The 144,179-nt window shown below is 40.8% G+C and overlaps 1 protein-coding gene across 1 annotated transcript; it reads left to right on the plus strand.

The window, feature by feature from the left end:
- Positions 1–4,614: 4,614 nt before the first annotated feature.
- Positions 4,615–102,704, plus strand: pcdh1a (protocadherin 1a). The gene is made up of 5 exons (XM_056247885.1): positions 4,615–5,235; positions 9,356–10,174; positions 11,104–13,290; positions 62,465–62,684; positions 102,086–102,704. The coding sequence occupies exons 2-5, from the start codon at positions 9,383–9,385 to the stop codon at positions 102,457–102,459; spliced, it is 3,573 nt and encodes a 1,190-aa protein (XP_056103860.1). The 5' UTR covers positions 4,615–5,235; positions 9,356–9,382; the 3' UTR covers positions 102,460–102,704.
- The last annotated feature ends 41,475 nt before the right edge of the window (positions 102,705–144,179 follow it).

Below are 144,179 nucleotides of genomic sequence, written 5' to 3' on the forward strand. Positions count from 1 at the left end.
GGGTCTGCTGCAGTGAGCCGCTCTGGAAGCTCCTGGGTTCTGTCAACGCTGTTCACCATGGATCGGATTTGATGTTTGCACAGAGACCAGGGAGATGCGGCTCGACAAAGCTTTGCTGTGTCTGTGATAATTAGGTTTAACAAGTTTGCATTGATCTTTCATAAAAGATGACTATATAAAGAAGACTTGAAAAGACAATGAACCATTTTTAGAATTTAGGACAGACAAAAATGTGATTTTTGGCTAGTTTTTTTTTCAATACAGAAATCCTACTTCGATTGTTCTTCCCTTCTGAGTTGTTATAAACCCCCCACAGCATGGTGGAAATAATTAAATGTGTAGTTTCCAACCAAATCTAAAACGTCTGTTGCACTGTTTCCGAAGGACAAACTGCCTGCTGTCTTTCTTTCATACAGACCTCCCCTCGGCTGGTGGGAGCTGCCTGATTTTAACAGACAGCATCAGGTGGCATGCTGTTACACCCAGCGCTGGAAACATCTACCGTGTTGAAAACATACAGGGCTAAAAATATCAGGTTGAATCCTCAGTTTTGCAATGTAAACTCTGAATTAAGCATAGCAGGTTCTACTTTCTACTCCGCTGGTCTCATGACAATCAATAAAGGCCTTGGCAGACTAGCTACTTAAAGGGATAGTTCTGCCAAAAAATGGGAAATTCTGTCATTGTTATCTCCCACTTGTGTTGTTGTAAACCTTTGAAACACTAAAGAAGATGTTTAGCTAAATGTCTGAGCTATTTTCTTCTGTATACCATGAAAGCAGATGGGGACCAGGAGATGTTAAGCTGCAATGAGAACAAAAAGCACCATAAAAGTAGTTCATACTTGTGCTCAGACTAAATTCAGATATCATATTTTGTGTGAAATCTTGCTTGACAGCTTCAGTTATTTTTCAGTTATACTGTATAGAAAAGAGCAACTTGGAAATTCTGCTATAACTATTTTTGTGTTTTTGTGTCTCAAGACATGAGAGCCAGTAAATGTTCAGTTTTAGGTGAATGATAACTTTAAATAAAAGGCAAACTAAGGATTAATGAGTGTTCACAATATCCTATGTTAATATAATGCTTGAATGAGATGAAGCTAAACTGCTTTGGCCTTGGCTTGCTTTTGGTAATGAAGGGCTTGAGCATGAAACTAAATTTCAGCATACAACCAGGACTACCAAATCACTGGTATTCGCATGACATTCTTTCACTATTATGACTTTTAAATGATAATATAGCACGTATGCTAACAAAACACTAAGTTTTAGCCACTAGCTATGTTTACATTAACAAATTTTCCTCATTCGGAATTTGGGGATATTCCTCAATTGGAATTCGGATCTGATTTCAGATTCTAAAAATAAGTTCTGTTTATATAAACATTAAACTTTAGAATCTGATTCAGTCGACAAGTTTAAAAATCTGAGAAAACCACTGCAATAATGTCACCAGAGCTTGTTTTTGCTTTGATGGCACATCTAAAATGAAAGCTGACATTTATATCAGAAGAGCTTCTTATAGCCAATGTAAATATTAAAGCTAGGGAGTGCAGTTTCGTAGAGGCTAGCAATAGAAGCTTTGAAAGCATAAGAACGAAAGGAGGGTCTCCCACCCTCCTTTCGTTCGAATTTTACGAGGTGACTAGTTCGTACGAATACATACGACCTCACTCGTACGAACTGATTGGTCGTGAGATAGCGTTGTCCTTTCAGAATGCTCTCCAAAGCCACGCCTCCACAAAAAACATGAACATGCACAGCTAGAGTAGAGTCTGCAAAGCGTCACGAGAGACGCCGTAAATTACCTCATGTCTCAAAGCACATCAAATTACAATAATATTGAACCTGGACCATAGAAACACATAAATCTGAGTCTGAGGACATGAACAACTCCGAGTAGAACTTTACGGGTTGCTATATCTCATAATTCCAACAGCATAAGCTCATTGTTTTGGTTCAGAAGGAACTGTAAAAGGTGGCTTCTGTTTGTTTGCAGTGCTCGGTGACTGCGTCCAAAACTTGAAACTTGCTTGTTTGCGACTGTTACAAAAGTACATTCTATGAATGTGTGTGATATAAATTAAATTTGGACATACTACATCTGCCATGTGGTCATTGTCATGTGACATATGGTGTATGTTGTGTCACTTTACCGTCGCTTTAAATCCTCTCCCGTGGCCTCATGGGATAGGCCCTTACCCAAATGGCACACTTCACTTACGGTCTTGTGGACTTACAATGGCCGCCCGGTTTCATGAGGGTGCTTGAGGGCGCCCACTTTTTGTTTGATATGCACCCTCGATGCACACTTTTGCAGAGCTGAACTGAAGCAAGCTTTGTTCAAAAAAGTGCGGACTCGAAGGAAGACTGCAGGTGTTTAGAGTGCCATTTGGGACAGTGCCAAAGTAAAGTATCCATCGAATGTGCACTTCAGAATCTCGCCGGAAGTAGTAGGTCATCTGGGTACTTTTTGCCTACTGTTTTATGAATACTTCAGACATACTACTTGTGTGTCTACAACTCTGCATATACTCATGGAACACGCTGATGACATGTCGGTCTGCATGAGGAGGGAAATATGCAAATGCATATGTTGACAGGCAGGTAGAACAACCTATATCATTGCATTCGGACCAAATGCAATGATTGGACAAACATGTGTGGTCCTCAGAGTTCCACACAAGGTATATGTACATTTTTTATATTTAGACCACTTCTGTTATTAATTGCTATCAGGATGTGAAGAGAGTTTCAACCTGTATGACAAAAAGTGTTTATGAAGAACATTGCCTACCCAAGCTTTAAGTCGTCTCCATTTACCAGTTCCTGAGAAGAAAGACAAAAATAAACATAGGCACATGTAAATACAGTATACGCATCATTGCACTGCGTATGCGTGTGTGCAAGATGTTTATGAATCCGATATTCAGGTTCAAGTATGTGCATGCTTAATTTTTTCCCTATTGATCAGATTATTTCAGGACTACTCTACACCACCCATTTCAATCCAAAGAATTTACATTCAGATCGAGCTCAATTGGATCGATTGGGGTGTTTACATAAAGGCTTTTTAATTCGATTGAGCGAGTATTTGATTCATTTGGTTGCATGTAAATGCATGCAGCTCAGCTCACCCACTCACCCTAATTTAAACAAGAAATAAACAGAGGCCTACATAATGTAGATGCAGCAGTATATGTTTCCAGTCTGTTGTTGCAGAGGGTCTTCATTCATGCAGCTGAACCACTCATCTCCATTCATTTCTATATGTTCTCATTTTTATACAGTAGCTATATTCATGGATAAGCTCTAGTCTTTCTCTTCACATAAACTGTTACACAATCTAGCATCCTGTTTTCAACATGAGAACAACAACAGCGGCTCTGTGTGTGTGTGTGTGTGTGTGTGTGTGTGTGTGTGTGTGCGTGTGTGTGTGTGTGTGTGTGTGCGCGCGCGCGCGCGCGGCGGCGATGGGGGAGTGGATTTATTGGGTAGATTACAGGCAACGTGAACACGCTTTGCCAGCCGTGTGTACTTTCAAACGCCCGTGGGTGGCGCCAAAAGAGCAAAGAGCGCTCGGCTCTCAACTGTTGAATGCATCAAACTGTATTTGTTCATTGGATGCGATTCCAACTCGATCAATACTCATCACATTTTACGACCCAATTGCTCAGGATTATGATCCACGCACGAGAAAGTAACGACACAACGAGCAGGGCTCTGTGGGTGACCCTTGGAAGGGTCTCAGTGCGTAAAGACTTTGAAGCCACCCCTTTAAAACTAATAACTCATTAAATGAAAAACAGATACTACAGACGTTTGCTAAAATGATCCGACTCATCTCTACGCGAATCGATTTCAATGTAGCCTACCAACTAAAAAAATGAACCATAGTTTTACTATGGTAAAAGTGTATATAGTAGGCTAACCATTTTTTGGGGGGGCGGACTGATTACCATTAGTACAACCACAGTTTCACTGCAAATATGGTTAAACCATGGTGGGTGTAGCAACACCATGGTGAATTTGTGGTTACCATGGTTTAACTGCAATAGGCTAACCATGTTTTTTTATTTTTTTTTACGTGTAGTAGGCCTAAATCCATGGTTAATTTTCGCTAACATTGCTATAGCCTATGTTCTCTAAAACGGTTTCTTACAGCCAACTCAGCTCATTAAAATGGGCTATAGAAAAATGCATTTGCCAATTAATATTTTTGCATTTCATATTTTTGATTTTCAGCAAGTAATTCACTTTAATTAGGCCCATCAGTCAAATATTTAGTTTAGTCCAAGGCTCAGACCACATGATTTCTCGGTTCAAAGAGAAATCCCTGTTCAAAGTTCAATAACTCGTAAACTCTTCAGACCGATTTAGTCAGATTCTGGTTTTGTGAACCGGTTCAGACAATTCCTTCAAATATTCCGACTCTAAAAACCCCGCTAATAGGGAGCAATGAAACACAATAAAAACAGATATGTGAAATATATATTAGGCTATTAACAATTATACTATTTTCCTAACCAAATTGTGCCTTTTTCATCAAACAGCCTGTGGCGCGCGAGAGCCCCACCTCCTCTCGCTCTGCGCGTCCGCCTGCGCGCGCTTCTAGAGGGGAACAGCGCGCGGTGCTGAGAAATCTCTCCACTCACTCTCTCACATGCATAGAAATGCAGGATTAACCCTGTGCGGAGACGAACCTTGTGCCAAAACTACGTTGATAGTCTACTTCTGAGGAAAGCGAAGGGGAGAAACCCGAATCCATACGTTCTACCATGTACTGTTACATTTTTACATTATTTCCGGCAGATTATGGTATCATTCCGTAAAGAATAACGAGGAGCACTATCACATTTTGTGAGAAGCTGCACTCTCCTAAAACGAGTGTTTGAGGATTTATGGACTGAAACGGGGGAAGCTCGGTTTAGAAGCGTTTCTGTGTTGAGAAACAACAGCAAAGACATTTGAACAGCCATCATTTCTCATTCATCAACACTTAAATGAGTGCCGACGTTATCAAACTGACGCGGAGTCGTGGGAATGGCGTGGAAAATAGCGCGGCTACTTATGGATTGTTTTCCAACGGAAGGATTTGATGTTTTCTTGATGTGTGGATTCTTTAAATCAGGTGTTTAGGGGTCCGTGTAATCTCGAAGGAAACATCAGCTGTAGTTGATCCTCAGACGAGAAGCCTCGGTCTTGGCAGGAAAATAAAAAGTGATCGACGAAGGTAGGCAACGAACTTTATTGTCGCCACTGGAAAATTAATAAAGCTGAGGGGAAGGTTCGATATGTCGATGGGTCACATTTAAATATTCGACACACCACGGCGATATGCCATTGCAGAAACTATAGGCGTTTTGAAAGATAATGTAGCCTATTGATGTCAGTGATTTGTGCGCGAGCCCTTATTATTTCGATATTTTGACCACATTAGGATGGCGTTTATATTTTCCAGAATCAATCGGGCTGCTTATGCTTATATACAAATAAGCAAATGGCACTTGTTTGTTACCGCTTTAGTCGACGCGACGCGAAGTCGGGAATCTTATTAAATAGGGCAGTAGCTACACGATTCTGCAGATCTTTTACTACGCATTTTAAGCTGCAGAACATTTATTCGTAATCCAGCTGCGATAAAGATAGTTGACGAACGACCAGTTGAATGCAGGCTACTGTTTGCTGCGCGCAACTGCAAGTCATGTATAACATTATTGTCGTTTAAAAACTCGCCATCTAGCCGCACAGGGTTAGATTGTATTCAACAAGGCTGCAGATATAAAGGAAATCGCAGTGGAGCGCCCACCTGGGTTGGCTGGGTCAACAGCAGGATCAATGTTTGGTCAAATCCCTGTAAGGCTGATTACAGGATTCCCCCTTCCACCATCTCCACCCACAACCCTCTCTGAGCTCGAAGGAAAGGATGATGTGTATCTACAAAATGGGGTTTAAAATACAAATAAAAATAATTAATAAATAAATATAGAATCCTTTCGTAGCCCCAAGAAGATGATGATGATAATAATCATAATAATAATTGTTGTTATTAGTAATTGTTGCATATACTGTGTTACATAGCCTACATCAATAACATACCTAAATAAACACTTTTTTTGCAGTTATCAAATAAAAAATTATACTATTTTTAATGACCTTATGCAAAGGATATTTAAAAAAATCACATGTTGGTCCAAAACTTATATATTTTTTCCTTCCAAAAAGAAGAAGAAAAAAATAGTGTATGATCTTAAACAGTCATTACTGAATTCAGTTGCCTGTAAAATCACACAGCATTTGTCCATAGGTTGGACAAATATGGGTAACTGATTTAATTGGACTGAGCTGAAATGCTAAACCTGTTGAACCTGAATGAATGTGATAACAGATGATTTACAGCACTGCTGAAAAATAAAAGGTCACAATACTTCAGGGAAAATAAAATGTCTGCATGAACTATCAGTCTCAAGAGCAGAGCGAGAATGACTTCCGAACTTGTTTATAGGGTGGAGTTCACCCATGTAAATTTCTGAAATTGTTGCAGGTATATTGTGCAGTGTAAGCAAGGCTTGGAATTACAAGTCTGAAAGTGCTTGTGCTGTAATTTCAACAGACCTCTGAATATTCTCAGCTCTGTGTGAGATTGAAATACACTGGCTGCATGTGGCTGCTTTTCGCTTAGATTGTTTAGGTGTACCAGCGTTCACTAGGGAGACAGTCCATAGTGAGCATATGTTCTGTTCTTTGCCTGTAACCAGCTGATGTCTTTGAAACAGACTGTATATTTAATGTTTTCATCCACATGTTTTCTGGTGCTAACTTTACTTGAGTTCAGAGATATTATAACAACCTTTTGTTCATGAGGCCCTCTGAATAGTTGAAAATCAACAGCCCTTAAATAGTTTGTTGAGTGTTTGTAGACTCTTATCAGGATGAGATTAAGTGCTTATGCTCTTGGGGTGTTTGAAGAGTCTCTTATGTAAAGAGTGTTGCCGTGTGTTGCATTTTAAATATTATTTTTATGATTTGCTGGATTCATGTATGAATCTGTGTCAATTTGTTGTGGCTGTTGAGGGAGTGAAAAACATTACAATGGCTTATACAACCTGTCAATGGAAGCAAGCTAGCAAGTAAACCTCGCCCTTACACATTTCTCTTACAAAATCTTCTCACTTCCCTGTGAACCACCCAACAAATACAAAATGCAATCAATACATCAAATGGAACACTGGAACTGGAGCTGAGGAAATAGCTTCAAAGTTTTTTGATTGATATTTATACTCAGTTTTCTATGAATCTGTGGATAGTTCAGCCAAGCCTGTCTGTCAGAGGACAGATCATAGACTAAGGGACCCAATTTCAGTCATAACCCACTTTTGACAAAATGTGTAGTTATTGTGCTTTGTCTTTGTAGGGCAGTGCAGCGTCAGTGGATTTCTATTCAGTTTAAATTTTGTGGTTACAAATAATTACATGCACTAGCCAATGATTTGCAGCAGCATACTTAAAACCTTTTAGATTTATAAATTCTGAAAAAGAACAAAAAAAAAAAACATAATGCACCAAAAAGCTGCAAAATGGCGTTTTCTTAGGACATAACGTATGGGCCAACATATGCTAACCGTTATGAGTATTTTCACACATCTATTCTATAGCAGTAGATTCAATGTTCAAGTCTTACCACATTACTAGGGTCCACCTTCCCACTGCCATGAGTGCAAGTTATTGCCTGGGCCTTCAGAGGCAGTGCTTTATGCCACAGTCCCTAATCATGTTTTTACCCTATACACTATCAGCACAGCTACATCGACAGGAGGCTGCCCTGCAAATGCAAAAAAGAGGACACATCAATACCTGGGCAATTAGTGCATCAATACGCTGCACTCCCAATCTTAACAGATACAGAGGAATTGGATTTCTGATTGGATTTCTATGCATTCTTGTGTTTAGCTATTTTGTATAACACTTATTTACTTTCTTTTGGATCATGGCCGCTTGCAAAGCCTGTATTGATTCTGTTTTGACTCATGCTCCATTTTAGATGTTACATGGATGTTTTGCATATAAACATAGAGTCTCTAATAGCCACAGCATTAAGTGCCACAGGTCAAAAAAACTGTCCACTGTCCTTTAAAGGCACACCATCTCAGAAAATAATTAAACTCTAAAACCATCCGGTGCTTAAAAAGGAGAGAAACCTGGATCCAGGGGAATACAGATCAAAGCAGATGCTAAACTACAGGATAGTGATTAATGAGGAGGCCTAGCAGGTTGAAAATCAAACATGAGCATTACAGTGTGTAAATTAGCCTGAAACTTGTGAGCCTTGATAGGAAAGATATTTTTCCTCTGTCTTGAGTAAATCTGTACTTTGAGATAAGGGCTGGCCTTTAGGTGCTCTGTGACCTGGGAGTGCAGCGTCTTAATATACCAGTGTTTCCGAGGGGAATCTTTCAGCTACTTTCTGTGATGCTGAATGGTTCCTTTGCTGTGTTCGCAGTCTTCTTAGTACCTTTTGTCTCATCAGCACTTTGCATTGAGAAACTGCCTATTTTACGTTATGGGCCAATCAAATGAGTGTAACCTTCATTAAAGGGAAGTCATCCAAAATAATAGCCCCATCACTGGCTTTGAATATGTATTGGATTAAGGGTATGTTGAGGAAAGTGCATTATAAACTGCGTATAAGATTGTTTCATTTATGTTACAAATAGTACAAAGCTTGCTGAGCTGTTGTTTTGAGCCCAACAGTAACCCATACCTTCTTATTAAAAAGCCCATTAAGATGTGTCTTATTACGTGTTCTAAATCATTAATTTTCAAAAGCAGCTTAGCTTGGACAGGCATTCAAAAGGGTGCTAATTAACATTTTCCTGTGTGGTATTAATAGGGATGATTTAACTTCCAGATTTAAGCAAAGAAGCATTGTTGTAACAGTTACGCTACTAAATCATTGGCTGAAGTTGAAAACATTAACATGGTTTCAAACACCTTTATGAACGACTTTGTACAGTAGGCCTTCGTTTCCTTTCGTCACATACAAGTAATTGTCTGCTCAAAAATGAGGATGATAAATAATGTAAGATAATGAGAGAGGATGCTTTTAGTGGTGTCGGGGGAAGAGCCATTTTCCGGAGAGCTTTTACAACTCTTAGCCTTGGATTTAGTGCTCACAATGTGTACACAAAACAGTGTGTGCTGTGTGAATTCTGTTTCACCCATGGCTAGTCCATCAACAGTAAAGTAAGTTAAAATAAAAGAAAAAAGGATGTTTGTTTTTCTTTGTTTATTCAAAAGAGTACCGTGTGACACACTTGTTTATGATTTAACATGTTTTTCACACTGTTTTGCAGACTGAGGTGTTACCTCTCAGAGGGCCCATGGATCTCCCTGTGGTGTTGTTTCTGCTGTGGGGACTGTTACTGGACTTGCTGAGTGGTGCGGTGGGTGGCATTCTATACCGCGTCCATGAGGAACAGCCTCCGAGCACACTGATTGGCAGTCTGGCAGCTGACCAGGGGCTACCAGACACTGGACACCTGTACAAACTGGAGGTGGGCGCTCCCTATCTGCGGGTGGATGGCAAAACTGGAGATATCTTTACCACTGAGATCCCTATAGACAGAGAGACATTGAAGGATTGTCGTAATAAAGGCAAGCCCTGCTTTCTGGAGTTTGAAGTGTCCGTCACAGACCTTATTCAAAATCAGAGTCCACGGCTGATAGAGGGAAGGATTGAAGTGCAGGATATCAATGATAACACACCACAATTCCCCTCACCTGTCCTTACCCTATCAGTTCCAGAGAACACCCACATGGGGTCACTCTTTTCAATTCCACTGGCCACTGACAAAGATACAGAGAGGAATGGAGTAGCTGACTACACCTTAACGGCAGGACCAGAGGCTGTAGCACTCTTTGGTCTGCAAGTTGCAGAGGACCGAGGTGAAAAATTGCCTCAACTCATTGTGTTGGGAAGTCTTGATCGAGAGCTAAAAGACTCCTATGACCTCACCATCAAAGCTGTGGATGGAGGCAATCCACCTCGCTACAGCAGTGCCTTGCTGAGGGTTGTCATTGCTGATGCCAACGACAATGCACCCACATTTGAAAAATCCTCCTACGAAGCAGAGGTTGCAGAGAACAGCCCAATCGGACACTCCGTGTTACAGGTAAAATGGCAAACATGCTAAGTCAACCTTTAGATCCAAACAAGGCAAGATAAATTGTCTATTGCATCATGTCTGAGTGTGAAATGTTAATGAGCACTGCTGTCCCAACCTCCCAGCTGTCTGTTCTTCACTTTGATGCTTTACATCAATGGAGCGGGGCCTGACTTACCACATTCACTTTCTAAAATGATTATTTATTTATTTATTTGACAGGGACAGTGTACATTAATTAACATTGCTGCAAATGCACCAGAATTAGCCAAAAGGCTATTTTTCATCCGTTGTCCCTGGACAGATCTTAAAATTGTCTACCTAAAAAAAAAAACACACAATAAGAAGATTACAGTGAACAATACAAATATAAAAAGCAGTAAAACAGATATAACTCTTCAAATCCTGTTGATAAATACAGTGTACAAGTTTGCTATAATACAGACATTATGTTAAAATAAAAAAAATATATATTATTATACACATTGACACAGCAGAGACACAAGTGGCAGCAGGTTGGGTTGAGGGAAGATTGATTAGAATAATCAATCAATTTTGATCATCACATAACACACTCATTTGGTTAAAAAATAAACAAGTAGATAAATTACTATAAACTATTATAGATTAATTTGAAAGATGTTATTGAGATGATCTGATGATCTGTATAGTTTGTTTTTAAGGAACCCCACTCTCTATAGATAGCCTATGCCCCAGAAATCTTGTTATGCAATACTCTGACTATGTTCCCAGTTTTGTGATATAAATAGATTCCCTGTGTTCAAATACCCAATATTTAATGCCCAGTGTCTAATGAATGTTGTTTTGCAGTCTTGTCCTATTTTTGTCTTGACTATGTGTAAAATCTATTTTGTTGTTATTTTTGTTTCACATTCTCATTTATTTCAGTCCAATTTATTTAATATTTTCTATTGCAGGTGAGGGCTAATGATTCAGACATGGGTCCTAATGGCGAGATTGAATACACATTACATCAGGCAATTGATCCTGTGCCAAAACTGCTCCGGATAGACCGCTCATCAGGCATCATATATGTCAAAGGCCCGTTGGATCGTGAGGAGATCAACAATTTGAAATTTTACGTCGTTGCACGAGACAAAGGTCCCTCACCCAAAAGTTCTAAAACGTATGTTTCTATTGATGTGACGGACCAGAATGACAATGCACCAGCAGTGGAGATTCGAGGCATTGGTCTTGTGACCCATAGTGATGGAGTAGCAAACATTTCAGAGGATATGCCAGTTGGTACAGCAGTGGCATTGGTACAGGTTTCAGACAAGGACGAGGGAGAGAATGCCGTGGTGACCTGTGTGGTTGCAGGTGATGTTCCTTTCCAGCTTCGGCCAGCCAGTGATTCATCAGTTGACAACAAGAGGAAGTACTTTCTGCAGACCACAACACCCCTGGACTATGAAAGAGTTAGGGACTACCGGGTGGAGATAGTGGCAGTGGATTCAGGCAATCCAGCTCTGTCCAGCACTAACTCGCTGAAAGTCCAAGTCACTGACACAAATGACAATTCCCCCATTTTCTCACCAACCCTGTTTGAAGTTGAGTTTGCTGAGGAGAACCAACCAGGAGAAAAGGTGGTAGATGTAGTTGCCTCAGATGCAGACAGTGGCACTAATGCAGAGCTTGTCTACAGCATTATTGCGGACTCTTCAACAAGGGGGCTTTTTGAGATTGACCCCAGCTCAGGCGAAGTACGTGCTCGAAGCCCTCTCGATCGCGAGCACAAGGAGCGCTATGAGTTCCGTGTTACTGCAGCTGATAAAGGGGTTCCGAGTCACAGGGGTACTGCCACAGTTGTAATCAAAGTACTTGATCGGAATGACAACGATCCTAAGTTCATGCTGAGTGGCTACAGCTTCTCAGTCTTGGAGAACATGCCACCTCTTAGCCCTGTTGGTATGGTAACAGTACAGGACATGGACGAGGGAGAGAATGCTCAAGTGCAACTTTCTGTGGAACCTGATGTGGGCAAATTTGTGATCCAGAATGGTACTGGCACTATTCTGTCCAGTATTTCATTTGACAGAGAGAAAGAGAGCAGTTACACATTCCGGTTGAAAGCTGTAGATGGAGGGGATCCACCCAGGTCCTCCTACGTTGGAGTGACCATCAATGTTCTCGATGAGAATGATAATGCACCGGTTGTCACTAAACCATCTAACTCATCCTTTATGCGTCTTTCTCCCATGGCTGCTCCAGACAGTGTTGTAGAAGTGGTGGAAGCAGAGGACATTGATTCTGGTTCCAATGCTGAGCTAGTATACAGCATTGCTGGGGGAAATCCACATGACCTTTTTTACATCTCTCCATCTAATGGCGAGATCACACTAACAAAGGAACTAACTCGAAAACATAGTGGTCTGCATCGACTGGTGGTAAAAGTGAGTGACAGAGGCAAACCATCCCGCCATGCCATTGCCTTGGTACACATTTACGTAAATGAAACCATTGCTAATGTAAGTCATGTGGAGGCACTTGTGGGGCATAGCTTGTACACCCCACTGGACATGGACATTGCAGGTGACCCAGATTATGGTTTGGCTGCCCAGAGAAGCAACATAGTATATGGCAGTTTAGCAGGAGTGGCGGGAGTTGTCACTGTGATTGTTGTGGTGGTCTTCATCAGGCATCGCCTTCAAAGAGAAGCAAAGAGTGGTTATCAGGCTGGTAAGAAGGAGACCAAAGATTTGTATGCCCCCAAGCAAGGGCCAAAAAGTGGCAAGGGGAGAAAGGGTAAAAAAGGTAAGCCACCAAAGTCACCTAAACCTCTTGGAGAGGATGAGGAAGTCAGCCTTCAAAAGAGTCTGAAATTTAACCTTGATGGGGTCAACGACAGCCCCAGGATCCATTTGCCTCTGACATATCCGCCTGGAAGCCCTGACCTAGGCAGGCACTACCGTTCCAATTCCCCATTGCCCTCCATCCAGCTCCAGGCCCAGTCCCCATCTGCCTCCCAAAAGCATCAGGCTGTCCAGGAGCTCCCTGCTGCCAACACCTTTGTGGGAACAGGTGGTGATGACAACTCCACCGGCTCAGACCAGTACTCGGATTACAGCTACAAGACCAATCCACCAAAATACAGCACAAAAACGGTACCAAAATCTTTTTCTTTTTCTGATTTTATATGTATAATGCGGTGATGGGGGAAAATGGGTTTTGCAATTACTAATATGTGCCATTCCAACATTGTTTAGAATGGTACTTGTGCTAAAATAGTGGGTGTTGATATATGAACATTTTATTATATATATATATATATATATACTAAATATTATTCTCATTTTAATAAGTGTGTTCGCTGAATTCCCAGTGTATAATGTGAAAAGACCATCTTGGCATACAAGAATCTGTCTGTTTGAAAGATGTCAAAAATGACTCTTGTGTTACATCATGCTCCCTGTATATATACTCTGGTCACCAATTCACTATCTGAAAATGCACTTCAATTTACTTTGTGAATAGACAAAGGTTCAGTCATGAAATTATTTCATTGTACTTTATGTACAGTGTAGTGTGGTTGAGTGTAAAATGGCCATATTTGCAAGAGCTCATGCTTTCTCTGATTTCTAATGTAATCTGATCTACCCAGTGAGAGGTGCCCATCTGACCTGCTGCTATTGAACAAGTCCAAAGCCATTTTCTTTGGCTCAGATGGAATTTCAATCTGACCCATTCAGCATGTTAATTTCCGTGTAAAACAATTGGTTCTATGATGTGGATCGAGGGGAATTGTGAGAAATTTAAAAATGAGTATAATATCTGGTGAGAGTGGTAGTAAATTTTACTGGGCAGAGGAGCCGGAAAGCAAGGGCACATGGGTCCTGACTCCGTCAGTACCAGTCTGGTGTTTGATAAAGCCAGCAGATGCTAGATGACAGTCAGGGTGAGTGCAGGCCTTGCAGACTCACTGACTGGGGAGAACAGTTACCCACGGCATCTCCCACACCGTGATGGACAGCATATGGCATGGAAGTGACAATAGACTCCAGCTATGGAGAGTGTGCTGCATTGCTGTGTATTGTTTGTGTGTGTGTGTACTTCTAGGTTTCTGCATGCACTCATGTAATCCCTTTGTGTGAATGTGGGCTGAGGTTCCTGTGTGTGGACTGGTTTCAGCAAGTCAGCCTATTTGATCAGAATCCCACTTGACGACATGCATTACATAAATGGATATTTGTATCTGTGAGAGTTAACTGATAGGCATATAAACAAGGGACAGATGTTGACTCATATGACATCTCTTGGCAGATGTGAACTCGTGAGGAAACCCCCTACATCCCATGCAAAACCCACATCAGGCTTAACAGATTGACCAAAATAAAAAATTTAAATCTCAGCCAAACTGAGTGACAGATGTGCAGAGTGGAGCATGACAGAGCGAATGGTAATACGCTCAGCGATGACTCGTGCGTGTGGCAATGCGCTCAGGTGCGTTTGACAGTCTCGGCTCAAGCTCTCCCACTTTAAGCTCTGATGAGTGTAAACACAGTGGCCTTGTTTGCCGTTTATTGCCAGTGAGGATGGAGCGTGATGACTGGCTTCACTGCTTTCCTTCCTGGTCCGTAAAAAAACTCATTAAGAGGAGTTTGTTTGTTCGGAAAGACTTATCCTGAGGTGTGAAAAAAAAAACTCAATGCTCAATTCACAGGGCCATGGCCTGACTCCGTGAGGAGAGATTTGTTTAAATGTGTTGCTGTGTGGTGTGTTTGTGCATGTGTCTTTCACAGTTCATGGATCTTCCCAAAACTCTCTCCCTATAACCTCCAAATGTGTTAGACTGTGTGACAGTTACCGAGGGGACTGTATGGATTTATCCAGTACAGTGCTGATAATTAGCTTGGTCATGGCTAAGATCTAACACCTTTTTAGTGACGTGTTCCTCTCTCTCCGGAACAGCCTTGAGTGAGAGACATTAGCGCACAGTCGGGATCAAGGGAGAGACCTCCCCAGTTATTTTTAAATGGGGGTGATGAGAGCTTGTGAAGCTGTAAATCTGTGCTTAAATTAAATCCATACAATTAAAATGCCTTATTAGATGGAGATAACACTCCGTTTTCCTCTCTCTTTACCATGGGCTGCCCTTCATCTCCAACTGGAGGGAGGAGGATTGGGAGGTAGGGATTCAGGTTGGATTTTGGGGTGTGCTTTAATTAGGGAAACGCATCTCTTAACCTTGCAAGAGCCAGTGTGTTGGAAGAACACTCACACAGTTTGATTGTTTAATTCCCCTTCTGTGTCGCTACTTGCAGTAGAATTGAGCTAGATGGAGTCACAGTGTTGCACTGTTCTACTTTTGATTTATACTTTTTTAAATGTAAATGAAAATAACAACTATTTTATAAATTACATTTTCGAAATAACACAAAATTCACTAAAATTTCCTAAATTCACAACTGACTTTCACATTCTGACTTGAAATTAATGCTAAAGCACAAATTCACTAAGATATTACATGCAGATGTTACAGTAGTTGTAATATTCTATTTAGATATATCTGATTAATTAAATATGTGTAGGATGCTTTGGGGTTTGAGTCAAATCTCTAACAAAGCGCTTCAGTTTATCGATTCACTGGTCAGCTTCAGCTCACACAGCTAAAGCGGGGCATTTAAAGGCATCATTGACCAATAAATTGGTCAATAATAAATGTAAAATCTACATATACAATAAATTGGTTATTCAAACACAACTCCAAAAACAATGTTTGCCCTTAACAAGTTTAAAACACTGCCTTACTGGTTGGACAAACGGGTTACTTCTCTCCCAAACGTATTTGTTCAGCCATTGTATTATATCCAGGTCAGTCGGGTCGCTTAAACCGATTGCAATTATGTGTGATGCAGCTAATGGTGCAGAAATATCACACTTCACCTTTAATTCACTAATCCATTTTTTATTTGATTTCCCAGCAAAAATAAGTATTGTGATACAGTCAGACAATACATATAGCATGTTTCAGACAGCAAAAATGTCTCATACTATGATACAAGATTTATAAGATTCAGCTCACCCTTACTCTGTCAAGACTGCTTTTACCATCCAGGGGATGGCAAAACTAAGTAAAAGCAGTGAAGTGAAGGCTACCAAAGCATTGTAGCTGAAAAATAGCTCCAAGCCAAGCCTTTTCCTGCTATCTCCACTCCATCTCCCTATCTTCATATCTACCACACACGTCTCATATTCTCTGGCAAGCAAAGCTTTAAGATAAGAGGATCTACCATAAAAAATGTTGCCTCTCTACAGACCATTCTTTCCTTCTCTTTCTCTCTTTTTTCTTCACTTTAGTACATTAAGCACCTTATTTAACGAATCCAGCGTGGCCACAAATCAGCCCTGGTACTACCAAGATATATTCAGTACCTTTAGAGCCCCCTGCTCTTTGTATGGCTCATCTCCTGCTCATATATTCTCTATGTGAGGCAGCCCTGCCTTTATGGAGGCTGCCTTAAGGCCCTTCCCAGAATCCCACATTTTGAGCATCTGCTCAACCCAGCTCTGGCTAATATCCATAGCAGAATGCAGCCGTAAACCTCAAACCTGGCACCCACCCTCTCAGATCTCCCCTCAGTGAATACAGCCCATAATACCCTCAGACTGCTCCTCATTAGAGCACAATACTGCCGGCACTCAGCTCCCTCTCGGTGGACCAATCTACTGTCAGGTGTGAAGGCCTCACAGGCTCATGCTCAGCGTGAAGACAACTGCTGCACTTACAGGAATTTGAGATTTCAAGGCACCCTCCCTTCCTCCAGCCTGCAGGAGCAAACAACTAAGCAATTATCAAGGAATACTTTGCAATGATATTCTACTGAGATCACTCATACTGAGGGAAATTAGCACAATAAGGCAATTCCATTTCAACTACAGCTGGTGCACTTGTGTCAACACGGCAGATGCCATCTAGACAACAGGAAGGGTCAGATATGCATTCTTGTTTGTACAGAGTCTTACGAGAGGGTCTCTCTGGGACTAACAAGTCCCTGCAGGCACTTATGGACTGACTGGTCTTGGCTGACACTTCAGAATCGATTGACCTAGACAAGTGCTCAGGGATTTAGTGCACTGGGCAGACATATTCCAAACGAGTAATCTTGTCCGGTAGTGATAAGACTGTATAACCACAAAGTTCTTTACAGTTCTTTCTTTGCCATTTTGTAGTCAAACCACATTTTGGCCAACAACGAATTTTAGAATGTTCAAGCCGGTTCTTCTGCCAAACTGATTCACTAGATATCACCACTCTGTTGGATCTCTACTTCAAATAAATGAGACCGACATGACATTTTGAGTTTGGGCTAATCGATTCTCATGATCTTGACAAGCACACTGGGATGGGCCCTGCAGAACTGACACAGTAGAATTGGATCATCTCTCTCTCTGTCTCTCTCTCCCCTCTACCTAAATCTCAAAAGGACATAAACTCTTTCAAAAACTTGGGATTTGAGAAGTGGAAAGGCCTGCGTAAATCTTTATGCCTCTGGTGCAGTCCTTATATGCTTTGTTGGCGATTTTAATCTAACATCCCAATGATTACCTGTTATACAGGATTACAGCCCCAACCCAGGAGGTGCTTCACTGGCAAGAGACTGTTTCTCTGTCACCGAAGGAGATGGCTGATGTTGTTGAGCCGTTCGACAGCGAAGCGCAGTGCACCACAGCTGCACACAGATGTGCGACTAATGATAGTGTCGTCGAAGACGAGGATGACAATAATGATAATGATTATGGTAATATGCAAGTGTTCACAGTCAGATTCATTTCCTCCCAAATATATTTCTGCACACAACCACAAGGAGCCTGATTTATGCGAATGTTGTCTGAGAAGCATTTTTCTACATGGGTGTTTACGAAGCGATGTCATTTTTTTCACTGCGCCGGAGGCACAGCATCTCTGATTTCATCATATTACATTCTTGCTTATGATATGAGAAGAGAAGAGAAAGCTATGATAAGGATGAATATAGAAAGGGTGGGCTGACACAATTATGAACAATTGTCATACAAATAATAGAGATCATTATAGTCCACTTTTCATTAACACAGGAACCCAGCCAACCTGGATAATACATTATGGTGATGTATTGATAAAAAGTAACGTAAAAAAAAAATACATGTCATGGCATTTCTACATTGGCTTATTATAAATGTGGATGGTCATATGTGATTGGAATTTCAAGTGCACAACATTCACAATCAGCTAATTATGTAATAATCGTGTCAGGCTTATAGACAGTGAAATTCTCTCTAGCTGTTTGCCTGAGCAGATGAAAGGCAGTGGTAGTTGTATTCTGTGCCCCGTTTCATTTCACCGCTGACAGGAACGTGTTCTGTGAGCCGCCGATGGTCAGAATCACACTTAATAAAAAATGAGAAGCCCCTTTAGGTAAAGCTGTGTAGAGGCTCAGCTTCCTGATGGCATTGCCTTTAGCTCAAATATTTTATCACTGCTCATTCCAGCCTCCTTTACCTTCCGCCAGGGAGATTAGTGCTTTTATCAATAAGCAGCTTAGCACCAATGCTCCTCTCAATAATGTGCTATGCCATTTCTCTCCTGCTGCTGTAACTCTTAGATGATTCTCTTTCTTTCAGTCTTCCTCTATCCCATCTGAGTGGTACTTGTTTTACTTGTTTTCCTTAACATTGGTAGATATACAGTGTAAAAAGCAATTGGTGAAAAAAGTAATAAAAGAACAAGAACAACGTTATTTTCTTTTTTAGGTCATGTCAACAAATGTCTTGAATTGTCTTTAAAGGAATAGTTCACCCAAAAATGAAAATTCTGCAGGAGCCAAGATTCATCAGGCTCAAATTGAGAAAGATTGGTTGAGAGGGAGCATGACTAATCTTTTTCACGCATGAATTGGCACCTCTAAGTCTAGACCTTAAATTCATTGAAAGTCTTTGGAATGTGCTGGTGGAGACTTTACAGAGTGCTTGACTCTTGTATTGTCAAGACAAGGTCTTGACCAAAAATGTATGCACCTCTTGATGCCGATTCATGTCTGAAAATTATTCGTCATGTTCCCTCCCAACCATTCTTTTTTTTTTTTTTACCGTGCAGTGTCTATTAGGGTCAGGAATTGCAAAAAACAAACAAACAAAAAAACAATCAGTGAGTATTTATTGAAGAAATAAGCACATACCTAAATTCCTACAGCTCTGTGTATGTACTTTATATAAAACCCTCCAAAATTGCAATGAGTCACAGTGCTAACCATAATTTGGTGTGTTGTGGCTGTACGGTATTATTTAGACATATTTTGTTGAGGCATTTTCCCCCATATTTAGATGCTGTTTTGTAGTGAAATCTGGCAACATTGTCTCTGAGCGCTGAGAAGAGAGGAACATCTCTGATGTGCATTTAAATGCATCATTGACACCTATTGTACAATATGAAACTCTTTACTGTCAACTGACAACTTTATTTAGGCTAGTTGGGGCAACATTTGAGGGGAAATTATCAGGGTTTTAATGTAGATTCAAACAAATTCAAATTTTTTAGTATATGTGATTCAAAGAAGCACTGTATGATAGATAAAATATAATTACTTTTTACAATGTACTCTTGCTTCAGTTTTTAGTTCTGTCTTTTGTGTTCTGTCTCCCTGCCTTGGTCTCGCTTTATATTTCACTGTGCAAATAAACGTTATTTTGCTCATTCAAAGGCAAACAAGGCCAATCAGATTTCTGAGGTGTCAGTAATGAAGTGACTCATTCTCTCGGAGTGATGAAAAATGAACTTTGCATGATGTAATTGTCTCGTCATGGGCTTTGCATGATAACTGTGAAGCACATTTCTCCGTTCGATGTGTTGCCATGGAGAAATGGGCAACAGCTCTGCATTTGCTGAGGCTTATGTGGAAGTATTGATGATATTAAAATGGAAGACACTGTAAATAAAAAGGCAAACAGTCTCCCGAAGACTGAAGATTCCCCGAGTCTCATATATTTCCATTTATTTAATATGATATTCATATTTGACAGACTGAGAAGATCTTGTTTTGCCATCTCGCTAACAATAATTCATTTCAGCAAGCGCTGAGGAAACCACCAGGATCGCTGATAATATATGTTTTGGAAGTTGACCTTCCCACAAGGCTTCATAACTAGCTTGACCAGCTAAACTAACCAGGTTGAGTAGCACAAAACCAGCATGAACCAACCTGAAGAGTCATGCCTATGATGCTTTTGTCAGAGAGGAAGAAACCCCAAAATTGGAAGCCATTTTATTGCATTTTCAAGAAACTTGCTTTTGACTCTCTAAATCCAATAGTAAACGTTTTAGTGGACACTGGCCTCAGTCTCGCCTGTGGGTCAGGGGGAAAGTTTCATCTGCAGAGAGTGAAGCGAGGACAAAGGCCTCTCAGACATCTCACACCATTAAAGTGGTAGAGATCTGAACACAATCCATTAAGTTCCATTAGAGAGGGATACATTCACACACGCATTCACACCTTAACAGCCTTGCAGTGGTGTGTTGTTACACTTACAATCAAGTTTCATTATTCAGACACTTCATTCATATATAATGCAAGTTACAAACTACCAAGAGAAAACGCGGTTTCATATTAGGCCATGATACGTGTCACAGCAGAAAAGACGCCTGGGGCCAGACATGGTAAGAGCTTGACTTTTATAAACCTACTGTTAATTTCACTTACTGCAAGTATACTCCTATCATGATTGCAATTTGCATTGGAAATCAACAGGACATGCTTTGTGTACAGGAAGAATGGCAGGAAACGAAGATAGAGTCCTGCAGCCATGACGTGGTGCTCTAATTCTCTGGTTTTGAGCTGTCAGTGACTCAATCATGCATCACACCCTGGCACAAACAAACAAGAATATACAACTAAATCAATTCTTCAAATCCAGCGTTCATCGTCAGAGGCTTGTCAGTCAAGCCCCTCGAAAGCCCCAAGACGGCCTCGCTTGTACTGAGATGTCAACGAGCAGACTCAACTCCTGACCCCGTCAAAATACAAGTCCTAATAACATCTTCCACTCTTTATCTCTACCCCTGAAGAGAACTGCTACACAGTGCAGTTTTGGAGAAACCAGCAAACCAATTATGCTGAAATTGTTCAACCCACATCTTCAGCGGCAGGCGTGTTTAAGGCCTAGTTTAATATCCGAGGCTTCAAAACTATGCGTAGTCATGATGGAAAACATTAATTTTCTTGTGTCCTGGATTGGAGAATAATCCACTTACCGGTAAAAAAAAAAGAGTGCGAAACTACAAAAAAGTGCAGAGGAGATATGCTGTTGCATAATTCTCTCTCTTGCTTTTGCTGGCTGACATGAGCAGTGATCATTATTTCTCTCACTGTCTTCACCCCACTGGGAAGGTAGGATATTAGAATATTTCATGAATATTGAGCTCTCTCTGGCTTTTTGGCAGTGGCAGAAATTATGTTTGCTGCTGTTTCATGTTGGCAGTAAAAGGAACAAGGCTTAATTGCATAAGTCTATAAAATGGGGTGAGAAAGAAGAGCTTCTGACTTATGTGAATTGTTCCGATGCGCCTCATTGTATTAGTCTCAAAAGCAACAGCGTCAACCCGAATATATTCCAGGATTAGGGGGAAAAGAAAGGAGCGTTGAATGCGTTCAGACACAAGCCGGCTCTTCGAGTGCTCCGCAGAATCAGTCTTCAGTTGTAGTCGTCTGCGAGATAAACTTTTTAGGTTCAACTTGACGATGTGGCGAAACATGCTCAAATCCCCCTGGGATCAAGGAATGGTACATTTGTAATTGTATATTGGTCTGTGTACGTGGTGTTGATTCTATTTAAATGGATGATATTTCTTACAACATTGATTCCGGAAGCCTTTTCCCCCACCCCCCTGTAGATATGGTCACTGGTGTTGAATAACATGGCTATACTTGATCCAGATCCAATATTTTCCACAATGTTGGAATCCCTTGTCTGACTAATAACTACCAACTGGTGTGACAGAGAGCAAGAGAGAAAACGAGAGACAAGACACGCAGAGAGAGCGTCCACTGCAGTCTAATCCTTTATTTCCCGTGGTAAGAGATTCTTCGGGTGAGTGCTCTAAAGCACGTTCAGAGATGATTATTTGCATGGCAGTCTCACGCTCTTATCTGGATAGAAGGCATGTTTAAACACAAAGGCCACTGAGAAGAGAGGCAGAGATAGCACTGGACAATGCACCAGTGATAATTATCTGTCCAAAAGCACTTGTCAGGATGATGAAATCCAATTAAAGGGCTCTTTTTTTTTTTTTTTTTTAAGCCAGAAAATGGGATAAAACCACAAAGTTGATGCACAGATGCTGGTCCTTTAGGGAAAGGAGGATTGTCATCATTAGCTCTGTCATCTCGCACCATGGTGGACATGTTTCGCGTGAGATTTTCTTGCCCTCGCTTTCTCAAGCCACGAACCTCGGCAACACAGACACCACGCAATTGCTGCACTGTCAGCATAGATTAGACAAACATCCAATCTCTTTTACTCATGTTTTTCTGTTTCCATAATATGAGAAGATAATTGATGATAATAACACATCATTATCAGCGTTATTTCTATGACTGTAATCAGAATGCAGAGCAGATGCCCTTATCTGCAGTCGCTGACATGGCTCTCAGTTGTCCATTATGTGCTTGGATAAACAGAAGAATTCAGGTTAATTATCTAGCTGCTGGAAAACACTCTATTCGTTCCCAGTTGGAGTCTGAACCGGCAGCCAGCGGGTCACCTGCTTGACCGTGCACCATGAAAGTGAGGAAGAAATAATTGTGTTATATTCAGAAATTGCTCTACATTGCATTGGTAATATTGTAGTTTGGGCAGTCACACCATTATAGCTCCATTGGAAGTGAATTTGAAAGACACGGAGAGAGAGTTTATTGCAGATGCTGTGCGCTGCCATTCATTACACATTGATGCCCTTTGACTGGACACACAATACCACCAATAAACAAGTTTGTGCACGCTGGAATGCTACCTCAGCTGTGGCCTTCCTCACATCCTATCAGTCCCAGCAGGATAGAGAAAAATAGTAAGAGATCATAAGAAGGAGGGAGAGCGAATAAGAAAAAAAAATCTACCTGTTACCACCTCTGTTTCATATAAGAAAAAGAAAACCTAGGCTTGTATATCGCAAATATTTTAAAGTCCCCCTGTAATCAATCATTTTATCCCTTAAACCTCACCTTTGATCACCAAAATGAAATATTTAAATATGTATTCTTTAAAAAAAATGCTTCATGCCTTAAAATAGCTTGAATGTAACTCTACAACCTTGCCTCATTTAGTATACGCTTTCTATGAATATGAAAATTAGCCCCGCCCCCACTCACTCACACCAGCTCAGAGATCCACTCGTCGACGATCACACGTTGACGTGATTGGTTACAAAGTAGTTTGTGACGTCAGAAACACCAGTCATTTCATGAGACTGTCTTTAGTTCACTGCAGTTTTAGGGAGAAAATACTCAGCAATGGTGTTGACTTTTGAATTTGGACATGGTTTATCCTAAAACATATTAAAAACAACACATAGACATAAACTACATTAAAAGCTGGATTTTCAACACAAAGGGACTTTAACAACATGTATATAAAAATCTAGACAGCCAACCTCACTACCATTGTGGCCCATCCATAGTCCTGTACTTCTGCTACAGCATGACAGGGTCAGCTGTCCAGCTCAGTATTTGTGAGATTAAGAGGTTTGTCTCCCATTTAAAACAAAGATCTTTTCTGTGTTATCGAGTTTAAATAAACTATTCGGCCAGGATAAAGATAATCAAAATGATCCTCGAGAAGCTCTGTAGAACAGGATGGAGGATATCCTATAAAGCTCTTCCTCAGGCTAAGAGAGTATAAGTGTGTGTGTGTGTGTGTGTGTGCGGGCTCATGCCAGTGGGGGGACTTTGATCGGGGGGTTTTAGGAAAAGGATTCATGCTTGCTGTTACGAGGAAAAGGCAAACCAATCGGACAGTGACAAATGAACCATAACCTTTTCTCCTCTGTGTCCTGTCCCCCGTTAACCCCCTCTTCTCCCTCTGTCACTCTTTTCCCTCTGTCTCCAGCTTATTGTCTTTGTCTGCTTCTTTTGAAATGTCTTTGTGTTCAGCGTGTCCCTGAAGAAATCGCTCAAGGCAAGGTCTCAATGTGTGGCATGAGTAACACTAAACACTTAATTCAGAAATAGGTCTGAATGAGGGTTGTGCGCATTTCTTGAATTGAGATGTTTTTTATATTAATAATGCCACCTCCAGAAATTTGTATGTGTAACATTTTTGTACAAAGTATAAAATTATTAAAAATTATAATTATGTTTGTATTCATTTTCTTATCAATAATAATAATAATGATAATAATAATAATGGCCTTGATGCTCAAAAACCATAACGTCTTAAACATGGAGCTAAGATACAAGAAACCTTCAATTCAGTTCAGACTCCAATTAATAAATGGAAAGGGAGCATATTATATTACATATTCTAATACCAGCAGTGACTTCTTAATATGTATTTAAAATAATATGGTCCAGTTCAAATGGGATTTTAGGTTCGGGTAAGAGGGTGGGTGAGGAAGCTCTTTTCTATCTATAATTACCATCCTTATAATAGATATTTTTGCTTGAGTTTTGAATTGAAATGCCAGGCAAGGCGACTATTAATTGCTTGGCTACATCTGCACTTGTTCTCTCTCTCTCTCTCTCTCTCTCTCTCTCTCTCTCTCTCTCTCTCTCTCTCTCTCTCTCTCTCTCTCTCTCTCTCTCTCTCTCTCTCTCTCTCAGACCTATTTCTGAATTAAGTGTTTAGTGTTACTCATGCCACATGTCTCTCTCTCTCTCTCTCTCTCTCTCTCTCTCGCTCTCTTGCACTTCATGCTTTTCCCTCCCTTCTTTGCATTTTTTTTTTGGATTGCAAGCACTGCAGGCTGATAAGAAGAGAAGAGCAGGGCCACCCTGATGCTCACTGAGCCTGTCTATCTCCCCCTCTCCATGCTCACTGTGGTAACGCTAATGCGATGGGCCAGTCCGCTAAAGCCTCTACACTTCATAACCAGGAACACACGACCGCGTCACACAGCTCAACCGCTTCGCTTAGCAGCACACCAGTATCTGCTCCAAATTGTCAGGTTTGGTGTAAGGGCTGAGGCCAGGACTCAAAAAAACACAACAAAACCTACTCTGTAGGGAAACACACAAGATCCACCAACACAGCAAGGCAGGACAGGGCTGAGCAGAACACAATAAGGAAACACCAGGGACATTCGACAACATCTAGCACAAGACCGAGAACACAGGGACAATAAATAAGGAAGCAAATGAGGAAGATAACGAGGGAGGACATGGTGGGTAAATTAATAATAAGATAAAAATGAGGGCGAGGTCAAGACAGGGGACCACATGGTACAACAAACATGACAGAAACCATGTGCTCACAGAAAACATGACCACCCTAAACCCTCACAAGCCGCATGCTACACAAAACAAAAATACACACAATCCCTGACAAGAGCACACGGTGAAGGAATGAACACTCAACTTGCATGCTCACAACAAAAGACAAAACATTAAGAATGAATGTCCAGACCAACCGGAGTGACAGAACCCTGACAAAATAGCATAGACTACTACATCCATAACCTCCACACTAAAAGAGTGGTAGCTAAAGATAGCCTCTGGTAGATTGAACAAAAAAAATAATATTGGCTGTTTTCAAAAGGATGATAGAAGGTAATTAACAATACCAAAATGCAGTATAGCATGAAATGGGAGAGTTTTGGTGATTGGATTCGGCCCCTTTGAGAGGGGTTTCAGTGAGCTTTTAAAATTATCTAGTGTTCACTGTGGCGTGCAATTATGTGTTAGATTGTTTGTAAGACTATCATGGTTCTTCAGCATTTATTGCAGCCCTTAAAGACCTTGGAGAGGCAGATGTTTTCATTACTTTGCTAATACATGAACACTTCAGACAAAATTGGTCTGAATTGCTATACTTATTTAATCATGTTCTAAAAGCAGATGACTGTCTTTTGGTTTCTTTTGATGCCAATCACAAGAGAAAAGCACAATCTCTAATCAAACTTTTGCCCGTACCTTAATCTTCAGCTGCTACCCCATTCATATTTACAAAACACCCCTGTACAGCACAAACTATTCTATTTTGTGGACCAGCTGTACACAAAACATTAATGTCAAATGGAATATGTGCAGCACATGCCTATTTTTTCCCAAGTCTGACATTTTTAAAGGGTTATCAGAAGATGAGGAACTACTCACACCTTAACAGGGTGGCAAACTTACCAAGGCGTAATTGTTAGGTATGCGAAACAATGTCATACTCACACTCCAATTTCCATCTAAAAATATCAGACTAGAGAAAGCGGCACGGAGGCACGAGTCTCCAGAGCACCAGTCCTGAAAATAGACAGTCTATTTCCATTTGTTTTATTTACCAGTTTTTCGTACTCTCGTTATCCTTGTTTGCAATCACCGAGTCTTTCAGCAGTCATTTAGATTTCTTCACACTAAATACCTGTTTAGAAATTCATATCTTCCCCACTCTTTCCCTTTTGGATTAATGTCAGAGTAAACAAAAGACCAGAAATGTGAAGTCCGAGCAGCAGCTCTGTGGGTTTTTGTGCTCACAACAAAAAGATTTGTGGAAACTGCAGGGTCTCGCCCAGGGATGGATTGTCTCTGATTAGCAGTCCATATGAAGTGTCAACCGGGATTTGACAAGTATTATATGAAGCAGGCAATCCCCGCTGGAGATTTCTCCTGAGCTGGAACATATTGTCTGCTATTGTTCACCAAAGAGGGAGATGCGCCCTCTTAGACGACCCATGTCATTGTCTGATAAAGCTAATTATTAGCTTCAACTCGTTGGTCGCTTTGGCCGTGTTTTCTAAAAACCTGTCTGTGCCAGTTTTGTGGCTTGTGGAAAGAGGAAAAAGTAGCATATCAGTGATTCATTGGCAGAACACACTCTGCCCCATTTTTCTGTGTTCAAGCTTTGTTGTTGAAGATGGCATCATTACAGAGGCATGGATTGGCTCCAGTGTAGGGGAACCCTGTGCCCTCCATTTCAGCTTGGCGTACATGGCTAGGGGGACACATCTGTATCACCCCTCGGCTTTATTTCTCCATCACAGCTGGGGTTTCGCAAGGGTGTGGGCTGAGCGGTCCTGTTTTCCGGCATCGCCCTGGTACCCATCTGGGGTCCAAATGAAGTATGAACCACTTTTGTCCTGCATTTGATTGTTGCCATTGCAGCACAGCTGGGATTTAAACCAGCCTGCCCTGGTTGTGTTCTACATTCCCCATCTCCATGGAAGCACAGCTGGGGAGAGATGCAGCCCCCTATACCACCTCTGCCAGGGTATCACAGCTTGAGCCTCCACAAGTCTTAGGGCAATCCGCCTGAATTGACTGTGACTGAGAACCTCAAACGCAGCATATGAAATGAGCTTCCCTTTTTAATCTTTAAAGCGCTGCTCGTGGAGGAAAGATCTTTATTTGCAACTGTTGTTTTTCTTAACCATCACTGAAATACTTTTTCAAAGTTATACTGGTATGTTTTGAACCATAGGCATGGTTGGAATTAGGGCAGGGTAGTGTAGACTACTTCACACTAAAGTACACATCGCAATAAGTATATTGCGATGCAATACATTGCAATGCATTACAATATTATAATTGCATTGCAGTTGAACTCCATTTCAATCTTTCTCATCCCAGTTTGTGCTTATTCAAACAACCTGCTTTTTCAATATGTATATAAGGCCTTGTCCACACGGACACAGGTATTTTTATAACCGGAGTTTTTCCTACAGCGTTTAAAAAAAAATCCCGTCCACACATGCTCGGTCTCCGTCTACATGAAAACACAAAAACACGCTATCAAGCGCGGTCAAGAGCATGCCACGCCAGCAGGCGGCGATATAAACCTTAACCGTAAAGCCACGTTGGTCAATCAAATCTGACGTCAAACACAGCGGATAACGGCGCACACTCTGACGTCTCAAGGCAAAAACCCCGGTTTCACTGTCTACACGACAACACTGTAACCGGCGTTTCTGAAAATCCTCATCCTGGCAGGGGTTTTCAAAAATGTTCCGTTTCAGTGCGTTTTCGTGTGGACGAACGGCCAAACCACGTAAAAAAAGTCACGGTTACAAAAATGTCCGTGTGGACAGGGCCTTAGATACAAAGTTTTGGCATGAAACTCTAGATGGTGCAGGCTAATAGGTCCTTTTACTCACCTGTTCATAATCACATCGTTATCTATAGGGCACAGCTGATTACTTGGGTAGCATTTGCATTAGCAGTGCACCGCGCTTTCAGAAAGCCTCTACCTTCCCCAGCTCCACCTGCATAGATCTGCTAAGGGTAATTCATGTCCGCTATTGTGTTCTGCTGCACACTAGGTATGATGGTAACTTCTTCAGCTTGGCTCGTCTGAGGGCCAGAACCAGGGTGAAATGCGTCCTTGTGCGCGAGTTTTACGCAGATGACGCTGCCTTTGTGGCTCACACTGTTCGGAGTTCGGACTTACCATAAGCCTCAAGAAGATAGTGGTGATGGCTCAGAACGTTACTGCTTCCCCTCACGTCACCATCAATGGCACAGTGCTGTCGAGAAATTCACCTACCTCGGCTCAACCTTGACAGCAAACAACACCCTTGATGCTGAACTGAATACCAGGATCGGTCGTGCCTCAACAACCTTTGGGCGGCTTCAGTCTCGCATCTGGAACAACAGCCACCTTTTTCTCAAAATAAAGGTGCGCGTATATGAGTCCTGTGTGCTCTCCGTTCTGCTTTATGGAAGCGAAACGTGGCCTACATACCAGCGGCAGGAGCACAAGCTTAATGCTTTTCACTTCCGTTGCCTCGACAGATCCTTGGCCTGTCATGGCAGGATCGGGTCCCGAACACCACCGTGCTGAAGCTCACTAACAGCAGTGACATGTACACCATGTTCCGGAGGAGGTGACTCAGATGGATCGGCCATGTACGTCGTATGCCAGATGAACGTCTCCCAAAGTCCATCTTCCATGGGGAGTTAGCTGTGGGACACCGCCCTCGTGGCCGACCCAAGCTCCGCTTTAAGGATGTCGTCAAGCGGGACATGAATGTCTTTAAAATCAACCTTGACCAATGGCATCACCTTGCGGAAGACCGGGCAGCTTGGCGGTCTGCGCTGACAGAAGGCACAACTCCTGGCATGCTTACACCAGCTTTTGCACAGAAAGACGGCATGCTAGACACCGTTCAGATCGGCGCTTGCGCTGTAAAAGACCTTGATGATTGTGTCTTACTTGCTCACAGCAGCGTGTCGTGGATGTATTGGCAGTAGCAAGTCCCGTACGTCTATATTCTCAAAGAAAAACTAAAAAGCTTACTCTTTGCTCTTTAATTTCATTTTCACAAACAAAAACAAATCATTTTGGCGATATTGCTATTAAAATCTATGTGTATTTAATAATGACTTTGTGTTTTAAAGTTCAACCTGGATTTTATAATAATTCAGACAGTTTTCTGATTTCTGTAAAAAGTTGTAAAAAAAATTATTCTTAACCAGTTCTTTTGATTTTTCTTTCTTTTTTTTTTTTTTTGGTGATCTTTTCCTTGAAGTCTGTGTCTTTAGTCTCAGCACCATGCGCATTTGTGTTTGATTTAAGGCGGCTGCTTTTTGATAGAGCAAGCGTATTTAATCAGAGTGCTGATTTGGAGGCGATTCAGAGCTAATTTGATATGGCCTGTATTAGCTGTGTGTAGGGGTGCTGTGTGATGAAGTCTGTCTGAATTTAATGTAATTTAATGCAAGCTCTTTGTGCATTTGTCCATAATAGGGCAGTATGCACTTGCTAGCACTGCTGGAGGCTTATTTGGTTGAAGGCCATCACTTGGCCACATACCCCCCACCCCGATGCCTGTGGTCACTGACTCAGAAACAATTACTTATAGGGAACTTTAATGATTTGAAAGAAATTCAGTTTATTCTCCTTGATTCCACTGGTAATAATGCTTGCTTGCCTCACAGTCGAAATGACTTAGAAATAAAAGTGAAGGAATTTATAAGAATGCTACCGTGTTGGTGAAAGTGAATACAAGAAGTTCACCAAACATGCTCCTGGATCAACTTTGCTGGTCCTATAGAACATCAGATTTTATGGACAAGTTTATAGTTACTTTTTTAATAATTGTTACTGGTCTTATTATATGTGACTCATTGGGTCATGCTATTCTAAAGAAATATGAAGAATTATTTTCATTCACAACATTTGCTTTAATCAAAATTTAATAAACTTTTTCTGCTCATATAACTATGGCTGTGCAGGTGGGAAAAATAACCATTAATATAACAGCCTAGGGATCACGGTCCAATCAAATCCTGATGGATAAAAACTAATCCTGCCTTGCATTATTTCTTTCTGAATTGTACTTCACTCAGAAATATGTCACATTATGAGTGGTAAATGCAGTGCAAATGCAATATCATATCTTTAAAATCAACCAAATTGACTTTATTTACTTTCTTAATTAATATTTCTATATATAATAGAATCTGGTAGAATTCTGGTAGTATGATTCATTGCAAGAAACAAAATGTCTTCATAGTGCCTTCATCAAACTCTGAAACGGATTTTCTTTTGTTTAGCCTTGTGGGCTACTGGATAATGTTAACCAGTAGCAAAATTATTATTAAGACATTGAAAGAAATTTGCATTCGTTTGTGCCTTTCTGGCATGTAACACCCATTTTTCACAATCCAATCTATTCCCAGTGGATAAAATAAAGTCCTGCCCTACTTTATTCCCTCAACCTATGTCGGCCTTTACTCAGAAATGCCATGTTACAGAAGTTAAATGCATCTCGAAATAAGTTTCATGTTATCTTTTACAGGAACACTGGGTTCCGGATACATGTTGTGGTTTCAAGATCAGAGATTAACTATAGGGTGCCTTAGAAGGAGTAATAGTCGGAGACGGTGTACGAAAGAAACAAGCAAACTGAAAAGAGAGGTTAGAGAAGCCTTGGATTGAGATGGTACAGAAAGAGTACTCATGCAAGAGATGGGGTCACATCCCAAATGCGGAATAGAGGTCAACTAGCAGAGGGGGTGGAGGGTAGAATAAAGGGGGATAAGTCATGCCGAGTGAAGATACGAGGGAGCCTCATGGGCCGGAGACAGCCGAGGTTGCTAGGAGACAGTGGGATGAGAAGAGATGTGCCGAGCACATACAGAGAGATAGTGTGCCAGTTTGAAGACGGCAAGCTTTGTGCCAGTGATTTCAGAAAGCTGCCGTTGTGAAGGCATCAGACTAAATGAGCACAAGATATACCAAAGCGAGATACTAAACTGGGATCTATCGGCACACCAGCGAGCACGGGCATCTGGATAAACCTTCCCTCCGACTGCAGGCGCGCTGGTCTCGACACAGCACGGTGTCAAAAGGGGAAAATCATTACACGCAGCAGCCCAGCCCTGTGTATGCATAATTTAGATGGAAGATGTATCAGTAATTGGCAGGGTTTAAACATCGTGAGCTGAGGTAATTGAACAGTCTTTCTACTAATGGAAGCATGTCAGACATGAGCTTCCACCCAGCCGACAGTGAGTGACATGCACACTGCAGAGCCAAGAGAGAAGGAGAGAGATACAGACTTGGAGGACGGAAGTGAGTGAAAGAGAGTGAAAGACAAGTCACTCTTCTCTTTGAGAGGCTGTTGAGATGAAGATGTCATGATGAGGGAAGAGTGTGTTTGGCTAACTCGCTGCCACAAGGCTGCCCGGACAGATTCTGCCTCCTTAATGTGAGTTTTAGTTAGGGTTGCCATTTTGCTAAGCAGACCGAGGGAGAAATAAGACAAACCTTAGAGTCCCTTCGGCCTCACCGGCGGCATCCACTTTGGAAACGGTCCCATTTACCGTATAACAAAGAAGTCCATCTGTGTAGTAAGCACCAGAGACACTTGGATTATATATATTTTTTTAAATGGATCCAAAACAGCTGTCACATGCAGGAATTGTCAGTGACAGAGAAATGGAGAGGGGTGAACAATTCAAACCTACTATTACATTCTAAAACACTCCAAAAGCATACTATATTTGTTGTTCTCTTAATGTATACTCTACCCGTCAAGAGTTTGCAATCATTACGATTTTTTTTTACGTCTTTGAAAGAAGTCTCTTATGCTCACCAAGACTGCAATGTGAAATTATATTACAATTTACAATTTCTTATTTTAATATATTTTAAAATGAAATTTATTCCTGTGGTGTCAAAGTTGAATTTTCAGCATCATTACTCCAGTCTTCAGTGTCACGTGATCCTTCAGAAATCATTTTAATATAATGATTTACTGCTCAAGAAACATTTCTTATTATTATCAATGTTGAAAAAAGTTCTGCTCAAAAAAGTTTTTTTTTTTTTTGTGGAATCCATGATTTGTTTTCTGCATTCTTTGATGAATACAAAATTCAAAAGAACGTAATTTTAAAAAAAAACTTTGTAACATTATAAATGTCTTTACTGTCAGTTTTAATTAAATTAATGCTGAATAAAAGTATTCTTTTTTATCTTACTTACTCCAAAGTTTTAAATGGTAGTTTTTCTAATATATTAAAATATAAAACATTTTTTATGTTAATATTTCACATTTATTTAATATTTTACTATGTTTACTGTATTATTGATCAAATAAAGGAATCCTTGGTGAGAATAAAGAGACTTATTTAAAAAAATATGTATTATTTTTTCCAAACTTTTGCCCAGTAAACGCACACACATATAGGGTGGCCGGCTGATGAGCTCTTTATTTGCTTTGATTCTCTGATTGGTGCATGTTTCTCTTCAGGATTTGTGAATGGTGTTCTTCACTTGGGATTTGGCTATTAAATACAATGTTTTAAAAAAATAAAAAGTTGACTGATGGCTTCAACAGAATTAATAACATTGAAGCTCAAGGTGGGTCTGTCTTGAAAGGTTTATACAGAAAATCAGTTTCTCTATGGAGAAAATGAAGAAGATTTTTACTTCTAGAACCAGTCAGGTGCATTTTTGATGGAGTTTGTTTACTGTAGTGTACAAGCTCATTAAGGGTACCAACCTGAACAATACAATTGTTTGTGCATGATTTGAGCTGAAGAGATTTATGATACTATTGTTGTCAGATTTTTTTTGTTGTTTTGAAATATATTCTTGAAACGTCTCAGGTTGCAGCTGTAACCCGACGCTGCGTCGCTTTGGGAACGCCCCTGCGTGATTGCGTCTGAAGCACGTATGTCAACTAGTCCAATGGCGAGAGTGAACGTCACGACCAGGAAAGGATAAAAGCACATCCGGTCTGACCGGCATTAGCTTCGATATAGCCAAAGCAAGTCGATCACAGGAATGCAGGAAGTATGAGAAAACCCAAAGCATCGTCGACGCAGCGCGAGTTCCCTTGAAAGGGAACGTCTCAGGGTACGACTGTAACCCTAGTTCCCTGAGAAGGAGAAGGGGTATCACATTGGATGCCGCTGCTTTGAGGCCTAACAGTTTCTCGAACTGTTTCACAGTGCGTGACTGGCCTAGCTTTAACTCTTTCGTGGCTGTGAGGATAGCATCTACACGAGCGGGCGATAGGACGGCCAGCATCGTGACTGAATCCCAGACCACACCAAGGAAAGTGGTTCTCTTTACTGGAGAAAGCACACTCTTCTTGGCATTGAGTCTCAACCCCAATTTTTGCATGTGTGCGAGGACGACATCTCGATGCCGAACCGCCACTTGCTCCGACTCCGCTAGTATGAGCCAGTCGTCGATATAGTTCAGAATGCGTATGCCCTGCAGCCTGAGCAGGGCCAGAGCTGCATCTACGCACTTCGTGAACCTGCGGGGTGATAGAGCTAGACCGAATGGAAGCACCCGATATTGGTATTCTTTGCCCCTGAAAGAAAACCACAGGAACTTCCTGTGCTGAGGGAGGATGGAGACATGGAAGTATGCGTCTTTTAGATCTATCGTGACAAACCAGTCCTCGGACCTGATTTGAGTCACAATCTGTTTGAGTGTCAGAATCTTGAACTTGAGTTTCTTGACTGTACGATTCAACTGACGAAGATCTAGTATAGGACCCAACCCCCCATTCTTTTTTGGAACAATGAAGTATAGGCTGTAAAAACCCGATTCTCTGTCGGGTGAGTACACCTGCTCTATAGCTTCCTTCGCTAACAGAGCTTTCATATCTTGCTCCATTACCAGAGCCTGCTCGGAATGCACTAACGTGAGCAACACCCCATTGTAGCGTGGCGGACGAGAACTGAACTGGATTCTGTAGCCTTTCTCTATGATCTGCTGGACCCACTGAGATATATTGTGTAGATTCTTCCACTCTGTCAGATAATCTACTAAGGGTACCAGTCTCTCGAGACTGGCCTCTGGTGTAACTGGTACAGCCACTTCAGTGACCTGAAGCATACTGGCAGGAAACAACCGAAGTGACTGTTTTTGAACCCCCCTCAGAGGGTGCGAGTTTGACGCAGCGTCAAGTTGACACTGCGCTGTGTGCTCACTGGAGACAGCTGCGCCCTGATGCACCAAGGGTGGTGGGGTTGGCAGAACGGCCCCCTGAGGACCCCGAGGTGGAGTGGGCACCATATACTGAAGTGTATACCACTGGCGTCAGGACCTTTTTTGAGCCGAAGCCTTCTTAGCTTGAAGAACGGTCCTCAGATCCAGCTTCTGCTTTGAATGCTTCGGCTGAGAGTGTTGGCCCTGCCCCCATGATTTTTGTGGAGGAGCACGGGACGCGACACTCTCCTTCTGTTGCGCCCTGTATGTGCAGCTAGACAGCCCCAGAGGGTTGGGAGCAGCGAAGGAGGTATTTTTTGAATGCCTCTGCTTGTCTCTTGGCTTCCTGGTCTCTTTGGCGACTCCGTAAATACAGTCATTGAGAGGTTCCAGATGCGTTAGTGGGGGATCCAGCAAAAAGGCTCTATCTTTATCTTTAATTTCAGCCAGATTGAGCCATAAATGCCTCTCAGTGGCCACCAAGGCTGCCATAGACTGCCCTATTGCTCTGGCGGTCTCCTTAGTGGCCCTGAGAGAAAGATATGTGGCCCGATGCAGCTCTTGAACTGCATCGGGCCCTACCCCCTCACTCTCATCCAAATCCCCCAGCAGGTCAGCCTGATATGCTTGCAGGATTGCCATGGTGTGTAAGCACGCTCCTGCCTGACCTGTTGCCATATATGCTTTCCCCACTATAGTGCTAGATGTTGCTTTTAGTGGCTTAGTGGGTAGCACTGCTTCAGGGACGATGCTGAACCTGGGGCCAGATAGCTGGCAAATGTCTGTTCAGCCCTGGGCATCGTCATACACCATACACCATAGCCGTATTCTTTCAACCCCCTTATATCGGAATAAATATGTATTTGGGGGCTGAAAAGTTGGGATGAACATGGCTTATTCTATTATCTGGACAGCTCACTGTGCAGATCAGGACAAATAGAAGGCCCTGTGATGGAGGTGACACATTAGTTTGTGACAAAAAGCGCTCGTCTAATTTGCTTTTGGGACAAGCGCCTTGTTTCTCGGCCGGCCAGTCAATATTAGGTTTAGCCACGGCACGTCATCACATCCACCAGCTCCTCATACGCTGGGGAAAGAGGTGGCGAATCCGTAAAATACGGATTTGTTTCGCCATAAAATACTGAGTGAACAGACAATACAACAGTAAATATAACAGACAGTTTCAACATAGAGTGCTTGCTGTGCTAGCTAATGCCGGTCAGACCGGATGTGCTTTTATCCTTTCCTGGTCGTGACGTCATCTGCCCATGACGTTCACTCTCGCCATTGGACTAGTAGACATACGTGCTTCAGACGCAATCACGCAGGGGCGTTCCCAAAGCTTCGTCGACGCAGCGCGAGTTCCCTCGAAAGGGAACATAGTTTTGACAAATTTGGGAGATTTAGTTTTTTCTTCATTAAAGCTGATAGCTGCACTTGTATGCCAAGTACTTAATTCTGAAAGCAACTTTCACGCCAAACGAAAGGAACTCTGCACCAAAAGCCCAAAGCATCATCAGGTGAGCAAATCCTCATACCTGAATTGGCTGTGTAGTAAAGGGAAGTGGAGTGTGAGCAATGAGCTCGGAATTAGTTTCTGGAGTGGCTCATGGTGTACACTCCTCTCTTCTGCTCTTTTCTCCTCTCTCCCTTCCATTCATGAATCAGAGCCACGAGAGCACCAGCAGCCCTCATAAATAAACCAAGAGGGGAGGAAGGAAACCTCTCTCTCTTTAACTCACTCTCTCTCTTCTTCCTCTTTCTTCTGAAGTCGCACAGCATCGCTCGATCCCCATTACGTAACCATTGAAAACAAGCCCAGCAAAAACCCTTTGCAGAGGCCTGAGGAGCATCCTAAGAGAACCGACCAAATTATTAGCCCCCACTTTATTTTCACACACGATCAGAAAGCATTAAGGTAGGTACAAAGAGTGCAAATGGAACCTTATGCATCACAATCGATCAGATCTTCTTAGAAGTCTTTCTCCTTCATCAGCCAACTGAAGACCAAGCATTGATATTGATCTTTGATGTTTGTCATAACTATAAATGCACACAGAGAAGAGGGAGTTTTATCTCTATTGGATTTCTCCTCCCCTCTCTCCTGGGACCCTTCACGCACTCACATCAAAATGCCACTAAAATGCCAGCAGGGAAATGGAAGCATTATTCACCGGACCGCCATTCATAGCGGGAAGATGCTGGCAGTTGCTGCCTTTCTTCACATCCTCTTCATTATCTACCTCACCTGAAAATGCCACTGCCTTTCATGTGACTTATCCCCACATAAGACATCCATGCAAATAATAAAAATAAAAAAACGAGCCAGATTCAGAGGGTGAAAAAGCATTTCTTTCTTTATCTGTTTCGAAACCTTTTTTTTTCTCCAGGATTGTCATTTAAACAATGCAGAGAGCGCAGGCTCAATATAGATAGACAGACTGCAAGGGAGAGTGGAAGAGGAGGAACGAAACGCTCTATATTTGATGAAGTGGATCAAAGCACTGCCACACTAGCTGCCAACACTGGCGTCTTTGCCCTTTTTATTTAAATTCAATACATTATTTATTTTTAGCTTGACAAGTTAATGTGGGGTTCTTTGATAGGAATTCTGGTAAAGCGCAAGGGGCTGTGTCTTTTCATACGTTTTCCTTATATGTTTGTGGAGATCATTGAGAAAAGAAAGCCTGTCAGATAGACACTGATGAAAGCAGCTCTGAAAATGTCACCGAGCCGCCGGAGGTGAGATGGGTCCGCAGACATGCGACATCTTTAACTGGAATGACACAGATCACCGAAAACAAAGTGGAAATTAAATCAAGCCTCACATTTTCTCGTGGGTGGCAATGAGGAGAGACAGGCAGACGAACGCGCTGCCTTGTCAGACATGCACACGCTCCTTGAAACACCTTTAGTCAGCCGAGTAGATCGCAAATAGGTCCAGGGAGATTCGGCGGGCTATCTCGGCATCCCCATAAAGATACCGCGGTGACAGACCAAATGACGGAGGAGATTTATGGAGAATTCAGGCAGCTTCAGTTCTGCTAAATTGGTCTGCGTTGTTCTGCAGAGCACAAAAAAACGTGCTGTTATTAAGAGAGAGTTTGGTGCACATGCCAGGCAGGCCTCATTAATCTGATGTTAGGAGCTGCGTTATTGAACACAGTCTTGGGGGAAGGACTTTGACGTGTTATATCCGAGAAGATGTTGTGTCTGCAGTGTTGGAGGATTAAAGATAATGGCCCACACTCATTTCTTTTTCAGATGCTTCAGAGACACCAAAGTGCAGTCATGTGATGTGATTGTTTGGTCCCCGCTTTTCAGAAGCGACCGGCTCATTTATGCATTTACACTCCAAATCACTCCCACTCACCCATGTTCAATGCCGAAGGAACTCTCTGGATATCTCTCTGGATGGCTCTCAAACACAAGAATTCCATCTACTAAGCGTCATTGCAATGAGTTTCTTACTGCAGCTGGTTTAGGCTAATGAAACGTGTCCACTGAGGACGGTGGGGAAAACAGTGAAAAAATAGAGACGTTGTTGACCCTTTTTCTATCCTTAAAGCTGAACGCTCTTTTCCATGGATTACCTGCTCACTCAGAGAATGATCAGGTAATTGAAGATAACACCACTTCAGCTTCCAAATAGTACCGTGTCAGTGCTAATACCAAGTTGGCATAACAAGTGGGTCTCAGATTGTCAGGGCGCATTTAGGACTTCATAGAGCACCGGTATTCCTTTCTAATGCCTACTGAGAGCTAAGGCTGAGGTGGAACACAGAAAATATCTCCTTTATTCTTGCATGTGAAGTAGAATATAGCAAATCGACACTGAAAAATAAGAAACCGAGGCCAGACTTGGGTGGAGCATGGAAGCAGGTCCACAATGGGGCTTGTTTATTTTTGGCTACCTAGATTTAACAACCCTGCAGCGTTTACAAAGGCTTGTTTGAAAACTAATAATGAATATCAATAGCATAATTACGACGCTGATGAAATAAAAGAGGACGGACACCATGCGCTATTTTCCATGAAAAGGGAAAATGGACGAGAGCTCCGTCCATCAGTGTTAATTACATGGAGTTTTATTCAGCTCATGAACTAATTAATGTCTTTTTTTAGGGGAAATCTAATGGACCACCTGGTCATTTCATTAGACGCCAAAGGCCTTTATGGGTTTAAGAGCCAATAAAGCTTGTTCAGGAGCATTCTAATCCAAACCTTCATTACAAACGGATAAAAAGATACACTCATGAATATGGATGTGTTAGCCATATACCATGTAAAGCCTGATAATGAGGCCTTTTGTGAACACTGACGCATTTCTCTCCGTCCCTGATGGACAGTGATAATAAGTGATGAAAATGAAGCCTTATAGATTCATATGAGCTTTCAAAAGTTTGAACTAAAGATCTTGATGCTTGTCAGTTTGTTTTTCATTGGCTCTTCCTACAGCAGTTTATACTGGCAGGTAAGACAGCACATCACTTTCAACTTGATATTACACAAGCCTAGTAACACAGATACAATCTACACACTGGCAGCACATTGTGTATATGTGTGTGTTTGTGTGTATGAAAGGGAGAGAGATCACGGTCTGTCAGAAACATGTCTGTCTGAGGCCTTCCAATACTGTGAGCTAATGCTGTTTGATGTATTAACTATGAAGATGGGGGCAGTGGGTGTACGTCAGCATATGTGTAGGAGAGATACAGAGAAAATGAATTGTGTTTTGCCATTGTGTGAAGTTGAATGAAAGGGGAGGAGTGCTGAAGTTGTTTGATGTTTTAATAATGTTCAGCCTGATTGAGTGTCTCTTTGGTTGGTGGTTTCAAGTTTCAATCAATCTCTCATTTCGACTTAAGAGTAAACACTTTCACAGAAATATGAACAGAATTCACTCAAATGTGACGACTTTACTATGATGTGTGTGTGTATGCATAGAGTTGCATGGCATATCATTACTAAAAAGTACCGCAGTACCACAATTTCACTGTGATTATTATCGTTTTTGCAAGTTTCGGAACCTGAGGCGGATGACAATGTGCCGCTATTCAGCACAGTTCAGCAGTGCAGGAAGTGTGACGTTGAAGCGTATGTTAATGTGATTACCCACAAGATTCATTAAATGTGTTTTTATGCACTAGCGGATTTGACATTATCACTGTTTCATTCTGTAATTTATCCATGAATCAAATCCAGATGGGATGTTTAGAAAAGTGAAGTCATTTGCACTCTTTGTATGGTGGAATTTGATTATCATTGACACTCAAGTACGAAATATATTTTTGTAAAACATTAAGACGGCAGCAGCAAAAAACAATTCACACTTACTTTAGATATGTGTGGTAAAAGTTGTTATATTGCCTAATTAGAGCAGATTTGCGTTGAGTGTTGGCATTTCCTTTACAGTTTAATGCAAGAGAAATATTCCGCTATGTCATCCAAATGAATTGCGTGGACATTTTGTTTGCTTTAAAAAGTAACTGAAGACAGTAATGTTATCTACAAAAATTCTGACCTGAATCTTAAATTATTATTAACATTTGACTGAATCTGCTCAGAGCCCTAGTTTCATTTCATCAGTTGCTCGAGGGTGTTTATTTGTTGCATAAAGTATTGATTTAGTATCAGTACTGAAAAAACAGAGGATGGTATAGTAATGTAGCCAAAATGTTGGTATCGATCCAACTTTAGTCTATGCAAATATTTATGTGCGTAGGGTGAGAATGAACATACTGGATTGTTGCCAGCATAAAGACTGTGATTTATCTCCAAGTTGGCGTAGATGTATCTTTAATCAAAGCCTGTTTTGTTGTTATGCACTTCAACAGTATGTGTGCGCCTTCATCACAAGTCAGACTGAATTTCAATTATTGGAAAGGTTTGAGTTATAACGGCCACTCATTATGTTCCCAGAGCTGCCTATTGCTTTAGTTGATGCTTGGAGTTCAAAGGAGCAATGGCTACTGCAGTAAGTTAATGTATTATAATGCATTAACGGACAATGTGAATGTGTGATCAAAGAGAGTGTTCTTTATGAACCAGCACAAACAGTTTACAGTACAGTCTGTTACGAAAAAAAAGAAGAAGAAAAAAAAACTGGTGCTAACAGTGTCTCCTGAGAACTAGCACTGAATAATTCTGTTTCACAAGGATCTTTAACCTGCGTTTCAGTCCTTGTCTACACTTATATTTTCATTTGAAAACCTATCTTTTTCGTCCACACTGAAACAGCGTTTTTGTCCTGCTAAAACTGAGCTTTCTGAAAACGCTTTTCCAAGTGGATACATTTGAAAACATAGTTTTCGCGTTGTAGCACGGACTGTGAAAACGCTGATGCATGTTTAGTCATGTGATGCTTATTGAACCGATAGATATGTATGTTTATACTGCTCTTGTGCCTGTTATGTTTTATAGATGTTCTATGTTTTATAGTTCTATAGTTCTATATAGACACATCAGTGAATGGTGAGATGTTTTGCTAAATAAAATGATCCTCCCAGAAGAATTGTGATAACTCTATTATGTCTGTTCCATCTGTATCATCTCAGTGAGCTTTTTACGCATGCGCAGTAAGGTGAATTTAGTGGTTTCCGAAGTTTCAGTGTGGAAGATAAACTTTTGGAAAACGTGTGGACAGAGAACATTTTGAAATGAAAACGCTGTTTTCAAATGTATCCGGATTAATGTAGACGTAGCCTCAATACATGTAAGAAAATCTTAGTATCTGTAAATTATTTTACCTGGAAAAACCTGCATATCAGGGATTTTAAAAATAGTGATGGAAATTTCATGAACATATTTAAAGGCCACTATGCAAGAATTGTACCTTAATATAACAGCTTCAAAGTCATTTCGGTGGTAAACAAACTCATAGTAGGGTGAATCATCCTGGTAGTAAAGCTTGAAGGGGGGGGGGGGGGGGGGGGGGGCGCCGCTGTAAAAACCAGCAATGCAAGTTTGAGAGGAGCGCCCCCGACAAATCTCGCGAGAATCACGACATGCTTGACGGCAACGACGTCACACACATCAACAACAACATATGAAGCACGAAGACACTTGATACTAACTTGACGATGGAAAAAGCAAAGAAAACGCGGTCGGAAGAGACTTGGAAAAGGAAAAGAGAATCTGACCGCGTGAGGAACCGGAAAAGAGTCCCACTCGGTCGGGCTTTCACTAGTTGGCGCGAGCTAAAAAGCAGCACTGGATGCAACAGTGATGCTGACCTGGCTATCTTGTTGATGGACTAAGTAAATCTCTTATTTCTAAACTTGTTTGCGTTCTATGTTGTATGTTGTTGCGCTTGCTTGTAGTATGTCATTTTTTTACGATGCTGTTCATTCATCCATTGTTGATAATTAGACCAGTCCAATAATTTCCACATATGTCTAGCTAGCTATTTATGAAAGTACAAGTATTCCACAGGGACTATAGGGGTCGCTGTTTGACAAAAACACAATTTCTACATAGTGTGCCTTTAATCATAAGAGATTATGTATACCATATACTGTACATCCTATATGTCTCTATAGCTTCGTTAAAGAGTACCTATTATTCCCTTTTACGAAGTCTTGATTTTGTTTTTGGGGTGTACTAGAATATGTTTTCATGCTTGATTGTTCAAAAACACATTATTGTTCACATATTTTACATTTTTACAGCACCTCTATCCTCAGTCTGGTTGAACCAGTCATTTTCGATGAAGCCCCTCCTTCCGAAATAGGAAATGTGCTGTGATTGGTTAGCTGGCCCAGTGTGTTGTGATTGGCACAGCTTAGTAGCCTGACGTCGTCATACTCAGATTCTAGTCAGAATGTGAATACTGCTCCATTTGGCTGTAATTATGGGGCGTATTTCAATCGAACCAGGAAGAAAAAAATGCCTCTGCACTCATTGGATAGACCGAATCCCGTAGGAAGGACGGCAAAAACATCTTTCTGATCGACAAATGCCTTGATCGCAGTCCTCTGTTCCTCTTTTAAAATGAATGCGCTGTCTACATCTTCTGTAACAGACGCGATGGCTGAATCTGCACATCTCAATTCTCCAGCGGCAGCCATCTTTGTCGTAAACGAATTCAACCCAAGCGCTCTTTGGTGACGAATTTGATTGGTCCGAACAGCTTTGGTTCGGGCATACTTGCTTCTCAACGGATCAAGTCCAGACCGAACTTCCCATCCTCAAATGTTGTGGGCGGGGCTAAGTTCGGCTGGCATCCAGGCTAACAGCTTAGCTTATAGTGTTTGGGAAATGTCCCGCGCCCCCCATAACTGTGAGTTCTTCTTTCAAACCAATTCAAGCCCGATTCAAACCCTGACAAGGTTTGAACAAGATGACCATGTCGAACAGATTTCATGCACAGACTTTGCAAGCACGTATTTCACAGGACGTTTCAGAGTGGTATGTTTTAAAAAATATATACTTTATGTAATGTAAAAAAAAATTTCTTATAATTTAACCCTTAAACAAGTAAGAGTGGAAATGATTAGCAAAAAAAATCATTTCATGTCACTTTGTTTTTATATCATCTAGACTCAGGTAAAAATTCAAAGAAATGTTTTGAAATATTTTATGTTTTGAATTTGAATTTGAATTTTATGAGTTGTATCTCCCAGGATAAGTTGCCAAGGTCACTGATATTTTTTGTGTTTTATGTGATGCAAAAATATGTAATATGCAAAATATGCTGCATGTATGACATGTCTAAGTGTACTAAAATTGAGGCATTTAAATTTCTTGTGTTTTTGCACTGCTGAACTGTCTCATCTGCAACCTTAGGGCTGGTCAACCCTGGCTTTATGGCCTCTGTCCTGCAGAGTTTAACGTAGACTCACTGTATTCCGGACATCACGGTATTCCGGACACTTGACCTTTTCTCGCAAATTCTTTAAATAAACAGTTTCAGGTCACGGCATATATATCCGTGTCATCTTTGCCTCCTCCTCTTTCGATTCCGACCAACCCTATGTTTCCAGAGCCAGTCGTTTCAAAGAAATCAACATGAGTTTCTAACTTACACCAATTACTGTTCAGAAAATGGCGGGGGGGAGGCTTTCCGGAAGGACAAAAGGAAGAGGGGAGAATACCTCCGTAGAAAACGGCTCTTAAAACATGATCACCCACCAGAAAAAAAAAAGAAAAAAAACATTCCTATGGCCTATTAAAATAACTATGAGTTACAATTTGCAAATATTTGTACTTTTTTAAGGTATTTAAAAATTGAAATATTTAAAATTCTTAAATATAACGTTAACGTTAGAATATAATGCTCACATGAGCAATTGTCGAGTAAAAGAGTGTATAGACGCTTATACAACAAAGTTATGAAGATTAATATGATTATTTTACCAACTTATAGTTGTTAAAATGTATGTGTTTTATATTAGAAATGACTCCTTCTTAACTGTCCGAAACACAGTGAGTAGAAATTTTCAGCCGTCCGGAACACCGTGAGTCCTCACGGTAATCCGGACACTGCGTCTCCCAGCAGTTTTTTCAAATTTCTCCAAAATGATTAGTCCAAAATGTGTCAATAAAACTTTGGAACGTGTGGAAGGCATGTCCCCAGAGACAGACGAGCCAATCAGGTTTATCTTTCCGCGGATTGATATCTTACGGGACGTTTTACTGTGCAAAGTGTCCGGAATACAGTGAGTCTACGTTACCAACCAATCCTAATCAAACAAGCTAAACTCTGCTGGATGGTAGCTCTCCAGGAACAGGGTTGGACACCCCTGTTCTACCCTGCAATAAAATATCCAGTTGAAAATGCAAAGATGTAGCCAACTAAATATAATAATAACAGTTTAACATGTGAATATTATTAACATTTGTGCAGTTTTTAAACTCTAAATACATATTGTCAATATTGTGGATGAACCTTTTTTCTTACCCTTGAATCTGGAAATGTATCTCGGGGGATTCAAAATGTGCTAAATAACAGCATGAACTGCATGACCTAATATTCTTTTTCAGCATCTTAAGACAATGTTCACATTGTTCACATTGCTTGTTTTACTGAAGCAAAGCAAGATTAATATACAACTACTTTCCACAAAGTCAGAATGTACAGCAACACGGACAAATGTGTGGGTTTTAGGTCAGGCTGACAAAAGGAGCACAGAATATTTGAACCAAATCATGTGACCCACATACTCAAAACAGACTCAGCTATGGTAATAATAACAGTAATAGGTGAAAAAATCTTTCTCATGCTTCCTACAAGAGACTAAAAAGTATGTATCTTGTGGTGCACATTACCTGTTTTAGATTGGGCTGGTTTTGATAGATTTATAAATATAGTTCAAAGATGTAAACTGTGTTATGATTTACTGCTGCCAATACTGGTATTCCATGTGATTTTTCTCTTCTTCCATAGAACAAAGGATATAGCAGAATGCCCTTGATGCTGTTGCTTTTAAATCTTGTTTGTATTTGTGTACATTCAATATAGATGCGTCAAGACACGTGTGATGTTATTGATGTTAAACCTGGCACCATTGTTGAGGAGTAATTAAATAAATCGGTAACACTTTACAATAAGGTTCATTAGTTAACATTAGTTAACTACCTTAGTTAACTTGAACTAAGAATGAACAATACTTCTTCAGCATTTATTAATCTTAGTTCATGTTAATTTCTACATTTACTAAGACATTATAAAGATTGTATTTGTTAACATTTGTTAATGCACTGTCAACTAACATGAACAAACAATGAACAGCTGTATTTTTTATTAACTAACATTAACAAAGATTAATAAATACTTTAACAAATGTATTGCTCATTGTTAGTTCATGTTAATTAATACATTAACTGATGTTAACTAATGAACCTTATTGTAAAGTGTTACCAATAATTCTAACAGCACTTCTAATTTACATACATTTTTAGTAGCATTTTAAAGCTCCATTCCGTAACCTATTTTTTGGGTTAAAAATTATCCAAAATAAATTTTTGAGCAGGTACTGTCCATAAACAGCCAGTGTTCAAAATTATCTGCTTGCCTTAGCGCGATTCAAAACGGTAAGCTTGTAATAATGTTTTTAATTCCAGTGGTACTGGTGGATTTCCGCGGGAGATTCGAGCATGTCTTTGCGTCATTACGTCACATCTGTATAATTGCACTTGATATAATTAAACTTATCAATTTGATGGCGGATCCAGAAAGGTTCTAACGACAATCACCAGTGACAACAGATTCACCCGCAGTAAAATGCAAAAGACTTCGTTCGGACTTCGGAGTGGCTACAGAAAAAAAGAGACTTCAACCGGACCCATGCGGAAACAATTATACATATCTGAAGGGCATTAAATGTAGTCACACAATGCTGACGTTGTTAACATTAAAGCTGCTGTAGGTAACTTTTGAAAAATATGTATTTGCTAAAACTGTCATTATGTCCTGACAGTAGAATATGAGACAGATAATCTGTGAAAAAATCAAGCTCCTCTGGCTCCTCCTAGTGGTCCTATTGCCATTTGCAAGTAATACACGCTCCCGGTCAGAAACAACCAATCAGAGCCAGGAGGAATTTCTTAGCAGTGTCAATCACGCTCGTGTACGCGCTGATCACACCCCTCTCTTGCACAGCGCGAGCGCGAGCCGTCGTTCAAACTCAAGATTGCCGGCGTGCTGCAGCTGTGCTTATGATGGAGAAACAACCTAAACTGCCAATTCTCGAGTGACACCTGCTCATAAAACAAAGAGGTAAAAGGAAAAAGACTGATGACGATAAACAAGCGAAAAAGAAAGAATTACACAGAGCCCATTGACTCGGTGTCAAAACTCTAGCCGCATAACATGTAGATAAAATGTCACGCACTCTGCTAAGCAACAATTGAAACCTGCTAATTCACTGGCTTGTCATGTTGCTGAAATAATGTACTAGCACACCTTATCTAGCATTATATATCGCTAGAATAATTACTTACATACTGTAACGTTAGTTACCATTATATTAACGTTATCTTACTTGCTATTTATAACTTATAGAAAGAGTGCAACGTTATAAAGTTACATGTAGGCTATTGCAAAATACATAATGATTTGAGGACCAAGTTTGTAGTCAAAGTATGGGCAGGCCATAGTAAAGCATATTATTGACGTTTAGTCCCTATTAGTGAATGTGCCATATAACTTTTTATCCGCTGTTATCGGTGGCCCTGTTTACTAGCCTGCGCGTTCACGACAGGCTCCGCTGTGGAGGACGAGCTGTGGAGGGAGGGCTGTAGCGCAGCAGAGAGCAAGGGGGTGGGAGTTGTGCTTGTTCAAATTTTCAGGCTAAGTCAACGTTTTCTCAAAACTCCCTACTGCAGCTTTAACAGTTTGAGAACAAAGTATAATTTGCACGGTTTGATGTGATATGATAAGCGATCGTTAGATTCAATCAGCGCAATTTACTGCAATGCTTTTTTCCCCTTAGTTGGTCAGAACAAAAGTGGATGTTACTTACTTGTTCAGATGACATTTTCCGGTGAAAATTATTGTGTTGGTCATACTTCCAAAAATAATAATCTGTGATTCTGAATGCCAATATCCACACCGGTGCGGCGACTGACAGCCACACACTCTCCTCAAACATTGGATTCATCCGCGCTGTGCCGTGCCGAGGTACAACTCATGTAAAGTTGATAATTCCGCGAATAACTGCAATTGCAGATTTCGAACAGAGATGGCGACAAAGAGGAAAAACTACGGACTGTAGCTTTAAGTTGTTTTTGTTTTTTTAATTGGGAAAAAGTAACTTTTCAAGAAACACTTTGTTCTCCCTTAAAGGTGCTCTAAGCGATGTCACGCGTTTTTTAGGCCAAAACTTTTTTTGTCACATACAGCAAACATCTCCTCTCTATCCGCTGGCTGCCTGTCCCCTGAACACACTGTAAAGAGACGCGATCTCTGTAGACAGCCCAGGCTCCACAAACAGCAACAAAAACAAACTGCGGCGACCCGCTCCCCGAAACATAACAAACTGTTCCAGCCAATGACCGACAAGAAGGGTTTGGGGGTGTGGTTTGGGGGGTTAGTGTGCGGATGAGGAGGAGGGAGGGTCTAGCTAGCCTCCGCTTTGTTCGAACGTCAACAAGAAGTGACGTCACCCAGGATCGCTTAGAGAACCTTTAAGCAGTAGTTAGTTTTAAGCAGTAAACTTAGTTTACATGTTTGTCTGCCAAGAAAATGCTCTAGTGTAGTATATTAGTAATGATACATTCAAAAATATTAAGTAGTTGTTGTCAACTACTGTACTTTTTTAGCCTGGTTAAAACCGGACCATTCTCAGTTGTAACTGAGTTATGGTCTGGCAAAGTTTCATAGACAAATCATTTCCAAAGGGGCGTCACCAACGGATGTAGCTCAAATGCCTCTGGGCGCAATTGGATAGACCTAAAACCAATCAGAGCGATGAAGGAGATGACGTATGCAGAGCGACGTTCGTCTGTTATAGAACAACCCTCTGGAAAAACTTAGTTTGAATAAACGAGCAGACACTGATTAGCTACTTGCTCTACTTTTATTTAAAATTAACAGCAAGACAACTAGAAGTGAATGTGTTTTCCATTAAATAAATCACACACAGTAAACAAAACCTTAACAAAAAAACTTTGCAATGAACTTTGCAATTTAGACGCACAAACTGGGTGCCGGTGCGGTGAGACGGAAGTAGCCTACATGCTCGGGCAGATTCGGCTTGAAGTCGTTCATCCTCGGACGCGGCGCCGCGCGCACTGTTACAAAAAAAGCCATGCACACAGCCAAGCGAAATGGGGTCTTGCCGGTCTTGCGCACTTTACTCTGTGTCAGCGCGCGCTCTGATCGGTAAAGGGGCAGAGATTTCACAACTCTGTTTATTAAGGAGATCTCCAAGATTTATCTCCGAATCATCTCCAGCAGTAGCAGCCTCCGAAGCACCACTAACTCCGCCTCCGTTTCCCTCGTAAGCTGATATTAGTATTTAAACATTCTAAAAAATGTTTGTGAAAAAAATATTTTAATAACATGGTTTTTCCGGTTATAGAGTTCTAATGACGGTGTCCAACTATAACGTCACACCCCTAGTTCCGTCACGGTGCTGTCGTCATCGTGTAAAGCCCGCCCCAACGTTTCTGATTGGTGCCGCGATTTCGACGGATTAGAAATGGGCTTGAATGAGCTCTTTGCCAGACTAACTTGCAGAGCAAATCTAAATTTGCCGGAAGTTGTCTGGGTTTTCCCAGGCTAGTACTTTTTGAAAATATCTCAAATTTGATTTAAATTACTTTAAATTTATAGTAGCATGCAAAATAGCATCTTGGTCATATCTGAATATATTTAAACCAGATATATCATAGAAGGCGAGATTTTAAGCAAATAACACTATGAAGCTTTATGGTGCTTTTCTGTACATTTGTGTAGCTTCTACAGAGCGTCTCAATTCTTGGCATTCTTTAAAGCAACTCCTTTTATGTTACACAGAAGAAAGACATTTTAATTTTTTTAGGTAGAAAACAAAAATGTAATTGTTGATCCGTATTAGCTGGAAGTGGTTATAACACACACTGTTGCCCAGGTTTTCAGAGTGGAAAATGTGGCGTGGCCTGCATGTGTCCGCAGGGATCGAGACCATGTGTCGGGTCCTTTTTATGTTTTTGTTCTGTTTCTTTTTTTCCAAGCCAATTGTGAATGTCTATCCCAGTTACAGTTTGAGTGTGAGTCTGTGGATGTTTTAGAAGAGTTGAAAACACTCTGTGTATTTGACACGATCACTGCACTGATAAGGTCCCTGAAGCTTTATGGCCACGGAAGTGCCGTGTTACATACAGACTAAGGCCAGACTCTACTTCCAATCTGCCTCTGAGTTTGTGGTCAGAAATGTACTGAAATGAGTTGCTTTAACATGGGACTAATGGGTATCTCTGTCTGTCTCTCTCTCACTATTTCTTTTAATGTCCTGCAGTAGTGTAATGGAGGTCAGTGTGCGCTGTAGAATATCACCCCTGGCTCCCGATTAGTCCACTGACCTACAAAAACCCCAATAAAGCCTAGTAAAGCCATTGCCTCAAATCCCAACATACTGATTGGCTGAAAACATCTCCAATAAAACTAATGTAGATTTAAGTTTGCAGCTTGGAGAAGCCTCCTTTCTCTCCCATCTGCTATTCTAATCCCCAACTAGCTGACTCACTTGATTTCCATGAGAAACGACGGGCTATCTTTGAACCAAATTCATTGAGAATTTTGAAAAATTCAGAGTTCCTCTGAAAAAGAAAACACTGGTCCCCAAAAGGTTGGTACTTTTTAATCCCTGTCTTATCCACTGTTGAGGGAACAGGTGACAGGACCCTCAAGCATATTAATATTAATTAGCAAACTAAGTGTTGAAATGTTGTGAAACCTGCTAACTTTGGCCATCTTGATGATACAATAAAGCTGATAAAATACTTGTGTAGGCCAACACCTGCCAAACTTTCTCACACTTTTTGTGCTAGGAGCAAATCTGTGGAATTTGTTTATTTAGAGTTAAATTATGTTCAAATTAGCCAATCTATTGAATTAACACGCATACACAGGAGATTCAGTCTGACATCATTTATGAATTATGACTTGTCAAGTAGCCAGCACGAGTCAATAAAGAAGACTATGCAGATACTTAATATGTATTGCTCTGCAAGTAAGAACATTTTTTATTTTACTACCAAAATGTGTCATACACAGCTACTGAATAATTAGCCTACTGATAATTCAAGTAACACAAGTTATTTTGTTTTCCCATTTATTGACTGAGAAATTGGAAGGAAGGTCCGGAGACATTGTGTACGCTGTGTAAACATGATGGTCATTGTAGTTCTTGACTAAATGTGAGCATTTACTCATCTCACTTGCACAAAAACATTCAGTGTTACCCATAGACTGTAAAAAAAATATAGACGTGACGTCACCCGTAGGTTTCTGAAGAGCATTTTTTGAAGCCTAAAGTCACCGCGCGTCACTCCCAGATAACAGAAAATGGGCAAAGATGCGAGACGTGGGTGGAGCTCAGGTGACTGGTTGCTGAAACCACGTCCGCCTAGCCTAGCTCAACATGATCGAGTTTGCTCAGGCTGAACCCCAATTCATACTTCTGCGTCCAACTCACACCGTAGCTATGCCGTAGGTGGTGTGTAGCGCACGTACCCTTCGGCGTACTCTGACGTGCACCTTTCCAAAAATGTAACAATGCGTCAATTCTATGCGGACGCAATCGCTGTGATTGGTCTGTTAGAACCCCTCCCTCGGGTTTCAAACAACGCAGAGATGGCAAGTTCAGCAGCTGGAATTAGCTGAGGTGAGGTGACGTGACGCTAACAGACAGCAGACAAACGGCTTGTAGTGACAGCAGCGGCAATCCACTGTCACTCAGGTGGCCACGCCCTTAATTATGCAGAAATTTAAGACTGAATATAATTTAAAAGGATGAGTTATAAAAAAAATTCACCCCCCTCACAGTTGTCATGAAGGGCAAACTTAGCTATATAGACAAATACCAATTTTGTTCCAAGCTGTAAATATATTTTTTTCTGCTGTAAAGTTTTAACATATATATGGAATTGACTCCCTTTTGGAGCCTGTCTCTAATGGCCAGTTGATGAATTGCAGTTTAAAGGATTAGTTCACTTTAAAAAAAACTTTTGCTGATAATTTACTCACCCCCATGTCATCCAAGATGTCCATGTCTTTCTTTCTTCAGTCGAAAAGAAATTAAGGTTTTTGATGAAAACATTCCAGGATTTTTCTCCATATAATGCACTTTGTTGCACAAAGTGCAAAAAGTAATGCACAAGTAACCTAGCTCCTTACTTTCCATAAAAAGTTTTTATGGAGTGACGCAGTATTGTAACGCATTACTTTTAAAAGTAACTTTCCCCAACACTGATAACCTTATACTTTGATACTAGAGGCTGAAGTGAATCAGAGCAGACATAATTTAGTCAGGCCTTTATGCAGCATTACATCTTTACAAACAAACACAAGAGCAGCCTTAACTCAGCTGTGTAAAGTCTACTTAAGTCTACTTAAGTAACTTAAGTCTACTAAATCTGTTTGATATGTAGAATTTTGCTAGCCGTTTGAACTCTGAAAATCTGAGTAGATTTTTGAGGAAATCTGTGGTTGCACATTCCATGCATGGGTGCTCTTGTATGCATTAACTGTACTGTACTGTACTGCTGCCACATTCATTTATTATACTGTACAGTGTAAAACTTTGGTTCGCTTGTTTTAGTTTGAATTTAGTAAATGCACGAAACAGAGAGAGAGAGAGGGGAGCGAGAGAATGTCTTGACTTTCAAGCCATTATCACACCACACTAAGCACAGACAAACACTTTGCCTTGCACGCACACGCATGAATGCGTAATCACAAACTCCTCAACTCTACATGCGTCCTCACTTAATTGGAAATGTCGGATCAATGCTTTCTGATTACCAGGCTTCACAAGATAGTTTGTTTCTGGCTTACGGCAGTGGTTTTTCATCCCGCACTGTTTTCTTCTTTAGAGACTTACCTCTCTCGCTCTCTCTCTCCTTCCCTCAGCTTACTTGCAGCCCCAGCTGTAGCCAGAGCTATACTCACCCATCTGTAATCAGCTTTTAATTCATTAAGAGGACAGAGCTTTGAATTCATCAGCTCTCCGCCTTGTGTTTCACCCACTGGCTAAAGTGGGCGAAGGATGATATGTGCGCAGAATCATCGACTCCATCAATTCCTTTGATATTTGCAAACAGAACTCAGTACAAGACATCCTTCTGATTTCGGAAGCGAAGGGAGAAATCACATGAGCGAGCCGGCCTCGCTGCAGATAAAGTATTTTTTCTAAGAGTCATTTTTACGTCTGGTTAAACACAGTTAGGCAGCTGCCAAACCACGGGTTTGCTCAAATGGATCAATAAAGGAATTTTGTCCTAGTTCCATTGCCATGGCATAGAGCTCTGAGCAAGAGATGGAAGAGCTCTCTGGCTTCTAATTAAACATTATTCTTTTATATAGTATCTCTTATTTTATATGTTGAAGAAATTCAGAGTGTGGTTAGTCATTTCTTTTAAATTAGAATTTAAGGAAAGTTTACAGATATACAGCAGTGGTGCTCATTTTTGGTATTGATTTGTGTGAGGAACAGACCAGAATTTAAGTTATTGTTTACTGCCAATCTTGCCCTCCGCCATTTCAATCTGCCATGTTATCCCTGTAAAAATGAATTAACAGTCAATTTTTTTTTTTTTTGAATGGAACCGTTTATAAAAAAAAAAAAAAAAATCATATTTGATACATCAGGCTTTTGTGGCTCATATAGTATGATTCTCCAGAGGGAAAACACCTCAGTTTTATTCAGAAGCATACACTGTGCAAATTTGAAAATGCAATTTGGTGCAATTGCTGATATGTATATGGCCAAAAAAAAGGAAATCATGAGATTGAGATTCTATAAAAGTATAGCAGATTACTTACATAAAATGCATATAAATATCAGTTTTCACTCTAAATCTCCCCAATAATATGTCCTAGTAAGATGATATTTAAATTCTTAGTTTTATTTTACTCTGTAGTTTTTATTATGGGACCAAAAAATATAATGCAATGCAATACCATGATGATTTAGAGATGTGTAAATAAACATTCCTAAAATGCCTGATCATATTTGATACTCACATTTTCACATGACTTTAATCAAGTAAATCTTAGTTGCTTCAATCCAGTAAGTGTTTATATTGAAATATTACTAACATTCTAATGCTTTTTTTTTATTTTATTTTATCATTCAAGATTTCACATAAAAAAAAAAGAAAGTGTACACGGCCTAAAGGTGAACATTTTTAGAATGATACCGAAAGCCCGTTTACTTGCTAAACTAGTATAAACTATGAATCTGATGACAGAAGGCATGGAATAGATTGTGTACAACAAATTTAAGTCAAATACGATACAGCAGACTTTATAGAGTTAATGATACATGCTAGAACGTCTTTGTTTACATAAGCATTGCAACACCATAGGAGCAGGAGAAACCTTGCCCACTTTTCATTGGTTCTCATGTTTATCGTCAATGCGTCAGATTTAAATGTGTAAAAATGTACAAGATTTGAGAACTAGGGCAGTCTCCCACACCACCTTACAGCATTTCTACAATACTCATCCCACACTTTGAGAACCACTGTAATACAGCAATTGTCTTTAGTAGAATAATTCTTAACTGTGAACTACCTTCCGAGCTATTCCATCATAGTCTATTAATAGTGATGCAAAAACAATTCCAGAGGGAACTCCTAAAGTCTAGCGCAAGCTTGAGAGCTTTGTCATCTCTCCCCACAATCCCATTATATATCAGGTCCTTAAAGCAATTTGAGGCTGAGCTCCATGCATGCCTTCCAGCCAGGAGCTTTAGGGACTGAGATATTAACTCTGAAATGGAGGTTTAAGAAGGAAAAAGGTGTCCACTTGGGAGTGGATACTGAGGATAAATTTCTCGAGTGCTTTTCTCCCTCTTTTTTGTGCCTCTCCTTTCCATTCCACCTCCACATCATGGTTTAATATTCCGACTGCCTCTCCCACTGTCACTCAATATTTTCAAAACAAGGACTTTCAGAACACAGCCCAAATGAAATGCAATTTAGGACACCAAGCCCAAGTGTTTGCCTACCTCTGAATGCAAACACTTGCAGTAGGGGCGACCAGTGCATCCCTCTGGATAAAGACTTATTGCAGAAATACAGCTGCCTGATCCACCCGGATTAAATGGTAATATTCAGAAAACTTGACACTTACGCACCACTGACACAGCTCCGCTTCTAATGTTGTAAAAGAGACCGGTGTTATTATTTTATGTTATCCTGTGAAGGATCCGCACTCTTCTCGCAGGAAGTCAGATTTTTCACATTGAAAATCGCAGGTATATACCTCTCATATGTTATGAAATGTTTTTTTCTCCCCAGCATTAAAAGAATCGGCAGATGTCTCGGGTGCCTTCTGATATGAAAAATTCAATTTAAAAGGATGAGAGAGAGAATGGTGCCCGGGCCTATTTTCATTCTCTCACACGAAGAGATATGAGAATGATGTTCTATTGTGAGGGGGGAAATGATGCCAATCGAACTGCAGAGAAATTCCTTCATAATTCAATTCAATTTCCTCCGAATCCCAAATGGCGGCCTACAGTTCCAGAGAGGTGGGGTGGGGGAGAGATGGAGAGATTGTGAGGGAGGCAGAGAGGGAGTTACGGATGCCAGGTGAGAAAAGGGAGGAGAGAAAGGTAAAATATAGAGGGTGTGAAATAACTGTGAGTAGAGAAAGGTTAAAATGTAGATGGTGTGAAGAAAGTAAAGGTGAGATGGGAGATTGTTATAAGGAGTGACGATTGGAGTGTTTGTTTCACATCTTGTCTCACTGATAGACGGGAGGCCGAAGAGTTTGAAAGGTTATGGGTTCACAGCAAGGTTAACAATGACAGCCATTGTGATCTATCAAATAAATTCCAAAGCTGGTCTAGACCAGTGCTTCAAAAACTTTGCAAATCCCTCGCACAGACTCTTTCATCCCACGGGCCCAATATAAAAAAGGTAGACTTATTCATTTTAGAACAATTTAATTAAGACATTGCTACCTTGTATAATTGTATAGCTTTTTTTAGCTGTCAGTTGTTGCCTTTTGACATAAATATCCTTTAAAAATTATTTTCTTTCTAGATTTTTTCTTCGAAAACATTTCTAGTCCAATAATATCTTGCAGTCTTTTTTTTTTCTTGTCCTGTTTTATCAACAGTATTTTTATATTTAAGTATTTTAATCATCATGTTGTCATTAGCCACTGTTTTTAGAGCCATTTAATTGCCCGTGCTGTCTTGTTTTAGTGGTCAATTCACTAAAGAATTATGTAAATCATAAAGGCGTCATTCTCTTTATAATGTGATCATCATTTGATTAACAACTGCTGCCGTGATCAATAGAAAATGTGCTCAAACGTCTCTTTGTCATAAATTTATGTACCCAACCTGCCTTTCTGTGGGTGGTAATAGCGCTGAGTTTTGTGAATAAGGCTAGAAATAACAAGTTAATTCATGTACTATTTCAGCACATTCGTGTGCAGTGGAGCCAGTATTTGTATCTGTATCTGTAACAATCTCAAAATGATTCGTATCTATTTTCAGATCAAACCGGAAGTTCGTAAAATTACTTGATAAGACCGTTTTACATGCAATTCTGTTCCCTACAGTACGTAGTTATCATTTAACAAATATGCCTACTTTACATTTATGCATTTGGCAGACGCTTTTATCAAAAGCGAGTTGCATTGCATTTTCAAGGTTATTGCGTTGCGTTGTAAGTGCCAACGCTCTACTGTTTGAACTACATGCAAGCTTAAGCTAGTATAACTCATAAAATAATTTGTTATTGTAATTATAACATTTATTTAAATATCCTCTAATTGTCGGAGCCGATAGCCTCGTAGTGCTTCAAAATGTAGTTTGGTTGTGCTTCGGGCGACACGAGTTCTAGTTCCGGCTCGGGGACCTTTCCTGATCACAATGAATAAATTCATATTTAAATATCTTCTAATTAAAACAATAATACTAAATGTTAAATAAAAAGGGGGGAGGGGGGGGGGGTTGGGGAATCATCAGATTCAACTTTTGTTTAGTTTCCAGAGAAACTTTGGGTACAGAGTTATTCACAAATTTAAGAGGTGTCGGACTCTATATAAAACAGCTGATTAGAGAACATGGAAGTTGAAAGAAAATATTCAGTGGTTGAAAATTGCTATAACAAGTTTTACTATGCCATCAAATGCAAATCTGAACAAATTATAAAGAATGCATTAAATGCTTGCCATCTCCGAGAGAGAGTGAGACGATAAATATCATATAGCCTATCATATTTTACAAGGTTTAAAATGTTTAAATAGACATATCAAGTAGCTAGTAGAAAATGCGTATGATTAATCATCTTAGTTGATATTACTCTTGACCGAGAGCTGGTTTCTGAGAGACGCACTGAGATTGCAATGCAGCTATTTGATTTGTGATCATGCTATGCTAATTTCATTCTTTCGTGCATCATATCGTACAAGGTTTAAATAATTTAAATAGACATATGAAATAGTAGAAAATGTGTAAGATTTGTATTTTAAGTATTTTAGATTATATTACTCTTGCCAAGCTTGGCAACACAGCTATTTTATTAGTGCTCATAACATTCAGAGTTTATATTCATTCACTTCACACACTCATTGTATAGCGTAGTGATTTTAGAGATTTATAATATTGTGTTATTTCCTGGCTCACCTGTTATCCAGCAAACACGAGGAGTGACTGTATCTGCCCCAAAAAAAATATAAATATATTATTCGGTGGAATAGTGGCCCCTGGTTTAAAACTTTTGCCTTAGACCATTGAAGTAAAGTACAGTATTGCTGTTTTTATTTGACTTTTTGCAGTTTTCTTTTTGACATTTTTTCAGGCATTAAAAGCAACTATTTGTATAGACTTTTCAATGATGTGTCTGGAAAGGTCTGTTGTGCTGTCTGCTGTGATATATTATGTGGTAGATATTGAAGGTTGTTTTCTCAGCTGCTGTCCTATGGTTAATTTAGAGATCTTTCCTGCCCTTGTGCACCCACACTGAGTAGGAGATGTAGTGTGAACCTCTGTGCTCTCGCTTGGTTAAAGTCGGTGGGTGAACTCTTGCCGCCATGCGTTAGTCAAAGGGGATCTGAGCGAGCGTTCAGGCTGCAGGGCTGCAGGCGTGTGCGAGGATCAATGAGCCGCTGCTTCAGAAGGCATGTAGAGCAGAGGAAAAATGAGCTGCGCAAACAAACATGACAATGAAGGAGTGCACCTCGGAAGAGATGCAGCCAGCATAAAATCACAGAGAGCTGGGTGTGTGTGTGGGGGGGGGGGGGGGGGGGTGTTAGGCACATAAGGATCCGTTCTTATTTTCCATCCGACTCTCACCTCCTTGGCTCTTTCCTCTTCCATCTTTTAGAGTTGTGTTACTTTCCTTTTTTTTGTAGGTGCAATAGCTTGGAGGCAAGAAGTGTGACACGAGGGTCTTCAAAGAGTCCAGACTTATCAAAGAGACACAGGGAGGGAGAAATGTGGAGTTGGGGAGAGGGCACTCTGGAAATGTGTTGGAGAATGAAACAGAATGGAGGGGGTAGTTGCGAAAAAGAGGAAAAAGTCGAGACATGAACCAAGAAAAAGAAGAAGAGTAGGTGATTGAAATGAGAGAAGGCAGGAGAAAGCTATTGTCAGACCTGTTTAGCATTCACTAGTGGCTAATTGCACCAGCAAAGCTCGGTAGATACAAACCCCTCTGTGCGTTAGAGACATGAGAGCTTCTCCCTCGATAGATCTCCCTCCCTGCCTAGAAAGGCGCACTCCTAAAGCAGAATGTTTAAAACTGGTACAGGGTTTGAGGCTGCAGCAGCACTGACACAGTAAAAGCCTGCATTGGCCGTACGCAGAGTACAGGGGATCAAGCTGCCACTTCTAATGACAAATCTCATAGTTCACGCCATTTGGTATGACAGCATGCAGGAGTAATAGGCTGAATGAATCACTGGTAGCAAAAGCTCAGCCTCGCCGCCCTGCCTGCAGCTTAAACCACCCTGTGTATCGGCTATACATTTGTGAAGTATTTCACCTCAAACCACACCTTGGGCATGATGAAAAGACAGATATCAGGTGGCACTCCACTCCATTATCCGCTCAGAGGCACAACACTCAAGCCCCGCAAACGCCATTTTTTCCCCCTGTCTCTGTTCATCGGACTTCATTTTGATGTCATATTTGTGCAGGGATTATATTCTATTTTCAGTCTATATTCAGTTTTGCATGTTTTTATTATTCCATTTTCCCCCATGTCCACGTTCTCTTTATTTTTTTATTTAAATTCCTTCAGGGCCTTGTTGTCTATCTTTTCTACTTTGTCGAGACATTTTTGCGAAAGGTAATTGAACCTTTCTTTGGTTTCAAGTCCAGTTTAGCAGCCAGTCCCAGTAACCCTTTTTTACAATTCTCAATTTCTGTCCTTGAGACAGCAGATTAGCACTCACCCTCTCCAGTTACAGTCTCCAGTCCAAGACCCTCTCCAATCCAATGCTCCCTGCTTAGTTCTTGCGCCTCTTTCTCCAAAGCAAGACTGTATGCCTGCTCCAAACTTCTCTCTCTAATTCAAAAATCCTTTCCAATCCAAGACTCCCTGCCTAGTTCTAGGCTGTCTCTCCAAAGCAAGACTCTCTGCCTGGTCCAAGTCCCTCTCTCCAATCCAGGACCATCTTCACTCCAAGACCCTCTGTCCTGTCCAAAATTCTCTGCCCAGTCCAAGGCACTCTCCAATCCAAGACTCTGCCCACTCCAGGTCCCTCTACAATCTTAAAATTCTCTCTCCAGATCTTCTCCCAATCCACTCTATTATGAGACCCTCTCTCCAAAGTACCAAACTCCAGTTATCCAATTCACAGTCATCAGAATCCATGCAGGTCGATTCTAATCAGGGATCACTTTATTCCAGGCATCAGTGCAAAACTCAAGCCAGCTGGATTGGAGACTGGCCTTCTTACATTGAGAGCCAATGCTCTGTTCCTTTATCTTGGTCCTGCTTTGCTGAGACCCCCACTACAACAAACCCCCTCCCAGATCGGCAGTGCTCCCCCTGGAGGGAGAGAGACTGGACTTGGTGCTAAGACTACATCCCATCTGCAGAACTGCAGAGCTGCAGCTTCCAGTGCTAAGGGGGGATAAAAGTGCTGACTCGCGAGCAATGCCTGTAGGAGCAGTTTAAGCAAGAATCCATATTTAAATAACTAAATCCCTCTCTTAGGTTTAAATAGCAACGTGTCTGAAGTACAATTCCAGTCGCCGAGAATGCCATTATTCCAGGATGGTACCTGGGATGGCAATGATATTAGCAATTAAAATATCATAACCATTATAATGCGCTTTCCCTAATAAAACCGCACTTGAGGATTTTTCTTTTCAAAGTCCCTTACTGTAGATCAAACACTACAATTTGCATACTACATGTGGCCTTGTAATCACTACATCCCTTTACAGTGATCAAGCAGTTCTATTTGCATTTTCTACAAAGCACGATAAGCACATTTTACAAAAGATAAAACAGTGACTAAAACGTGTGCCACCCAAAGAATGGTGTGCATGCAGTCCCTTGCACATCAAAGACTACAAATTAATAAGAAAATTAAAAAAGGAAATACATTAAAAAGTTTCTGCCCCAAGACAAAAAACCCCATGGTTCTCCTTTGTATCTCTTTCTCTCTTCCACACACGCACACACTCGTTGAATGAAATCTTTGACAACAGAGGGACTCATGCTGCGAGTCCATGTCTGAGTTTGCTAAGGAAGTCGATGTAATTACTGTGCAGTGAGAATTTTCGTCTACGCACTTCAGTGCCTCACTAGCCGTAAATACCAGGGCACAAGGGAGCACACGAAGAACAGGCCTACAACTCACATGAGCGTGAGTAAAGAGTGAGCACAAAGTACAAATGTTCTGTGGAAGTGTATGTATGATGAAATGAGGGGATGTGTGTAAGTGAATAGATTTTGGATGGGCAGAATGACCAAGATCTTGTATCACAGTACAAGTATTGTATATCATGGTAACAGTATACAGTATATATCACAATATAGTTAATGTTGCTGGAAATCCAACCCCTAAATGTACAGTACTGTATGTATTATAATATATGCTAAGACATTAATATGTTACATACAACATTAATGTGTGTTTGTGTGTGCATATTATATATATAAATATATATATAGGGTTGGCAATCGTAAGAAATTTACCGGTTCTGGTTATGTTCAGCCTAACGTTTCCTGTACCATTGAAATTTTTAAACAACTAATAAAAAATTGGTGGTAAGGTCTTTTCAATGTGTTGGTTGTTTTAATTTTATCGATTCTGTTTCTTATCGATTCCTAATTTCAAATCCAATAAGGAAAAAAAAAACGTATATATATAATTCATATTTATTTTAAGTCTTATTGCATAATATTTAATTATTGCTGAATATAATGAACTAAAAACTTTTAAAAACTAAAAACTTTTGCCTATGGTTTAAAAATACCATAGCAAAAACAACTAGCCTAACTAATATAAATGTCAAGCATTATTAAAGACAAGTAAACACTCAGTAATTAAAAAAGAACAAATAAAAAATTAGCAATCGATCAATTACAATTGAACAAATATACGATTGAAATAAACAGTGTTTTAAAATGTTCAGGTATTCAGGTTCAGAAACGAATCAAATGTAAAAACCCTGCACTTTATAAATAAAATGTACATTACAAATATAGTTACAAAAGTCAAGAACGAGTGATTTTTCTCTTTCTTTTGTTGTTTGATTAGTGTATTTATAGAGACGGCAGCAGGAGCATTAGGCTGCTGTCACTTTAAGAGCTGCACATACATCCAAAGCGCGCTCACAGAAAAAGTGATTTTAAACCATTCAAGCACGAGACAACTCGCCTCCTGTGCATGAGTCGTCTCGCACTTGAATGGTTTAAAATCACATTAAAATCACTTTTTCTGTGTGCACGTTTCGGATGTGTGCAGAGCACAGAAAAAAGTGTGTGAGACTTTTGCGCTTGAATGGTTTTGCACACACAGGAACCGATAAGTGAATCGAAATGGGCGGTTCTTGAAAATTCAGAACCGGTTCTAAAATGGAACTGGTTCTCGATACCCATCCCCATATTCAACAGTTACAACTGATGCACGCAGCTCAATGCAACACGTCCAAACAAAATTGCTCCCATTATTATTAACAAAGTTGTCTATACTTGAAGTGAACATCAGTGACTGTTTGGAGAGTATGCTGTCGTTTTCTTCTTGGTGTTGGATTTTTTTAATTGTGCTGCGGATATATTGCGCAACCCTATCATGAATGTAAATGAGCAATGCCTTGCATGACTTGCTATGCAAATGTACAGATTAACAATATTTGTATGTGCAATGCACTTCTAAACAATTTGGACATTAGTTTTAGGGAGAAGTCAAGAAAATAATGTGCATACAAATTGATGAATGAGCTTATAAATAAACATGCTGAATTAGAAGGCCTCACAACTTTGGGATGGTAAAGTACGTAGCCTTAATGGCCTCTCTATATGTTTTAAATGGCCGTGTTAATGGGCTTTTTATATGAACTGAAATTGCTCTCTTAATGGCCCTAATTCCTACTCTAAAATGGTTCTGTTTGCCAGTCTGAGTGCGTGTGTTTGTACGTGTGTGTGCAGCCTGGCACTATCGATCCCTCCCTGCAGTTGTCGAGCTTTGAGCTCACACGGAATTGGGAATGGAGGCTTTTCTGCAGGATTCTGTGATTTCCACTGTTTTATGAGCTCTGCGCTTCTGTATTTCAGCATGAGTGTTTGCCCTCATTGGCCTTGTGAAAACCAATGTGGTCACCTAAGCAGTGATATCAAAGGAGAATTATATTGCTTTCCCCCTCTGCCAAGAGATACTAATAATAAGTGATTCCCTCTTTACCATTTCCCCTCAATTTGAACAAAACGTTTCCTCATTAGCCGCCCCTCTGGAAATTACATATTGAAAATGCCCGTCTGCTGAAGTGTGATATTACAAATTTAGTGGTCAATTAGCCTAGTTTTGGGGCCTAAAGTTATAATTAGATTGTTGTGTGACTGAAGGCCCCTCTTTCCTCTCGATTGCAGCTCCCGCATCGCAGAGTGACGTTCTCCACAGCCAATCCCGTGCAAGATCAGCACGACTCCTCTCAGCAAAGTTACTATGACAGTGGCTTGGAGGAGTCCGAGACCCCCAGCAGCAAGAGTTCTTCAGGACCCCGTATCGGCCCCCTCGCCCTGCCTGAGGACCACTACGAACGGACCACCCCTGATGGCAGCATCGGAGAGATGGAGCACCCAGAAACTGGTAGGAGCTTCTCATTTGGCAGGGTAGCACTGGATCCAGTGCAAAGTCTGAGTGTTTTTTTTCGTCAACACTGCTTTGTTTTGGCCGCATCTAGATCTATGCGTTTGGGGTCAGAAGCAGACTCAGCAGGGTCTGTGTCTTGCCCATCAGCAAGCCCTCAATCACAACAGCAAATCATTCTTAATGACCCTCTCACACAAGTGTGCTAATTAAAAACTCCGACTAATGGAGCTTTTGGTCTCCAAATAAATCTGCACTTTGACGTCTGCCCAGACAACAGTGTGCTGATCGTAAACAGCTTCTTTGCTCAAGCCAAACTGCTCTCGCAGCAGCTGCTGGGGTCATAAAACAATAAGACGGAAAGCGAAACCAAAAAAAGAAAACGCAAGGACTAAGCAGGATAGTCTAACATCAATACCGCTCAGCCATTACTAAATTCCGCAGGAGACGTACTAGACATGCTTTCTGTAATTCATTTATATTGTCGTTCTCATAACCAGAAGCATCCTCTCAGCAGCTGCCATTTTAAATGTTGCCCTCGCAAATTTGTCCCTGTTCAATTTAATCTTCATTACAACAGCAATGCTTCTATAATACCACTTTTTCGCTCCTATCTCCTTCAGATTTGTTCTCTATTAGGGCTGAATTAACATGCTGATATTCCTCTGGATGCCTCTGAGCTTGTGTTAACATTTTAGCTGTGAAATATACCTCAGTCTTCTCACGTCAGTGTTTTAACATGCTCTGTGAAACACAAAGTCCTGTTGATTTCACAATGGGAACCTGCTCCACGTGTAGGGGGTGTCTGCCAGCCCCACAGACATGCATCGGATTCTAGGGGAACCGTTTAGGAAGTGAAATGTCAGCACCGCATGTGACTGGCTCTGTGTTCTGCAGAGAAAATCCTACGGCAAATGAACACATGACCTTCAGTTTGTACATTGCTTTGTGGGTCTCACCTATGTCTGATGTGTTATGGATGATTTTGCATGATGGTGTTTGGCCAATATCTTCAGGAATATGTGAATAAAGTTCCTTTGAAAGGAATATTCCAACCCCAAACAATATCAGAATCAGAATATTAATTATAACAATAAAAAATATTATTTGATTATTCCCTCACTCTCATGTTGTTCAAAACCTGTATTCTGGTATTTTTAAAACTGAGATTCCCTTTCGAGTGGCATCTCGTTCCCCTCTTAGGGAACCGGGTTACATGCGTAAACTGAGAATTTTTTATAGGGCTATCAACATCTGAAAATAACTAAAAGTACCATAAAACTTCTGAAGCCATTCAAGGTTTGTATGATGAACAGAAATGTAAGTCAGTATTCACTTATAATCTTCATCTACACCGTGGGTCTCAAATCAAATATGATGCATTATCAGTCAAGGATGCAAACTCATTAGAGATGCAAAAGATGTGACCCCTAGAGCTTTAAAATGAGGATATAGTGAAAAAATCACCAAAGACTCTATAGACCTTATGTAGCCATGCCCCTTTTCCGCGCTGAGCTCATTGTCTTTTGACTTCCGGTCTGTATTTGCACAGCGATCTTGCGTAGTTATGAATGAACGGCTCGTTTAAAAAATTCCCAAGGTCCATTTGTTAAAGGGGTCATATAATGGTACATGCACTTTTACAAGTTGATTGTACTGAAATGTGTGTTGGCAGTGCCTGTACACAACCATCATAAAATGATAAAAATTCATCCAGTGTTTTTGTTTTAATCTCCTTATATGTTTTCTCCTGCCTCAAATTGAGCCGTTCGATTTTGTGACGTCACACGCTCGGAAGCCCCTCCCACGATTGTTGATTGACAGCATCGTTTCAACACAGACCCGCCCTCACTCGTGAGCGAGCTGTCAATCATAGTCTGCGCGGACCGGCGCGGTCATTGTTGATATGCTGGAGCACTGTCTATGAGCAGAATGGCGTCTAAGCGATTGTGGTGTTCTGTTCTTGGGTGTAATAACGAACACAGCAGTCATTTTAATGTTCATAAATCCGAACCGCTGAAGACGCAGTGGCTGAGTTTGTTTTCGAAGGGAATATTCCCCACAAGCAACGTCAATGCTTTCATGTTTGCGCGAATCATTTCTCAGCAGACTGCTTTATAAACGAGAGTCAGTATGAGCTGGTTTTGCTAAGAAGCTGCTCATGAAAAAAGGATCGGTACCAGCTATTCGTGTTCCTGCTGAACCTCTAGAACAACTGAAGTGAGTGTAACGTTTTATTAAACTTTATATTAATCTTTGCAAATCGCTAGCTGCACGCTTCACAATGAATGCGTCTAAGGTTTACACTTAGGGTACATTACGGCATGTTTTCTATGTATGATGTTCTCAATATAATTCATAATCCCACGTTTATACTGAACAACGCGTTATGGTTATTGTGTTATTGTGTTACAAATGGTGTACACACAGAACAGAGAGGCGGGGTGAGCATTTAAAGTCATATGCACTGAAACGGCGTGCTGAAAACAGAGCTGTTTTTGACCAAGTAAAATAAGTGTTTTCTTACAATACTAATGAGAATTTTCAATTAAAGTATATTACAAACTGTTAATTTAGACCCTAAAGAATCATATTAGCTTGTACAAAAATGGCATTATATGACCCCTTTAAGACATATGCTTTACAATGCTTATCATAAACATTACAATGCTCATGATAACTTTCGTTAACTCTACAATAAGTAAATCAACTTCACTAGCTAATTACTCCTGGACAGCGATGCCATAGAAATATACAGAGCGACCGCAAAAACGGAAGTTCAAAGACCATATTCTAAAGATGGCGGCGCCCTCGTTTCTCTGGTGCATAAGGTCTATAGGTTTTGTTGTTGTTGTTGTTTAAACAATCTCAATTTCTCAGGCCACTTTTCTAATGGAACCCATAGAATATGATTATACAACAACAATAATAAAGATAAATATTAATATTGTTATTTTTATATTATTATTACTAATATATTATAAAAATTAAAGAAAAAAGCATATATATATATATATATATATATATATTATTATTATTATTATTATTACCATAATAATTAGGGATCCACTGAAATTTCGGCCAGGGAAAATGATCGGTCAAAATGGTATTTCCTGTTTTTGCCTATATAGCCTATATAGCCTATAGCCTATATATATATATATATATATATATATATGGGTGATTCTTCAATTGGGGGCTATTTTGCCATCTTACATTTTGATGAATGAAATCTGGTTGAATTTTGTTGGAATTATGTCAAGGCAATGTTTACATGCTTTGATGTAAAGATATAATAATGGCCACGACTGAGCTTAAATATAATTTGAGTATTTTATATCTATTTGCCAACTGGCACTGAAAAACGTCATTCCCATCACAACATCAAAAAGTCTCATAATGCAAAGAATGTATCAAGGAGATCATTTAAACTCATTCATCTTGCAAACATTGTTAACCTTCAACAATACATATAAAAAACGTCTCAGGTTACGTATGTAACCCTGGTTCCCTGAGAGGGAACGAGACGCTGCGTTTGAGACGCGGTGGGAACGCTCTGCGTGATTGCGTCATGAAGCACGTGTAAAATCAGTCCAATGGAAGCCCGATACGTCATAGGTGACGTCATAGACCAGGAAACTATAAAGCACCCTTGAAAACAGACCGCGACAGCTTCTGAAAAGTCTGAAGTAAGTCGATCAGGGTATGCAGGAAGTATGGCAGGCAAACGCAGCGTCTCGTTCCCTCTCAGGGAACCAGGGTTACATACGTAACCTGAGACGTTCCCTTTCAAGGGAACTTCGAGCTGCGTTTGAGACGCGGTGGGAACCCCATACCCACTACGCCATAGTGACAAATGCCCGTTCTGTGTGAAGTCCTTGGCGCACACTAAGAAGCAAGCAACCTCGCCCCAGGAGTGGAGAGGTCAAGGTCATAAAACCTGACAAATGTATGCGGAGAGGACCATCCTGCCGCATTACAAATGTCAAGAAGGGAAACACCCGAAATTAAGGCCGTAGAGGCCGCCATACTCCTTGTAGAATGGGCCCGTACAGCCATAGGTGAAGGCTGACCGGCCGCTTCATAAGCCAATGATATAGCCTCGACTATCCACTTGCTCATAACCTGTTTCGATGCAGGGCACCCTCTTCTGAGTGACCCAAAACATACAAATAATTGCTCTGACTTACGCCACAGGGCAGCTCTGTGAACGTAGGCATCCAATGCCCGAACTGGACATAACAGGTTCAGTTGTTCCTGATCTGGGGTATTAAAAGGTGGAGGATAAAAGGCCTGCAACACTATTGGGCCCCCAACATTAACTGGGACCTTAGGCATATAACCCGGTCTAGGGTATAGAAATGCTTTCACCATACCAGGTGCAAATTCCAGGCATGAAGGAGCAACCGACAGGGCATGCAAATCTCCAATTCTCTTGATAGACGAAATAGCAAGGAGAAACAAAGCTTTCAAAGTGAGGAATTTTTCTGAAACCTCTTCAATAGGCTCGAAGGGAGCCAGAGCCAGACCCTCAAGTACAATGGCTAAATCCCAAGCCGGTGCTCTAGAGTGCAGTGCAGGTCTCAACCTCAATGTACCACGGAGAAAACGAATAATCAGAGGATCTCTCCCAATAGAAGTACCCCCCAGAGGGGTATGATAGGCCGATATAGCCGCCACATAAACTTTTAAAGTGGAAGGAGATAACCCAGCAGAGAAACGGTCTTGCAGAAAATCGAGAACTGGACCAACAGGGCAGTTAACAGGATCTAACTGACGCTCACCACACCAGGTGGAGAATAATTTCCATTTCAGCGCATACAATCTTCTCGTGGAAGGGGCTCTGGAATGGAGAATGGTCTCAACGACCTCAGTCGAGAGACCGGATTCTATGAGCCTGGCCCCCTCAGAGGCCAGGCCCACAGTTTCCACAACTCCGGCCGAGGGTGAAAAATCGTGCCCTCTACCTGGGACAACAGGTCCCTCCTGATTGGAATCTCCATGGGAGAGCCGCTCAGAAGAGACACCAAGTCCGAGAACCAAACTCGAGTCGGCCAGTAAGGGGCTACTAGTAGCAGACGGGCCCCTTCCCGGCGAACCCTCTCCAGAACCCCCGGGAGCAATGATATCGGGGGAAACGCATACAGGTGTAGCCTCGGCCAAACCTGCACCATCGCATCCAGTCCGAGAGGAGCTGGGTGTGTGAGAGAGAACCACATGGGACAATGAGTTGTATCTGAGGATGCGAAAAGGTCTATCTGAGCACGACCAAATTTCTTCCACAGGAGCTCCACCACCTCGGGGTGAAGTCTCCACTCCCCGGGCCTCAGCCCCTGCCTCGACAGTATATCTGCTCCCACATTCTGACGCCCCGGAATGTAAACTGCTCTGAGAGATAGCAAATTCTTTTCCTGGGCCCACAGGAGAATCTGATGGGCCTGCTTGCAAAGGTGACGTGACCTCAGACCCCCCTGATGGTTGATATATGAAACCACTGACGTGTTGTCCGTACGGACCAACACATGATGGCCTCTCAGGTCTGGCAGGAAATATTTGAGAGCTCGAAATACCGCCATCATCTCCAAACGATTTATGTGCCATGACAGATGATGGTCCTGCCAAAGACCTTGCCCCGAGCGGCCACTCATGACCGCCCCCCATCCCGTGAGGGAAGCATCCGTCGAAAGCGTGACGCGTCGACAAGAAGCCCCCAGCACTGGGCCCTGGGCGAGGAACCAAGGTTTCTTCCACATGATCAAAGCACGAAGGCATAGCCGCGTGACCTTGATCTTGCGGAACGGATTTCCCCTCGGAGAAAACCCCTTGGTTCTGAGCCACCACTGCAGGGGTCTCATGTACAGCAGGCCAAAAGTAATCACGTTGGACGCTGCTGCCATGAGCCCCAACAGTCTCTGAAACTGTTTCACAGTGAGTGACTGGCCTAGTTTCACATTTTTTACGGCTGAGAGAATCGCAGAGATGCGAGCAGGAGATAAACGAGCCTGCATTGTGGTCGAATCCCAAATTACACCTAAAAAAGTGGTCCTCTGAGTAGGGAGGAGAACACTCTTCTTGGTGTTGAGCCGCAACCCCAACTCCTTTATGTGAGACAGAACGACATCTCGATGCCGAACCGCCAACTGCTCTGACTGAGCTAAAATCAACCAATCGTCGATATAATTTAAAACGCGAATGCCCTGGAGTCTCAAGGGAGCCAGAGCTGCATCCACGCATTTTGTAAAGGTGCGGGGTGATAAACCTAGGCCAAACGGCAGAACCTGATACTGGTATGCTTCGCCCCCGAAAGCGAACCTCAGGAACTTCCTGTGATGAGGATGGATAGATACATGGAAGTAAGCGTCTTTCAGGTCTATTGTGACAAACCAGTCCTCGGACTGAATCTGTGAAACAATTTGCTTGAGTGTGAGCATCCTGAACTTGAGTTTCTGAACTCTGCTGTTTAACTGGCGCAGATCTAGAATAGGACGCAACCCTCCATCCTTTTTCGGAACAATGAAATAACGGCTGTAAAACCCTGACTCTCTGTTGGGAGGAGGCACCCTCTCTATTGCTCCTTTTTTTAGAAGTGTCAGAACTTCCTGCTCCATAACCAGAGCCTGCTGTGAGTCCACCACTGTGGGAAGGACCCCTTGAAATCTGGGCGGACGAGAACCGAACTGAATTCTGTAACCCTTTTCTATTATGTGCAGGACCCATAAAGAAATATTTGGCAGAAGTTTCCACGCTGCCAGAAATTCTGATAAGGGAACCAGCCTCTCGAGACTGGCCTCTGGGTTTGATTGAACAATCATTTCGGCGCCCTGAATCGGCGAACCGGCAGGGAACAACCGAACTGACCGTTCTACAACCCTCCTCAGAGGATTGCACGGGGACGCTGACACCTCGGTGCCCTGAAACGGCGAACCGGCAGGGAACAACCGACGTGGCAACGCTGCGACTCTCCTCGGAGAATCGCCCCCCGGAGGGCGCCAAAGAGAAACGGTTCCTCGGAATCGTTCCTCCTTGGAGGGGACCACCCTCAGAAGCCTGGCACACTTGGCGTCAGGACTTCTTCTTAGACCAGGCTCTCTTGGAGATGACATTCCTCAGATCCTGTCTACCCACAACAGGCCTGGACTGCGAACGCCACTCGGGAACCCCAGACTGTGGAGGAGCCCGAGCAGCGACGCTCTGTTTCTGCTGAAATCGGTGTGCGGAGCTCGTAGACGGACGAGGCTGCTCAATTTTCATATTACGTGCAGCCTCGGGGACACTGGACCGGCGAGGAAGAAACCTCTGAAACGCAGCTGCTTGTTTTTTATTTTCTTGGAACCTATCGACAACACAATTTATAGCATCGCCGAACAGACTTGTAGGTGAAAGCGGTGCGTCCAGAAAAACAGATCTATCTTTATCTTTAATTTCAGAGAGATTCAACCATAAATGACGTTCCGTGGCCACCAGGGCTGCCATAGAACGGCCCACAGATTTAGCCGTCTCCTTGGTGGCCCGGAGAGATAGATCAGTTGTGCGACGTAATTCACGAACAGTATCAGCACTAACTTCCTCACATTGATCCATGTCCTTCAGCAGGTCAGCCTGATAAGCTTGTAATATTGACATAGTATGTAAGCAAGCTGCAGCCTGACCTGCTGCCGAATACGCTTTACCCACCAGTAAAGATGTATTTTTTAATGGTCTGGTGGGTAACGTCGGGGCTTTCAGTGATGACGCTGACTCGGGGGAGAGATAGCTCGCGAGCGTCTCTTCCGCACGAGGCATCGTCAAATAACCATAATTATCAATACCTCTAACTTTGCTGTAATTACTAGTTTGAGGATTATGAACTCTGAAAGACGCCGGTTTATTCCAAGATCTGGACACCTCAGTGTGAAGATCAGGAAAAAACGGGAGTTCCCGACGAGGAGGTCGTGATCTAGATGGTAAAAATCGTTCATCTAAAAGACTCTTTCTTGATTCAACATCAATATCATCAGCTGGCCACTCAATATTTAATTTAGTAACAGCACGAGATAAAACCTCCATAAGCTCCTCATCAGCAGGGGTATGAGCTGGCGAAAACTCAAATTCCCCCATATCCACGACATCCAGTTCCTCAGAACTGGATAGCCGCAACAGTGGTGTCTCAGCCTGGGGAGGAGAAACCGCAGAGCGGGCTCCTTCCTGGGCTGGGACACCGGATCCAGTAGGTAAGGGCTGAGAAAGGGCTGGGCCCGTCTCAAACCCCGCTACTAGATCCATATGTGAACCCCAAGATGAACGCCGCCGCAGTGCCTCGGCAGCTGCGGGACCCGCACCTCGGGGAACACGAACCGAACCATCCTCATCAAAGAATGCCCGGCGAGAGCGGAGAGTTTTCATGGACAAACTCATGCAATGCTCGCAGTCAGCCCCCTCGAGGACCGACTGGGCATGCTCCACCCCCAAACAAGCAACACACATCTGATGTGTGTCCCCACCCGTAATGAAACGAGGGCAAGGGACAACACAACGTTTGTAATCTTGCTTGCTCGCCATAGTGATATATATATATATATATGCAATGATCGGACAGACAACAATAAATAGACAAGGACAGAGTCACAGAGAGCGCTTACTGAAGACAACAGAAGCTGTCGCGGTCTGTTTTCAAGGGTGCTTTATAGTTTCCTGGTCTATGACGTCACCTATGACGTATCGGGCTTCCATTGGACTGATTTTACACGTGCTTCATGACGCAATCACGCAGAGCGTTCCCACCGCGTCTCAAACGCAGCTCGAAGTTCCCTTGAAAGGGAACAAAATGTTTCCATTCTGCGAATTCCATATATTTTCTTGTTCTTACCATCAAAATGTGTTTTCCTGTATTCATCAAAGCACACTTTTGTTTAATTTCTGTAAAATTAATTTTAGATGTTTTTTCTTTGAATAGGTGGATGAGTATTTCATTAGGCTTTTCATGTAGCACCTCAAGATTGAACATAAAACAGATTTAAAGGTATGTTTGCTGTAAATTAAGCAACGTGGTGGTAATGACATACTGTTCTGGTAATGACATAGTGTTTTGGTAATGACAAATGAAAAGTGTACTGATACATAAATCAAATTTAAAGGCTTAAATAATGACTTCTGGTGAGTGTTGTTGAAAGAAATGGACAGATGTAAGGAGATTGACAGGGTTGTGCAACCACAGAAACCGAAAATTCTCGGGACAGCAGCATGTGTCCAAATTGTAATCTTGTTCTATTTCATCAGAAATGATCTTGAAACGGGGCTTGTGTAAAATACCGAACTTGTCCTTTAACTTTCTTACGACCTCTTCTGCAAGGAGTTTCACGATTTTCATTTTCACTGTTCTGACCCTGTTGCACTGGAGATGTTGGGGGGTGTTTGAAGCTACATAGTGTTGTACTTCCTGTCGAATTTTGTCATTGGCTCTTTGATTGTTTTGGTTAACTCTCCATTGTTTGCGTTTCTGTTAGAGATGCACCGATTGATCGGCTGGTGACTGGAATTGGCCGATTTTCGATTGGCCATGATCGGCGATGACATTTTATGCCGGTCAAATACACTCGGGCGCCGCATGATTAATATCGAGCAACATCAGCATCACACGTGCACACGGAACGCACATGTTGGAAACCTCGTGAATTACGGCCGTTTCACACCGCAAACGTGAGCAGCGCGTATTATTTCAAGCGTGCATGTTAATCAATGAGTGCATTCACACCGGGAGCGGGAGCCGCGCGTGAGCAGCGGTGAAGCACGGGTTTCGGTGCAGAGTCTATTTTTGCTGCACTGCTCACGCTCAATTAAAGTGAAAGCACACTTTTGATGGACAAAATAAATATGATTTCACACAAAAGTGCCCAAAATGCACAGAATTTGCACGTCTGGTGTGTTTTAACAAGAACTGGAGTATTTGTCAGAAAAGAAAATGAATTTTCTTTTTGAAATTAACACTTTTTTTGTTGGATATTGGATGTGAAAAGAAGGAAATGGTTCTTCCATAACACTGCACTTTAGATTCACTGCACATTTTTAGAGGAGTAATTTATATAGTCCTATTTTATAGTGATTACTGTTCAAAAATATTCTATGCAAAATGTAAAATGTTCTACTAAAGAAAAGAGAGAAAATAAATATTTGTGTGTGCTGTAAAGTGATTAGAAAAAATGAAATCGTAATCGGCTAAAAATTGGTATCGGCAGGTCAAACTCTGAAAAATCGGAATCGGCCTAGAAAATTGTAATCGGCCCATCTCTAGTTTCTGCCTTTGCTCCCGTTTTGAAAGTTGTGAGATTAGCTTTCCTGTTTCTTTTCTTCTTTTGTATCTTTCCTTTTCTCTGTCAATGTACTGCTGATATTTTACAGGATCTTCCTTCAATTTTTTTCTATAATCTCTAGACCTTTCAGTTGATTTCTTGGGAGCCATTCTGGTTAAAAAATAAGACAAAAAATAGTTTTAGGAAGTAAGGCATCTCACTTAAGTTTCATTGTAAAATCACACTATTATGCTTCTTTAACTTAATTTATAAACACATAATATGATATAGATAGTGACACAGAACATGTCATTACCACCATCACTTGTCATTACCATCACAACAAGTTGTGTGTTGGTAATGACGTGTTGCGGTAATGACATTTTTCATTTTTTTCAGGAAAAAAGATGCTAGGTCATGGTTTTGCTAACATTACTCAACAGCTAGTACAAAAAGACCTTTAAATACACATAAATCATTGTGAATATATATATATATTTATCAAAATATTGCTGCTACAGCATTTATGGTAATGACGCTGAATAAGTCTACTCCATGATCAGAAGGAATTCATGATTAAATTACTTACTTTTTCAGACATCAAATTTCACTGTTCTTTCATGGCTGACATGTGCTCCCCTGCTAGTCTTCATTTCCATGGTTATGGCATAAACAAGTCTTACCCTCAAAAATATCCTTGTTGTAATCATAGACTGTCGCGGTAATGACAGTATTGTTGTGGACAATACTAAATTGTTAAAAATATTCACAAATTGCACAGATATGAACCCAAATTATGCATCAAGTGCCTTTTTAAGTTACTGTTTAAACATATATTGTGATTTTTTAATTAACTGATAACATTTGATCACATTTTCAGAGCAGATAAGTTTTAAAGTCTGGGTTGGGGACAAGGCCTAAGTAGCCAAATATTAGTGATGAAAGCATTTTTAAAAATGGAAATCATACTGATTTTAGTGTATAACATTTTTTGGTGGTGCAATAAATATTATTTGAAATAACTAAACTATTTATTTTATAAAATAGTATTTTTAACATGAATGTATAACCTGGGGACATAAAAGTTCCCGTAATTGAAGAATCACCCATATATATATATATATATATATATATATATATATATATATATATATATATATATATATACATTTATTGATATTTAATCAAATTTTTAAATTTATTTTCACTAATAATTAATAATACTATTGTACTGTAAAATAAAACAAGGAGTATTTAATCATAATAATTATAAGCGACCCAAACTCACAGCGCATGTGGAGATGAAGCGTAAATTAACAAGTTTGACTTAAATTGACTTTTGTAGGGGCTTTGTTTGTCCTGTTGAAGTCTACCGATACTTTTTGTGTGTATTCTGTGGGACAACAGCAAAAGCATAAGGGTGAGTAAGAAAATCACAAAATGTTCATGTTTTTGTGTTTTTTAAACTCCTACTTTAACGTGGCACAAACTTGCATTGTGTTTTGGGGTAGTGTCACGAGAGTGAGAAGGACTGAGGATTGTTGGCATCTTTGATTTGATCCAATTTGATCTGAGAGTGATCGAGTCTGACAGCACCGGCGGGTGGCCACGTACACTGATCAGGCAGGGAGGGGAACTGTTAACCAGAGGTAGACCTAATTAAAATGTGATTCTCACCTCAGGGAGATTATACAGAAATCCCTCATTGAGAAACGGAGGAGAAAATGATTTTAAAAAGGCTGTTGTTCCCACTCCCCCCACCCCTCGAGCCATCTACCGTACGGTGCGGCTTCCTGCCCCCTATTTATTTTTGCGGTGGGATTTGAGTGACAGGGTGACAAGCAGGGGTGGTGGAGGATTTTGTTCGCTGCCGTTGGGCTGATTGACAGGTGGGGGGTGGGGGGTGGAGTGCTTGGTGTGTCACTCCGTTTAAGCAGGATGAAAAGCAATATGTGAACTTCACACACACACCGTTCCTGTGCGTCTGTGGCCCACAACAGAAATGACACCGCGGATCCCCGAAGCAGTTTGGCCTTTGGTTATAAAAAGTCTCCTTTTTTTATGTTGCTGATGTTGGCCCCTTCATGCAGGAAACGTTGGTGTTTTATGATTTGCTCTGACCTTTGTTACCGCCCCTGTAGATTCTCAATTCTCAATGACAGTCCTGGAACACAATGCATTGTTCTCTTGCCTTATTTTAGATATACAGTGAACGCCTGCAGCCTGTGACCGATTCAGTGAACGACTGCAACTCTAAACATATCGTTTCTCCAGCCCTGGACAACGTGTCGAATATCGTCCATCTCTCAGGCTGAGCAAATGGCAGATGTAATATTTCACATGCCCTTCACGGGATATTTGACACAACAACCATTGTTAGCTGCTATCAATACAGAGCGCAATATACATGATACCTCTAATCCATCCATAAGACCGCAAACTGACGTACCAAGACCTCCGCTAATGTTTCAGCCTGTCACTACACCTCTCATCTGTCAATCGACTAATGATTGATCGGTGTCATCTTGACAGTGTTACGCAGCACATAGGAGAGCCTAGTGATTTATAATATGCATATACAGTACATTGCTTTCACCACAACAGCTACAAACTGTCGATCACCCAGTTTGACGTTATTGGTCGACAGATTTTATTTATTTTTTTCAGGAGTGGGGTGACCAGTATATGTACTAATGTATACTGAAGTATATAATAGTCTTATTTTTTTAAAAATATTGTCATTAATATAATACTTTAAATATTTGAATTGTCCCATAGCAAATGGGAAATTTTTACTACAAAATAAAGTAAACTTTGCACTATCCAGCAACAAATCAGTGTTATTATAGTTGTATACGGGTTATTTATATATTATATATGTAATAATTATAGTTTTTGTTAATATTTTGAATTAGATTTTATTTTTATATTTTCTGTTTTAACATTTTAATTTCAAGTTGTTGCACTTTTGTTGTTTTTTATTACATTTTAGTTTTTAGTTTTAGTTATTTTAGTTAATCTAAATGAAAATGGAATTAACACAAGGTATTGCTAAATCACTGATAATCAGCCAATCAGAAGCCATTATCAGATTTTACAGGTAATTTCGCATTATTATATATCCTCCGTATAATCACTAGTCGACATGATCTGAATCAAAATATATAATATTATAATATATTACAATTAAAAATAAAATTATACATGCTGTTAATAAATACATGCTGTGTTGTTTCAACCCATGTTTGGTTCAAATATGGACAAACCCAACCATTAGGTTTAAAAATGTAATTTAAAAATGTAAACCAACGGTTGGGTTTATCCATTTTTGACCCAAACATAAAACAACCCAGCATTTTTTAGAGTAACTTATTTAAGCTGTAACATTCCTTTAATGCAGTATTAAAAAAAACAAAAACCTATTATAAAACGGATAGTTCCGGTCCTTGATGCTGATTGGATGAGCTGTGTTCAAAGCCGCTGAAAATGACTTTACAAACATACACGTGACCTCATTACATCAGTATTACTGCGCCACTGCGCTCGTGTGTTTCTTGGCAGCCATTCCGCTTATTCTCGCACCTAACAACGTCCCTTAGCTGTTCTAAATTCACTGTAAACCACGGCTTCACAGGGTTTATAGCTTTAATAAACAACAGAGGTAATTTATGCGGTTTGCATTTTGTTTTCCATTTTCCTAGCAATGCCGAGTTTCCACAACTTTATGAAAGCTTGTGGCAGGGATGTATCTAACACATCTCCAATTTCTTCAGTATGGATTTGTTTGGTTAGTGTGTGTTGTAATGAGCGACAATATGGGGCTGGAATTTGTTGTTTTTACTGCTGTATGTTGGTTGTGTTTCTTATCAGTTGTGGAAAGCGACAGCAGCATTTTCTCTCAGACTTGCTCTCTAATTTGCTGCTTTTCAGCGAATCGCTACATCCGTTCTAGTGACATCACAAGAGAAAATGCAAACAAATGTCAACCCAGTCCTGATATAAAAAGTTGTATTAGTGTGGATTAGAACTCACAGTTAGAATATTGGACCATAAAGTCAGTTATTGTTCAATTGCTGATCCTTGCACTTATCCACTGACCTGCAAAATCTCAGGAACGACAGTGGCAGATCAGATTAAATATGTGGCGAGGTGAGTGGACCACTTTAAAACTGTACAAGATTATGTTCAATTGTTTGTGCATAACCTAATTCATATTCATGAGACAAGCCATCGCCATTTTGTGACATCACAACCAGCACTTCTGTGAATTCTAACAGTGACGCCCATGCTAATCAAGTCTTATTTTGTGCTACAGAAAACACACTTCTCTCCAACATCAATGTAATGCAAGAATTTACACTTTTGACAGTTCTCATTATGCAGTTTGCAGCAGAGTTATATCGTTCCATCAGTAAATATCAAATTTGAGCTCAGGCAGTTGTCAGACATATTCTCATTCTTAAGAAGTCAACAAAACCCGCCATCTCTTCTGTGCGAACACCAGTCAGTTGCAGAGGTTTACACTGGATGCTGGAAGAGGAAGTCTTTGAAGTGTGTTTCCATGGCACCCGCGCGATTCCCCTTTGATCCTGGATCAGATTGAAGTGTATGATGTAATTTGGGTGTATATGGTGGGGGAGAGAAGGGGCGATGGTCTTAAATTCTGTGATTCAGTGATTTAGTGGAAGGAAAATGTTTTCTGTTTTGTGGTCTCTTTCTCGCCCTCGCCCTCCCCCTTTTCTGTCTGTCTACCTGTCTCGCTGAGTCTGTGTATCTTTTTCTGTCTCGCTCTCTGTCTTCCCCTTGTTGTTGGATCTCGTTTTTGTCTCTCTTCTCTTTCAATCTGGCTCTCTCTTTTGCTCAAGGCTTTTCTCCTTAGAGAAAAGGCTCAGACGGGCTTCCTGAGATCTGTGATACACAATTTGATTTTCATGTAACATGATCTTTTACTATTGATTTCTATAGTTCTCATTTTGGCATTAACATTATCTCTGGGTTTGGGTTGCACTTGCTTTTTGTTCTGTACTCTTTCCCTGATCTTCCTTTGTATATTAAAGTACTGTGGTGCAAATCCACAAAAAAAAACTTTTGTGCACACTATTTAAGTGCAAAAACCTGAATTAAAGGGTTTGTTTGCCCAAAAATGAAAATTATTCCAGCCAAACACAACATCATTTTGGGTGAACTATCCCTTTAACCACCCGCTATCCAGTTTAACTAGGCGCTAAATGTATTAAAGTAGCACTGCACTGTATTTAAATAAAGAAACATACTTTTTTGTATGTAAACACACCTCATTGCTATTTAAATGAGGCTTAAAATAAATTAGCTTACACTTTAGTTTAAGGTGTCCTTGTTACAGTGTAATTATACATTCAAGTTCTGAATATAATATTAATTAACAATGTGTACTTAGAGTTAGGTTTTTAGGATTTGGTTTAGGATTAGTTAGTGGCATATAATTATGCATAATATACTGTTGTATCTATTATAGTAAGTACATGTAAAGTGTAACAAGGACACTGTAAAAAAAAAATCTTACCATACATTATGCATTATTTACAAAACTACTTACCTGGCCCAATTAACGTCACGCTATTACTGGAAGACTGATGTCTTTAGCGTTCTTTTTAACGCGCATGTCTTCCATGGCGGAAACACCTACATTAGTGCTGTGACCAGGATGTTAGTGATTATTTAGGGGGGTGAGTGTAACGGAGGCCAGCTAGTAAGTGTTGTGTGAGTAAACCTCACTTCCCTGGCCTCAAGAGGCACACTAGCGACTGACGCTAGAGCCTGCAGTTTTTAGCGTCCTTGTTAGCGCTCCTGTCTCCCAAACCGGAAACACCGCTTCAAATCCTGCTCGAATCGGACGGTGCAAGTAGAACCGGAGGGGTTAAGTTGGTGCCGTGACCCGGATGGGAGTGAGGTTTAGGAGGGTGAGTGTAACGGAGGCCAGCTAGTAAGAGCTGTGTGAGTAAACCTCACTCCCTTGGTCTCAAGAGGCACACTAGCAACTGACGCTAGAGAGTGCTGTCTTTAGCGTTCTTTTTAGCGTGCCTGCCTCCCATCCCGGAAACACCGGTTCGAATCCCGCTCGTTGTGGACGGTGCAAGTAGAACCAGAGGAGTTACAGAAGGCAGATGGTAAGGGCAATGTTATTTAAAAGAGATGTTTGCATACATTTGCAATTGATCACAGCAACAGTTTTTAACATATTAAAGAGTCACTTGAGGTGAAGTACACTGAGAAATCTTTGGTGCAGGATTTAGTTTGAAAGAATTTGCACTCAGAAGTTGCAAGTAAATTTCACAAATAATTGCAAAGAAACTGCAAGTAATACATTAAATTAAACATGAAAGTAGTTTTTTACATATATATATTTATAACATACTCCAATAAACAAAAATATTTATTTTCAGTGTAATGGTCCCAGTAAATTATGCCAGATCGCAGTAGTCCACTGAATCCTCCACAACCTAACTCACAACCCACAAAAAAGGGAAATGCAGTATGACTATTCAATTCCGCCATTAAAATGATTTGCATAATTCATATAGTGAATTGGATGCAAAATATATATATATATATATATTGCTGTGCCCTGCTACAGAGCCTGGCTAAAGACTTCCCATAAACCAACTCTGTAGAAAAGCATTGATTTTGTTAAATGAACATTTGCCCAAGCAGCCATACATATTTATGTAGCAATGAGTAATTTGCATTGCTGTATCACCATATGTAGGCAGATAAATGATACAGTGCTGTATAATAATTAGATTAATGTTAATTACAAATCATTTAAGACCCCATAGTTAATAAACAGGAAAAAGTCATCGCTTCCCTTGGACTGAATGATTGTCAGCCTTTTTAGTTGTATTGAATGCAATCTTTCAATAAATCTGTCATCATCGTGGACATTATTAGAATTGATGAGCATCATTAGTTAAAGTGCTGGCTAATGCTTATTAGTATCATATTAGCATTATGATGAAAAATGAACATGAAATCAAAAGTCTACAGTATCCGACGGGACACTTTTTTCCTTGAAGATCTCATCAGTGGTTGTTTTCAGCTGTTAGTGTGTTCGTATGTGGCCCCATCTGCTTGAGTTACAGTAAATTCATTACAAATGATCTCGCCTGTATAGAAGCTACAGTGGCGACAACACAATTTCAGTGTACTATAACAGCTTGTGCTTTACTCTAGATGCTATTCTGTATTATTAGTACGGCAACATGGAGGCCACCCAAAATAATGATTTCTGGACTAATGCGTACAGGCGCACCCGGTCCTGAAAGGTTTGATTTAGATTTTTCAAGACTGACAGCGCTAGTGGTGAGGACGTCTTCCATAACAGGTTCGGAGTTTTAATCTTCTCTCGTAATTGGACTCGTTTGATTGGACGAGCCAGGTGTACAGAACTCATTTATGTAGGCAATCTGAGTGACAGCCAGCGAACAATGACATGCTCGCAAATGCTGATTTTCTCTTTATTGCGGCTTCCAATTCACTTCCTCCACTCGAGAGAGAAGGAAAAAGAGGAGGGATTGACGCTGATGAATCATTCCTTCCTGATAAGTGGTTGTTTGACTCTGATTAGGGCTGCTAATTTTGATTTATGAAGGAACTATCAAGCATGTTTTGGGGTTTTTTTTGTATCCAATATCGCAGTTTTCTAACGACAATCCAGTCTTGCGTGCGTCTAGAATAATTTGACTCTCAGAAACGCTTTTAAAGGCTCATTAGACACGATTGTCAGAACGGTTGGTCTCTAAGGCACTGATATTGGGTCCTACTCGTGTTAGATTGCTTTTGTACTCTTTAAGACAAGCACTCACTCGCCAAGTGTAGGGTCCCAAAGGGAGAGTAAAGTGCACAGGTTTCCTCCCCGAGAGCTCGCTGGGAGTTTTACACAGGTCAACGGTGACGTTTGACCAGATCTCAGAGCCCACAGCGTGTCGAACGATCAGGTTGGGCTGTTTGATCCCCAGATGGGGGTATTTGCATGTGGCCTGGCTGAGCCTCCGTTTGAAGCCCCAACATGAGCCACAGCACATATGGCCAGAGTGGAAAAAGAGACAGAGATAAAATGGAATAAAATGGCATTTGCATAATGATGAGGAACTTTAGCAATGCTGTGTGATTTTTTTTTCTTTCTTTCTTCTTTGTTCCTGTGATGTTCCAGTGCCTTATGAAGTCCTAATAATGTAGCACGTCTTTTGAACTCCGCTGACAGCTTCTCTCTTAGTTTCAAGCGCTGGGTTTTAATGAAATAATTTTTCATTGTGTCCCGAGCTCATTTTCGCACGTTCAATCGCACGACGCATTCAGATCTCGCGCCGTTGTGGCGGTCGGTCTTGTTTTGTGAGTGATTTGTGTTTGTGTGTGATCGTTCGCTAGTTTGTTGGGTGTACCAAAGATGACATGTCTTTGTTTGTTCTGTATGTGACAATGTGTGTGTTGAAAGAGAGGAAGTGAGAGGGACAGACTGAAGAACAGAGTGTTAGTCTGAGGGGGCTTGTTTGTCTTGTGGGTGCCAGCTTGGGCTGTTGCCCGGATGCCAGCGTGGCGTGACGACGCGGGGCACGGCTCTGTTCAGACAGATGGCGTTGGGCCTTGTCAGAGTCCCTGCCTGTTAGTAGAATTGATTGCAGAGGCCCGAGCCAGCCTCTCTGCTCTCTGCTCTCTGCTCAACCTTCCCCACAGGAGAGAGGCGCATGTGATGCTCTGGATTTTTCGGACAGTATTTCTTTTTTTTCTGGTGGTTGTTTCAGGTGGAGGGGGGAGGGGTGAAACAATGTGTCCTGGTTCTGTTTACCCTCCAGAGGTGAGCTGTCAGTGGCTCGCTGGCCTTAATGCCAGTAGGTTCCAGCACAGCTATTGTGCTCATTGTGCTATCATTCATTTTCTACCCTCTTTATTGTTCTCTACTGCGCCGTTTACAGTTACAGTGCTGTGGCAGGAAAAAAATATCCAACCAGAGATCAGATGTATCTGTGTTGCAGATATTTGGATGAATGCAAACAGACTGCAGAACGATCGAGAGAGTGGGTCACGCACGGTTGAACACTTAAACGCATACCTCGGGTCTTTGGTGACCCGGGACTTCATTCACTACCCTCCTCCTCTTTCATTTTTTTTTTTTAATTTAGACATCAACCTTCTTAGTATTACTCAATTAATTAATTATAAACAATATAACAAGAAAAAATATATAAAATTATAAAAGAACGCCAGGTTTCTCATTCTTTTTTTTCTTTTTTTGTGGTAAAAATTGTATAGGGTCGCTAACGACCTGAGGTGTGTAAAAGTGTAAGTATGTTTTTTTCTGCACAACAATAATTGAATCTTTGATGACTGAATACGTGCAACTCACCTTTTTTTCCACAAGGTGGCAATGTCTGATACACAAGGATGAAGTGACGTTTCACTTATAGTTACCGCAGGCAGAAAAAAAAAGAATAGGAAGCATCATCAGCAAAACTTGAAATGGTTCAGCGATTTACTGCAGAGCAAGAACTGAACACAATCAAATATTAGTGTCACTGTCACTTGATGGTGGATCTGGTGAAGAAGCAGTCAGCGATCAAAATATTGATTTTGAAAAAGATAGTTTTGACAATATGTTTGAGATCGCGAATACGTATCCATCCGTGTTAGATTCAAATCCGGGTCGCGGATTTTCATAACATTCTTTGATTTAAGGGTTAAAGGAGTGTTCTGGTTAAAAAAAATATTTCAACTCATCACTTTTTTTTTTAAGGAAAAGTGAATGAGGCTGTGTGGTGATTAAAAGCAAAAATGTGCAGACCATGTTTAAAACACATTTTAACAATTTTAACAATTGAGACTGCTGTTCTAGGCAGATCTAGTTATTTTTATGTAAAAAAATAACTATTATTATATAACTAGTCCTTTTATAGTATCCTACACTAAAGGTCGTAACTATAAAGATTACTATAATGAGAACGCACATCTGCCACTTTAAATGCTCAAACTCTTTAAAATGTAATGGATTCTGATTGAATGTTTTTATCATTCATCAGCTGAAAAAAAATCGTTCTGCAAATGATTCTACTGATATTGTTCCTCTGTGTCATTATCGTTATAGCGGTGGTGTGGACTTCATTATTCTCAAATTAGAGCAGTGATTCAAATGTAATAGTAAGTTATATTGTTATAGTTATCCTTGGTGTGAACGGGCCTTTATCATGGGAAAGCAACAGGGTTTACCAGCCTTGCGTGGTCATGACATTAGACAAGATTTTAACTTTACACAGAAAATTGGTTAGTTATTCTATCACACCAATGTCATGTAACTGGCTGTATCTGTAGTTTTGTTAATTATTATTAATAATAATCATTCTATATTATCTTTTAACAGAAAAGTCTAAATGATGAGCATTGTGGAATGCCATTACAGTATATTAATTCAGCTTAACTTGGAACTCATCTCTGCATAAATGCAAATTAACATGTTCGTAGATGGTTCATGCTCTGTGTTGGTTCTAGACCAGCAGTTGGTAAACTTTTGGCATGAGGTGCCAATATGATTTTCTTTTAATGACTGCATACTCCATATATCAGGGAAGTTTTTTACATTCAAAAGAAAGCCATGGTTCAAATTGAATAAAATAGCTAAACAGAAACTCGTGAATACAAGCAATTCACACCCATAGAATCACGAATGCACATTTTCTTACCATTGCTTGGTAGAAATGCTTGTATTCACTGCTGTTTTCTTTTAGGTTTTTTTTTTTTATTAGTTTATTTTACATGTAGGTGGCATTGTTTGAAGACTTACTTTTCAACATGTTTTTCTTTTTTTAAAAATAAAGAAATGTTTGCTTTATTTAATCAGTTTTCCTGTTTATCCTGAAAGCTCAATGCATTAAAAACCAAACCAAAGGGCATCTTCCAGCTCAATGCAGTGCTTTCTGCTTACTTCGTGTCAGCTCGTAACGGAATAAAAGGAATACTCCAAGATTTAGATATGAATGACTTACACAAAGTAATTTATTTAAATTTTATTTAGCTGTTTATTTTCTAAAATAAACAGTGAGCATCTGTGGTCCAATATGATCTGAGCGATACTGTATATTCAGGTGCATCTACTCTCTCCCTCCTCTCCAAGCGTCCGTTTTTGACTCAGCCCTCCCTTCACACATCGCTCCGACGTTTACCCAGGATTGTCTATAATGACTACGGGGCGATCTGGCCCAAGTGGTGCAGATAACATCTGTCATTAGGACAAAGTGGATCATTCAAAGTACAGCGGCGGGTTCAGGGCTTGATGGGGTCTCGGCAATGTGAGCTGATCATAGATAAAAATTAGATGATTATCGCCTTCGCGGAACGTCAACATCAGACTTCGTTTTGCGCCTCAATGAAACTGATTATACCCTCATCATGTCACATTACAATAAAGCGCAAATAAGCCCCTTCAAACCTCTCGCCTGCTCCTCGCTCATTTTCCAGCAAATAACGCCCAATTTTTCCCTTAAGTTACATCATGTGGACTGACAGGCCTGGCTGGATGTTGTATATCGAACTATGGTGTTACAAAGCACGCCTCCACTGCGGCAAGATTCCTCATCTTCATGCTACATATAATTCATCTCTGATCCAAATTCCATCTTGATCTGCTCATGTGGCCCAGCCAGAAGTTGTTTAATCCAGCGTGAAAGTTCAATAATATATCATTCCGTTATGATTTATTTAATAGGTGTGAGATATTAGTTAATTCATAAACAGCAGTAAAGCTGAAATGTTGGTGCTTCAATCAGTTTTTTTGTAGCGAGTTTCAATAGATTCAATATTCTTTTTGTGGGCGGTCGATTTGAGGGTGCTCTCTGGGAACATTAGGATGTATTCTTGTGAGTGTGTGTGTGCCTGTATGCTAATCAGAAGCGAAACCCATTATGCTGCCATGTGGATTGCTCACACAATAAACACCTTTGATGATCTGACAGATGGAGAACATTACAATACACATAGCACAACATAACCCAATAAATAACACGCAAAGTTGGGAAAGTTGACATTATAGAAGAGTGAGGGGAACTGTTAGACATTATAGAGACGCGGGCGATAATTTTAAAAAAGCTCATAAAAATACTCAACAGTGTTCGTATATGCGCAGTTATAGCGAACTGACCTTGCAGAACACTGGCTGATGGGATGTGATGAGGTGAAGCCGGACAGAGGATTAGCTCAAAACAAAGAGGAAAGAACAACATATCTGAGCTCCGCAGTCCCTGTGAGGGGGTTCATGAGCAAAGCCAATGGACCCTTTTCACAGGCTGTGATTATGCAATCTCCACAGTTATTAACATTGTAAATCTAGCCATTTTTAAATAAAATAATCTTCATTTATAACACTACACTTGTGCTATGTTACCTTGGCTTTAAAGGCATAGTTCACTCAAAAATGAAAATTTGTCATCATTTACACTTATGTTAATCTTCCAGATACAAATTAAGATATTTTTCAAGAAGCCTGAGAAGTTTTTGTCCCTACATTGAAAGTCCAAGAAACCAAAACACATAAAAATGGAAAAAAAAAGTGATTGTATCTATTCACAAGATTTTGATTATGACCTTTTTGGATCTTTGGAAGTTTTGGTTACCTGAAGGAGGGACAGAAATGTTTCATTTAATATATCTTGATTTGTGTTTATAAGATTAACTAAAGTCTTATGGGTTTGGAATGACATTAGGGTGAGTGATGTAATTACAGTCATTTTTGGGTGAATTATCCCTTTAAATTACAGAAAAATGGTTAACACTGCTGCATGAATTTTTCTACAATGGCTGAGGGAGTGATGGCAAATTTGATGTCTTTTTCTCTTCTGACCAACGCAATCAATCTCTCAATATTTTTTGCCTGTTTTGTAAAGTCAGAGAAACGCTATCATATATTTTTTCTTTTGCTATTTGAGCAAGTGGGAACTCAAGAATTATATTTTAAGTAGCTTCCGTTCACCACCATAGAAGTTTACCCAACTATGACATTTTTTCTTTTGTGAACCCAGTGAAATGTGAAAAGGGTCCATTAGATTTGTGCTTCGCAAACTTGTCCTGGTGAATCCCCACCACTGCACATTTTACATGTCTCCCTCATCTAACACATCTGATTCAGCTCATTGGGCCCTATCCTACACCCGGTGAAATGTGGCGCCAGACACGACGCAAGTGTTTTTTGCTATTTCAGCCCAACGCAGTTATCATTTTCACGTCCTGCGCCACGTTGTTTAAATAGCAAATGCATTTGCGCCCATTTGTGCACCCATGGGCGTGCTGGTCTGAAGACGAGATGTGTTCAGGTGCATTGTTGTCGCATCACTACTTTGAGGCAACTGAAATTTTCAGAATTTTCTATATTTATTTTGTTATTTAAAGGGCGCATTAGTAATGTGCGCCTATAGGCGGGTGCACAACGCGCATACACTCTACTTATTACACACACAGGGATGCGCAGCAGCACACAAACATGACAAATATTAAAAATTAAAAGGATTACAATGCAAAAGATTATTGTTGTGTACATAAAGATATGGTGGAATCCGGCTTGTCCCGTACATGGTCTGCTTGCGCACTTTAACCTTGCGCACGAGCAGATCCGTTTTCTCTCTGGAGACGCGTTCAGTCTTTCCGCTTGCAAATTCCGCCATGTAAATAGCGAATCTGCCATTGCGCGAGCACAACTGGCTTTTAAAGGGAATGGGAGATGAGACTCTGACTGGTTTATTACACGTTACGCCCAAAACACACCCATTACTCATTAACACTAGAAGTGCCAGAATTCCATAACTACTAGAACTGCCACAAGCGGTCATTTTGGAATACAATAAGGATTTTATTGCTGATTTCTCTGAATTCATGGCCGATATCTTGACTAATCATGAACATGTTCTTATTGTTGGTGATTTTAACATACATGTATGTTGCCCTGGTAAACCGTTGGTAACTGAGTTTTTATCATTGATTGATGCTTTTAATCTGACACAGTCCCTACGTACAATAACACATGAAAAAGGACACACTTTAGATCTAGTTCTCTCTTACGGTTTGCCTGTGTTAAACCTAGAGACACACGACGATGTATTTTCTGATCATATGCCTGTGACATTTGAGACTGTATTTTCCCGTGCTGTGATCAAAACTCCCGTGCCTGCACGAAGCTATCGGATTATTAACCCCTCCACTGCCTCGCAATTCTCCATGGCTTTCGACCAGCTCTGTCCTCCTAACATGTCTGATGTCCAGGAGCTCAGTACCTGGTTCCATTCTTCCTGTGAAGCTGTCCTGGACTCGGTGGCGCCATTTAAGGTTAGGCAAACCAGAACTAAACCTGAACTGTGGCTTAATGCCGGGACTCGAGCTGTCAGACAGGAATGTCGCAGAGCTGAGCGTAAGTGGAAAACAGATAAATTGCAAGTGTCCTTTCAGATTTTTAAAGATTGCTGGCGAAACTACAAGAATGCTGTTAAAGAGGCTAAAAAAGAGTATTTCTCTAATATTATTTCATCTCACGCCCAGAATCCACGAATGCTTTTTAGTACTATTGACTCTCTTTTTAACGCTCCACAAACTGCTGGTTTGGAATCCTCCACTGAACTCTGTAACAATTTTATGCAATTTTTTATTGATAAGGTCGCCTCTGCGAGGACTCTTACCTCTCATCCTGGTTTTGATCCCTCTGTTTGTGTTGCTTGCCCTGTTGCTTTTAATCAATTTGAGCCTGTGACGCTATCACATTTGAAGGATGTGGTTACTCATATTAAGCCTTCTGACTCTCCCTGTGATGCTCTCCCACCACGGCTGTTTAGAGAAGTTTTTCTCACTATTTGGTACTGGGTACTTGCTATTGTAAACGGTAGCCTGTCATCCGGTGTGGTTCCTGCAGACTTTAAGCATGCTGTAGTGACACCCCTGATAAAGAAACCTGGTTTAGATCCTACTGTGCTGAATAATTTTAGGCCAATATCCAAGCTCCCATTTGTATCTAAAATCTTGGAGAAAATTGTGTATTTACAACTAAAGTCTTTTCTTGATGAGCAGGGTTTATTAGAAATTTTTTAATCTGGATTTAAAACCCTACACAGCACGGAGTCAGCACTGTTGAAGGTCTGCAATGACATCCTCTTGGCGTGCGACTCCAGCAATAACGTAATCCTGGTCCTGTTGGACCTTACCGCTGCCTTTGATACTGTAGACCATAGCATTCTAATCTCAAGGTTACAGCACCAAGTAGGCCTCTGTGGCACTGTCCTGGAGTGGTTTAGATCCTACCTGTCTGACAGAACATTTCATGTTCAAATGGCTGAGTTTGAATCCCGTGCTGCTCCGCTGTCATGTGGCGTCCCCCAGGGTTCAATTTTAGGTCCCTTGCTTTTTTCATTGTATCTGCTTCCTTTTGGGTCTATTCTTAGAAAACATGGTATTTCTTTCCATTGTTATGCAGACGACTGCCAGATTTATGTACCCTTAAAGCGACATGACACCTGTTCTATTACACCTCTTTTAGCATGTCTGGAGGATATTAAAGCATGGATGGCCTTAACCCTTTGATGCACAACATGGGTCTAAATAGACCCGACTGAGTTTTAATTTTCTATATCTTTGCAAGAAATTAATTTCATCATTCAGTATTCCAGGTATTCCTCAATTAACTCGTTTTAGATCATTACAAATCCTTATTTGAATTTTTCCTTTCTTACTTTTCGAATAAAAATCGTTTATGTTTCACTACCCTTCTAATGCGCAACATGGGTCTAAAAAGACCCGTATTCATGTTTCTTTGCTGAATATTTGAAAGAAATGTATTTTATCATTTATTAATCCAGGTATTCATTAAATATCTTGTTTTTGATTTCCACAAATCATTATTTTTATTTTTCCTTTCTTACTTTATAAACAAACACAGTTTTTGTATTTCTACATCAATTTTACACACATGGGTCAAAAATGACCCATATAGGAACCTTTGATATTTATAAATAGTATAAATATATTTACTGCAGAAAACTATTGACCTGCCACACATTTCACAATTCAACACGGCTGCTTTTGTGTATTTCATGCATGTAAGTTTTATTTAATACATTTTTTGTCACAGAAAATATTTGATATTTTGTGAAAGACATCTAGATATAGCCTAAAATTTGAACGTTTAGGCTAAGGTTACCTTGACCTTGAAATCCATTACTAGTGCAAAAGAGAAACATGTCCAATACTATTAGCTAGCTTGCGGTCGACATATTTTATTTTATCTAATGTTAGCTAGGTCAACAAAATAAAAGTTGCAATAGAAAGTTATATATACAAGTATATATTGGTGCTGTAGGGCAGAAACCTTACCTGGGCAGTACCTCCATATTAATTTTTACAAATGGTCATAAATCAATGCTATCGGTCACATAAGCCATCGTGTGGTGCACTATGGCTGCTGCCGCATCATCCGGGTGGATGCTGCACATTGGTGGTGGGGAGATCATTGGTGGCGGGGAGATCCCCCTACAGTTGCACTACACTACAGTTCAATTTCAGTGTTATCGGTTATATGTGTGTTATGCGTGACAAAGTGGCCAATAAACATATTTCAAGTGTTACAGTAAATGTGTTGATCTAAACAACTGTGACAATGGTTATTTTAACAAAAAGTTTTCTTTATTCTTTTGTTTTATCACGCTTGCATAGATGAGTCATTTTAGACCCATGTGTGTAAACTTGATGTATTTACACAAAACCTAGGAAATATTAAAATATGAATTTGTGATAATTGAAAACAAGATATTTTGAATATTCATAAATCATGAAATTTAAAGATCATGAAATATAAAATGCTCAAATAAAGTGATTTCAAAAGGTGAAACAAGAAAATGCAGAGCCATGCATGAAATAACATAGGAAATGAATACGGGTCTTTTTAGACCCATGTTGTGCATTAGAGGGGGTATCCATAGCTTGCGCATCAAAGGGTTAAACTTTTTAAATTTTAATGAAAAGAAAACAGAGGTGATAATGTTTGGACCTGGTGACTCATATTGTTGAGCTGGGTCCTCTAGCCTCGTATCTTAAACCGACAGTTTTAAATCTTGGTTTTAGACTGGACAGTGATTTTAAACTGGATAGCCAAATCAATGCCACAGTCAAATTAAGTTTTTTTCATCTAAGGAAGCTGGTAAAGGTGAAACCTTTCCTTTCCAAGCTGCAGTTAGAAACCGTAATCCATGCCTTTATTTCTTTACGGTTGGATTACTGTAATTCCCTTTATTTTGGACTCAGTCAATCCCTAATCGCACGTCTGCAGCTAGTCCAGAATGCTGCTGCACGGGTTTTGACTGGAACCCGGAAGAGAGAACACATCACTCCCGTCCTGGCTTCACTTCACTGGCTGCCTGTGCATTTTAGAGTCCATTTTAAAATCCTCTTGTTTACTTTTAAAGTTTTAAATGGTCTTGCCCCGTATTATTTAACTCAGCTACTCAACCGCTACACTCCCTCCCGGTCACTCCGGTCGGCTGACCAGTTGCTCCTGGTCGTCCCCGGATCCAAGCGGAAGCTCAGAGGAGACAGGGCGTTCTCTGTTTGTGCTCCCTAAATTATGGAATGCCTTACCTTTGACCATTCGTCAGGCTTCCTCAATACCGATTTTTAAAACTCTTCTTAAAACTCACTTCTACACAGCAGAAAATGCCATTGAAGTGCTGCACAGGGTGTGATGACTCGGTGCTCTTTGGTTGCTTGGGATAAGTTAACTCAAAAATCAAAGTAATACTCCAAGGCACTCGAATTGTGTATACAAAAATTAAAAAGCCTTTATTGAATCATGGCTTTTATCTTTAAAAATGGTGACAGATACACCTACGCGTTGCGGCTATTGCCTTCGTCAGGGTGTGTGTAACAAACAAAGTCACAGGTGCATTTTAAGTAGCAGTTCATCAATCTAAACAGCAAACACCTGGTCACACTATGTGAAGTAACCATAACTTCTACACTTTGGCCTTCAATCCAAACTGAGACTTGATCCTATCTGCTAGTATTTGCTCTTAATTGTTTTATTTTGATATAGTTTTATTGGGTAGATTTTCAACCCCAGTTTATTATTTTATGATATTGTGACTGTTATTTTTGTCTTGGTTGATGTTTTGCTGCCTTTATGTACAGCACTTTGTTCAGCTGCTGCTGATGTGAAAGCGCTCTATAAATAAAGTGATGATGATGATGATTTTGACCGTTAGATTGCAAACTCTATATCTTTAATGATAAATACCCAATTGAGAGATTAATGCATTTATTGTATTAGGATATCTTTTAAAAACAAAACAACACCAAACTGTACATTTAAACAAGTTTAATTATACATTTATAAATAATAATATCATTAGTGGGCTAGCCTGTAATTATCACATATTTACAACAGATAGGCTATATTCCATATCCATTCAACATAACTCAGAACAAGATAATAACAACTAAAAGTATCTTATTTAGATATTCTTTTGACAGTAAGAGAGACAATGTCACGGTTTATGAATTCGCTGTTTCCTTTCTCGTCTTGTTGTGTGTGTGTGTGCGTGTTCGCTGATCATTGCCGCTGATCAGCACGCCCGCTGTAGCTGATCAGCTAACCCTTTTTAGTGTCACTGTTGTCGCCTTGTCTTTGTCAGACCGTTGTGGATGTTTCCTGCGTGTTTGTTCCCTGCCTGTATCCGTTTTCCGTGTGTCATCCATCCGTGTTCAGCGCTCCATGGTTCTACACGCAGCGTCCCTGTGCTGCCAAGGGCTTCATACCGGACATTTGCACACCTTAACTCTCCCAGCATCTGACCAGCTCTCAATAAACATATCTGTCATTTTGCAATTGAATCTTCTGATTGTTTTCTAACAGACAAAGGTCAACCGCGGGAAATGTAACAAAAGAATACCGCGAAATTCAGTGCGGTCAATATGACCGTCTATGGCCGAAATAGGTAAATATGTTCATTTGTTTTTTTGCCTTATGTGTAATTTATATTAAAAACATTTTAAATGAAAATACAGACACTTTTTGTCACGATGCGTGTGGAAATAATTCCGTGGATTCAGGTGCAGAGCGAGAAAGTGTTTAATAAAGACAAAACATAAAAACAAACAAACCAAAAACTACATCCAACAAAGCAGGCAAGGCAAGGCAAGGCAAGGCACAAACACAACGTAACAAATACAACGAACGAGCACAGGACAGCAAACACAGGAAGACTAAATAGGGAGGCAAACAAGGAGGGTAACGAGACAGACAGGTGGAGCAAATAAACCAATAATCAGATAACAAGAGGGAGGGGTCAAACAATGACGAGAGCACATGGCTCAACATAACAAACACCCATGTGCAACACAAGACCGGACAGACATGTGACATAACCCCCTCCCTACGGAGCGGCTACCAGACGCTCCATTAGGCCAAGGCGGGACAGTAAGGAAACATCAGGGCGGGACGGGAGGGACAGACCAAGGGGGGAACGGGAGGGACAGACCAGGGGGGGAACGGGAGGGACAGACCAGGGAAAAACAGAGTTCATCGGGCGGCCGGGGCAAAACAAAGTTCATCGGGCAGCCAGGGCGGTGAAGACCCCTCGGGCGGCCAGGGCGGTGAAGACCCCTCGGGCGGCCAGGGCGGTGAAGACCCCTCGGGCGGCCAGGGCGGTGAGGACCCCTCGGGCGGCCAGGGCGGTGAGGACCCCTCGGGCGGCCAGGGCGGTGAAGACCCCTCGGGCGGCCGTGGTGGTGGCTCCGGCTCAGGAACAGCGGAGACCGGCTCAGGAACAACGGACACCGGCTCAGGAACAGCGGACACCGGCTCAGGAACAGCGGACACCGGCTCAGGAACAGCGGACACCGGCTCAGGAACAGCGGACACCGGCTCAGGAACAGCGGACACCGGCTCAGGAACAGCGGACACCGGCTCAGGAACAGCGGACACCGGCTCAGGTACAGCGGACACCGGCTCAGGTACAGCGGACACCGGCTCAGGTACAGCGGACACCGGCTCAGGTACAGCGGACACCGGCTCAGGTACAGCGGACACCGGCTCAGGTACAGCGGACACCGGCTCAGGTACAGCGGACACCGGCTCAGGTACAGCGGACACCGGCTCAGGTACAGCGGACACCGGCTCAGGTACAGCGGACACCGGCTCAGGTACAGCGGACACCGGCTCAGGAACAGCGGACACCGGCTCAGGTACAGCGGACACCGGCTCAGGTACAGCGGACACCGGCTCAGGTACAGCGGACACCGGCTCAGGTACAGCCACAAGAACTGAAACTGTTACAAGAACAAACACAAAAACAGAAACAAACACTGGCTCTGGCGCTGGAACAGGCACTGGCTCTGCCTCCGGCTCAGGAACGGGCACTGGCTCTGCTTCTGGCTCTGGAACAGGCATTGGCTCTGCCTCCGGCTCTGGAACAGCAGACACTGGCTCCGGCTCTGGAACAGCAGACACTGGCTCCGGCTCTGGAACAGCAGACACTGGCTCCGGCTCTGGAACAGCAGACACTGGCTCCGGCTCTGGAACAGCAGACACTGGCTCCGGCTCTGGAACAGCAGACACTGGCTCCGGCTCTGAAACAGCAGACACTGGCTCCGGCTCTGGAACAGCAGACACTGGCTCCGGCTCTGGAACAGCAGACACTGGCTCCGGCTCTGGAACAGCAGACACTGGCTCTGACTCGGAAACAGCAGATACAGACATATCCAGGATCCGCGCCAGACGTTCTAAATAGTCCGTAAGTGCCTTGGCGGCCACACAAATGGGCATTTCCGGATCTGTCTCAGACTGGGCAGACTGGACGTGCTCAGTCTCTGACTGGGCAGACAGAGCGTGTACTGTCTCTCGCTGGGCAGACTTGACGTGAACAGTCTCTGACAGGGCAGACATGACGTGAACAGTCTCTGGCTGGGCAGACGTGACGTGAACAGTCTCTCGCTGGGCAGACGTGACGTGAACAGTCTCTCGCTGGGCAGACGTGACGTGAACAGTCTCTGGCTGGGCAGACGTGACGTGAACAGTCTCTGGCTGGGCAGACGTGACGTGAACAGTCTCTGGCTGGGCAGACGTGACGTGAACAGTCTCTCGCTGGGCAGACGGGACGTGAACAGTCTCTGGCTGGGCAGACGTGACGTGAACAGTCTCTCGCTGGGCAGACGGGACGTGAACAGTCTCTGGCTGGGCAGACGGGACGTGAACAGTCTCTCGCTGGGCAGACGGGACGTGAACAGTCTCTGACTGGGCAGACGGGACGTGAACAGTCTCTCGCTGGTCAGACGGGACGTGAACAGTCTCTCGCTGGGCAGACGGGACGTGAACAGTCTCTGACAGGGCAGACGGATTATGTCTCCTTCTCCTTCTCCCTCCCTTTTGACGGATCTGTGCAGACTCGAAGTTGGTTAAAACCATAGACGGATTCCCAACGCTGGACTGATCCGATGACGAAGATCCCATTCCAGGAGAGACCGGTGAGGAAGACTCAGCTGCCCTCCTCTCCTCATTCCTCTGGGCACACAGGGAGAAATATTTGAGAAGAGAGATCCCATTCTCCCTCTCAGCCGGACAAAGTTCGCTCCGCTGAATCCACATGTGGCTCGTTCGTTCTGTCACGATGCGTGTGGAAATAATTCCGTGGATTCAGGTGCAGAGCGAGAAAGTGTTTAATAAAGACAAAACATAAAAACAAACAAACCAAAAACTACATCCAACAAAGCAGGCAAGGCAAGGCAAGGCAAGGCAAGGCAAGGCACAAACACAACGTAACAAATACAACGAACGAGCACAGGACAGCAAACACAGGAAGACTAAATAGGGAGGCAAACAAGGAGGGTAACGAGACAGACAGGTGGAGCAAATAAACCAATAATCAGATAACAAGAGGGAGGGGTCAAACAATGACGAGAGCACATGGCTCAACATAACAAACACCCATGTGCAACACAAGACCGGACAGACATGTGACACTTTTAGGAAAAGTCAGGTACCAGCAGGATTTTATTTATTTTTTCAACAAAGTTATTGCAGATATAAAATTCAAAACGGTCAAAATGACCGTCGTGGCCGTTCTAGTGTTAAGAGAATGGGACAACCCTTTTAGACCATGCGTCGGGCGCGCCGACCATTTTTCCCAACATTAAAATAGCAAAAGTGGATTCGGACACGCCCTAAGTGCACTTGCGCCGTGCCCTTTAGACCATGTGCTTAGATCGTTAAAATAGGGCCCATTAGTACAGACTGCAAGACTTGAATTGGGTGTGTCTGATGAGGGAGACATCCAAAATGTGCAATGGGGTCCCCAGGACAGGTTTGAGAAGCATTAGATAATCAAGAAGGGGTTAGGCGCCATCAAAACCCATGCGGCACCTCTGCACCGCAATGCCTTGCCCAGAAAAGCTCTCTTAGAGCAGGTAGAGCAAAGGGCACTTTTGAGAGACTGCTGGCTTACGGCCAAATCCTCTTCCACCCCAGTTGGGCTGCTCAAACAGGCAAAAAAGGCCCTGGGGCTCATACCTCCATCTCACACACACACACACACACATATACAGAGAGCCAGCGAAGCGCTCTCTAACTACTGAACTGGCCTGCCATGATGGATGGCACTAGAGGGAGCGGAGCTGTGTGGCTCTGACATGTACTTCCTTATTTTCAGCAGTGCTGAGAGGAGCAAGTCCACTGCGGCCGCTCTCCATCTTCACCAGCAAGCCGTAGGCAACACGGTCCTTGCAGTCAAACATATGTCGTAAATCAGCAGAAAAAAAACATGCTCACTTCCCCTCGCACTTATTGATGGGCCCATACACACCAATGCCCATTCGCTCCATGCTCTAATGCTTTGTGATTATACAGTCACACACCAGAAAGCCAGACTTTAATTGTTACCCCATAATCCAACAGCAAACTGATAGTGCCAAAGTGGGTTGCATCAAAGCCAGATATGACCATACAAGTGCCAGCAATCACCATAATAAAACCCAGGACATGCTACAGCCAAGCAGCGCCGCTCCGGCGCCAAGAGGAAAATGATCCCTAGCCCAAAAATTGCTGCCACCAGGAGGACCTGGCAGAAGCGAGTTGCTAATCAGTTCATCAAAATGGCCGCACCACTTCCCAACCTCTCTCTCTTTCTTCTCTTGAAAGGATCTTTTAGAAGAATCTTCTCATCCATTCTATTCATTCTCAAACGGAAAGGCTTGTCACAGCACACCGAACACTAGAGGAGGAAAACAGAGACCGAGCTGCAATCAACACATTTTTCTTACAAGTACAAGAATAGAGGAGCGCTGTGTTCAATAATGAATCAAATCTTCCTTGAAATCTTTTTTTTTTTACTTTCTGGAGTGAAAAATTTAGAGGCCGAGATTAGCTTAACAAAAGCCCCACACTGAGGCGGTAGAGATTGAAGTGTGGGTAGACATGATCAGTTGGTTGAAATGCTACTTGCTGTGCCCTCAAAAGCCCCTCTCGCTCTACATACGAAGAGTTGTATAACTGAGAAATGACCTATACTGTCATGGAGCAGCAGAAGTGTCCTTGTCACTGAAACAAAACTGGGATAATAGACATCCATAAGGTTTCAGCACCTGAAAATTTGCCATCATTGCTTCTTAAATACGTACCCTTCTTGGAATGCCTTTGCCATTATGTGAAAGATCTGTCTTATTTTGTGTTATTTTCTCGGCTGATTTCTCTCATTTTCTTTTGTCTTTCCTGGTTGCTCCAGAGAGGAACATGATATACTCAGCAGTGCCAGCTTGTTAGAGGAGCTTCTGTGTCTGATAATAACCTCAGCATGTCAGGCAAAACCAAGCTGTGTCATTTTCCCTTGGCAAGAAGACGGCTGCCACAAATTATTACAGAAATACAGACATCATTGTTTCTTTCGTGGTTAACCACAGGGCACCTGATTTCTGATAATAGATTCTTATAATTACCTGAGAATTTTGCACATTTGATTAAAACCGTGGACAATCGGGGAGTCAGACAGATTCTTTTCATCTGCCCTGCTTTTCCGTGAACTGGGCTGTAATTTCCAGCTGATTAGAGCACAGCGGCGCACTCAGAAGCAGCAGGTAGAGGATGGAGGGAGGGTAACGAAAGGAGAGAAAAATGTGGCAGACTGGAGAGAAGGTAAAAGAGAAAGGGAAGGGGTGGGAGAATAAAAGGAGAAAAGCAAGGTAGAGAGAGTCATTGGGCAAAAGCACTGGAAAAAAGAGGATCAGAGAGACAGAGAGAGGGCAAAAGGCTGTGGGTACGTTAGAAAGTGTGCATGCAGGATCAAACAGGAGGTGTTCTGTGAAATCTCAGGGAGAGCAACATGCCCGTTTCCCCTCCCCACTACCCCTCGGCTGGAGATCAGAAAGAGAGGAAACCTGCCACAGATCCACGGGACCAGTCATCCCACTGGTTCCCTGATGCAAGAACACTGCAAACCCACCCTTACATGTGTCTTAAAACGAAAGGACGGGCAAGTTTTGCATGCTAAGGTGGTCACGGCGAAGTGCCTGTAGCGCGCAGTTTACCATTTTTGTGCTCTTTCATCTTTCCTTGTTTCTGCTTTTCCTTTGGTCTCTTCCAGGTTGTGTGCTGTGATTAAGGCTGTAAACCTGGATGGTTTTAAGCTTTTGTTGCATAGTAAGAATACCAAAGTGTGGCCCAAACCCCATACGCAATGCCAACCACAGTAAACATCAAAACACACACCACTTTAAGATATGAAATGACATTTATGAATGACATTTATGAATGTCATTTCAGTAAGCTATATAAGTAGTAACAATTGAACTACTCGAAGCTTTGTATCACAGTAAGTACACTTTGAAGGGCAGTTATAATCGAGCTACAGTCATCATCTGACAATTAATGCCAAAGTCAAGGTACAGTCACATAATCTCGGGTCTGTGAGTTGAAATTTTCAGTCTGACTAAAGCATTTAATTGACATTTTAAAAAGATTAATTATTGCTTTAGTCCAGCTGAATAAAACCTGTAAAGTACATGTAAACATACTTGCTGATTGTATCATAAGAAAGAATATGTAAGAACAAAAAATAAAATAGGCCTACAAGAAAACATTTTTATCCATCCATCTCACAGCCTTTTAAATCGATTCGCTGATTGTGTCTTTATTTATTATTATTTGATATTATGTCCATTAAACCTAAATAAAATGAAATATATAGCCTAATATGTTTCCGTAAAATGAACACCCCGTAAAATTCCTGTGCTCCAGAAATAAAGTTATATAATCAAAGCTTTATTGGCATGACCTTAGGGCATTTAGAGTAGGATTATGGTACTGTAAGTAGGCTATTAAGATATTAAATTAAGATAGCCTACATATCAGTGAATTGGTGTAGACAAGGTTACAAACCTGTATGTTTATTCACTCATGCCTTGGTCAGTGGAGGAGACTGCATATTTGCTAAAAAAAAAAAAAAACTCTTCTGACAAATATGTCAGCTTTCTTTTTAGATGTGTCATTAATGCAAAAACAACAATTATAGTCACGGTAGCTCCGGTGGCATTACTGCAAAGTTTTGAATATGCCGTTTGAAGTCGGAATACATGTAATCCACATGTAAACAAATATGTGAATCGGATTGCAACATTTAGGGTTCATAAACAGAACTTTCAGAATCTGAAATCAGATTGGATTTATTCCGAATGATGAAAATTAGTGCATGTAAACATACCTAATGTAGCATATTAATTACCTGATTTGTAGGTTGTGTATGAGCGTTTTAAAAAGACTTCAAATGTGGCTCATCCAATCAGAACTTAAGAGTCATAACTTTATAAAAGATACTTCTTTAATTTAACATTTTCCAAATGAAAGCAAGAAGGGCAGGATTGGATCATGAAATATTAAGGTGTGATACTATTGGTTATTTTTCCCTGCCAACTTGAAGAAAGGTAAAGCTATTATGCTGTTTTGATGAAATCGTCAGAGAAATGTCTTTAAAAATGTGTACTGATCAATCATGCACAATAAGAACAGATACATTTAGGAAAGTTTTGATTCCATGTCGTCTTTAACATGCTCACATCTACCATGGATCAATGCTTTCTTTTCCACTTTTGAGAACTTCACAACTCCAGAAAGATTAGAAAAATAAATCTGCATTTATAAACAAGTGATTGGCTATTCTACAATTTTAAAAAGAATAATTGGAAGAAATAAGTGAAAAACTGTTTTCACACCTGCCTACAAGAATATCACACGCACACATTTCTACCCTCCCAACGCCTCACCTTTCAGACACCATCTGTAGCACACACATCTCTGTAGCACACACATCTCTCTAGCACAAACACAGACAGTAGCGCCATTTAACACACATGCACACGATCCTACGCATATCCTATCCCTCGCACGCGCACACACACACACGTTGCGCCTCTAACGCACACACTTGATTATTCTCCAAGTTCACCACACACTTTTTCTCCCACACACTTTAGCCCTCACACACACACACACACACAAACAGGACTGCAGGACTCTAATATGTTTGTTCCAGAGGGGAGAGTTGATCTATTCCGCTTGGTGAGATATAAAGCCTCTTTCCTCCTCCAGTAAACGCCCTCTTTTACACTATTCCAGACCTCTTTGATGTATTGACCATGTCGGCTCCTGCTTATTGGGAGTTTTTTTTTTAAGCCTACGTTTGTGCGGCACACTCTTTGGTGGGGTCAGTGCTGTGTTTTCGTGCGGAGAGAACTGTCAGTTATGTTGTGCCTGTGGAGCCTTACAGAGCTCTTTTTAATGAGTGCATTAAAGCTGCATAGATGTTCAAGGCCAGTGGAGGTACGTCCCCTGGGCCCCGGCGTCTGCCTCAGGGCTGCCATCTGTAGATCTCTTGCACATTTAAGGGTCTCCACTACTTTTCTCTTCATTTTCTCTGTCTCTGGAAGATGAAGTAGTTTGGAGCTGTGGCGAGAATGAATCCAAAGTGGAGAGAAAGGTAACATGGCAGACAGAGTGTGCAGATCAGATGTTCTCAACCTTCCGCAACCTTTTTTTTTTTTTGTAGGATCCAAAATATGTGTGAATAGGGATGGGAACCATACATAATTTAGCGATTCTGATGCTTCTCAATGATTCTGCTTCCATTAACGATAAATATTTGTAAAGAAATAAGACATGCAATTTGAATTATGTAGTTTTCACTTTTTAGAGGTGTTGTAATGCAGTTCAATAATTGACCTTAACTTTAGGATACAACTGTGCTAAAGGCAGACTGGAGTAAACGGCACATTTGATTTTATTCGCATCTAAACTGGTTGCACTTTATTTTACAGTACGCACACTTGTGTGTACTTACAGTATACTTACCTAAGAAAGTACTGGTTAATATAAGGTAACTACATGGGTTAATGTTAGGTTTAGGGGGAGGTTCCGGGTTAGGATCTAGTTATTACCCAGTTGTTGTAATAACAATAATAAGTGCATATGTACATGTGGAACAGGACTGTAAAATAAAGTGCTACCTCTAAACCACACGACTCGACAGCACTGTTTCATACAGATCCGTGTTTCACTATGAACGTGGAAATATATCAATTTTGAAAGTGGAAATGTGTCCATTATTGTGCCTTATAGCCCTAACAATAATTGGCATTATAATAAATAGTGATTTGTCTTTTCCATTTTCCATATTTAGATTTAGATGATCAATATCATTTTAAGTTAGGTGTCCCCCTTAGAGATAATTATAAATATTATATATTTTTTAAATGTATAAATTTTATATTAATCAAATAATAAAGTATCATACTTATTGTTACTAGTGTAAAGCAATTTAAAATTATTATGGGATCTCCTTCAAACAGTCTAAACAGATATTTTTCCTGTATTTTTAAAATGATCATATTTTAATGGCCGTGTATTTATTGAATAAAAACAAATGATTTTATCCAAATAAATTGAAAATACAAACAAAAATCTGAAATATTATCTTTATCTCTTAAATGCATGAATGTTTCGCCAATCATTATTACATATTCGGGTCTTTAGCGACCCAAATCTATCTCTACCTGTCGTGATAATATAAAACTCTCCTGATATAAGAGAAACAATTACAGAAGAATAAAATAAAGACTGTGAGGTTGAGAACTTCTGGTGTGAAAGCACAGGGGTGAGGAACATGTACACGGAGCGAACAGCTCCTGAGAAAGAGCACATGTGGTTGGTGGATTACAGGGTGTGTGTGTGTGTGTGTGTTAATGTAGCTCTGTGTGTGGCTCTGTCACTGGGAATGAGGTCACTGGGTCTCGGCCCTATTTAATTAATTAGGGAACAGTGGAATGGAAAATGAATAGCAATCAGAGGCTCACTAATTTCAGACCTGCCAATCAATAAGCCTTAGCACTGAATTTTCGTTCAGGGGCCTTGGTGGGTCTCATTTAGCATTGAAATAGGATACCAAATGCAGGCGTGCCTGTATGTGTATAAGTACATAAATATTCAAGACATGTATATCAGGGGTTTGCAGTCCAAGGGTCGTAAATGCAGTGAAAAGTTAATTGCACTTTCACCCTTCCATTTCTGTATGGGCATAAACTGATGAGTTCATTGAAATTAACAAATTTAGGTAATACAAAGAAGGAGATTGGTTTAATTAACAGAAACTCAAAATATTATTTTATCTGAACCACATCATTTATATAAGTTGATTTGACAAAAGAAAAAAGTTGTGATGACATATCATGAATTTTTTTTTTTTTATAGAGTAGCAACCGCCAATCGACATATCAACACTTTGAAGAAACCATTTCCATTCACATCAACCCAGACGAATCTGACCCACAGTGGCCACTGAAGAAACCCCAGTGTGCAGTACATAACAACAGCACTGTGCATAGCAACAACTGTCTCTCACATAGCAACCACACCACAGTGCATAGCAACCACTGGCAGCTCTTTGTGTATTCCCTGTTAGTTGCTTGCATTTGACGCTAGGTGAACTGCAGTGTCTCTGTGACTCACCCAGTAGAGATGAACTCAAGCGTATCAAAACAAGTTTTGATTTGTTGTTCTTTAAAATAATTGACTGTGATCATTAAAGACTGACTTTTTTGTGTGCCTTCCTCTTGCAGATATTCGCTCATTGCCTGACGTTGCCATGACGGGAAACTGCAGCCAGGAGTGCAGCGAGCTTGGTCACTCAGATGCCTGTTGGATGCCCGGTCAGCCTTCGCCCGTCCGCAAGACACGCAACCCCCCTAAACTGTCCACGTTTGTGCCTTATCAGGAGAGGGGGAGCCTGGGACGCCTGGCCAATGGGAGCGTGAGGTTGGGAGGAGAGGAGCACAGGCCACGCCTCCCACCTTCCCGTAGTGCCTACTCCAGTAGTGACCACACCCCCAGTGACCACGCCCCACTAGAGGAGGTGCCTCTGAGGGTGACATCAGAGTTCCCGCCTACCAGCCCCCCCTCCAATCACGCTTCGAAAAGAGAGATATACCTGTGAGATAACCACACCCACCATCTGTGATTGACACACATCAGAAGTTACAGAGACACGGTTGCGAAAAGAGAACATCGGATCTGCGACAGGATAAAATATCAATTGAATAGTGGAAAAATACGCTATTGTCATCAGAGTAGATTTATTTATTTTATTTATTTATTCATTCATGCATCTATTTATTATCACTTTTAACACGTTATTTCTTTTGTAACTCTTTGTGCTGTTTTTTTTTTTGTTTTTTTTTGCATACCATTAAAAACAACCGATAAATACTTTTACGTGACTAACCGACTTTTAGCTTCGCTAGCCTACGGAATGTTCATGGGTTCTTTTACTAGATTACCAAGTGCTGTAGTGGGCAGGAGATACTGCTGTAAAAGGATCTTGAGCCACATAGAGTGTCTAACACTCTTTACTTGATCCTGTCCTCAGAGGAGAGCAGTCTTTATACATGTAAAACGCTGTAAATACATTTGTATGGTGTATATATGAATATTACTATCCGGCTTGAGTTGAAAAATAGTACAAATAAATCAAATAAAAAAGGTCAAAAGTTACATCTAAATCAGCCTGAACACCTGAAGTGTGTGTTATACTGCTGCTTTTGAGGGTCTGAACGTTTGTAATGGCCAGATGATTAGACGAGCTGGATTGGAAGATTTCCTGACGGTATGCCCGTCTAGGACCCAGATCCTCACCTGCGGTGCTGTGTGTCCATGTGCACACTGAAACCGGTGTATAGTCTGTGTGTAAGTGTGTGTGTGGCGAGGGAGGGCGGTGGGTTTAACAGCGATTAACTCGCTATGACAGACCTTAGCATATGCCGGTGTGTGCGTTAGTGCGTCAGGGGACCTACTGTCACGAAAAGTAACACATGTGGCTTCTGGCACATTAACACGCTATTCAACAGATGAGAATCCGCGTGCATACTTTTGTGTCATGTGGCAGAACTTGTGTTTTTTTGGCACTGTGAATTTCCCCTGAACTCCCACGGTGTAGTGCAAACGCTGCCTGGCACTCGCAGAGACGCCTACGGCTCACACAGCACAGCCTCAGTGAGGAGGAGACCACCTGCCTCCCCTCAAATTATCAGTATCGTTTCGTTAACTCAATGGTATGTGAAGTCCACAGACGCGCCTCATCTCCATCAAATTGCATATTCACAGTCCTTGGTTTACATAGATTTTACTGTTTTAAATGAAACCTTTGTGTCCTATTTAGACTTTGTTTGATGAACAAATGTATTAATGCCTTAAAACAGTTGTATATAACAATCACAATGGACAAATTAGACTGATAATCCTGTCTTGTCTTTCGCATGTCAATTGTGCATGTTTTTTTTTCCACAATCAAAAAAAAAAAGACAAATGTTACAAACGATCATATCACCATATTTTCTGCCACTTTTTTTTTTTTTTGTCTTTTTCTGTCCTCCATCATTTGGGTATTTCTTCGGGTTGGTTGCTTTTTAGTTTTTTTTTTTCTTTCTTTGACACTGTGCTGACTATCTAACCTGCTCTAAAGCTGTGTCTCCCTCCATGTTTGAGAGAATCTCTGGGGGACCATTTTGACAATGACTATCTATTGTGCTCAAGGACCATATATCTGATGGACATTATCATTACTACTGCATCACAGTGCATCGCCTTGACATTGCCTGCCCAGATCCCGGTGCTTGGGCGAGCGCATGTGTCTGCCGGGAGGGTTGAAGAGGTGTACTGCAATGGGAATTTCCTTAATTAGGGTGAGTAATGAGTGTAGTGCAGTTGGCATATGCGAATACTCCAGCCCCCCAAAGGAAGCACAGATCACGGAAAAGATCCCAGTCCAAACGCTTCAATTGTTTAAGCGAGTCGCATTTTTTCACTGCACTTACCTCATCGCGAATGCCTTCAGCACCTCTCGCCGAATAATTAAGGCTGAAACGTATGGAAATTACTGGACGTAGCCATGATTAAATAAGGCGAATGATTATCCCGCCCTAAGGAAAGAAAGCACATTATGCTGTTTTCGAAGCCATTTAGTGACTCTGATAGGGGTGGGGAAAAAAATCCAACGAGAGTCATGATCTAGCGTAATTAGCCCAGCTTCGCTTTCCCTCCTCTCCACTGCAAACCACGCTCTGCCCAGGCGAACGTGTGAGATCGCTGACCTGGACTTAACACGGCTAAAAGATAGAGATGACCACAAAACTCTACCGCCACTTAAAGGCTTTCATCTATTCAAACTCTGAGTGAAGCAGGCTTTGACCTTCCTCCACTCCGATGCCAGCCTGAGTCAGATAGTCTGAATTGCAGGTTTCGACTCTGGCTTTTTTTTGTTATTCCTAGTAATTCTAAGGCTAGTCTCCTAGAATCCTTCCGGCCAAAATGCCGGAGGACGGACGGAGGAATGTCCACTTCTCGTGGTTGTTTTTTAAACTGGTGTTTAGATTTGTGCTCTTTCGCTGTTAGATGTCTGGATGTGACGAGACGACCGTAACGAACGAGGGAGTCTTTTCTTCGTCCTTAGAGCGAGACTTTTCTTCATAGAATAACGAAAACTGGTGTTTGTGGTAAACATCTCTTAGAAAGCGTTCTGTACATAGCTCTCCACATCCCCCCCGTGCGTGGTGTCAAGCAGACGACGAGTTGAGCATGAATTCCAAAGATAATTGGTAGAAACCGTTTACTGTTCTTGCTGAAATGTTAGTGCCGGTTCAAAAGAGAACAAAAGCGACGTTCACTGCACAAAACTCATCTTCACCGTTCACCCCAAACTGAAGACAGCTGCCTTGAAAGTATGTCTTTTGCAGGAGAGTTCAAAACTTGTTATCCTTAACTGTTGGTTATATTTATATAGGAATAAAAATGCTTGTGATGATCTGTTTTTGTACAGTTTTATGTACATGCAAGTGAAGCTTTTTAAATCTTACAACAAAAGCCGATGGCATATAAAAATCGTAAAGTGTTTATTGAGATGTGCACATCTTGCCTTGGATGGATCGATCTTTTTTGCCGAGTCAGTGTGAATGTGGCCGTCGTATGCCTGCACCGTAGTCATTCACTGGCTCCTGTCACCGAGGGCTTTATCAGATTTTATGTTTATTGTGAACAGTGGATTGTCCGATCCGACTTGTTTGTTTGATTCCCATGTGTTTCGTTTCGTTCCGTTTCCGCATGTTGAAAACAAACCCCTTGTAATAAGTCCTTGCAAAGTTTGTAATAAAATGAGTGAAGAAAAAAAAAACAAAGAAATACATTTGCTTGGTGAGTCATTGTTTAAGAATGAATCTAGGGACTGTGATCTCTCCATAAAGCTTTTTCATTAATAAAGCAAATTGATCTGACAAAGATATAAGACTCTTTTTTTTTCTTTCTCTGGGTCTCTTCGCCCGTGTAAACAGAGAAAGAGGAAAAGGTTACAGTTCTGCCAGACTGACAGGAACTTAATAGAACAGAATAGCGAATGTGAGATCTAGTAATGTGAAGCTCTCACTTCACAAAAAGCTGTCCATCAATATTAATGATAAAAAAAACGCAAGACCCTGAATTTTCTCAGTCTCTGAAACCTAATTCTCTCCTCTACAAGGAGTTAAACCGTTACACCCAAGACCTCCCAGTACTCGACAGCACAATAAAGACGAAGCCATAAAGATGATAACGCTGAGATGAAAGACAATAAATCAATCCGGCTTTCATTTGGCGCACTGTCTTTATAGATATGCCACGACGTAATTCGCGCATCTCTGAAATGATAGCTTTCACAGATAAAAAATAAATGGATGTGAGCCAGCGAACAAACGCTGGGAAAAAGCGAGAGTCATAAACAAGTTAAAAAGAATATCAACCGTACAAGATGGAAAGTGAGGTAAATACTCAAGAGCAAGTATATGTGAGTAAAGAGACAAATGTGGGAAAACACGTTAGACTGTCAAGCAAGCGTAAGATCAGGATAGTTTAGAAGGCCAAACTGCCCTCTAATGGTCTTCAGGAGAACTACACCAAGGCGAAAGATTAGCGTGTAATACCAGATACTCAACAGTCAGGATTAATGAATCAGATTGCTGGTGTTCTTCAGTTTCTTGTTGACATCACCTACAGCGCACACGTTCCCGAGGATGGCGGATGAAACGAGCGAAGCTGCATGAATAATAATTGAGATCAGGGATGATAGTGGTTCGGGACCACATAGAAGCACATTTCGCAGACAGGGATCCTCGTAGCGGCTTATTTAACCAAGGCTGCGAAGGGAGGACCCACTGAGTTTTTTTCATTAATCTCCTTCTAATGGATAGGTTTTCGCTTCGCCTCGCTCTCTGCAGGCTGAGCTTTAAAAGGAGCCGTTTCGCTGGTGTTTTGTTTACGTGCGGCTGGGGCATTTGTTTCCTGTTGAAGAGGGAGTCTAAGTAGAGAGGGTCTTTCTTCAAGATGAAACTACCCCCTCGGCTACTGCCTACTGTTGATCTGCTGTTGCCGTGGAAACCTGGCCCCTCTCTCTTTCTGTTCCTCGCTCTCTCCCTCACCCACGCTCGCTCTCGCTCGCTTCGTTAAGCGCGGTGCTGCTGGCAATTAGAAGCAAAGCCAGCGGCGGGGACGGCTGCCTCTCAAATGTACTCTCCAATTAAACACTGTCAAATAATGGCGTATCTCAACCCGCCGCCTCCCGCCGTCCCCTCCTATCACACGACACATTCGCGCCTCTAAAAGAAAGATACTTACAATAGTGCCAAAATAAGCAGGCGCGTAGATCTATGGCGCACGGATTCACGGCCTTTCCCGTAATGATGCTAAAGGCGTCGTGTTTTTCCTGCAGGCGCTTAAAAAACTTGATTATTTTTTCATTCAGCAGAAAACGCATGTAGCTGCGAGCCTTAAAAAGGTTTTCTCCACGGTATTGATTGTGGATTTTTTTCAGGAAAGTGAGGTGTTTTACAGATCGCAGGCACTTAAGACTCATAGAAAATTGCTGGACTAAAGCCCTCTCATTTTCAGCTATTTGTACTGCTGTCCTACATATCGACTCTCATACACTATAGACGTAATTGGCGCATTAAAATCAATGGCGCAATTTAAACAGCATCATCATTAAAAAGGTTTATGTGCAAAGTCAATAAGCACAGTGGAGATGTTTGGGAACCGCGGGCACATGCAACATCGCACATCAAAACACACATGCACGACCATTTTTGTTTGCGCAAGGTGGGCTACTATACTCCTTTGTTGCCCAATTGTGTCAATAAAACGTCTCATTTAACACCCGATTACGTCCCACCTGGATTCAATCTTCCAATCATCTATGATCCCGAAACAGCCTAGGCTAGAGCCATCCATCAGCCCTGACAAACACAGTGACCGTACGCCACACCTCATAGTAGTGCCTCCTTACCCGTTCATTGGGCCTAAACGCCCCCTTTCCACAGTTGCTTGGGCCTCAGGAGGCTTCTCCTGTATGTTCAAGTGGAAAATCACTTTCTGAATAACTACTTGTCCTTCTCGCACTCGTTCACAGCCTCGTCTGTGGTTTTCTGCTTGATAAAAACGGCCAATGGCTTATGCCTGGCAGCGAGAGAGAGAGTTATAGTGTACTATAAGAGTCACATTTGTGGAGTAGTCCAACAGGAGCTAGTATTAAAAGTCATATTTTATTGACACGTGTTTGTCGGGTTGTTAAAACAGGATTTTTGAAATCGCAAAGACACGGCGGAGAGCGGCGAATCAACGGTGGCGCCGTCAAGAGAGGTAGCTCAACACTTTCCCAGCCCACCTGCTGAGCATCACACACCTAGAGACTCGTTTGAATTCATTTTCTAATCCTGGAAACATGACACTTTAACATTAATCTAATTTACTGCAAGTCTCTGGCCAAATGGAATTAAAACAGCTTTTCAATCCACCGGCATACACGCATTCAACAATGTCTGAGTCACCTGCTGCATGTATTTATATGCATGCGTGAATATTTATGTTCTGTACCTCAAGGTTTTAGCTTTTATGTCTATATGAAAAAAATATATATGTCTGTGTTGAAATTCACAGATTTCTAACAACATTTTGCACCTTGCAAACTCTCATTTGTCATTTATGAAACTGTGACATCAAACAAAAGCTACCTGTTATATTGCACTATATAATGTGTGTAACTGTTACGGTTACTGTAAAGTCACACTGATTGTTTATAGTGAAGAAATCTAGATTTTTGTCAGACAAAAAAAAAATTCTACTTTATTCAGTATTTAAATGTCAAATGTGCAAAAGGTTTTTAAATACACAACATAAAACCAATTATGTTCTGATTAACATCCTAAAATAACATCCTAAAAATCTTTAGGCCTGGTTTCAGATAAGCCAGGATTAGACCTTACCTTGTGACATATTTTAGGATAGTTTCTTTGTTAAAACAACTCAAACATGCATTTTAGTCAGGGACTAGACTTAACCCTCGTCTATGAATCCGGGAGATATAGTGTTTTGTACAGTATATAAATAAAATTATAACAGTTTTAAAAAATCTGTCATCACCTTCATGTCATTTAAACCAGTATGACTTTCTTTGTTCTGTTGAACATAGAAGATATTTCGAAAAAATACATAAGTACACATGGGGGTCTAATGTTGCTTTGGACAGGTTTGGAAATGACATGAGGGTGTGTGAATTATGACTAAATTTACATTTTTGGGTGAAATATCCATTTAAAGACACATCTCCACATAGTCTAATAATATTGTACCTTGAAATGATATAACGGCTTTGATTGTAACATTTACTACATTCAAAATAAATGCAAATTAGTACTGCATGAATTTTACTTCACGAGTTCAGACTTGCATATAATCAGATATAGTGTAAAATATGTGCATTTGGCGTGCTGTCCGAGAAGAGGGCTCCGAGCTTGGAATTGGGTCCGAACAGAGAACACTCCCCCAGAGCTGGGATTGGAATAATCGAGAGTGAGGAATTGAGGTGGAGGAGGGATGCTGGAAAAACTGTAAATAAATCAGCTATATATATATAAGCCTTCTCTCCCACCGATTAGGTAGATTATCAGAACATGCTTCTCAATAAAATATCATTTGCATATCCTTTCACAAAGAGTCAGGTCATGTATTTGTCACTTCAGGCTTTGTGTGATGCCTGAAAGTGATGCAAATCTACTGTACTGACACCAGCTAGGGGCAATCCGGTCAATTGTGGAAGTGATGCTGTCTGAGTCCGTGAACAACCATAATTTGTGTCAAATTATGTACTTGTCTTAATCCACTGATTATGATGGAAATCCACAGAAGCCCAAATCTCCAACAATCTTGTGGAATTGTAACCAAAGGTTGAAGGTTTGGCTTGTTAGCATGGCTCTTTAGCACCTACAGGTAGGCATGGGAACTAAACCATCTGGGTGCATTCTGCTTTTCCATTCTCCATTAAGTTTTCCTAGAATCTATCATGGCACTTTCAATCACCACACAGTGCAGCCATATTAATTACTCCACTCCAGCTGATCATCATGGTTTAGACTAATGTATAGCATATAGTATCATGATGCTTGTCTGACGTTTTTGCATTAATAGGTCTGGTTAGCGACTGCAAAGCCTTGACACCCTGTAGAGAAAAAAAACGGAACTATGCAATAAACACATTTTAATTGTGTGGCTAAAATTGCTTTTAAATATCCTGCCATTTACAGGTTAGCAAATCTGATAGTTGTTTAGGTTTACTAAATCACACTTGTGACACATCGCATTAAGCATGACGAAAAAAGAGAGAGGTTATTTGCTGCAGGTGTTAATTAATGTTAATGAATCAGAATTTACACCTTGGCTTTTAATTGCAAATGTATGTTTATTTCTTATTTTACTTTATGTCATTTATCACATCGTTACCATCCTCTGATGTTTTTTAGTCATTTTAGTGGAAAATTCCTTTACAGATTTCCTTTCTAATCTGAAAAAAGAGGAAACAAACTCAAATCTCGGAGGATGTATCCTTTTTATAAAAAAAAAAAAAATGATTTAGACGATAGTTTGTGTTTGATAATACCTTTCTTCTCCAGTAGCACATTGTGTATTTCTGCATCTATGGCTCCTCCGTTGCATCTACACTTGTGGGCAGCTTTTGTTTTTTTCCTCTAGTCCTATGGGAAAAAGGTCCAGTCAGGCAATAATGTTTTTTTTTTTTTCTTTTCTTCAGTATGCAACTGAAGCCTAAAAGGAAAGTTAGAGAAAATAAAAACTTTTCAAATCAAGAGAAGATTCGATATTGCAACGAGAAGATTCTCCCATGAGAAACTCACTCAGACAAAGTGGATAGAAGCAGATGCTCATGAGGTACGATGGTAAAGGCAAGGAAATGGAGAGCAAAGAAAAGATGGATCTTTTTGTTGTAAACACAGGGGGTGCAATTAAACATCATGTGTACAGCTGCTCCGAACGATTTTATTGAAGGCCATACGGAGTTAGTACACAAAACATGCCGCTAATGGTAGAGAGAAGTGCTTTATTTGGGAAGGAGTTCAGTTGAGAGCCTAATCAGAGCCGCTTTTACATATTTATCTTGTGCGAGTAGGGCCGGATTACTTCGACGCCGTTTTGTGTAGCAACAATGTTTGCATTTATTCTAGAGGTTTGTCGGATATTGTTATGCACCTGAATGAGCCCTACAGGCACGGTGAGCTATAGTTCTTCCTCTTCCTCTAAGGGTGCAGAGGCGGCTCTCCTGCACTTGCTTGATGGCTTTGTAAAGACAGTCAGGGTACAGTTGGAAAACACGGCGTTTTGTTGAGAAATGTTGTAGCTGCTGGGAGAGCAGAACTGGCAGATCCCAGAGAAGAAGAGACAGGCTACATGATGGAGTGGGGAAGGGGGCTCTCATTTAGAAGATGAATACTGACAGGCGGTCTCCCGGCGGACCTGCTCCTTCTGTCCGGCGTGAAACCTAAAGGAGAAGTGTGTTGATTAAGCACACACCTGGGTGGCTGAGTGGCATCAGCTGATCTTAGCCATGGGAGACTCTGATCAACCCCAGTCACTCGTTTTCTGCTCTCTCAATCCTTCCATATCAAACTATAATTGCCGTGCAGTTGGACAAATACGTTTTCGTTTGAAAACGCATCTTTTTCTCTCCGTTTTGGTCTTCCGTCCACCACACTGAGACGGCGTTTTTATGAATGAAAACGAAGATTTTTGAAACGCTCTCCAAAGTGGATACAATTGAAAACGCCGTTTGCCGCGTTGTAGTCTGGACTGTCAAAACGCAGGTATTTAAAAACGATGACGTAAATTTAGTAGTGACGCATATTGTACCAATAGATATTCATTGTGCCTGTTATGTGCTATTCACACTGTTGCTAAAATATGTTACTTTGCACACTCTTCAAATCGCAGTCCTGCAAAGAGGACAGAAAATGTCCTCACATTTGCTGTCCTGCTGCAAAAGATGAGAGCAGTTGCAGTTTTGACCAAACATGGTGACTGAGTGCGACCTGGAAGCGCCAGTGAATGGTGAGATATTTTGCGCGATAACTTTATTCATTATTTTTCTGTCTGTATAATCTCAGTTAGCTTTTTCAGGCGTTTTCCAAAAGTTTCTCATCCACACTGAAACGTCGGAAAACGCCTGAAAACGCTAGTGTGGACGTAGAGCGTTTTTAAACTAAAACTTCAAATGTCTCCGGATTAATGTAGACGTAGCCTAAGTCTGCGGTTATATCTTAGGTTGGATGCTCGTTATTTTAAAGAGAACAGGTCTCAGTGGATAATGCAAAGCGCTTTTGATTTACTCCACCAATGAAGCCTTGCAATGTTTGGTTTGTGAAGCGCACTCTTTGATTTTTTTTTTCTTCTCCGACCTGCCGCAGTTCGACTTCCAGCATGTGCGTCTTGGCCTATAGTGAAAGAGATATAAAATACATTACAGCTTTAATGACAGCCACAGCCATTAATGACAGGCACTTCCCAGTGTCATTTCCAATCTACCTCGGTTTAACAAAAAAACGTGCTATCCTCCCTCTCGCTCAAGCTCTGATCTTGTAGTCTCATTAAAGCTCACATTTTTCCCTCCACTCTCCCTTCTGAATAAAACTTTCTTCCTTTCGCAATCGATTCCCTCCTAATTAAAACCACCCTTTCTCTGCGTCCGTCATCTAATTAACAGGCTCCCATTCACTTTTCTATATGTCGATCCACTTAGCCGCTCACAAAAAAATCTCACCTTTTTCTCAGTTCGCAGCTCTCTCTAGAAAGTTTCAGCCTCTACAACCCGAAGCTCTCCTCTGAAGACAATTCTTTCGTCCTTCCTCTTCTCATGTCCGCTGTAAATTGGACTGAGAGTTGTTGGTAATTGAAGATCATTGTCTCCCTCCTCAGGCAGCGAGGCTTCACCGTAGCCCTAACAATACACCTCTCTCCCTCGGCATCCAGCCAATTTCAGCCCATCTACTTTGTTGCTTCCCAGACTGGATCTTCTAAAGCCATGTGGAATTGGAGGTTCCATCTCGAAACCCAGAGTGCGGAGTCACTTTTTTTCGGCTAGTTTTCTTCCACTGTCCCCGTTTCCCCCAGGAGAAGTATCTCTCCCAGTTCACTAACTCACAGGTCTGACTTGCTGTGTTTTCAGACAAGAACTACACACTAGGCCCTGGCTGTCCAATTACGATAGTGCAGATTGTGCCTCAAAACAACAACACATTGAATTCAAGATAATGGCGAGTCTCAAAGCCATTATTCAGCGCATGATGTGTTTTTTGAAGAAACGGTTGAGAGACTTTGAATAGTCTCGGTAAAAAAAAATAAAGCATATGTTTTGGGTGCCACATGCTGTCACATTTCTTCTCTTCCACTCTCCATAAATTTGTTCTTTTGTTGCCAGGAGACAGAAAGTCTTTTGTTCTGGGGAGGAAATTGGGGGAAAAGTGAGACTTGATAACCTCTCAGCTGAACTCCCAAAGATTTCATGATGGAATGGAGAATATTCTCCAGAGGATATGTTGACTTCATAAAGAGTTTGAAAGTGTGAAAATGAGCCCCCTTTTTTTCCAAGCAACACTAATCATGTAATGTAAAAGTGCTCCATTGTCTGGAGAGAACCAGGAAGTCAAATGCATTTTAAATGTATTTCTTACACCAAAACTGACATGTTTCACTTTTATAATGAGTACTCCCTTCACACTTGACTAAACTTGTATTTCCTTTTTGTTCTTGTGAGATGGAGGATGCCAGCGGAGCTCTACTCTCTCTCTCTTTCTCATCATTGTGAATGTGTCTGAAATGAAGCTGACGAGTGCGGTCAGGTTTCCCAGACAGAGTCAGAAAATTAAAATGAATAAAGCAGCTACATCCAAAGTCAATTATTCCAAAGCTGTTGTTTGCGTTAGTATAATTCTGCAAGAAAAAAGCAGAGGTTTTGACAGAGAACAAGATAATACATGAGAAGCGATGGTCCTTATTCAGGATAGACACCATATTTCATTTTCGCAAATGAAAACGATACTGTGAGGGATAGACGTACAGTCAATGGGTTGTAATTTTGTTTCGATCAGAGATGGACTTGCCATAGAAAGCAACAGAATGGAGGTCGAATTGTGAGCATGTACATTTTCACAACAGAGAGAATACTTACATTTTTTGTTTATATATATTATATATTTTATATTCATTTTTAGAAGTACACAGTAAGGGACCATGTACAAGAGCTGTGTCTAATATTATTCTGTATTTTCAGTAATGCAAAATTATGAATATTTTTATTCCACTGCTTGTGTGACCACAAATGATTTTGCCAAGCCTGTTCAAAGCAGGGAGGCAAGGAGAACCGAAACAGAAGTAAAATTAACATACATAATTATATTTCATGTTTATCAGGGCTTTGCAATAAGCATGACCTGCTGGCCAGTGTGTAATTATAATAACTGTGTAATTTCCAGCTATTATTGAAGATTTTATTTGCAAAGTACACTAATTTGTGCTGAAAAGCATTTATATGTGTGAAAACTGTAGAGTAATAAATATTATTTGTAGATTATTTAATAACAAATAATTAATTATAAATCTAAAAACTTAGAATTAGAATTTTAAAAAGATGAATTTAAATATAAAATGTACATTCAGAAAAAAAAGTTGAAATAAATTAACTTTAAAAAATATAAGTGTGTGTGTGTTAAATCGATTAATCGCGATTAATCTGACAAAAGTGTGTGTGTGTGTGTGCATAAATTAGATATTTGACATATTTTATGTTAGATGCGATTAATCGTGATTAATCGTTTTGACAGCACTAATATATATATACATACATTAATAATAATAATTTTGATAGGCAAGCAGAAAAGAAACCTCACTGTTGAGCCATGTATCTCCAAATTGGACAAAAGTGATGTAAACCATTTTAGAGATTGAAAATCAGACACACTATAAGACAGTAGAACAAGATTAAACATGGCGTCTAGCCGTCTACCTTGCACGAGGCCATATTACTGAAAGGTTTCAGTTAAGGCAGAAATCTCTCTCACCTTTATTCCTCAGAAGGTGGTGTAATCTCTCTTCATGGTGAGGTAACTTTAATGGCCTGTTGTGGTTTAGGCTGTTTTGTGTCGGTTACGGAGCGTTTACTCGCAGCTCTTTTGCAGAAGCACGGGAAGCGGGTGACAAATCGCTGCGTTCCTTGCGTCAGTCGTGCGATAGGGCCACTCATGCAAAGCAATGTTTCCGGCTGCTTCAAATGAGATTCATATCATGAACGAAACACTCTCTTACCTTACCGCGCAGAGAGAAAATGGTCCAGTGCTAACCCTCTCCCGGCGGCTTTATAAAGAGGTGATCTAGAGGGAAAAAACCCACTTAAGCTTCAGGTTTGGGGATGAGATGAATTCATCATTTTATAGGCCTGCATAAATGAAAGGCTTTCTGTGAGATAACCTGCTTCGTCTATTTTCACCCATAAAATTCAAACCTAAAAATGAATTATGAAGGGAGTCTATTACTCTCCATATTGCAAATACAGAGCCTCAATCATCTTATGACCAGATAAAATGTTCAAAGATGCCATAATTTTAAAATAGGCCAATGCTTATAATTCTTTCACAAGGTGGAAAAAAAATGTATATACAGATATAATGAGGCATTCATATATAAATATTTAAAGTCCCCCTGTGGTGAAAATCAAGCTTTTAATGTTGTTTATATGTCTATGTGTTGTTTTTAATATGCTTTAAGACAAACCATGTACAAATTCATGTCAACACCATTGCTGAGTATTTTCTCCTTAACACTGCAGTGAAGCAAAGACGGTCTCAAAATCACGGTTTGACTTTGAAATCGCTGGTGTTTCTGACGTCACAAACTACCTTGTAACCAATCACGTCAACGAGTGGATCTCTGAGCAGGTGTGAGTGAGTGGAGGCGGGGCTAATTTGCATATTCATAGAACTACATATACTAAATGAGGCAAGGGTGTAGCGTTACATTCAAGCTATTTTGAGGCATGAAGAAATGTTTTTTCAAGGAAAAAACGTTTAAATATGTAATTTTGGTGATCAAAGATCAGTTAAGGGATACAATTATTGACTACAGGGGGACGTTAACAACAACACAGTTTATCTGTCAATCAATTGCGAGTGAAAGTTGCTTTCAAGTGTGTTCCAAAGTTGATCTAGAGAACATCATGTGAGAAATACCTGAAGATATGCCAACCAACGAATTTGTTAACTGAATTTGAGGAGCTGTTGTATTTCTTACATGACATGAAGGCAGCACCATTGAAGTCGGTTATTCCATTGACAGAATTTTCTGGCTTTCTGTGTTTTCACTGTTACAAGGTAGAGGGCGCTATTACACATCTTCTGAAAGAGTGCATAATCTTCGGATCAAAACACAGGAGAAGAAGCAGAAACAAGCGATAAAAGCTTGTAGTATTTAAAGAAACACGTTTTTCTCAGCTTTTTGTTCAAAATGTTGCTTTTTTTACGAAACTTACATTCAAGTGTTGATAAAAAAGACTGCATGAAGCTAGAATAAAATGATTTTTTTTTTAAGCAAAGGCTCTGTTCTATCTTTTCATATAATGCATGTTCAGATATTCATACAACAATATATTCTGAGGGCCAGGAAAGTTTCGGGAAAATGATTAGTTAATGCGTTAACTACTATATGGCACCTTTAATGGCGTTCTTAGCTAGGTTTCAACAAAACAGAGAGTCAAATGACATGTTGAATTGAATTTTTAATGAGAGATGTTTGAGTTCACATCAAAATCTTTTTGATTTCCGTATCTTGGCAAATCTGAACACAGTTTTTGATGTTGAGAGTTGTTTTCCCCACACAGCACATCTGAGAGATGTCAGCAGAAGTTTCCATTTGCTCACTATTTATTGTGTAATTGTCTAGAAACCATTGAGAGGAAAGAGATCTTTCCCTTCCTATATACAGACAGGCCTCACACATGGAGCCGCCGTGGACGCTTCTCTCATTCCTGCCCCCTTCCCCTTCCCCTCCCTCCACTCATTTGTACATCATTATTCGCTAAGGGCTAGGATCATCCCACCCCCTCCCTGTGGTTTACACCAGAGATAATTGGAGAAAAACTCAGCACAGATCAGCCTATGTGGATCTAATTGTCCGCTCACCCTGGACTGTGCTCCTTGCCTCAGAGAAACCTGCACACAAACAGTGGCCTGTCAGCAGTAATTCAAAATAATATACGATGATCTTTTACGCTACTTTAAATTAATTCCTTTGGTGCTCCAATTAAAGATTACGTTTGACCTATTCCCCTCTTTCTCATTGGTCATCTTTGTTTCTCTCTGGTATTTATAAACACGAAAGTGAGAGCCCATTTGTCTACGTACGTTCTGCACACCCTGCCCTGTCTGTTCTCATAGGCGAAGTCACAAAGGAAGGAATGAAAATACAGAGTGAACCTGCAGGTTTGAAAACGAGAAATGAGGTCGTAAAACAAGTCACCGTCATCCTTGCCGCATTATCTGACAGCGGCGGAGGCAAAAAAAAAAAAAGAAGCTTAATTTCACGTCGAGCATGTTTGTGCTTTTGCGGGGCGCTGCTGTGATTCGCTGAGGGCATGAGACGAGAGCAGAGAGCTGGGAATAAACCAAGCAGGATGTCATCTGTCACAGAATGCCAGCAAGGTGACAGACAGCCACCCGTGGCACTTTATTATCAGTGGGTGTAGTTATGAAAATTATAGCTGTGCTTCAAACAAACGGGGCATAATTCATGTCAAACTGCTCCCCAAGTTAAAAAATCATATTTTATAGATGGAGAATTGTTTACTGATTGCCTAGGAAGACGCTCTGTTTTGACAGTCTGCAAATGATACAGTAGTATTCTTTCTTTTTTCTTTTTTTTTTTTCTTTTTAATGTGGTTGTGAAATCCTTAGCCTCTTGTTGGACATCAGTCTTTATTAGATGGTGAAAACATGAAGCGCTTGTGGGCTTTTGATGAATGGATTGCACTGACCGCCACACTGGTGGTTCATTTACGTTGGTGGCCAGCAGAATTGATATCATACAGGAGTTTGTTGTTGTTTTAAAAGGAACATTTCAGGTTCTTGACAGCATTTTATACATAATTCATAGCATAACTTGGCCCTTACAGTGGAAGTAAATAGTTGTTGTTTTTTTTAAATCAGAAAAGTGAATTTTATAAAAGCACTAACAATAAGTTACTCCGCAAGAATGCATTCAACTGATCAAAAGTGACAGTAAAGACATTTATAATGTCACAAAAGATGTCTACCTCAAATAAATTCTGTTCTTTTTTTAACTTTCTATTCATCAAATAATCCTTGAGGGGGAAAAATGTCACCGTTTCCACAAAAACATGAAGCACCATAACTGTTTTTTAACATTGATAATAATAAGAAATGTTTCTTGAGCATCAATTCAGCATATTAGAATGATTTCTGAAGGGACACTGAAGACTGGAGTAATGATGCTGAAAATTCAGCTTTGCATCACAGGAATAAATTACATTAAAAAAACACTTATTTTAAACGGTAATAACATGGTCACAGTATTACTGTTTTTGGCTGTGTTTTTGATCACATAAATGCAGTCTTGGTGAGCATTAAAGCTTCTTTCAAAAACAAGTCTTTTGGACACCAAGCTTTTTGAATGGTAAGGTAAGCAAATTATGTTTTTCACACTAAAATCATGTTTTTCACACCAAAATATTGGCCCCCTTCACTTCCACTGTAAGTGCCTCACTAGCCAAGTTCTCTTACGAGAGGTTCTCTCGTATTGCGTAAGTTTAGCTTACGCTACGGGTAAAGTTCATCTTTTCTCGAGATACTGAAGCCAAAATTATCCTTAATTTTGTAAACTAAGGATAGTGCTTCAGCTGGGCTTGCTGCGCATGCCCCCACTACAACGCTGGTTGAACGCTCGCGTACCTCGCCAAGGATGGACGCGCGGCTACAGGCGGATCAGAGTGTCTCAGAGCTGCATTTCAGCTCTGCAGCCCTGGTTAGTGGCCGATTGGTACCAGCAGGGGGTTACGATGGGAGTATTTTCGCACCGAAAAGTCATCTCGACAGACGCCTCCAACTCAGGTTGGGGCGGCCTTTTCGAGGGCAGACCGGCCTTTGGCCTGTGGTCAGACCGAGAGAAGAACGCGCTGAAGCGGTTCCTCCCGTTCATACAGGACCAACACGTTCTAGTCCGTTCGGACAACACGTCAGTTGTGTCTTACGTGAACCGTCAGGGCGGTATCAGATCCAGGAGCCTCTGCGATCTGACAGAACGCCTCCTCATTTGGGCCCAGTGCTTCCTGCACTCGCTGGGAGCGACGCATGTGCCAGGGATCCTGAACGATGGCCCGGATAGACTGTCCAGGGACAAAATTCCCCCCGGGGAATGGTCTCTACACCCCCAAACAGTCCAGATGTTATGGCACCTCTTTGGCAGAGCGGAAGTCGACCTATTCGCGTCAAAAGACAACGCTCATTGCCTAGTGTTCTTTTCAAAGAACGAGGATGCGCTGGCCCAATTCTGGCCCAGCAGCCCGCTGTACGCCTTCCCTCCGATCTCTATCTTACCACAGGTAATCAAGAGAATCAGGGAATCGTGCAGCCTGGTGCTCCTTATAGCCCCGCGATGGGAAAACCAAACATGGTTCCCGGAACTAACACGGCTGTCACACACAGCCCCGTGGCCGATTCCGGTGAGGAGAGACCTCCTCTCCCAAGCCCGCGGCTCGATCTGGCATCCCCATCCAGAGCGCTGGTCTCTGCACGTATGGTTGATCAACGGATACCCGTTGTCCTGCCAGAAGGAGTTATAAACACGATCACGCAGTCTAGAGCTCCCTCTAAGAGACGGCTCTCATACGGGTGAGGTCTCGCAGGTGCTCGGTTTCCTTCAAGAGCTATTGGATAAGGGCAGGTCCCCATCCACGCTCAAAGTTTACGTGGCGGCCGTTGCAGCTTTCACTGAGTCGAAGCAAGGCCGGTCGCTAGGAAGGAACGAGCTGGTCACCTGCTTCCTGAGAGGAGCCAGAAGGATGAACCCACCGCGCCCACCTTCGGTTCCTATTTGGGATCTCTCCGTGGTCCTAGAGGCCCTAAAGATGCATCCCTTTGAACCATTAGATTCAGTGAATCTAAAATACCTCTCGCTCAAAACCGTTTTTCTTTTGGCTCTGTCATCAGTTAAACGTGTGGGGGACTTACACGCTTACTTACACTGTTAGCACAGCGTGCCTTGAGTTTGGCCCTAATGACTCTAAAGTCATCCTCAAACCAAAACATGGCTATGTCCTGAAGGTGATTGGCACTCCCTTCAGAGCACAGGTCATTTCTCTGTCGGCTCTGCCAGCATTCGACAGCGAGAGCAGCGACAGGCTCCTCTGCCCCGTTAGGGCACTGAGATCTTATGTTACGCGCTCCGCCCCTTTCAGACGCTCCGAGCAGCTTTTCGTTTCGTTTGCTGGGCGCACCAAAGGTCTCGCCGTCTCGAAACAGTCCCTATCCAGATTGATAGTGGACGCAATTGCTGATGCTTATGCATCAAAAGGGCTGCAATGCCCTCTGGGTATCAGGGCTCATTCCACAAGAGGCATGGCCTCGTCGTGGGCATGGTCCAGTGGAATTTCCATTCACGACATCTGTATGGCGGCGGGCTGGGCCTCCCCGTCTATATTTGTGAGATTCTATAACATGGAAGTTCCCGCCTTGCAGGCTAGACTTCTGTCAGTCTAAATATGTCTATGATCGGACCACATGCTTGTGCTCAGACTACTTCACTGTTGAGCTCTCCTGGTTGAGCTGCACTGATATGGGTTGATATATATGTAACATGCAGCCCGCCGACGCCGCTCTGCATTCCCCATGGGTGTTTATGTTTATACATGTGCCGGCACGCTTGCTGGCCGCCTGAATTTCCCACTTTCAGTGTTCCCCAGACTCTGGGACTCATGAGCTCGCACGGCGTTGACAAAGGGTTCCCGTAGCATAAGCTAAACTTACGCAATTCGAGAGAACCTCTCGTAAGAGAACGTGTACGAGTATTGCGTAACCGGCCGTGCTCGCGCCACGAGCGATTTTCGCTTCAGATGATGAAAACCAGGGAAGCAGCCTCCGAGCCCCGGTTTAATACGCTAAGCCACACCCCCATGAGCGGCCTGGGACGCGTACTGGGCGCGAAGCATCACCATTGGGCGTGACGTCACGCCAGGCTCACTGGTAGGCTGCTGCAGTTGCTGCAAGGCAGCCAATGAGTGCGCTAGTCAGCCTGCTCTAGGTCTGCAGCTGCTGCACTGCGTTGACAAAATTTACAAAACTAAGGATAATTTTGGCTTCAGTATCTCGAGAAAAGATTAACTTTACCCGTAGCGTAAGCTAAACTTACGCAATACTCGTTCCCTCTCTAGACCGAGTACGTTTCCATCCACTTGTCAATCGAATTATCTGAAGTTCCGAAAAAAACTCATGCGAATAAAGCTGGTGAAAGTGTGTTTTCTATCCAACGGCTTTAAAGCGAATAAAAACCTGTGCGCAATGATGTCACATGCTGTTTTGCGATCAAATTGGTATATCAAATTGATTTGAGACATTTTAAGGTGTTTCCATTCATTTTCGCACTGAATCGCACAACATTCAAGCAAACCTTTGCAAACAAAGTTTTGCTAGACAAAATGGATCGCGCCATCTACCAACAAATGTTCGATATTGCACAAGTTGTAGCCTAATAGTGCTTATGTGCCAGCTGATAGCAACATATGTAAGGGATAATGTATAGCGAGGCGGTTGTTAGCCTGAAGGGGTTGTATATTCGCTATAACAAACCGCCTCGCTATACATTATCCCGCTTATTACATGGCTACCTACCAAATAAATCAATAATTTGACACAAAATATTGATTTAAAAAGGAGTTTATTGATTTAAAAACGATTGTATTGCTTCCGCTAAAGAAAATAGTCCGTTCCGTTTCTGAACTGCGTCCATGGCAACGCTCTGTTTTTCATGGGAACTGTGTGTTATACTTAGCAGCGGTCTGTTATCAAGAGAAATAACAGGCCGCATTCTACATTAGAATTCAACCAAGCCATGTAATAACAAGCTATAATAAGAAAACAACGACGCTATCAACACATTGCTATGATGATGCAGATGCACGTAAATGCCCGACGACAACGGAGGCGGCCTGTGGTGTGGGAACGACAGCGCTCCAAAAAGTTCTGGGAGATCGTGGTTCAGAGACACCTCATGGAAACCCTTTGGTTGAAGCATTTTTTTTGCTTTGTCCACTTACATCTGTCTTTGTTGACACCCATGCATGTGCACAAACAGAGCGGAAATACTGGGCGGAAACACTTCTTCTATGTTTTGTGACGTGTTGCAACCATAAAATGACCTAAAACTTAATCGCAATTCATTATTTATTCGGCAAATAACGTTTCCATTAGCGTTTATCGCATAAGCCGTATATCGATCAAGATAAAATCCGATGAGACCGAACGTATTTCATTTGAGTCGATATTCATGAAATGCAATCGAATTTTACTGTTTCCATAAGGCATTTTTCATTCGATATCACTTAATTCGGATAAAAACGTGTGGATGGAAACATAGCTGTAACCCAGATTATTTTTTAGTAAGGAGGGATGAGTAGGAATATTTTTTTTTTTTGTGGTAATCAGCATTATGCCACAAATGCTGCAGATTGAATTGTATTGAATCCAGCTATTCCTTTAATTAGGGAAAAAAAAAGGAGAAAAAATACAGCAGACAGGGCAATTTTCTCTCAAAGTGCAGAGGCCGGTGGATTATGATGGATCACACTGTATCCTTGAAAGCCATCATTGGGATATATTCTAGCTGGAGACCATCTTGAATCCGGTATGCTTTGGGAGCTGAATGCGGTGCTTAAATTTGTTCGCTGTGTGGTGGCTCGATCAACATTTAGATCCAGCTAGTTCATTTTATTCCGGCGGTGATTGCATGACGGTTCCCGAGACTGTGTAATGTGACTGTATGGGGTGTTGGCAGGCCGTTCTAATGTGATTGCGTATGCGGTGTGGAGCCGTCTAATGCGGGACTGTGTGCATTCGCTGGGCCGCAGCTAGTAAAGAGATGTTGCAGTGGGGAAGTCCTGCAGCACCATAATGTATTTACTCTGTAATTTGTGTCTCAGTGAGAGGCCATATATCCTGTTTAAGAGTGACACCTCCCCTCCCTGCGGCCCACTGTATCCCTGCCTCTCTGACGGAGACCTCAGCTCGCTGTGCTGATGGATGAGCACGTCAAAGCCACTCCTGCCGCAACACACACACACACACACTTCTGTATGGAGCGACGCATTCGGACACACAAACTTCAGTGTGCACAAATATGCATGTACTGTAGTAACTTAAATCAAATCACAACAGGTACATGTTTTAGTGTGGATTGTTTTTTTGTTTTTTATTTTATTTTATAACAGAATACATTTCTGTGAGTCATAAAGTAAAAAATAAAGTGATAAACTGTCCTGATGTCATAATGAAAAAAAAAACTTTAAAAAAATGAAACTCTTGAAATGAAAACCACCTATATATATATATATATATATATATATATAAAAACTTTTTTATTATTATTTTTTTATTATTATTTATTATATACTTGTTATTAAATTGTTGAGGATTTGTAAAACTTATTTAATAATTTTTATAATAATATATTTAATAATAATTGCATTATTTCTTAACTATAATAATACTAATACTAATTATGTATTTTTTATTATTTTATAACTTTTTATTTTATTATTTATTATATAATTTTTTTCCAAAAACATTTTTTTCAATATGGTAAAAAATATAATGATGTGTACTCTCACATAACAAGGTGTAAGGAAAATATGTTATTCTTTTTTTCTTGAAAACTATTAAATTGCTGAGAATTTGTTAAACTCTTTACAAACGATTTGAAATCGTTTCTCTTCTCTTCCGGTTCTGTTGTCAATCCCCGTTCAGTGACGCTGCTGACGTAAGACGCTGCTGACGTGTTATCAGTGCGCCCGAGCTTCGTTTACAGTCTGAGGGAGACGTAAACAAAACAATCTTCGCAAACATGTCTAAGGATTTCGACACAGAGGAAGACTTGCATTTTTTTGCCCAGCCATATTTATTTGAACCCGAATACACGGACGCACCAGATACACGTCACTGCGGACTCATGAACGCGGATTGACAACAGAACCGAAAGACAATACAATGCTGAATAAAGTCGTAGTTTGTGTTATTTTTGGACCAAAATGTATTTTCGATGCCTCAAAAATTCGAACTAACCCACTGACGTCACATGGACTACTTTGATGATGTCTCTATTTCCTTTCTGGACAAGGACAGTATACCGTACATACATTTTCAATGGAGGGACAGAACACTCTCAGACTAAATCTAAAATATCTTAAACTGTGTTCTGAAGATGAACGGAGGTCTTACGGGCTTGGAACGACATGAGGGTGAGTCATTAATGACATAATTTTCATTTTTGGGTGAACTAACCCTTTAAGATCTGCCGCTGCTGACAGGATCTCACGCATCTCATTCTCTCACTACTCTTTACTTCCATTTAAGATTTTATTGAACTCATTTAAGACTTTATCCTCATTATCCTCTTGTGAGGATACTCGACAAAAAGGACATTTTGGCATAAACGTGTGTGTTATTGTTTGATCAAGTGCGAAAGAACTCGATACTGGCGTGCGTCTGTCATACATTGCTGACTGAAAATGCTGCGGTTTAAATTGGGCTCGTTTTCATGGTAGGCCTAACTTACACAGAATGTTTTTTTTAGTAAGCTTAGGCCTTGTCCACACGGACACGGGTATTTTTATAACCGTGACTTTTTTACGCGGTTCGGCCATTCGTCCACACGGGAACACAGTATCAGGTCACTGAAACCGAACATTTTTGAAAACCCCTGCCAGGGTGAGGATTTTCAGAAACGCCGGTTACAGTGTTGCAGTAAAACCGGGGTTTTTGCCTTGCGACGTCAGATTGTGTGCCGTTATCCGCCTACTGGAACCTGTAATAACTTTTTGTTAGGCTTCTGATTGGCCAACGTGGCTTTACGGTTAGGGTTATATCGCCGCCTGCTGGTGTGGCATGCTCTTGACAGCGCTTGATAGCGTGTTTTTGCGTTTTCATGTGGACGGGATTTTTTTTTAAACGCAGGAGGAAAAACTCCAGTTATAAAAATACCCGTGTCCGTGTGGACAAGGCCTTAGTAAGCTACAAAGAATGTAAGCAGATTGTGAGGAGTGTAGCAGTTTAGTAAGCACAGAGTGTAGCAGATTAGTAAAATACACAAAATGTTCTACATTAACCCTCTGGGGTCCTTCGGCCCAAATGGACCCGAAGCATTTAAATATATATTTTTTTTAAATCATTGTTTTATCGGAATGGTCCGAAATTTGGTGACTTTGTTGGTACTTGGCATATGAACACCCCAAAAAATTGGGGACAGGATTTGAATAGTCTAAGTGGTTGTAAAAAAAATAGTCACACTCAGGACCTTCGGGTCCAAATGGACCCGCATAGGAAATGAATGGGAAATTGGCAAAAATGTGAAAATACAGAGTTATTTTGTGCGTACAAACTACAAATCAGCCACGATCCAGAAAAAAAGCACACAACAGTGAAGGGGTGAATCTATAAAACATCAAGAGTGCAAAACAGACACATCCACACACACACACACACAAACACACTTTTATACACATACACACTAATAAATTCAGATTACATATGGGTTTTGAATTTTTAAAATGCTCAGTTTGTCCACCAGATGGCATCCATCTCATTTCAAAAATTGCTTTCATGAGGCCTAGGCTTGACTCTAAAATGAAATACAGCTTTAAAAAAAAAAAAAAAAAAAAAAAAAAAAAAAAAATTTAAATTTCTATTATATTCAATGGGGAAAAAATGGGTCATAATTATTGCATTAATATTAATTATAAATCATTTTTATTTTTGAAATTATCTCAAAACACCAAAAAAGAAAAGAAAAAATATTATAAAAAACAAGTAAAAAAAAAAAAAGATGATTTTTTTTTAATAAATATTAATCCCACCCTTCCGGCCCATTTGGACCCGAAGGTCCTGAGTGTGACTCTGAAATGAAGGACCCCAGAGGGTTAAATATTTAGCTAGTCTGAAGTTACCTATTATCTTGACCTGAGCTAATTTTCTGAATCAACCAACTCACATCTCCTTTCTTTCTTTTCATCCATGATGACATTAGTCACCTGTTGTTGATGTTTCTGACGTTTCATCGCTGTCTGTGCCGCAACCGCTATACCTGCTCATTAGAACTTTCAGTGAGCTATTTTACACAGGCTCGGTCCTGCTCCTCCGTGGCAATGACGGCGTGCGGTTAAAAATCATAACAAACGAATTTGAAAGTGGGGGGGGGGGGGGACATGTCCCCCCTGTCCGCATAGGAAATTACGCCCGTGGGTAGGACATCATCCCCCGGCTTCATGAACTTGAGCTCCATGCTTTCACCGACGACGCTAACGTGACGTATACATTTCCACCCTGCTCTGCTTCTGATAGGCTTGTAACGTTAGAGCTGCGTTCCTCTCATATGATTGGTAGGTGAAATCAATTGACTCGAAAATATTAAACCGCATGCAAGTTCCCATTTTTTATTTTTATTTTTTTCCTCACGGCCACAAGCCGGAGATCCGGCACCGGAATACTTTAAGCCCGGTGTCTTAGTGTTGCCACCATGGTGAGGGATAAAAATCAAGCGTAGCGTCAGTTCTGGCAGGTCACGTTAGTCAAGCTCGCATCAGCTGACTCTCAGCTAATCCACGTCTACCTATAGGAATACGACGCCTATTACTGTATATTAGCTCCTTCAGTATTATCAGCAGCTATCACGTTTCTCAGGAGCTTACCCTCCTCCATCCCCAGCTCCTCCTCTCGTCAGTCAGTATTTGGCATTCTGATTCCCCTTGAATCAATTTATGTTGTACTTTATCTTGAATTAATGATATCTGCAATACATTCATGTTGGTTCTGTTCTGTTACCCTAAGGGGGGTTATCGCTGCTCCCCCTGCTCTTATCCATGCTAGGCTGCACGGATGCGCAGGCAGTTCTCGCCCAGAACAGAACCATACCGCCAATCCAAACTGTATGCTGATTGTCAATCATATTTGACGATACTGATCCTGACAGAAATGCATTCCAGTGCTGAAAATGTTTTTAATTATTTCATCCCGAAATCTGTATTTAACCTCAGAACGATCTCAAAGTAAAACGAGGTGCTAAAGTCTGATTTTGTTGTGTCTGTGCTTTAAAAATCTTAATATCTGCTAACTCTTTATTGTGATGGTCCCCCAACAAACATTCTACTGACTATAAGTAACTACATGTTAACTTATTCTGACCTTAATTCAAGTGATGAATGATTTTGAAAGTCTGATAGTGTCTTTGTTGAGTTAGCTTAACCCTGCCTGGTGAAAATGCTCGAAAATGATTAACAGTTGAAAACATTCGTTAGAAATTTAGAAAAAGTCTATTGTAATGCAACAAATCTAATCAGTTACATTACTTTAGAAAGCAATTTAAATAGTTACACTACTTATTACATTTTAAATAGGGTCACTTGTAATCTGTATCCTATTACATTTCCAAAGTAACCTTCCTAACACTGTGCATGTGTACTGTACACAAATTAATACATTCACATAAACCACTCTTTGCAACTACTTAAGCATCTCTGCATATAAATTGCGCTCATTGTGGTCATGGCAGTGTGTGTCAAACACATGTTGCATGTATTGACGAGCCCAGCAGGCCTCTGTCACCATGGTAACAGATGTGCATGACTGAGAGGATTCTTCTCACCGCTTATAAGACACATTTAACATGAGTTTATAGCTTATTTTTACCTCTTCTATGGTTCAGTGTTTCTGGATATTTTGGATGTTCCCCTATTTAGGTAATTGAGACTCTTCAAACCAGCTAATGAGCAGAATCAGGTGTTGGATAAGAGAGCGCAGTGTTGAGGCTCCTCCAGGAGCAGCTTTGACAAACACTGCTCCAGTTTACTGAACCTTCCTATGATCATTTAATAGATTGTTGGATAAATTTGGTGAGTTTCTTGGATAGTTCTCCTGATTATATAAATATTTTGGATGAAACAGTGGGATGAATATTTATTGGTTTGCCAGTGTTTGTTTGCTTCATAAGCTCATAGGAATATACAGTGGCCTGTATTTGGACACTAAAGCCTTTTGTAAAATGCACAAATTTCATTACATAAGATAACAAAATATCAAACCAAATGGCATCTGCACACAAACGATGCCAACATTTCTGGGCCATTTTTGCAATTACTTTAACCAGCTGGTCCCAAGATCACATTAACTGACATAGTTGACAACCAGAAACTTAATCTAAATAGGTTTGTAGTAAACAAAAGAAATTGCTATTTCATTTCTGGAAATTGCAACTTTATATTTGACAATTGTGAATCAGTGTGTAACTTTGCATTTCACAGTGTGACTTTATGTCTTACAATATAACATTTTATCTTGCAATTGCTGCCTTATTTCTCATTCACTTTTAAAAGAGTTTCCAAAAAGTTTTTTTTGCAGCGATTCCATAGAATAACAATTTTCGGTTCCCAAAGAACCTTTCAGTGAGCAGTTCTTAAAATAACCTTTTTTTTTTCTTATGCCAGGTTCAAACTACACAATATTTTTCTCTGTTACGATTATGTGATTTTGACTCCTTGTCGTGTCGTGGACAAATAACATATCAGACCACATGTTGCTTCCCGACCAATCATCGCTAGCCGCCTTTAACGACGTGCATGATGTCATCAAGAAGGTGGAACTAGCGACTGACTTCACAAGAGCGTAAACAAACAACGGTTGTATTAGCCTAATGCTACTTCCAGTACTCACCAGGTTGCTGAAGTACTTGCTATCGTTCTTTTTCACACTGTTGTAATGGTCCCTTGAGGAAACATCATATAGGTAGGAGTTCCTCCATTGCATAATTCCACCAAGAAGCACCAATAACATCGTCTCTTTTTCGTTTCGCCATGTTTTGAATGGCGTCCTGTTCAGAAGGGCTGATAACGTGTAGTTTGAACCCGTCATTGGTGTGAAGATCATTTAAAAAATCTAGAGGACCTTTTTCTGCTATGAAAAACCTTTTGTAGAATGAAAAGGTTTGTTGGATGTTAAAGGTTCTTCATGAAACCATCGATGCCAATAAAGAACCTTTATTTTTAGGCAACGGCTATATGCACTTAGCATATTTTCTTAGCGATATATGCTATACACTAAGTGAAATTAGCAGTATTTTCTTAGTGATATGCTATTTACACTAAGCGAAAATAGCGATAGATTATATTTACACCATGTAAAAATAGCAGTATTTTCTAGCAACAAGTGTAAATAGTAGTTAGATACTATTTGCTCCTCAGTATTTTAGTACATTATAAAACAGCATGCAATAATAACATATTGAGTGTAAATTATTATATTTATTAAATAAATGCCACCTTATTAGGAATATAAAGCTCTCCCTACAAGTACCCCTAACACTACCCGATAAACACTTTATTATTAAATAACCGTTAGGCACTTTAATTCCACTTTTCACATTTATTGAAAATAAATGCCTTTCCAATCTGATATGCGAATCTTGGGAAAAGGGAGCAGAACGAGTTTGGCAAAAGGTGGATTCAAACTCTGGTTCGAACTTGCATCAAAAGTATATGCTATGCGCCTTACTCCCTACGCCACTACGGCTGACAAATTACTAGGTTTTTTTTTTTTTACTTTTGTCTAGCCCAACCAGATATTGGTGGGTGGAGTTAGTGTACGTAAATAGCTTCTACCAACAAGGCGGGCTATTTGCACTTGTTGTAAATAGACACTCCATTATTTTTAGGAGTGTAATCTCATAATTGCATCACTTGTTGCTTTATTTCACACATTCTTGATTTTTTTCTCATAATTGCAACTTTATTTCTTGTGACTTTATGGCCCGGTTTCACAGATAGGGCTTAGATTAAGCCAGGATTAGGCCTTAGTTCAATTGGGACAATTAAGTATCTCTTTATAAAGGTGCCTTAGAAAAAAAAACATTCCTGGTGTGCATCTTGAGACAAAACAATGGCATTGACATATTTTAAGATATGTTAGTCTAAGTTGTTTTCAGTTAAACATGCATTTTATTCTGGGACTAGACTCAAGCCTTGTCTGTGAAACCGAGGGAATACTGTATCTCACAGCAACTATTTTTCACAATTATCTTTTTTTTTCACTCTGTCTTGTTATTTAAACCTAAATTAAAAGTAATTTCATCAAATGCTTGGCTTGTAACATGTTCTTGTCCTATCTTTCTTTAAAACGAATACCTCTTGGTTTGATATTTTGTTATATAATGCAATGACATTCATGCATTTTCAAGTGCGGCTCAAGCATCTAGATACTTTTAAGGGCCACTGTACTTCTGAATAATGCATGTGCCTTCAGCAAGTTTACTTTGCTGAGGATCCTCAACCATCACACAGTTCTCTCGATTGGGTAAAATACAGAGCTTCTCTAATGAATCTGCAAAAACAAAGAGCTTCCGTCATTCCCCTATTAAAGAAATACAAGACTCTGCAAGTGCAAATGTCACTCTCAAGATAACATCTTATCATCGCGCTAACATTCACACCTGTTCCTGTACATGATTCATGCTTGTGGGTCATGAGTTCCTGGTAATTGAAGTGCCAAAAAGACGGAGCTGACAGTTTCCAGTGCAGAAGAGAAGCCTCTCCAGGGCCCTCAAAGAACCGCATATGTGGGGCCTTTCAACCGCCAGACTATCTTTTGTAAACTCCATGAAAAGCCGTTTCTGGATCCTTTCCCTTCCTGTACCTGATAACAGCAAGTGTGAAGCAGATCTTCAGACAGGAATGGCTCATCTTTTTGGTGCACAACATCTCCTTATGCTGGCACAACCTGCTGCTGGGAGCAAAGAGCAAGAAGTTATTGTTAATGTGCAGTAGAATAAGCACACAATGTGTCTCTTTTTGGGAAGGAAATCGATGAGTCCTACTAGCACAAGTCTCCAGTGGAAAGTGGGACAGCTGAGCTGACTCAAGATTGATCACAAGATGGACGCCGAGAGGTCCATCACCTAGCTGAGCTGAGTTTGTGTATGTGCGTGTTTATATACATGCTTGTTTTTGTACCTCTGAGGGAAAGCAGAAATACGGTTTATAAATTCTCTCCTGTCCATGATCAAGTCTGGGTCAGCGCTGATAACATATTTAAAGATCCTTTATTTAAGACCACGGTGACAGAGCAATAATGGGTCAGTGCTGATAAGACCTAAATGGACATGAAGACGTACGTTATAAATGTCTAAGCGCAGCGCTAAAAGGCCCTCTTTAAAACTCCAAACTCTCCCAACCTTATTTAATTAAAATGGCCAGCAGATAAAAATGCTTACACACTATTTCAGTCACTTAGAGCTCATGAAATATTTCCCAGTGTGCACTGAGGCACAGATGGAACGAGAGTGATGGCAAACTTATGGGCAGCCAGTGCTCGCACATAAGACAGTTTGTCACAGGACACGTCTCTGCACACAAAAATGCTCTTGACTGGAAGATGGGACCACAAATTCAATGATCTTTTAGTAGAGGAAAAAAGAAAAGACCTGTCCCTGCCAGAGAACCTGAGGTAGTACTTTTTTTTTTGAGCCCTTGTAATGCTCACTGAGGAATTTGTAAGGTCCTATTTTCAGAAAAGGTGTTTGAAACTAAATATATTGGGAAAAGCGTTATACAAATAAAACTTGACTTTACTGGACTTCTTTTCAATGGCCGTCAATCCTAGACTATTTGCAATTTCTCAGGAACAAATACGTTTGTTTTTTTTGGCCAGTGAACCTGTAGCAGTTGTTAACCCAAAAATGAAACTGTATTCAGTTATTCCCCCAAACCTGCTTAGCCTTTATTTCTTCAGTGGAACACAAAAAGTGAAATTTTAAAGAATATCCATGCAGGCCACTCTTCCGAATATAATGAAATTGAATGAGGGTTGACCAAACAAACACCATAACAGTTGTCCATACAGCCATGCTGTGAGGAACAGACTTAAATTTAAGTTGTTGTTTACAAAAGTTCTTGACATGCACACTAGCTCTCTCTTCTTCTTTTTTACCGTTTATCCAGTTCCACCCAAAAATGGTCTAAATGCTTCATTCAAACGTCATGATGACTTGGTTTTCAAATTCAGTTTACTTAAATTACTCAATGATCAATTCACATTAGCAGTTAACAGCTCACTTAAGGAAATATTATGTGTAAGTGACTAACAACTTAAATTTTGCAGAAATTTAAAGAGAAACTAGAAAATGTTGTTGTGCAGAAGGAGTAAAAAGTATGGAAGCTTGTTTCTGTCACAGAATAAAAAAAATAAAAAAGGTAATTAAGACTTTTTATCTCACAATTCTGACTTTTTTTTCTCACATATTTCTCAATATAAAGTCGCAATTGCGAGTTATAAAGTCAGAATTGTGTGGTATAAAGTCGCAATTGCGAGTTATAAAGTCAGAATTGTGTGATATAAAGTCGCAATTGTGTGTTATAAAGTCAGAATTGTGTGGTGTAAAGTCGCAATTGCGTGTTATAAAGTCAGAATTGTTAGATATAAACTCGCAATTACAAGAAATAAACTCGGAATTCTGACTTTATATCACGCAATTCTTACATTTATATCTCGCAATTCTGAGGAATAAAGTCAGAATTGCAAGATATAAAGTCGCAATTGCGTGTTATAAAGTCAGAATTGTTAGATATAAACTCGCAATTACAAGAAATAAACTCGGAATTCTGACTTTATATCACGCAATTCTTACATTTATATCTCGCAATTCTGAGGAATAAAGTCAGAATTGCAAGATATAAACTCGCAATTGTGAGATAAAAAGTCGCAATTATCTTTTAAAATGTTTTATTCTGTGGCGGAAACAAGCTACCATAGAAAAGTTGTACAGGGGTGCGTTTCCCGAAAGCATCGTTATCCAACTATGATCGCAATTTCCATTGAACTCTATTGGTAACGACGGAACTTGCGACCATAGTTGGCTAACGACGCTTTCGGGAAACGCACCCCAGGTTTGGACCAGTATGAGGGCGAGTGAATGATGACAGAATTTAATTTTGGGTAAAATAATCCTTGTATTGTAATGTCTTCAGTTGGTCTATAAACCAACCATCTTTTCATCCAACTAACCAGTCCATCGATACATCCATCAGAAAGGCTATTGTCTCAATGTCAGTGCTTCACAGAGAGAGCAAATCAATAGTCACTGATTGAGCATCAGTATCTGCCTGGAATATCATCCATTCAGAGCAATTAACTTTACATGTTGTTTATACATCGACTAGTTGATGTTCAAGACATAATGTTGGTGACAGTTTGGGTTTCTTACATATTAAAGATGCATTCAGTGGTTCTTTAGCTAGCATTAGCATCACTGTTCTTTGTGTATTTTGAGTACTGATACAATTGGATGTTGTACTGCCATCATGTTCGACATGGTTCAGCATGGCTGCCATGTAAGAGTGGGTTTTAGAGAGCGGTCTACACAATTATTCTTACTTGTCCAACAACAAAAAAGCAACTTAGGAATCACTATACGATAGATTTGCTCCATCATCAAATCTTTCTGCATTTGTGTTTGCTGTAATGATGTTTACAATAATTCTCCCATTGTCTTTGTTGGTTAAGCATGATAACTGTTTAAAAACAAAACAAAGCTATGCTACTGTGGCAGCCAATGAGCGGGAACATTCTCCCCGACATTTACTAAAATACATAAAATACACCATACATAATTAAAACACTTTACAGAGAACCAATATGAGTACATTTTTCTTTTCATGGGAGTCTAGGTCATTCACTCTTCACAAAAGCACAAAACAGTGCGTAAAACTTTTAAATTAGCACTAACTCATTGCACCTTTAAGTGTTCATGTTCTTTACTCCACTTCAGGTCTTTCACTTTCGTAGTGGTGAAGTAAAAAATAATTTTTTCTCTCTCTTCACACAGAATGGAGAAAGTCAGAATGTTACTCAACATATTGGAACTCAAGTGCTGCAAATGATAGACATTTTCCTTTGCTTGTGCATCAGTCAACTGCTGATCTGCCACATCACAAAAATAAACATCAACCCACACACACATACACACAAAACAACTCACTTAACAAAGGTGTTTCGACAGTAGTATACCTTTTTCTCTAGATGAGGGTGCAGGATGCTAAGGAGGCTGTTGCAATGTGTTGTGTGGGACCTATTAATATATGCAGTGCAAACAAGCATTTCAAAATGGTCTCCTAGTGACTTTATGCTAAACTTATGTTTGACAGGGTCAAATTAATGAGCTGTTTGTGTCAAATAGCGTTCATCATTTTGGGATAGCTGCCTAATGAATGCGAGCTGCACTAATACTGTGGAGATACTGACGCCGCATGATGAGCGTGTACATAATAAATCTTTATGCAGTTGAAAAACAAGCAGGATAAAGCTTCATCATTAGCACTTGGCCTCTACTTATATTTTCTGATGTCTTGTGAAAACTTTGTCTTTAAAAAAAAGATATTTATTACGCACCCCAACATTCATGAGACGCCATATCCGAAATAATGCTAAGGTTTAAATTTGGGTCATCGGAGCCACTTTTGAAAGCAATTGTCTGCATTCATATTTAATGACTTTTATGAATATTCATTAATTATGGATGCTTTTCTGAATCTGTCCCCAGGATGACATAAGAGAGGGGTGCGATAGACGGATGGGGCTTTAATAGACTTCCTGCATTCAGTAAGAATCAGCTGTTTTATCCAATAAATACACATGTAATGACACAAAGAAAAAAAATGTGCATTTTCATTTTGTGATATTTTAAATAAAAGTTGGACCTTTGTGGGGTGCAATTGCTAAATGAATTACGACAGGTATTAAAAATACAAGGCAATTTATTTGATGGCACTCCAAGCTGCCATTCTTAAAGTATTAATGTGCATTATGGCTATAATTCACATTAAATGTTAATGGGGTGAAAAAAAAAGTTTTTTTTATTTATTAGTGTCCCGAAAGGTGAATTAACTGCCCCCCAAGGGCAAATGGGCACTCTGTTAACTAAGTTCTGTGAAATTAACCTGAATCCGTCATGGTTGTGTTCATAAAAACAGAGAACCTGGACCCATAAAATTGCAATTTCATGCATCGCTCTTGTTAATCTCATTCATTCTCCTTCATCTTTTCTCCTTGAACTGGAATCACGATCGAGCTCCTCTATGCCATGGTTCCTCTTACACACCTCATTTGATTTCTCTTTCTTTTTATCTTTCTGTCTCCCGCTGCCTGTCTGTTCCTGGCAGGTAGGAGTTGTGTGTTGTCTGACATCCCAGGCGCTGTGATGGCTTTGGTCAGCAGTTTTAAAGAGTAATGACTGCAGTGGTCGCCAGACTCTTGCTGTGGGGTGTCACCGGCAGTATCGTTTAATGTATCCTGTTTGCTCTATTACAGTCTGCCAATCCAATGAGCTCCTGCAGCCCTGGACCTTTACGGATGATGCAGAGACAGACCCGAGAGTCGCATTTAGCCTCGCGGAAACGCTCATGGCAATGGCTCTAAAGCTTATGCGGTAAAAGAACGGACTGAATGAGGGACTCGATGCACAATCTTCACCTTTATTTTCGCTCCTGCACACAAGCCAAAATCTACTCAGTCGTTAAACTGAAGGGATTTTTTTTAGAGAAATGTTTTTGTTAGAGATATTTTTGCTAGATTTGTTTATTGTTTTTACCCTTTACCACACTGTAAAAAAAAAACGATCAAATTAGTAATGACAACATTATAATAAGTTAATAACTCATCAAAAATATGTTAAGCAATTTTCAGCTTTTTTAATGTTATACAAGATTCAACTCATTCAAGTCAGTTTAATGTAATTTAAGTTGAAATGACTTAAACATCCAAGTTGATTGTACTTAAATTTACGACAGCGACTTTTTTACAGTGCATTCTACCATGTTTAACATTATTACTTTATGAAATACTGCAGTGCTGCTAATTATAAATGATTTATCCTTTTTTTTTTATTCAAATGGCCCACATAATCTTAAATCAAAATCATTAACTTCTTTTCTCTGATGATGTGTATATCGGTGTGATGGCGGGACAATAATCCCTCCTCTCAAGCTATATGCCACTCACATCAAATTGCAGCAATTAGCAAACGACAACGATCCAATTAATTCCCGATGGACAAAATCATGTCCCACCCTACTTTTTTTTTTTTTCTTGTTCAGAAGCCATTTCACTCGGATGCATGTCACGACAGAGCAGAAAAGATGATCGCAATTTCCTTACACAAATAAGCTAGATGTAGTCTGGTACAGTTAGCATTGATGAATGAAAATGATGTGGGTTATAAACTCAGGCAGGAGTTTATCATCGTTGATTGGCTGCTTTGATGAAATATGCAGTAAAAACATTAAGGCCACTTTGCCAATAATCCAAAATACGCCTTGCAAACTTGTAAAGCGTTCAAGCTGGAGAGCAAGAGGAAGCTTATTAGATCTTCAGCAGAAGTAATGGATGTCGTTTGCGAATGCATACGCTTCCAGTAGGATCGTATGAAAGACAGGACAAATCTGATTATGGAGCAAAATGCCTGTTGTGTGGAAAAGATTGTTTACATTTGAAATCAATTGAACTGAGAAGGGACTCCGGCTTACTGATCCCACAGTACACAGCTAGTATAAAGCCTCAGTCTGTTTTCTGGAACATTCTGTTTGGTGGCTTTTTAATTAACTGGGGGTGAAGATTACGGCTGATTCCTCTGACGAGTGAATCATGCAGAATTCAAATGCGGGACTAAGCTGCAGAAACAATAAGCTGCATTTATAGCATCTTCCCACTCTGAAGAAGAATAGGATTGACCAGAGACAGGAGCGCATGCTAATCTATCCAGCTGGCATCTCCTGTCAATATTTACAGCGTAGCAGCCATCAGCTTGGCATCCCCATTTGTATGCATTGGAGGGAGGAACAATCTATGATTTCTATTTCTATGGCAGACATTTATCATTTAATTACCAGCAACAGGTTGGAGGTAGAGGAGATGAGCACGGTGAGACTTGCTCCTGGTGAGGTTGACGTTACAAAACTGCTGCAAAGCTCAAGAGCTCCCCCACATGCCGCCTGAGGAGCTGGAATTATACTCCCTTCGGTCATCTGCAGTTATTACTGAAGCAATCGTGCCATATTGAACTGATTTCTGAACAGTAAAGCATAGGCGTGTGGCGAGAAATAATGCAGGCGCAAATTATCCCCCAGAGTGCCGTGAGAATGCGAGGCGGGCGGTCCGCGATGACTTCCAGGGGGACAAACAGCACATAGAGGCGGTCGCAGAGTGAGCCTGTGTTTTCCCAAGAGACGAGCAGTTCTTCAGGAGCAGAGGAGATCCAACGGTTGGTTATTGAATAACAGCAACACTCTGCCACAAAGACGTATTTTATTGAAACTTTGAGAAATAAAAGAAAATCTTCTTTTGTTCTTATAAACTGAGTGGAAGATTCACCCCGAAGGTGATGACTTGTCACACAATATGTGTAGTGTCATCGTTCCAAAGCGCAGCTTCCTTCCTCTGGGGCGACAGGACTGTGGGACACGGCTTCTGTCATTTTTCATAATAAATATACATGAGTTTATTCATTTTACTCCAATGCGGGGAAATATGAACATGGACGCCTGTAAAAACGGAGACGATCTCGTTATTGCTGGTGACAAATGTAATTTTATTTTCCACTCAAGTCTCTATCAAGCTTCAATCCCTGTTGGCTAGAATATATCCATAATGATGCTTAATCTCATCATTCTTTATAACTATTCCCTGCCTACTCGAAGGTGCCGCTGGACTGAGAATTGCCAGCTCCATTCGCAGGGCTGACAGGGTGTAAATCAGCCAAGATCATCGAGTTCTGCCTGTGTCCTGATCCTTTTCTTTACCTGTCTAATACTGGATGCGGTAATGTGCTGTTCAAGTTAAGCGAGGCAATGAAACTTTAGCATACTGAAGTAAAAATGGTCGTGAATACGACAAAAACTACAAATCTATGGCAGTGTAATTTGTTTTAGTGGTTTATTAGTTGAAATAGTTTAATACTATGGATCTGTCTAAAAGATTCACAGAAACCAGACTCTACAACAGATTCGCAACTACTTTCTTGAACAATTTTTTTGGTGGTTCGATTCTAAAAATTCTTGTGATTTACATATACTTTAGTGCGACTTGCAAGTAAAGCGCTTCTGAACAACCATCTTCATCAAGCAATTCTGAAATTTGTCAGTTAAAAAAAGTCACTGGCTCTTAAATGTTTCATTTTTGGAGCCAATGGCTCGCTAGTCATTTTTTTTTGTCTGAACCCACTTATTAAAGCAAATGTCCTTAAATTATATTTCGCTTACAATGAAACCAGGGCAAGTGAAGCGAATAAATGGTGGCTGATTATGAAGCGTCAGGTTGCTGTGCAAGGTGATGTTGGTCACCGTGTCCCTGTGATTTGCTTTCAAATGCCGACCATTCAGTGTGAAGTGCGCGGGTGCGATTCTTTTGTGATGACACATTAGCAGCACACTGAGCAATTATAAGCTGTAGCCTTTAGCCTTGCTTCATTCATTATACATCCGCGGCTGGCCGTTTACACCGTGCTTTCCAGTCCCCGCCACATGCAGCCCCTGCCAGAGAGAGGGGACCAAAGGGAGATGCTAGAGTCGACTGCTATTAACAGAATTAACTCCAGCAGGGAGCACCGCCCTGGGAGAACACACCAATTCCATTATCTCAGCTGGACCCGAGCCACTCCTTTCCTCTTGATCACCCAGCACCGCCACACCACACCACAGCCAAAGTGCTCCGAGCTGCTCGCTGCTCCCGGGCCAGTCCCCACTAGACTAGCACTCTGCATGTTTGAACTCTCTAGCACTCGCTGAACAGCAGCATAACTAAAGCATTTGCACTTGAAATATTCATCTGGCCCTCACACACACATGCCGCACAACCACATTTCAATCTTTCCTCAAGAATGTGCTTTTTATGTTTCCATACTTTTTATGCAGCTATTTTTGCCCCAGTTCAAATGATTCATCTTGGGTTTTTTTTTTCTTTTTAGAGTTTTGTTGAACTTTGTTGAACTGAAGACTTTTTGTAAGTTATCTTTGGTTTATGCCAACGAGTGAGTGGGTGGACGGACAGACAGACAGCATACATAGGTAGACAAACAGATTGTATACATAGGCGGAGCGTGTGTAAGGCTGTTGACATTAGGCTTAGCCTTCCGCTGGCCACGAACTTGAGACTAACATGGAATTTTCTCACTCAAACCACTGACTACCGCTTCTGATTGCTTTTGGAAGCTAAACTGGCCAAACTGCTGGTCTATGATCAGTTTTATCCATAATAGTAAATTGGCGAAACAGATTTGGTGTTTGCGCTCTTGAGGGCGTCAAAGGTTTCTAATTACAACATGTTTTGCAGCGTTGAGCAATGTAGCCAATCACAAACACATCTGTTGATTTCTTGAATGCAATGGTCAATCAGACAAGTTAAAATCCACTAACCCCTAAAAACACCAGAGTTTTTGTCTCCTTATAAGTTAACTTAAAACAAACAGTGTACATTATGCAGGCTAAATAAGAGATTCATTGTGCAGTCAGCATTATTGATTAAACCGAAACTTTGTAAGATTGTGATGAGGGATAACTTTTTGCACGCTTTTATAGGCCACGTATAATCCATTCAGAATTTGAATAAAAGTTTTGTTTTCCTGCATTAGGTATATCTAAAGTCTTGGATTAGGTAAGGCATTGCTTATTTATTATTATTCGTATTGGCTGCCATGCTGAACAACGCATACAGTATGTTTGCTTTTCTATTTAAATTACAGTGGTTCGCGTACGTAGCCGCTTTAATAACATATCATTTATCAGGAGCATTTATGTTGGGATGTGTATGTTGTTGCTAGGCGACGTGTAACTTTTTCATGACATTCTATTTAAATGTATTTTTAATGAGAAAGCGCATCTAGCCTTACCCTGGAGTTGGTTCACTCTCCGCCTATATGGTATAGATAGACAGACACACTGTACAGATAGATAGACCGTATAGAAAAACAGGTAGATGGATTATGGATAGACAAACAGTTTAGAAAAACAGACAGACAAATAGAAAAACTGGTAGATTGATTATAGATAGACAGACAAACAGTTTAGACAGACAGACAGACAGACAGATAGAAAACCTGGTAGATTGATTATGGATAGACAGACAAACAGTTTAGACAGAGACAGATAAAACCAGTTAGATGGATTATGGATAGACAGACGAACAGTTTAGACAGACAGAAAGACAGACAGACAGAAAAACAGGTAGATGGATTATGGATAGACAGACAGACAGTTTAGATAACTGGATAGATAGACAGATGGATATTTGGATAGACAAACACAGGTAAGACAGACAGACTGACAGACAGATAGATAGATAGATCGACAGATAGATAGAATTTAGAAGATATATTGTAATATAACCACAAGCAACCGGAGGGGGAACATTTTTCAGAATTGGCAGAGTATATGTTTTACATCATACTGCTTGTTATGTTGCAGGATGTTTTAGTCCATTAGGGCTGTGAAGATGTTTCTAATACATAAAGGTTTAGTCCACTCAGCCATTCATTTCACGACCGTGAAGTGCTGAACACAGCACACTTTATAGTAGCATTTCTTACAGGCCATTTTCTTTTTCGATGTCAGGACCGTGTTTGCACAGTCTTCCGAGTGCGGTGGCTTGGAGCATTTCACAAAAGGATGTATGCTATTGATTGTAGCAGACCTCTACTTGCTTTGTGCATTACTAATTGCATTGGCAGATGGATCAGAGAGACAGCGGACAGCCGTCTGTATAGCACTCCATGGCGTTGGTTTTATGAATGAGGCTGCTTGGTATCGATCCCGTAATTCTTCCTCCAGAAATGCATTCTACTTGAAACAAGCACTGTAAAGAGCCTGATTCCCATCACACTATAATGTTAACATCTCATCAGGATCTGTCAATAATTCCAATTTTCCAGTGAGATAAATAGTAATCATGCTAACACACGGAAAGCTTGTTAGGACACTGTGCTTGATTTTTCCACATGACTGTTTCTGTATTTGTTTCTGTTGCTTTGGTAAACCTGTAAAGTGTAAGATATTGGAAACTACGACAGATAAGAAAACATTGCTCATGTATCTACTTTCCTGAAAAGATATTAAGTTTGTATTATATTTTTCATTTGTGTAGTTTGTCTCATTAACATCATTAAGTCTGCAGTAATCAACACCGACAGATCCTGTGCCTTTTAGAAAAGAAAAAAAATTTCAAGGAAAAAAAAACTGCGCCCGAGAGGCAGCAAAAGAGCAAAGTACATGCAAAATCAGTATGCGCAGTTTACATTGGTGTGTTTTTGTTGATATGTTGGTTCCCTGAGAAAAGACATTCAAACAGATCTCAAAGTGTGTGGTCACATCTGTAGTGACAAGTGAAAATGAGAAACAAGGCAAAACAAACTTCTGTGTTCTCTGTACTAACAGCAAATGAGGTGATAAGCCTACATTTCCTCTCAGAGACCAGCCGTGTGTGTGTGTGTGTGTGTGCGTGTGTGTGTGTGTGTGTGTGTGTGTGTGTGTGTGTGTGTGTGTGTGTGTGTGTGTGTGTGTGTGTGTGCGTGTGCGCGTGCACGTGTGTGTGTATGTGCGTGTGAGTGCATGCGTGCGTGCGTGTGCCTGGTATTCCCCACAATGTCAATTTACTGGTATTACGATCCTTGTGGGGACCCACAACGGATATATGTTTGGCCCCCATGAGGAAAACAGCTTAGAAATCTTTTTGCAAATATAAAAATGCAGAAAGTTTTCTGTAATGGGTAGGATTAGGGTTAGGGTAAGGGGATAGAATATATAGTTTGGACTGTATGATATCATTATGTCTATATATACGCGTAACGTGTGTGCGTGCGTTTGTGTGATAAAGTGTGTCTATGATTTTTGCTAGATTATTTGCCAAAGAAAGAAGGAAATTTTGACATACTGTATGACATTACATGGCAGTTTTAGGAGGTTGAGGTGTGCTCTGGGTGATTGCTAAGGCATTGCTAAGCGGTTCATAGTCGGACAGACAGACGGACGTACAGACGGACGGATGTATAGATAGATAGATGTTATCTTTACAATATTATGCATATGCTATGTTCTTGTGTGTATGTATGTGTTCTTGTTTTTGCTCTATGCCTCTAGGATAGATTTGATCCTCGGTCAGCTGCAATGTGATTCTTAATTGTGTGTGTGTGTGTGTGTGTGTGTGTCTGTGTGTGTCTGTGTGTGCGTGCGTGCGTGCGTGTACACATCTGCTGATGAGAGATATTGACTGATTGATACTAGAGATTCTGAGGGAGCAGACCCCTGTCAGGAGACATGGCTGTGGATTAATCTTTGCATACCAGCTGAGACAGATGAGTAACTGAATTCTCTGATGCACTGATAACATCTCACCACAAATGCTGCACGCCAATGCAATCAGCTCAAACACCATTTGCAGAGAGGATAGGAATATTTTTATGTTTTTATTTATTGATTCATATTGTAAATCGCAACACTTGTTGTTTAGAGGAAATGTTTGAGAAACCCTTTGGATATTTTTTTTTTCAGATGCATGCCAGTAATGGAGGTTTCACTTGTTAATACGTAAAGGATTCACATATTTTTTTCTTTGACAGTGACCTTGATGAATATATATATATATATAAATATATATAGTGTGTGTGTGTGTGTGTGTACAGATTTGTACCAAATGTCCACACAAGGATAGTAAAACATGAGATCACCTACATTGTGGATTAGGGAAATGGATTGATAAACATACTAAATAATGTTTTTTGAAAATGTAAAAATGCATAAAGTTTTCTGTGATGGGTAGGCTAGGTTTAGGGGTAGGTTTGGTGTAAGGGGATAGAATTGTACAGTATAAAAATCATTATGTCTATGGAGAGTCCCCACAAAGATAGCGAAACCGAGTGTGTTTCACACTTATTTGATCATTTAGCAACTTAAAATGATTTTAAAAAAAGTAACAGCAAAAAGAAGATATTTTGAAGAATATGGTAACCAAACAGTTGATGGGACCCACTGACTTCCATAGTAAGGGAAAAAAATAATATGGAAGTCAATGGGATCAATCTCTTTTACATAGTTTTTGCATATGTATGAATTCAAACATTCAAAAGGAATAATTCAGAATGGCACACTAGTTAACCAAGATCAAAGCATGTTGGGTATAACCTGCTAATTTAATTTCCTTGTTCATTTACATTACATCTTGCTAACTCGGTTACATATTAGCAAAAGTCTCTTCTCTAAACACCCAATCCAATTTCATATGCAAAACACCCTGCTAGAAGACAAAGGATCATAAAGTTTCCCTATAAAGGAACAACTTCTTATTTCCTCACTCGCCTCCCGAGGGTGTGACATCCTCATGCTTTAAAAGATCACTGTCTTCACAAGATCAAGCCCCTTCCCCTTCTTCTCCATTGCTGATTCTAAGAAATTGAAGATAAGCTAGAAGTCTTCTAAGGACCCCTAAGTTTGTGCCAGGCTCCAGCCTTGTCTTTTCATTCATCAAAGATCCTGTGACTCTAACTGGTTCTCTCTCATCAAGACAACCTCAACAAAGATCAACTGTGGCCTCAATAAATTGCATCGTGGCAGTTTTATTCAAATGGACGAGACATGCAAGTATCAAACTTAGTCTCATTATTCTCATTAAGTATCCCCTACCACTTTTTAAAGAAGGGTGTGTTAGAACTAAGAAACATGCTGAGTAGTACTGAATAGTAATAAAGTTATTTATTACTGTTCAGTACTACTAATTTTTGAGAGGTTAGATTTTTTACAGAAACCCGTTATACACCTAGTTGTTACTGTCAAGCTCCAAAAACGACAAAAAGAAATAAATAAATTATAAAAGCATCAATGTTTTTGTGTATGTTCCAGGTCTTCTGAAGACTTCTATTCGAGGACCAGAGAGTATGTTAGGTTTATAAAGGTTTTCAAATTCACAGAAACTCTTCCCTCTGCTGCAGCATCACGTCTTTCTCCATTCAGCATTCAAA

Source organism: Rhinichthys klamathensis, unplaced genomic scaffold (assembly GCF_029890125.1).
Source record: "Rhinichthys klamathensis goyatoka isolate OS25496 unplaced genomic scaffold, OSU_Roscu_1.1 h1tg000050l_1, whole genome shotgun sequence".
Classification (NCBI taxonomy): domain Eukaryota; kingdom Metazoa; phylum Chordata; class Actinopteri; order Cypriniformes; family Leuciscidae; genus Rhinichthys; species Rhinichthys klamathensis.

Bases quoted from the DNA above. Each gene is read 5' to 3' on its own strand.
- pcdh1a (XM_056247885.1), top strand. From the start codon at position 9,383: ATGGATCTCCCTGTGGTGTTGTTTCTGCTGTGGGGACTGTTACTGGAC. The intron at 13,291-62,464 runs GTACCAAAATCT...TCTCGATTGCAG, and splicing joins CAAAATACAGCACAAAAACG to CTCCCGCATCGCAGAGTGAC. The intron at 62,685-102,085 runs GTAGGAGCTTCT...TTCCTCTTGCAG, and splicing joins GATGGAGCACCCAGAAACTG to ATATTCGCTCATTGCCTGAC.